At 36.7% G+C, this 144179-nt stretch overlaps 3 protein-coding genes and 3 long non-coding RNA genes across 7 annotated transcripts; 5 read left to right on the forward strand and 1 right to left on the reverse strand.

Annotated features, from left to right (window-relative positions):
- Nucleotides 1-4042: 4042 nt before the first annotated feature.
- Nucleotides 4043-5504, forward strand: LOC145029259 (uncharacterized). The gene is made up of 2 exons (XR_013676432.1): nt 4043-4786; nt 5210-5504. It is a non-coding gene; the product is annotated as an uncharacterized LOC145029259 (long non-coding RNA).
- A 2777-nt stretch (nt 5505-8281) lies between these two features.
- On the reverse strand, nt 8282-8787 carry LOC145029260 (uncharacterized). The gene is made up of 2 exons (XR_013676433.1): nt 8604-8787; nt 8282-8528 (listed from the first exon to the last, which is right to left on the reverse strand). It is a non-coding gene; the product is annotated as an uncharacterized LOC145029260 (long non-coding RNA).
- Nucleotides 8788-63548: 54761 nt separating this feature from the next.
- On the forward strand, nt 63549-64789 carry LOC145029261 (uncharacterized). The gene is made up of 2 exons (XR_013676434.1): nt 63549-64187; nt 64293-64789. It is a non-coding gene; the product is annotated as an uncharacterized LOC145029261 (long non-coding RNA).
- Nucleotides 64790-83938: 19149 nt separating this feature from the next.
- On the forward strand, nt 83939-86804 carry LOC145032348 (NAD(P)-linked oxidoreductase superfamily protein). Of its 2 annotated transcripts, none has more exons than XM_078981125.1 (9): nt 83939-84386; nt 85160-85244; nt 85352-85468; nt 85550-85614; nt 85707-85795; nt 85915-85994; nt 86084-86195; nt 86301-86420; nt 86519-86804. In XM_078981125.1, the coding sequence occupies exons 1-9, from the start codon at nt 84050-84052 to the stop codon at nt 86702-86704; spliced, it is 1191 nt and encodes a 396-aa protein (XP_078837251.1). In that variant the 5' UTR covers nt 83939-84049; the 3' UTR covers nt 86705-86804. The 2 variants fall into 2 exon arrangements, with proteins under 2 accessions (XP_078837251.1, XP_078837250.1); XM_078981124.1 differs by lacking the exon at nt 83939-84386 and adding an exon at nt 84448-85046.
- Nucleotides 86805-97704: 10900 nt separating this feature from the next.
- LOC145032349 (putative nucleolar protein 5-2) lies at nt 97705-100558 on the forward strand. Its single transcript, XM_078981126.1, has 9 exons — nt 97705-97836; nt 97975-98075; nt 98162-98203; nt 98377-98556; nt 98655-98819; nt 98924-99124; nt 99203-99700; nt 99769-99903; nt 99991-100558. Exons 2-9 carry the CDS (start codon nt 97998-98000, stop codon nt 100408-100410), a joined length of 1719 nt encoding a protein of 572 aa, XP_078837252.1. The 5' UTR covers nt 97705-97836; nt 97975-97997; the 3' UTR covers nt 100411-100558.
- Nucleotides 100559-102443: 1885 nt separating this feature from the next.
- On the forward strand, nt 102444-103725 carry LOC145029262 (large ribosomal subunit protein P2y-like). The gene is made up of 4 exons (XM_078977854.1): nt 102444-102582; nt 102882-102973; nt 103219-103451; nt 103556-103725. Exons 2-4 carry the CDS (start codon nt 102886-102888, stop codon nt 103580-103582), a joined length of 348 nt encoding a protein of 115 aa, XP_078833980.1. The 5' UTR covers nt 102444-102582; nt 102882-102885; the 3' UTR covers nt 103583-103725.
- The last annotated feature ends 40454 nt before the right edge of the window (nt 103726-144179 follow it).

A 144179-nucleotide genomic window follows, 5' to 3' on the forward strand; every position in this document is an offset into this window, starting at 1 on the left:
TAGTAACTTGATGTTATAAAACACATTATTGTGCATGATTTAATTGATAAACAGTAGATACATATGATTCGAAGTTAATATATTCCTTTTATTCTAGGAGAATAAAGGTGATATCTTGGCCACTTGATGATTTGGTTTGACTTATGTGTTGGGCCCGGTCAGAATGGAGTTGATGTGTTCAACTAAATTCCATGTCGAACAAATCGGAGATCGAGAAACAAGTGATGGACAATAAGTATTGTCAGCATGATATCTAGAACAGAGGATTATACGACCCCTTATCTGAAGGACGAGTTACTGATCAGAGTTGTTAACGATGTGTAAGAGCTACAATTGCTAATCGGATCCTGAAGTCGTATGTGAGATACAATTAGTAGACTTATCCAAGTAGGAGGATATTTAAGAAAGTGATAGGATATTATGGTTTATTAATATATTATAAGAATAATATATTAAAGGAGTAATCATATTTATTTAATTAGTATTAGTCATAAATTGATTAGGAATTAATTTGGTGACTAAAAAAGATTAATTAAATAAAGGGGCATAAACTGTTAAATGTATGATCGTTGAGTTTTGGGCTGGGAAACCTAATGGACTAAGGGGGGAACGAAATTATGATGGGGATCCATCATATTTTCGTCCAAAGGCCCTAATCTAGAAGGTTCTATGGGCTGCTTGGTGACTAAGCTTTCCATTAGGGCTTAGACTGAAACCCTAGCAGCCTACACTATAAATAGAGACCCTTGGATGCAATTTTCGGATGCTTGACTCCAAAAGAATCCTTAGGGTTGATTTTTAGTGTTCTTCCTCCTCTCTCTTAATAGCCTTCTTGCTTGTGGGGTTTGTGAACCATTAGAGGAGTTACAATTGTGACTTTAAGCTCAAGATCAAGAAGTTTCGAAGGATTCTGTAACGCTCATAGATCCGGGCAAGTCAATTTAGAGGCAATAAGGGTCGAAAACGACTTTTCGGCAAAAGATTATTTAGAATAAATAATTTTAACCAGGTTATAGTATATGTCACAAGGTTTCCGTACATATAAAGAACGCCAAAATCTGAGTTATAACGAAGAAGTTATGGCCCGTCGAAGTTTTACGGCAAAACCGGCACGGCACCGGGAAGCGTAAAAAGTGAATTTATGATAGAAGACTTTTTAGCCTTAGTTATCTAAACCAAAGTCGTAGAGTATGTTAAAATGAGAAAATCCATAAAAAGAACGACCAAATCTGACTTCGTATGAGGAAGTTAGGATTTTTCTAAGATTTAGCATAGCAGTGCACAGCCCGAAATCTGAATTTTAGATCGATCGATTTTTAGCCGACGGGATCTAAATAAATGTTGTAGTACTCGTAAATACCAACGCGTAGATATAAATAACGTCAATAATAGAACTCGTATGCGAAATTTATGGACGAAGCTTAGTCCCTACTTTTCGAGCGCGACGAATTCGATACAGTTTTGTAAATCCGAGATAGAATGAGAATTAGCCAACGAGGTCTAAATGAAAGTTAAAGATCTCATTAATAGGAACTCAACGGTAAAAAGACAGACAAAAACGGAGCTCGTATGCAAAAGTTACGGACGAAGCTTAGAGACTACTTTACTATAAAGCTCCTATAAATACAAGGGTGAACTCCTCATATTTTCTTCACACCATAAGCCTCTCTTTCTCTCTCTAACTTCTCTCTAGCCTCCCTAAACCCCTCCCAAGTCTACAGAACCTCCCTAGCATGAGAAGAAAGTCCCGGAGTGCCCGACGGCTCCGAGAAGAAAAGCTTTCGGCTTGGAAACGCTGCTCCAGCGAAGCCCGGTTTTTAATAAAAACTCGCTGTAAGTGAGCTACGCCTATACTATATTTAATATAGATTTTATTTAATTATAGTAACATTATTAGGACCTTAAAATAATTATTTGGGCTATTATTATGAGTTATATTGAGTGTTATTTAACGCTTATATAATAGTAATAATAGCTAGACTATTAATTAGTCGTGGTTAACGTTAAAAACTAAACCCTAGTGGTATTGATACTAGGTTTTGTCGAGGAAAATTGTTTTGAGATAACGAAGTGCTGTCTGAGTTCGGAATCACTACCTAATCAGGTGAGTGCATGGTCTCTTTCATCTTACACATAGATATGAAGTATTTATTATATATGATTTACGTGTTGTGAGTGCATAGTCCCTTTCATCTTACACATAGATATGAAGTATTTAATATAAACTACGTGCTATGTGTGCATATTATCTGAATACTTGCTGTCTATGTTGGATGAACGTTTTATACATGTTTTAAAGGATTTAAACTGTATACGTATTTTATATATACGAATATGTGGGGTATGATGATGGGTAGAAAGATGATGAGAGATAGAAGATGATGTGAGTATACATTGGCAGCTATAGACTTAGTGCCTATGGGACCAACACCGGTAGCTATGGACTTAGTACCTATTAGTTAGACGCTGGTAGCTATGGATTTAGTACCTGTAGGAATTGGTAGCTATGGACTTAGTACCTGTTGAACGCTGGTAGCTATGGATTTAGTACCCGATGAGTAGGATATAACAGCTATGGAATTAGTGCTTTACGAACTAACATCGGCAGCTATGGATTTAGTGTCAGTCCTATAACCCTGGAAGTAAGGGACTTCGGAATAAACAAATGCAGGATAGACGACTCTTAGGTTAAATCCTTAAGAGTAAAGAGGATAATGGGGATGGGTAATGGGGTTAATTGTTTGATGATTAAACATAACAATTATATTATTGTGGGTTGAAAACCCTATGTACTCACCAGGTTTCCCAACCTGACCCACTCAGTTTATGTATATCACAGGTGTTGATATGAAGTCACTTTACACTGAGAGATTTAAAGAGATGTAGATCACTAGTGTAAATAAATGTAAGTTCTGTTTATGCTTATGTTTCTGTATTAACGATGACATCCCAAACGTTTTAAGATGAATAAAAATACGTTTCTTCGAAAATGTTTTAATAACGTATTTATCGTGTTTTTCTGGGAACAAATTCCGCAAACTTTTTATAAAATGAAGTACTCTGATTTTTATAAAGCATAAACAAAATCGGTCTTTTCTGGCTGTGATTTTGGGGATGTCACAGATTCCAAGCAATTTGAAAGGTCTAAACACCTAGATCTGTTCTTATAATGAAAATTTTGAATTATACATGTTAGATCTAGGGTTGTAAGCCTTGGATCCATTGCATGTACAATAGAGAAATCTAGATCTAAGCATTAGGATTTGTATGAGCACATAGGATTGTTCTTATGCATAAAACCCATCAGTTTTGGGGTTGATATAAGATTTCTAAGGTACTAGATTCCTACAAAGAATCCTGATAACATCCTTCAATCTGTAAAACTTCAACCATTGTAGTGTGTCAAACTCCTTGCTCAAGGTTGGTTGTTCACTGGCCCGACCATAAATAACATAGACGTACGTTCCAGGTTTATTTATGGTATGACGTATGTACGGTACTAACCTTAATTGAGGCGTTTGACATAAAGGGTTAAGTTTGTACTTTTAGTTTGAGTCATGTTAGAATTTTATTAATTGTTCTCATTGTGGTTGAGAGTATATATCTCTTATATATTATGGTTGGTGCAGTATTATTAAGTTTCGTTTTGTACTCCAAGACTACCGAGTACAAACGAGGGCCCGACGGGAAATACCGGAGGGCAGGAATATTTTAGTAATTAAGTCATTCTGAAATCCAACAACCCAAGCGATATTTCAAACTAGATTCTTCGTACTGTAAGTAGCCAAGAAGTAATGTAATTAATATTAATAATACTTTTATTAGAAGCTAGTTTCTATAGTTGTATTCCTCTTTCGAGGATATGAGTTCACTATACCAATTTAGCTCTAATACCAATTTATCACACCCTCAGCCAAGGCGGCCAATTATACCAATTTCTATAGTTTTAGGACTTAATTTATTAGGTTTTTCTGGGAAGGGACCAATTATATTTAATTTTAATGAAAGTTTGGTTTTTTCTTTGACCTTTGACCAGGTCAAAATCAAAACCCATTTTTCTTAACGAAGCTGCATGACCAATCCAAGTGGGTCCATTTAAAAAAAAAGGATTAGGGCTTTTATCCCTTTTCTTGTTTTGATCGGGTGATATTAGAGGAACGGCGAATGTGCCAAAAGAAACACGAAGGCCAGTAGCATCGGTCCGACGATTGATGATCAGTTTTAGGAAAAGGGAGCGTCATCGGTGGTCGTTGATGCCGAAGAGGAAGGGGTCTCCGGCGTTTGACGAGGCCTAACGGGGGAAGCAGCGAAGCTGCTGTGGTCTTCGGTTTCTTTCCTGATCGAAGGGACGAAGATGTACGGAAGCAGATGACGAAGGAAAGCACTGAAGTTCGTCTATCGCCTCGCAAGTCGATATGGTCTTCGGGGGTTCAACGAGGCCAGAGAGGAAGGTGGTTGAAGCAACGAGGATGCGCCCTTCCGGCTGCTAGGTGCGAAGGAGGATCGACTGGTGACATCGTGGGTCGATGGGTCGTAGTGGCTGGCAAATCGCAAGAAGGGGTGAGGGGTTCGACGATAGCTAACCAAGCATGCCGCAATCGTTGGGAAAGATTCTTTGTGTTCATCTGATCGTGCTAAAAAGGAAGGAACACGAGGAAATAGAAAAATTGATGCAGGGGCTGGCAGATTTGTCGGGTAAAGAAGAGGAAAATGGAAGCATATGGGGCTCGGCTGTGGTGCTCGATCAGCAAGATGGAGACGGACTGCCTCCCTCAGGCGACTGCAGGTAACAGACGGGGCTGCTTCAGCAGTCCGGATTTCTTTCAAGGGCCGGTCCAAAACGTATCTGAGGTTCGGGCGAAAAGAAAAAAAAAAAAAAAAATCCACAAATAAAATAAAGATTAAAAAAAATATTATTTATTCTTCGGTGTAGACGTGTTTAGTTAGCAATAATAAACAAGCCAAATTGTTTATGTTCCGAGCTAATTTGAGTTTGAACCAACTTTACATCCTAAAAATCATTTAGGTAATAATTTTTTTTAATAATATACACTATATATTCTATACATTTTGGGCCCCTGGAGATGTGGGCCCTGGGCGGTCGCCCGGGTTCCCTACAGTCTGGACCGGCCCTGTTTCTTTCTATTCCCCTTTTGTTTTAATTTTTTGATAGAAATCATTGGGGTGTTTCGGTTGGGTCGTTTGACAGGTATGAACACGAAATCAAATGGGGGTCTTGGTGGTTGAAGGTAATTGGATGGGGGGTCTGCTCCGGCAGCCTCTGTTGCTCTTCTTCTTTCCCTTCTTTGGACTGTAAATGTTTAATCAATAGGTTTAGATGGGTTTTTGGTGATTGTTGGGTTTAATGTTCAACACGAGCTGAAAACGGTGATTGAACCCCTCACCCCTTATTTAGACTGTAAAGGTATAAGTTTTATTTTTAATATTTTATATAATGTATTTAATGTGCTTGTATTTGATTTAAATAAATATGTATTTGTGTATGAATTTACATTATGTATTTGTTGGTACAATTGATTTAATGAGTATGTGTTTGCTTTAAATTTGATATATATATATATATATATATATATATATATATATATATATATATATATATATATATATATATATATATATATATATATGGAAAAGTGAATATATCTAACAACCTTATATAAACTTAGGTATCCAACTCCATAATACTACATCAATTTGTATCATATTTACATTGTAATTGTCTAAGGTTCTTAAACTTCAACCCCATAACTTTATTACTTCAAAAATTTGTGGATTTTCACCATTATCTTTCTTTTACATCACGTCCTTTTACTGAATACCGTCTGATAGGTTTCATATCATACTGTTACAAATGAAATGATGTAGGAGAAATATAATGATGAATTTTCAAATTTTTTTGAAGTACATCAAGTTTAGGGATAAAGTTTAAGAATCTTACATGATTGCAATGAAAATTTAATGCAAAATGACTTAGTTTGATGAGGTTAGGTACCTAAACTTATATAAGGTTGTTAGGTATATTCACTTTACACACACACACACACACACACACACACACACACACATATATATATATATATATATATATATATATATATATATATATATATATATAGGGAAAAGATCAAATGAGAACACATAAAAGTTTGAGAACGCGAGAACAAGTATATTCATTTCTGATTCCATGTATTCATTTGTGGAGAAATGATAAATTTTTACGCATAATCAACATGAATATTATTTTCTCTTCAATTGAAATTAAATGCGTAAAAATTTACCATCTCTCCGCAAATGAATACATGGAATCGCAAATGAATATACTTTGTTCACGCGTTCTCAACCTTTTTTCTGTTCTCATTTGATCCTACTCCTATATATATATATATATATATATATATATATATATATATATATATATATATATATATATATATATATATATATATATATATATATATATATATATATCTTTACTATCTTATAAAACAAATCCCACTATTTCTAAAAATAGATTGAATAAAATAATATTATTTTTTTAAGACGTTCAAATCATGAAACTAATTGTACAACTAATCACTAATAAAATAATATTAAAATTTAAACAAATTCCTATAAATCTTCTCTTCCAAGGTTTTGACCAGATATTTTTTCATCAAAATAAATACTCAACACCCTATAATTTAGTAATTTCATGAATTTTCTTTATTTTTAATATGACATGCTTCCTAAAACAAACTAATGATTGAATTGAAAATAATCATTTTCCATGGAAAATAAATAAATTGTCGAAACAAACTATTTTGTCACCCGCCGCTTTGCGCGGGTAAACGGCTAGTATATATAAAAGTAAACCCCATTATCTAGAATTTTAGGTAAGTGACTTTGCTGGGAAGCTTACGAATTATCTTTGATTTTTTTTTGGAATTTTGAGGATTTTTCAACGAATTTTCTGATTTTACATTTTCCCACTCAACAAAAAGGCATTATGGATTCTTACTTTTTGGATCTAGACTCAATTGTTCCGGCGCTTCTTACGGTAGGAATCTTTTTTTTTTTTTTTTTTTTGGAATCCCCTTATCTCTATCCTCTCTTTTTTATGAAAAGCTCCTCCACAAGTAAACTGGGTCCTTTTTTTATATTTTTTATTTTATTTAATTTAAAGGTATGTTATGCCTCATTTAGACTCACTTGTTCCAACTTCCAAAGCTTCTTTATTGTTCCGAGGCTTCTTCCGAAATCCCTTTATCTTTATCCCCTCTTTTTGATGAAAAGCTCCTCCAGAAATAAACCAGGTCCTTTTTTTTTTTTTTTTTAATTTAAAGGTATGTTATCCCTCGATTAGACCCTCTTGTTCCAACTTCCAAAGCTTCTTCCCGAAGGAATTCCCCTCAAATAAAACCCATGCTTTAAAATTTAAACAAAACGAGGAAGGTGGATTAATGTGCCACCGTTTGAAAAATCGTCTATTCACCTACACGCTTCCATTCACCTCCAAGACGCTTCCCTACTTTCTCACTACACTACTACGTTCGTCACCTCTCTCAATCCAACAACCCAATATTGTTTGCACCCCACATTCTAATTTACGTTTCGATAACTGATAATCCATCTGCATCTATCATTGGATTAACAAGCAGTTTTAAAGGATATTATCTGATTCGCTTTTCATTCAACCATGTGACTTCATGGATATATCTTTATTTTAATGGTGGTTTATTTTCTGTTTGTGATTCTCAAGTCCTGAAGTCATAAGGGTTTTGAAATTTCAACTGGTGATTTCATTTATTCGCCCTAATAAACTATTCCGTCATTCCAAATTTTCGTTTTTAATGAGAAATCATCTGACTATAAGGGTTTCTAATGCTTTTTTTTTCAGGAAAGATATCTATAATCTGAAACCTCTCTCTTATAAGGACTCCCCCGTATATTCATCATCAACAAAGATCCTCTTTGTTTTCTGATATACTTTTTGTGTTTTCTGTCTCTAAAAAATATTGTTAATGGTTCCAAAAATTAGATTTTAATTTTATTGCATTTCATAAAAGGAAAACAGAAAAAAATATATATATATATATACTTGCTGTTTCAATTTTTGTGTTGCTGCATCTTCTTACCCTAAATAGCTCTTCAGTTTTAGATTTTTTCCAGCTTTTAAAATTAATATGGGGGATCGTTCTGTTATTTCGGGCAGAAAACGAGGCCCTTTAGGTTCAACCGATAGATATGGAGATAAAAGCATAAAGCCATAATTATGCTCAACTTTGTCAAAAATTAATCAAAGCAGATGTAAGTTGGATTATCATATGCCCTTTTTTCTATATAGAATCAGAAGTCCAACTTATGTAAGTACCTTTTCACCATAAATTCACATCATTCACAGGCAACATACTTACAAAATCACAAATATTTGGCCAGCTCCAGAGCCACAGTTCAAATTGATGATGCAACTGGATCACTCTCTGCAACAATATCAACACTAGACCTTGAAAAGTTCATTCCCTTTACACCTGAGGAATTAAAAGATGTAGAAGACAATGTAAGCTCAATTACCTTCACAATAATTCATTAAAAATTAAACTTACCAATTAAACTAAATACAAGAGAAAAGCGTTCACGATACGATAGCAGCATCAGTCGACTCGGTGTTACTTTTCGCATTTGTGTGCTCGCAAAAGACATGCCACCAGCAAGAACCAAGCACAACATACAACATTGTCAAAGCATACTACATTACACCAGCCAAGAAACCAAAATAGAATAGGGACGAAGGGCCCCTTTTAAAAACATTTTGCTTTTTGAAAACCATTTATAAAAATGGCCCACAATAGCCAATGAAGTAGCATTTCACAGATTAAAATCTAACAAACTTTACTTTTTGTATATTGCTTCAAATGCACAAATCTGTTAAGAACTACGTAACAAGAAGTTTTCAGTGCTTGTAGGAAGATAATTGCCATATGGCAATATTACTTTCTTCTGTCTCACATTTCTTTAAGTTTTTTATTATTTTATTTTTATTTATTATATGTATTATCTACGGTTTATCAGAAACCAATATTGGCAATGTACTTTAATTTTCAATATAAGACCATATTCATTTCATCTTCTTACGTAATATATGAGGACATTGGACGGTCCTTAGGATGGCCCTCTTTTATATATATATATATATATATATATATATATATATATATATATATATATATATATATATATATATATATATATATATAAACTGATACGTCAGGAAATGTATAATTTTTAATTTGTTAAACATTGGTTTCTTAAATTAAAATTGACTTATATCTAACCTATATTTATGAAAATTTAATCGATCACATATAATTGATTATATATATATATAATCAATTATATAAGGTTCATGTGAGACAGTCTAATTTTTTGAGACCGTAAGACGCAATCCTAATCATTCATTTAGAAGATAAAAAAAAACTTTTGAAAATGCAAAATAATTGAAAATTTTCGAAAAACAAATTTTCAATAATTATTTTCGGAATTTATATTTTCCAAAAAAATAAAATAATAATAATAATAAATACATTTTTTTACATATTCTACAAAAATATTAAAACATTCTATATATCATACAAATCTTGTAGAATATTTTAACATTCTAAAAATCACATTAGAATATTTATAGTGTAATATTCTATTATAATATTTCATTTATTTAAAAAAAATGGTAATTTTTTTATTTTTTATATTTTTTTAGGTAATTCAAGTTCCAAAAATAAAAATTTTAAAAAGAAATTTTGGACTTTTTCTTTTATTTTGCATTTTAAAATTATTTTTTAATTTTGTCTCACGGTCTCATAAAATTAGCATGATCTCAAATGAACCTGAACATATATATATATATATATATATATATATATATATATATATATATATATATATATAGTGTTGTTATATAATTTATTTATATAAATTGTGTTTACATGTTTGTCTCATATTGTTTATTTTATAAAAACTTTAGTAAATACGTTTTGCATTCGACCGTAAAACACATCTCATACCCGTATATACATACGTATATATAGTTGTTCCTGTTTTTTTTAGTGTTAGACTATTTCTAACGTTAAAATCAACATTGGTCGGATTTGGATTTATATATTATTCTGGAATATATAACTAATGGTAGAAATCATGTCGAAATCAATAATTTAACGTTTCGCAATTAATAAATATGAAAATGTCTGATTTTTCAACTTTTATAAATATTTTTACTAAACAATATTTCAAATATGAAAATAAATATTAGGTTATAAACTGAGTCCAAAAATGCTTTCGGAATTCCCGATAGAGGTGTGCAAGTCTCTCAAATGATAGAAACGGTTTTAGTGATTTTAAGAAATCAGTATTATACTAGTTTTGGAGTTTTAAAACTGTCATATTTTTTGCACACAAACTCCGTTTTGGACGTTCTTTATATTTTCGGAAATACGGAAGCATGTACTACGAGATTACAACATTTGTTTTTCTCACAATGACTTAATACGAAATTTCAGTTTTTTAGACGTATTCATATGATTTCAGTTTAAGCTTTTTGATTTGTTTACCAGCTTACATATTTGGAAGTAAGATATCATCTTGTATCTTATAATAGTTGAAATAAATCATTTATTTTAGAGATTTACTGTGAACTTGACCGCTCATCGTCCTTGACCTAATGTCACACCCCCAAACCGGAACGGCGGAAACGTTCGGGGGCGGATGACTTCATGTGGTAACGTAACAAATGAATACATAGTAAAGAAAGCAATACAACCATCATATATATAATTGAAAGTTTACATTGTTTAAAAGAGTACATGTTCAAAACCAATTACAATATGATGTCAAAATATGAATTCAAACTAGTGTTGCAGCGTTCCTTCTTCAAAAGCTGTTTAGTACCTGTAATTACTGAGTCCCTGGGACATACAAGTAGTTTAGAAAGAGTAGATCAGCATTTAAGCTGGTGAGTTTCATAAGCATTTAATGATAGTATTTGTATGAAAATGAAATGGTTTGTTTTTGTTCGTTAGTCTCTAGAAAATCCCATATTTCCTACTGGTATAAATGTAGCCTTAAATCAAGACCAATATATGTTAAAAAGTTGATGTTTTTCCATCTATGAGTAGTGGTTAGAAGTTCCAAACTTATATCACAATTGGGTTTTTCATGCATAAAATAAATGAACTTATGTATGTATAAAACCTCCATTATATCTGAAAACCCCCGTAAATCAATGTGTTTTTAATACTCTATGTGAGTTTTATAACATGCTATTGACAAGGAATGCCTATACACAACGTTCTTCAGGTGTTGGAATGTTTTGATGTTTGTCACCCCAAATGGTGTACTGTAGCTAACAGTCAGGGCGCGGGGTTGTCAAGCCCTTATAGATCTATACACAAACACCATGCTCCCCCTGCAAGGGATTCTGGTATATAATACAGGACTTGAAATGTGTACTCGTGCGTACGTGAAGTTTAATGTCTCACAAAACTAAGTATAAAACAGATTTACGTGTGAAAATGTTCGTTTGTTATTGTATATGAAAGTAGCTTCTTGAAATAGTATTTCCATGTATGTAAAAGTTCTTAGTATTCTCATAAAACTATACCTATTATAGTTTCCTAAAAGTGTGTTTTGCTTGTATAATAAACCCTTAGTGAAAATGCTCACTTGTTATGAAAAATATAGTTTTTGTAGTGCCAAAACCGACACACATAAATATAGTATAAGCAGAGTGTCTGATTTATATAAATACATAAATCATTTCTCATTTCAAAAGATAAAATATTGTCGTGGTATAATTTGCACATGAAAGTTTCCCTATAATAGTTATAAATCACATATGATTCCGTTGATAAAACGCGTATAGTGAAAGTCTATATAACACACAATAATAATCGAGTGTTTTACTTGTATCCCCCCCCCCCCTTAAAAGCATATAAAAGTACTCATAAAACATTTAAAAGTGTGAATTATAGGGGTATGAACTCACTTGAAAGATCGGAGGAGGCGGGATGAAAACCGGACAAAATTTCGACTCGAGAAAGCGGATTTTCTCGGGATTCTCGGGATTCTCAGGAATCTCGGGAGCACAAACCTTCGGGACTTGAGCAAAGTGATCGGGGCTTCGGGATAGCACGGGCACGGAAAACGAGGCAAGAATGCAAGAGAAATGAGAGAAATGGTGCCCTTTCTTCGGAACCCTCGCATCCCTTTTATAGGGGCTGGGAACCGCCTCGGTACGCTGGGCATACGCGTGTACGCTGGGTGTATGCGTGCGTCACGCATGACCGAATCCTCGACTGCCTCGGAGCTCGGATGGGACGGGGCATAGCCTCGCATAGGGCGCGACGTGGACGATCCGAGGCCAAGGCCTCGAGTACGCTGGGCGTACTCGCGTGACTCAACCTTCGGATAATACCGAAGATTTCAATAATATATATATATATATATATATATATATATATATATATATATATATATATATATATATATATATATATATATATATATATATATATATATATTTAATAAACTTCAAAAATTCATATCTTCTTCATACGAACTCCGTTTTCGACGTTCTTTATATCCACGCATAGGTGAGACCATACTCTACAACTTTCGTTTAGATCCCGTCGGCAAATTTTGAAATTATTTTTATTATTTATTTTTAAAAGGTCGTGGTAAGAAAATTTCTTTAGAAATTCATAACTTCTTTATCTGACGTCAGTTTTTTCCAGACTTTTTACCGCTGAAATACCATTGTCGAGACCTTCGTTTCTCATTTAGGTCATTCCGGCCAAAAGTCGCTCGATCTCCGATTCGAGTTTTTAGCCGTCTGTCGTTAAGCCGAACTTGAAAATTTTCTAACTTTCTTATACGAAGTCGGATTTGGGCGTTCTTTTTACGTACGATCACGGTTTAATGACATCTAACATAATAGGTAATTTAATTAGTGATTTTTCGATATTTTAATATTCGAAGTTAATTTTATTATAACGAACGTGGTTACAATACTTGACTTTTTAGGTCGTTTACATATAGTTGAAATATCGGGATGTCACACCTAAATTCCGGGATGTTACAAGTATGATTTAATTGATAACTGGTTGTCGTTTTTCTGCCTTCTCAAATTGGTTTTGGTATCACAAGCAAGAGTAGTTAATTAGATCATTTATTGTGTATGTAGTGTTATTTTGCTGGTTATTAGGAGGCTGCCATCTGCTCATCATGCTTTGGTTATTAAATGGTTATATCTCTCTTCTTTTGTCTAGATTAGTTCATTATGTTTGTTGGTAAATGAAAAGCAACACCATTTATGGGGTTTTCCTCAATTTTATCATATATGAGACCATATTAGATAACTTGTTTCTATAGGCTGCTACTATATACGGAAGAGATATGCATGTTCTCTTTGTTAATAGGTACTATAGAGATTCTGATTGTTGTTGATAAATTGATAGATTCCATTTTATGCATCTTTTAGGGTAGTTTTTATTAGCATTTTAAATCATTTTTTGTGCTTTTTAATGTGCATTAGATTAATTAATGTTCAGATAATGTATTTCGTAAGAATTACCGTACTGCCAATGTTTTAGTGTTTATTTTCAGGTAATTTGAATTGGTGCGGGAGTTTGAAAGTTTTTAGAGAACATTTGGAGCACAATTGGAGCTTATTTGGAGCCAAAAACGCTAAAAAAAAGACCGATACGAGCTATATCTCACCAAAAACGGGTCATTCTTCACTTACGAAAAATAACCGGAGTATTTCTTATTTTTCTAGAGCATTTTAAAATTCCGGCCCTAAAGCACGGGCCGTGCCTCCAAAGCATGGGTTGTGTCTACCTCCTGTTGTCTTTATTTGGGTATTTTAACCTACAAAGACCAAGCACGAGCCAGGCCACCCAAGCACAGGTCGTACTTCCCCAAATTTTGAGTTTTTCTGATTTATTTTGGATTATCAAGTTGCAATAAGCTGGCACGGGAGTTCCCACCCCCCCCCCCCCCCCAAGCACGAGTTGTGCTTACTGCCAGAACCCTTATTTGTTTCCTAGACTATTATATAAATACCAGATACCCTATAAGACGAAAGGAGAGATGGTTCCATACAACAAAAAAAACCCTTCTGAAGGCGATTTTCTGCAATTTTCATCACTTTTTGAAGATCTGAAGGTTGTACATCATCTCTCACGTTTAGTTTTGCAAGATTAACTAGTTTAATGTTTCTTTTTATTATTCCATATCAGATTGTATTCATGTATGGCTAAACTTTAGTTTTCAGTTCTACATAGACTAGTACTTTACATGTGATTAGTTTTTAAATCAGATTTTCGTTTTGTGTTTCTATTCAGATTTTTCAGTTTTGTTCTTAATGAATGTTTGATGTAAATTTTCGTTAGTCTGATCACCTAATTAAGGTTTTCTTATTCCATTTAATCAGTTAATAGAATCCGTAATTGTTTAATTAATTGGTAGTAAGTAACAAGTAATAAATTGGTTCTGTGTTTGGGATTTGACTTTATTATAAACTAAAAAATCGCATCTTTACGCTTCCAAGATTGTGTAACGCCCGCGTTTCCAGGCTAGGCATTATCATTGATGGAATAGTCTAGGTTAACCCTTGTAACTCTTTTTGGAGTATTAATGATGAAATATTTGAGTATTATGTGAATTATGTGTTTATTTCTTAATTATTATGATTTAATGAATTAAGAATAAAATAAGCGTCAAATTTAAAGAATGAGATAAGCCGGATATCTTTGCATAAAGATGTATTGGTCGAAACAAGGATTCCGAAGATATAAAGAATGCCGAAATCCGAGTTATAACGAAGAAGTTATGACCTGTCAAAGTTTCACGACAGAACCAACAACGTTGAATGACGTAAAAAGTAAAATTTACGTTAGAGCGATATTTAGCCTTAGTGATCTAAGAGAAAGTCGTAGAGTTCGTTTAAAACGAGAGCGTGCATAAAAAGAACGCCAAAATCTGACTTCGTATAAGGAAGTTATGATTTTTCTAAGTTTCGACTTAGCAGTATGCAGCCCGAATACTCGATTTGAGACCGAGCAGTTTTTAGCCGAAACAATCTAAACGAGAATCGAATATCTCGTTAATAGTAGTGAAACGATAAAAAGATAGGCGAAAACGGACGTCGGATGAAGAAGTTATGAATTTATAACGGAGTTTTCCTATCCCGTCCTACTAAAAACAAATAATAAAAAAATAAATTCAAAACTAGCCGACGGAGTCTAAACGAAAGTTGAAGAGCGTAGTCTCACCTACGTGGGGAAGTAAAGAACGTCTAAAACGGAGTTCGTATGAGGAAGATATGAATTTTTGAAGTTTACTAAATAAATTCGGTATTTAAATTAATTATAAAATACCGATATTATCCAAAGGAGGGGAGTCAATGAGCTTATCCAAGTTACGCCCAGCATAACCTTAATTACACCCAGCGTAATTCGGTGGTTCAGCCACTATAAAAGGGATGCGAAGGCAGCCGAGTTCTTTGCTCATTTCTTCCCCTTCTCTCGTGTTTTTACCTCGTTTTTCGTGCAAGAATTATCCTAAAGCCCCTAGTATCATTCCCGAGACCCGAAGCAAGTCCTGAAGCCTTGAAGATCCCGAGAATTGAGATTCCCGAGCTGAAGCTCTGCCTACGAGGAGCCCGGTTTTTGTGAAGATCTTCCAGATCTACCGAAGAATACTACTTCTACAAGCCGTAGTGCTGTCCGATCATCTTCTGATCAAGTGAGTGTGTGGTTACTTTCTTCTAACGCATAATTATGAAGTATTTTATACGAAATACATGTTATGTGTGTATTTTGTTGTTATACGTGTGAATGTATATTCACTTTCTCCTATCTCATAGATATGATTTATTCTCTATGAAATACGTGTTATGTGTATGTGTCTCATCTGTTGTTTGGAATATGTATTGAATGAGAATGCTATACATGTTTTAAACTATCTATAAAAATATATATTTTATGTACTAATATGTCGGGTAGAACATGGGTAGATAGTTGTTTTTGATTCAGTCATCTAGCGGAGTTTAGATGACGACCACAGACTTTTCTAGATAGTCTTGTGGGACGCTAGCAGGTTCGCCACCTGTAGGTGTTAATGAACTTGGGTGTTCATTCTTTGTACTCCATCCCCCTCATGATTGCCTTATTTGACATATATTTTTGGGAAACCCCCGAAGCATGTGTTGTTGCCCTGTGACATCCCCAAAATCACGGCCAGAAAAGACCGATTTCATTTATGCTTTTTTTTTTAAAAATAATTTCAGAATAAATCGTTTTGATTCGAAAGAGTTGTGAAATTTGTTCCCAAAAACAAAACATGATAAAACAATGTTTACCAAAGCATTTCATAAAAGAAATGTATTTTCATTATATAATCAAAACTCGGGGTGTCATGTTCCGATACAGACCATTAAGCATAAACAATAACATTACAAGTCATTCAACAAATATATACATATACAGACTTGTAAACAAAACAACTTGATGGTTCATCCATCTTACGCCCTTGCGCCACTTCCTGTAATACAAATAAAACTGAGTGGGTCAAGCTTGGGAGCCTGGTGAGCATATAGGTTTTCAACCCACAATAAATAAATTATATTTAATTTCACCAACCAATCACTATCCCGATTACCCATTCCCATTATCCTCACTTTACGTCCCTAAAACAACATCTATCTCAAGGGACCTAATCTAGGATTTTCATCGGGACGGACATTACTGCTAAGGGGTTTCCTCAACAATAAATATCCTATGGCAACCATGAGGGGGATAGAGTACACCGGTGAACACATCGTTCACAACACCTACAGGTTATGAACCTGCTAGCGTTCCACGAGACTGTCTAGAAGGAGTCTGTGGTCGTTATCCATACTCCGCTGAATAACTAGGTCAACGACAACAACAACATCGAGGCCTCTCATCTGTTTATTACACACCAACTATCTACCCATGTTCTACCCAACATGTTAGTAGACAAAAATATATATTTTTATACATAGTTTAAAACCTGTATAGCATTTTCATTCAATACATATTTCACATAACAGATGAGGCATACCCACATAACACGTATTTCATAGAAAACAAATCAGATCTATGAGATTAAAGAGAGTGAATATACATTCACGCACATAACAACAAAATTATACACATAACACGTATTTCGTATAAAATACTTTATAATTATGCGTTTAGAAGAAAGTAACTACACACTCACACATATAAACAACAATATAGTTAATACACTCAAACCACACTTGTATTATTATTGCGTTTATGAAAGGTAGTATACACTCACTTGATCAGAAGATGATCGGACAAGACTACGACTTGTAGAAGTAGTAATCCTCAGCAGATCTGGAAGATCTCTACAAAAATCGAACTTCTCGCGAGCAGAGCTTCGGCTCGGAAACCGCACTTCTCGGGATCTTCGAGATCTCGGAACTTGCTTCGGGACTCGGGAATATTACCGGGCCTTCGGGGTATTTCTGGCACGCAAATCGAGGCAAAACAGGAGAGAGAATGGAGAAAATAGCAAAGAAACTCGGCAGCCTCGCATCCTATTTATAGGAGGCTGGAACCTCCTCGTACGCGGGGCGTACTGCTCCGAAATCGTAAGCGCATGCGCAATCCGAAGTCCACGAGTGCGAATGTCGACATCTTCGCTGTACGCGGGGCGTACTCCGGATGAGTCCGGTGACTCGTCTTCGGATAAGGCCGGGGTTTAATAATTAAATTTAATTATTAATTATTTAATAAACTTCGAAAATTCATATCTCCTTCATACGAACTCTGTTTTCGACGTTCTTTATATCCACGCGAAGGTGAGACTATGCTCTACAACTTTCGTTTAGACTTCGTCGGCTAATTTTGACTTTATTTTTTATTATTTATTTATAATAGGCCGTGACAGAAAATTTCGTTATAAATTCATAACTTCTTCGTTTGACGTCCGTTCTCGCCTAACTTTTTATCGCTTTGATACTAACAACGAGATCTTCGATTCTCGTTTAGATCACTAAGGCTAAATATCACTCTAACGTAAATTTCACTTTTTACGTTAATCAGCGTTGCCGGTTCTGTCGCGAAACTTCGACAGGTCATAACTTCCTCGTTATAACTCGGATTTCGGCATTCTTTATATCTTCGGAAACCTTGTTTCAACTACTACAACATTATCTAAAGATATCAAGTTTATTTTACACTTAAATTTTGACACTTATTTTTATTCTTAATTAATCAAACCACATAATTAAGCAATTAAGCACAAAACACATAATACTCAAATAATACACTTCTATTATTTCAAAACGGGTTACAAAGGTTAACCTAGACTATCACATTGCTAAAAATGGCAAGCCCAGAAACACAGGCGTTATAGTTGCCCCGATGAAATATTCTTAGACTAGGTCCCTTGTGTTAGTTATTTTCGGGACGTAAAGTGAGAATAACGGGAATGGGTAATTGGGTTATTGTTGGTTGATGAAAATTAATTTAATCATTTATTGTGGGTTGAAAACCCTATATGCTCACCAGACTCCTAAGCCTGACCCACTCAGTTTATTTGTATTAAAGGAAGTGGCGCAATGGCATAAGATGGATGAATTATCAAGTTGTTTTGTTTACAAGTTTGTATATGTATATATTTTTTGAATGACTTGTAATGTTATCGTTTATGCTTTATGGTCTGTATCTGAACATGACATCCCGAGTTTTGATTATATAATGAAAATACATTTCTTTATGAAATGCTTTGGTAAATATTATTTTATCACGTTTTATTTTTGGGAACAAATTTCGCAACTGTTTTAATCAAAGGATTACTCTGAAATCATTTTAAAAGCATAAATTAAACCAGTCTTTTCTGGCCGTGATTTTGGGTATGTCACAGTTGGTATCAGAGCATTAGTTTAAGCGAACTAGGAATTTGTTGGATTTCTAGACTTAAACTTAAAATGCTAAGTGAAATTTTGAGATGTGTGTCTGTCACTAGTTTATTTTAGGAAAGTTGCCTAAAATGCTTTTATGTGCTAAATGTTATATGTTGTCATGTATGATATTATTTGTTCGGATCTATGGTCTGTTGCCGACCGGATTTGGAAACCTTAGGTGTGTAGGATTCTAAGCGTACATCTACGATATTAGAACTAGCATGTAAACGTTTCGGAGTGATAAGGACGATTTGAATATCTATCATGAATAAGGATCTAATTTCACCTTATTTGGTGTATAAATCAAAAATGGTGAAAACAAGAAGTGGAGTTGGAAATGCTGATGAAAACAAGAATCAACCACCAGAGATTGAGCAAATACCTGTCATAGCAGCAACACCTGAGCCGATAACAATGGCTGGTGTACAATTGATGATTCAGACGATGTTGGATTGTCAGATGGATGAAACGAGACGTCTACTTCAACAGAATCGTGAAGAACTATTAATTTAAGTGGAATAGTCCAAAGTGAATGATGGGCACTCTGAAGGTGGAAACTTTAGTGGGTCTGTTGGTCAAGCCAACCCACCGATTGTTAGGCAAAACAACCATGATGGAAGGAATGATGGAATGGGATGCAAGTACAAGGACTTTCTGACTTGAAAACCATCGACCTTCACTGGAAAGGAGGACCCGATCGGAGTGATGGATTGGATCTCCAAAATGGAGTTAGCCTTCATGACTTGTGGTTGCAAAAGCAAGTTACAGACTACCTTTGCAGTGCGTCAGTTCGGAGGTGGAGCCGTTCGTTGGTGGAACACTCTAGGGAAGACTTTAAGCCCTAATGAGCCACTGTAATTGTCATGGGCAGAGTTCTTGGTTCAGTTCAAGCGCAAGTTCTGCTCGGCTCAAAATTTGTTGGAATTGGAGAATAAGTTTCTGACATTGACGAAAGGCTGCATGTCAGTTGATGAATACACTAATAACTTTACAAACAAGATGGAGTTTGCTTTGTGCATCGTTCCAGATGAGCTGACAAAGGTTGACCAGTACGCAAAGGGACTCTCATGGGAGTACGCAGTGCCAGTTCGTCAGGCACCTACTCTAGAGGCAGCTATTTGGGATGCCAAGTCTGTTGATGACATGATCAAGGGAAGAACCGCCAAAAAGGTTGAAGTTGGCGAGAAGAGAAGATTTGAAGGAACTTCAGGTTCCAATAAGAAAAGCAAGTTTTCTAAGTCTGATTCGAAAAATTTTGGAGGAAAAGGAGGCGAAGCGAAATGGTGTGAGAAGTGCAAGAAAAAGCACTTTGGGTAATGTAGTGAGGATGTAACTTGATACAAGAATGGAAAATTTGGGAATTTTGCCAATGAGTGTCCGTCCAACAAAAGGATGTGTTTTGGCTGTAATGAAGAGGGGCACATTTTGAAAGACTATCCGAAAAAGAAGGAGGCAGCTAAGCCCAACATTCCACCAAAGCCAAATACGAGAGCCTTTCAGATGACACTTGAGGCTGCGAAGGATGAAGTTGATGTCGCTTCAAGTACCTTTCTCATAAACGAATTACCTACTCAATTTTTGTTTGATTCTGGAGCCAACTACTCCTTTATTTCACATGAGTTTGGTAGGAAACTAGCTCTGCCCATTGATAGACTAGATAATGCTTTATTAGTTGAAGTTGCTAGTGGAAAGTTTGTACCTGTTAGCTATCGTATGAAAACATATTAATCAACCTTAATGGGAATAAGTTTCACGAGGAATTATTGCCTATCGAACTTAATGGTTTCGACGTCGTTCTAGGAATGGATTGGCTTAGCGCCAATGACGCTGAGATATTGTGCGTAAAGAAGATAGTAAAAGTAAACCCGCTAGGGAAAGAGTCATTTATGGTGTACGGGGACAAACGCCGAGTAAATTCTGGACTCATTTCCCTAATGAAAGCCAGAAAGTGTTTGACCAAGGGAGGTACATCATATTTAGCATTCGTGATCGATGCTAAGAAGGAAAAGAAGGTGATGCAGAGTATTCCAGTGGTGTGTGATTATCCGGAAGTATTTCCCGAAGATCTTCCTGGCTTACCACCTGATAGATAAGTGGAGTTCAGAATAGACTTGTTACCAGGAACCACACCAATAGCAAAAGCACCTTATCGATTAGCACCGACGGATATGAAGGAGCTGATGATGCAACTTCAGGAGTTATTGGACATAGGTTTCATTAGACCTAGTTCCTGGGGATCTCCGGTGTTATTCGTGAAGAAAAAAGATGGAAGTATGAGAATGTGCATCAATTACAGAGAGCTGAACAAGGCAACAATAAAGAATAGATATCCGTTGCCGAGGATTGATGACCTGTTCGATCAACTACAAGGTTCAAGTTATTTTTCAAAGATCGACCTAAGGTCAGGATATCATCAGCTAAAAGTGAGAGAGCATGATATCGAGAAGACTGCATTCAGAACTAGATATGGACACTACGAGTTCTTGGTTATGTCGTTTGGACTAACTAATGCTCCGGCAACATTCATGGATTTAATGAATAGGGTTTGTAATCCGTTCCTTGATAAATTTGTGATAGTGTTCATAGATGGCATTCTGATTTACTCAAAAAGCCAAGAGGAGCATGGCAGACACTTGCGAGAAGTGTTAGAGGTCTTGAAGAAGGAGAAGTTGTATGCAAAGTTCTCCAAATGTGATTTTTTGATTCGTGAAGTCCAATTCTTGGGTCACGTGGTCAACCAGGAGGGGATAATGGTTGATCAATCAAAGATAGAAGCTGTAACAAAGTGGGAGCAACCGAAGTGTCTCACGGAGATCCGAACCTTTTTGGGATTAGCCGGATATTACCGAAGATTTATCCAAGGCTTTTCTTCGATCGCTAGTCAATTAACAGCTTTGACCCACAAAGGAGCTATTTATGCTTGGAGTGATAAGCATAAAGAAGCATTTGAGAAGCTAAAGAAGAAGCTATGCGAGGCACCGATACTTTCTCTACCCAATGGAGTTGAAGACTTCGCTATTTATAGCGATGCGTCTGGGGTTGGATTGGGTTGTGTTTTGACCCAAAGAGAAAAGGTGATAGCATATGCGTCCCGAAAGCTGAAGGAGCATGAAAAGAATTACCCGACTCATGATTTGGAGTTGGCGGTGGTAGTTTTCGCTCTGAAAATATGGAGGCAATACCTCTATGACACGAAGTGCAAACTTTTCACTGGTCATAAAAGTCTCGAATATCTCTTTAATCAGGAAGAGTTAAATATGAGGCAACGATGCTGGTTAGAATTACTCAAGGACTACGACTGTGTGATACTTTACCACCCCGGTAATGCTAATGTTGTCGCTGATGCTCTCAGTCGAAAAGTCAATATTGAAAGAAAGAGGCCAAGAGCGTAGAGAATTGAAGTTGTCTCGACAATTTTGGAAAGTATAAAGAAATCTCAATAGGAAGCTTCTGAGAAGAATGACCGAAAGGGAGAACGTTTGGGCAAAACGTTGGTGTTCAGTATAAATAGTCATGGACTGAAGGTGTTCCAAGATTGGATTTGGATACCTAAGACTGGCGGAGTTAGAGATCTTCTGATGGAAGAAGATCACAAGACCATGTACTCGATTCATCCTGGTAGCACTGAAATGTATAGGGACCTGAAACCCTATTACTGGTGGCCGACGATCAAGCTTGATGTTGCAAAGTATGTGGCCGAGTGTGTGACTTGTGCGAGAGTCAAGACACAACATCAGAAACCATACGAGAGTTTAGAACCTTTACATGTGCCTATGGGTAAATGGGAAGACATTGCTATGGATTTTGTCACTAAACTGCCCAGAATGAAAAGTGGTCACGACATGATTTGGGTGGTCGTTGATCGCTTCACTAAGAGTGCGCACTGTTGGAATAGTGTCTAAGGCTGCAACTATATTTGGTAAGTACTTGACCCGATTGAGCATGGTCCTTTTGGGTTGCCTTCACCATAGCAACTTAGTAGGATGATTTACAATGAGAGAAGAAATATTATAAGGAATAATAATATTGTTATTTGATTAATATAAGTCATAAATTAATTAGGAATTAATTTGGTGACTTAAAGAGATTAATTAAATAGAAGGGCATAAACTATCAAGTGTATGATAGTTGTACTTTGGGCTATAATCCCTTATGGATAAGGGGTGGATGGTTTTGGGGCTTAGGATAGACCTAGAATTCGTCCAAGGCTTATCATTAGGGTATTGGATTGCTTAGGGCCTAAGTTATCCAATTAGGGTTTAAGGGTGAAACCCTAGAAGTCTTACAAGTATAAATAGACCCAAGGGGTCAAGGAAATCGGCACTCTTGTCTCTAAAGGAACCCTGACCGATTTATTCCTCCCCTCTCCTCTCTCTATAATCATCCTCTTGCTAGTTGGTGTTTGTAAGCCATTAGAGGAGTGACAATTGTGACTCTAAGCTCCAAAGACAAGAAGATTAAAGCAAGCAACTTAAGGTAATCTTCTAGATCTGTTTTTCTTATGTTATTACCTAGATCTATTGTTCAAAAGTCTTGGTAATCTTCTACATTGGTTTCAATTGAATTGATGCATTGGTTGCTTGTTTGATGCTTGCAAAATTCGAATTTTATGATCCTGCCTGATGAACTCGGCGAGTTCTATAGTGGACTCGGCGAGTAGGCCTCAACTCGGCGAGTTCGAGCGTCAGAAATAGCTAATTTCGGGATTTCTTGTTGTTTATCCTTTGGATACTTACCTTAATCATGTTAGGTCAATATAAATCCGATTTTAAGATATACTTGAGTATATTATTGACCTAATTGAAGATATTTATCAATTAATTAAATATTAGTTTCGTTATGTGATAATTGATTAATTATTTTAATTAAATTGGTAAATTGTTTTGCAAGAAATAATTAAATAAATCAAATATGGATAATTATGTGATTAAATGTTAATTTAGATTATTTGTTATTTGATCCCCTATGTTTTGAAAAGTTTAAAACCTGCCCTCAAGTTTTGAAATTTATGTTTTGTGATTAAAAGTTTAATTTAAACAATTTAAATTTCAAACCCTAGAATTTTACAAGTTTAAAATTCAACCCTATACAAATATAATATTACAAGATTAATATGTATATATATGTATAATTAAAATGTTAGTCTTACCATTAGTAGGCCTCATTCACGAAGCCGGTCTATAAGGTGGGTATAAGGTTGCTGCCTATATAATGGCGCTTAATGGGTGTACACCCACACCCACCGCTTGCTTGATCGGTGGAGGGTCGTTAGCCGAACGGGTAGGATAGGGAAACCTCATCTCCTCATTAAAAGTATAATATGAAATACAAAGTAACTACATGTTTTTCAAAATTCCCAATCCTAGTTACTTTAGGAAAAGTGAATTGATGCAATCCCATGAAATTACACTTTGCATCCTTGCTAAGAAGTTAGTGGAGCGTGTGTGTTTTACCGGCACACTAATTGGTTCTAAGCAAAGGTTGCAAAGGGTGATTCATTGTTTATCATAGTTCGATGGAGTGTGTGTGGTTTACCGGCACATCAAATAGGTGATTGTTACAATGAAGGCACCATGTGAATTTGCATGGTAATTCACACCCACTTTGTGATCATCGGTATCCCAGTCACAAACGAGAGGGGAATATCGAGATTTAAACATGCCATTGAAAAGTTTCAATGAATCTCATCTAAACCTAGGAATTCTCAATACACTTAGAGTTAAATTTATGTTTTATGGTGGAGAATTGGTGAATCGTCACTCACTTACCTTCAAATTGTTTGCATGTTAGATTACGGCATCCCTTTTCTAATATGTAAATATTGTTGTTGGATCCTAGCCCTATTTTTTCTTGGGTAATAATTAGGGATTCAAATTCTAATCTATCTTTGTCCTTTCTATTTGTAGATGTCGAACGCGAACAACGCTGCTGCTAGTTCGTTCACATTGATGAGCCTTTGCCAAAAGGTGACTTTCGATGGGACGAACTTTAGCGAATGGATAAGATACATTTGCACAATTGCTCGCTACGAGGACAAGGAGTATGTCCTCGATGAGAAGCTCGTGAAGATCAATCCTGAAATTGCTACTCCGGCTAAAATCACCGCTTTTGAAACTCATGAGCATGATGCAACGAAGGTTCATTGCATCATGATAACCACTATGAACTCCGAATTCCAAAAGTCCTACGAAGACATGTATCCGTACGAAATGCACCAAGACTTGTTAGAGAGGTACCACCAAAACGTGAGGCAGGAACGTTACGAGATCTTCACTAACATGCTCCGCTAAAATGGGTCATGGAGAATCTCTAATCGTGCACCTGAAAAAGATGCAAAGGTATGTCGATCGTCTTCGCAAGTTGAATGTTGACTTTGGGGAAGACTTGGCGATCGACATGGTGCTTCACTCCTTACCTCCGTGTTACAACCAATTTAGGATGACCTACCACATGAACAAAGAAGATGTCACCCTAAGTAAGCTCCAAGGTCTCCTTAGGGTTGCTGAGAGCAACCTCAAGGACAAGTCTGTTGCATCCACTCCCAATCCACCCGCTGCTCCTGTTTTGGCCATTGGGCAAGGAAGAGGCAAGAAGAGGAAGGCTCCATCTAAGAGTCACCGCAAGGGAAAGTCCTGAGATGGTTCCTCCTATAGTGGGACCAAAGTTGATCCCGCTAAGCCTAACCCTAACCCAAAGGAGGTAGAGTGCCACCATTGCCACAAAATAGGGCATTGGAAGAGAAGCTGCCCAGAGTACCTGCAAGCTATCAAGGAAGGAAAGATCAAGCCGTCTTTCACAGGTATTTATACAATTAAATCTAATGATTCATCTCATGCTATTTCTTGGGTCCTCGATACCGGTTGTGGTTACCACATTTGTTCTGAATTGCAGGGACTAAGAAGAAATAGGGATCTTGAGCATGGAAGAATAAATCTAATCATGGAGAACAGAAGATCGTCGCCTGTGACCAAGATTGGAGTGTATTCTCTAGTGCTTAGGAATGGTTTATGTTTAGATTTGAACAATTGTTGCTATTCGCCAGAAATGGAAAGAAACATCATTTCATTTCATGGTTTGTGTAGACAAGGATTTAGATTTTCTTTTAATAATGAGAATGGTTCTATTTATGCTTATCTAAATGGTGTCTTATATTTTGAAGCAATACCATGTAATGGAATTTATGAAACTGTTATGATTATAGATAACCTAGGAAATGATGTTTTATGCATGGAGTCTTCCAATAGTATAGATAGGGCATCCTTGTGGCATTTTCGTCTTGGACATGTCAACAGGAAGCGCATAGCCCAACTCCAAAAGGATGGAGTGTTGGAGTCATTCGACCTTAGGGAAGATGACACGTTCAAATCTTATTTACTTGGAAAGATGACCAAGTCACCCTTCACTAGCACATGTGAAAGGGGTGAGGGTTTATTGGACCTAATACATACCGATGTAAGTGGACCCTTTAGATCCACCACAAAGGATGGGAACTGCTTCTATGTGACTTTTACCGATGACTATAGTAGATATAGGTATATCTACTTAATCAAGCAAAAGTCAGAAAGGTTTGAAAAGTTCAAAGAATTCAAGAATGAAGTGGAGAATCAATTGGGCAGGAAAATCAAGATGCTTCAATCCGATCGAAGAGGAGAGTACCTTAGTCTTGAATTCCATGACTATCTAAAAGAGTGTGGAATAGTTTCACAATTGACGCCACCTAGGATACGACAATTGAGTGGTGTGGCAGAAAGGCGTAATCGAACCTTGTTAGACATGGTCCGCTCTATGATGAGTCGTGCTTCGCTATCTATCTCATTCTGTGGGTATGCCTTAGAGACTGCTGCCCATGTTCTTAACCGAATACCTACTAAGAAGGTTTCCAAAACACCTCACGAGATGTGGACAGGGAAAGCTCCCTCATTAGCACATATCAAGGTTTGGGGTTGCGAGGATTTCGTAAGACAAGATACTCAGGATAAGCTCGGACCTCGTAGTGAGCGATGTATTTTCATCGGCTACCTGTAGAAATCCTTTAGATATCTCTTCAATAGACCGAAGGACAATGTTGTCTTTGTTGCGAGGAGAGGAGTTTTTCGAGAGTGAAAACTCATAAGCCAAGGAGACAGTGGGAGGCAAATTGAGCTTGAAGAGATTCAAGAGTCGATAGATGAAGGAACCTTTACCGCTGGCCCTCAACCTGAGGAGGAAACTCCGGTTGAACCGATTGACTAGTCTTTACCTCTTAGACGTTCCGAAAGAGTTAGAGTTCAACCCCAGTTTTATGGTTTTCATATTACTACCGAAGGGGACACGTATATTAGTGATGGTACACTAATAAATCTAGATGAACCTAATAGCTATAAGGAAGCCATGGCAGGCCTGGAGTCTGCGAAATGGAAAGAGGCAATGGACAGCGAGATCTAGTCCATGCATGACAACCAATTTTGGAGTTTGGTTTATTATGTGCCCGGACGTAAGACCGTTGGGTGCAAATGGATCTTCAAGAAGAAGACCGATGTGGATGGAAACGTACACACATATAAGGCGCGATTGGTTGCGAAGGGATTTACTCAAACTCCTGGAGTTGACTATGATGAGACCTTCTCACCAGTTGCGAAGATAAAATCTATTAGAGTGATGCTAGCGATTGCCGCATTTCATGATTATGAGATTTGGCAAATGGATGTTAAAACCGCTTTCCTTAATAGGAAGTTGGCTGAGGATGTTTACATGGCTCAGCCATAGGGTTTTGTTAATCCGAAGCATCCAAATAGAGTGTGTAAGCTTGAGAAGTCCATTTATGGACTTAAGCAAGCGTCTTGCAGATGGAATCTTTGATTCGATGAGAAAGTCAATGAGTTTGGATTTGTACGAAGTGAAGATGAATCATGTGTATATGTCAAAGCCAGTGGGAGTATAGTTAGCTTTCTCGTTTTGTATGTTGATGACATACTGCTCATAGGAAATGACATCCCGACACTGCAGGAGGTTAAGTCCTGGCTCGGGAAGTGCTTCGCTATGAAGGACCTCGGAGAGGCTTCCTATATTCTGGGAATAAGGATAGTGAGAGAACGAAGTAAGAGACTAATAGGACTTAGTCAGAACACTTACTTAGATAAAGTACTAAAACGTTTTAGTATGAAAAACTCGAAGAATGGAGAATTACCGATACTAAATAATGCCAAGTTGAGTAAGACTCAAAGTCCGAGTACCGAATCCGAAATAAAAGAAATGAGCCGAGTACCATACGCTTCCGTAGTTGGCTCAATCATGTATGCTATGACTTGTACTCGCCCTGATGTAGCCTTTGCTTTAAGCATGGTTAGTAGATATCAAGGGAACCCTGGCAGAGCCCATTGGATTGCGATGAAGAATATCCTTAAGTACCTTCGGAGGACCAAAGAATGATTTTTAGTCCTCGGAGGGAGTGATGACTTGAAGGTGCGAGGGTATAGTTACGCCAGTTTTCAGACCGACAGGGACACCTACCGTTCACAGTCGGGTTGGGTCTTTACCCTTAATGGAGGAGCAGTAACTTGGAAAAGTTCCAAGCAGGAAACCGTAGTTGATTCAACGTGCAAATCAGAGTACATTGCAGTGAGCGAAGCATCAAAAGAGGCAATATGGTTAAAGAACTTCATTGGTGATCTTGGAGTTGTGCCTACCATCAAATAGCCTATAGAGATTTTCTGTAATAATGAAGGAGCGGTTGCCTTGACCAAGGAACCGAGGGATCATGGTAGATCTCGACATATCGACAAAAAATATCACTTTATAAGACATTGTGTAGAAGAAGGACAACTCGTGTTGAAGAGGATATCATCATATGATAACCCAGCAGATCCGCTTACAAAGGGACTGAGCAGGGTTAAGCACTTGCAGCATGCTAGGAGTATTGGGCTGAAGGATGATATTAGTATAGATTAGATAGTAGTAGAAACGTATAATAGATAAATGTAATTAACATTTTATGATTAAATAAAAGAGTATTATTTATGAGTAATGTTACTGTCTTATGTTAATTATTTAACTATTGTTTCACTTTGCATGTTTTGACTTCCAGAATAATTGAGTTTATTAAGAATAATCGAATTATTCAAATTGTCCACAATCGTTCGTATGTTGGAAGTAGGCATGAATGAAGATTGTCATGAATTGGTGTGTAGATTGTCTAAATGGTATTAGACATAGCAAAAGTTTGTTGCAACGTTCATGAGTGCTTATGAACTAGTTTTGAGCATTGGAACAAACCCGCACTTGCTGGAATCACCTTATGGAATGTGATAAAAGGGTGATCGCAAGACGATAATATCATATGGTCTTAAAACATAGATATATGATTTGTTATTTGTTAATTGGTTGTACATTGATAATGCGAAACCGCATCAGTAACTTGATGTTATAAAACGCATTGTTGTGTACAGTTGATTAATGAATAAGTAAATGCATATAAGTCGAAGTTTATCTATTACTTTTATCCTAAGAGGGTAAACGCGATATCTCAGCCGCTCGATGATTTGATTTGACTTATGTGTCGGGCGCGGTCAGAACTGAATTGATGTGTTCGATCAAGTTCTATGTCAAATAAATCTGAGATCGAGAAAACAAATTGCAAGACAAAATTGGTTCCATAGAATTCTCAGCATGGTATCTAAACAGAGGACTGTACGATCCCTTATCTAAAGGACAAGATTAATGAGATCAGAGTTTGACAGCGTGTTTGAGAGCTACGATTTCTAATCGGTATATATAGTTACTAGACTTATCCAAGTGGGAGACTGTTGGAATAGTGTCTAAGGCTGCAACTATATTTGGTAAGTACTTGACCCGATTGAGCATGGTCCTTTTGGGTTGCCTTCACCATAGCAACTTGGCAGGATGATTTACAATGAGAGAAGAAATATTATAAGGAATAATAATATTGTTATTTGATTAATATAAGTCATAAATTAATTAGGAATTAATTTGGTGACTTAAAGAGATTAATTAAATAGAAGTGCATAAACTATCAAGTGTATGATAGTTGTACTTTGGGCTATAATCCCTTATGGATAAGGGGTGGACAGTTTTGGGGTTTAGGATAGACCTAGAATTCATCCAAGGCTTATCATTAGGGTATTGGATTGCTTAGGGCCTAAGTTATCCAATTAGGGTTTAAGGGTGAAACCCTAGGAGCCTTACAAGTATAAATAGACCCAAGGGGTCAAGGAAATTGGCACTCTTGTCTCTAAAGGAAACCTGGCCGATTTCTTCCTCCCCTCTCCTCTCTCTATAATCATCCTCTTGCTAGTTGGTGTTTGTAAGCCATTAGAGGAGTGACAATTGTGACTCTAAGCTCCAAGGACAAGAAGATTCAAGCAAGCAACTTAAGGTAATCTTCTAGATCTGTTTTTCTTATGTTATTACGTAGATCTATTGCTCAAAAGTCTTGGATTCAATGCATGTTCAATTAGAGAAACCTAGATCCAAGCATTAGGGTTTGTATGTGCACATAGGAATTTTCATATGGCTAAAACCCATCAGTGGTATCAGAGCCTACATTGGTTTCTATTGAATTGATGCATTGGTTGCTTGTTTGATGCTTGCAAAATTCGAATTTTGTGATCGTGCCTGATGAACTCGGCGAGTTCTATAGTGGACGCGGCGAGTAGGCCTCAACTCGGCGAGTCCATTGTGGTACTCGGCGAGTTCGAGCGTTAGAAAGAGCTAATTTCGGGATTTCGTGTTGTTTTTCCTTTGAATACTTACCTTAATCATGTTAGGTCAATATAAATCCGATTTTAAGATATATTTGAATATATTCTTGACCTAATTGAAGATATTTATCAATTAATTAAATACTAGTTTCCTTATGTGATAATTGATTAATTATTTTAATTAAATTGGTAAATTGTTTTGCAAGAAATAATTAAATAAATCAAATATGGATAATTATGTGATTAAATGTTAATTTAGATTATTTGTTATTTGATCCCCTATGTTTTGAAAAGTTTAAAACCTGCCCTCAAGTTTTGAAATTTATGTTTTGTGATTAAAAGTTTAATTTAGACAATTTAAATTTCAAACCCTAGAATTTTACAAGTTTAAAATTCAACCCTATACTAATATAATATTACAAGATTAATATGTATATATATGTGTATAATTAAAATGCTAGTCTTATCGTTAGTAGGGCTCATTCACGAAGCCGGTCTATAAGGTGGGTATAAGGTTGCTTACTATAAAATGACGCTTAATGGGTGTACACTCACACCCACCGCTTGCTTGATCGGTGGAGGGTCGTTAGCCGAACGGGTAGGATAGGGCAACCTCATCTCCTCATTAAAAGTATAATATGAAATACAAAGTAACTACATGTTTTTAAAAATTCCCAATCCTAGTTACTTTAGGAATTGAGAATTGATGAAAACAACAGGTTAATTGAAGAATTAGAGGCAATTGTTGACCAAAAGACTAAGAAGCTTCGACGCAAGATGGTCGAATTAGTGATTGTCCGTTGGAAACATTCGAATGATCCAAATCTCACTTGGGAAACGAAGAGTGACATGTTGAGTCGCTATCCACATTTGTTTACTGAGGTGTGATTTCGGGGACGGAATCATCCTAATTGGAGAGAATTGTAACGCCCGCGTTTCCAGGCTAGGCATTATCATTGACGTAATAGTCTAGGTTAACCCTTGTAACTCTTTTTGTAGTATTAATGATGAAATATTTGAGTATTATGTGAATTATGTTAATTATGTGTTTATTTCTTAATTATTATAATTTAATGAATTAAGAATAAAATATGCATCAAATTAAAGTATGAGATAAGCCCAATATCTTTGCATAAAGATGTAGTGGTAGAAACAAGGATTCCGAAGATATAAAGAATGCCGAAATCCGAGTTATAACGAAGAAGTTATGACCTGTCGAAGTTTCGCGACAGAACTGACAACGTTGAATGACGTAAAAAGTGAAATTTACGTTAGAGCGATATTTAGCCTTAGTGATCTAAACGAAAGTCGTAGAGTTCGTTTAAAACGAGAGCGTGCATAAAAAGAACGCCCGAATACTCGATTTGAGACCGAGCGGTTTTTAGACGAAACAATCTAAACGAGAATCGAATATCTCGTTAATAGTAGTAAAACGATAAAAAGATAGGCGAAAACGGACGTCGGATGAAGAAGTTATGAATTTATAACGGAGTTTTCCTGTCCCGGCCTACTAAAAACAAATAATAAAATAATAAATTCAAAACTAGCCAACGGAGTCTAAACGAAAGTTGAAGAGCGTAGTCTCACCTACGTGGGGATATAAAGAACGTCGAAAACGAAGTTCGTATGAGGAAGATATGAATTTTTGAAGTTTACTAAATAAATTCGGTATTTAAATTAATTATAAAATACCGATATTATCCAAAGGAGGGGAGTCAGCGAGCTTATCCAAGTTACGCCCAGCGTAATTCGGTGGTTCACCCCCTATAAAAGGGATGCGAAGGCAGCCAAGTTCTTTGCTCATTTCTTCCCTTTCTCTCGCGTTTTTACCTCGTTTTTCGTGCAAGAATTATCCCGAAACCCCAGTATCATTCCCGAGACCCGAAGCAAGTCCCGAAGCCTCGAAGATCCCGAGAAGTGAGATTCCCGAGCCGAAGCTCTGCCCGCGAGGAACCCGGTTTTTGTGAAGATCTTCCAGATCTACCGAAGAATACTACTTCTACAAGCCGTAGTGTTGTCCGATCATCTTCTGATCAAGTGAGTGCGTGGTTACTTTCTTCTAACGCATAATTATGAAGTATTTTATACGAAATACGTTTTATGTGTGTATTTTGTTGTTATATGTGTGAATGTATATTCAATTTCTCCTATCTCATAGATATGATTTATTCTCTATGAAATATGTGTTATGTGTATGTGTCTCATCTATTGTTTGGAATATGTATTGAATGAGAATGCTATACAGGTTTTAAACTATGTATAAAAAGATATATTTTTATCTACTAATATGTTGGATAGAACATTGGTAGATAGTTGTGTGATAAACAGATGAGAGGCCTCGATGTTGTTTTTGATTCAGTCATCTAACGGAGTTTAGATGACGACCACAGACTTTTCTAGACAGTCCTATGGAACGCTAGCAGGTTCGCCACCTGTAGGTGTTAATGAACTTGGGTGTTCATTCTTTGTACTCCATCCCCCCTCATGGTTGCCTTATTTGACATATATTGCTGGGAAACCCCCGAAGCATGTGTTGTCGCCCCGATGAAATATTCTTAGACTAGGTCCCTTGTGTTAGTTATTTTAGGGACGTAAAGTGAGAATAACGAGAATGGGTAATTGAGTTATTGGTGGTTGATGAAAATTAATTTAATCATTTATTGTGGGTTGAAAATCCTATATGCTCACCAGGCTCCTAAGCCTGACCCACACAGTTTATTTGTATTATAGGAATTGCCGCAAGGGCATAAGATGGATTAATCATCAAGTTGTTTTGTTTACAAGTTTGTATATGTATATAGTTGTTGAATGACTTGTAATGTTACATTTATGCTTTATGGTCTGTATCGGAACATGACATCCCGAGTTTTGATTATATAATGAAAATACATTTCTTTATGAAATTCTTTGGTAAATATTATTTTATCACGTTTTGTTTTTGGGAACAAATTCCGCAACTGTTTTAATCATAGGATTACTCTAAAATCATTTTAAAATCATAAATTAACCGGTCTTTTATGGCCGTGATGTTGGGGATGTCACAGCTTGCGAGAAGTATTGGCTATTATTGGGAATTTTACACAGAACTTAATGCAACTTTTCTGATTTTATTGTTTGATTAGACAGTAAAAAGTTAGGTTTAATTGAAGTGCTTGTTTTGATTAACTAATTTAGGTAAAAGAGAATTTACCAGAGCTTGTTCGTTTTTCTCAGTACCAACTTAGATAGAATGCATCTCAAATAATCAGATTTGGGTTAGTTGCATGATTAGGAAAGTCGCAACAGAACCAAAACTATTTTTATTATTGATTTTGGTTTAATTTAATATCACTGCATTTTTAGTTTTAAGTGTATAATTAAAATCCCCTTATTAATAATATATGTATTGACTAGATTGTGCCCGATGCAAAAAGACATTTACTTTTAGGTTGTGTCCCTGTGGATTTGACCCTGCTTCTATGTGCTATATTTTTAGTGCAACCAGCAATGACAAATTTATTTGTTTAAATCCGGTATAACACCCGGTTTAACATAGAGTCTAAGATGCCAAATAATAGGATTGTGCTTTGTCTATGTAGGATTGTTTGGTGCCAAATATCATGATCCAAGAATCTTGATCACTTTATTTCGTTGTGGTTTTTTTCTCATCTTATGATCATATTCTTGTTTACATTACTGGTATTTCGTAGTTCTGTCATGACGAGAGTCTTTTTTTTTCCTGATTTCTTGTTGACGGGTCTATCTATGCTTGTATGTGGATTGGAACAGATGATTGACACTTACAGTTGATTAGTGTTCTTTTTGTGACTTATAAGTGGCCTTGTGAGTCCTTGTTGCTGCATGTATTGGCATTATGAGCTATGTATGCCATGTATGAACGTAAAGCTTGCAGCTTTATGTGCTATTCGAGCCTTAGGATGATAGATCTGGAGCGTGGGGTTGTAGATATGCTTAGAATCGTCTGAATGAGGATTGATTGTGAATGGACTCGTCGAGTCAATGAGCCGACTCGACGATTCGGTGAGGGTTTGTCTCAATGAGCTTGATTATGCGATAACTCGGTGAGTTGGGGGGGCGACTCGACGAGTTAAGTTGGACCTTCACGAGACTTCTGAATAAACGAGGGGAATCGACGAGTCACATGGGTGCACTCGGCGATTCGGGTCAAACATGGACTGTTGACTCAAGTTTGGCTTCTATTGACTTTAGGGTTGGGTCAATCATGAGTAATGGAGACTGTGGAGGGGTAAAATGGTCTTTTATCCACTTTAAGAGTTAGAGAGAGAAAGAATAACATTCGGTTACTAGAGTCGTGAAAATAGTATTAATTAGAGATATTCATCATTTGTATTAGGCGGAGGCTAGATCGAGAATCGAGTACGAGGTGTAATTCCTTGCCTGTTTCAAGGTGAGTCTTCTCACTATACTTACCATGTGTGGTATCTTTGTGCGAACGAGATGTCTTATGTGCTTATATGTATATCATCATATTCTATATTATGTCTTTGTGATTTATGCTGAGTATTATTATTATGAGCTTCCTGAGTTAGGACCAGAGGGTCCACCCGAGTTGTGGGACCGGAGGGTCCCACTGAGACACATTGACCAGAGGGTTTTATTTGAGTATAGCCATGAGAGGCTACTGAGATGTGTGTGATATTTTGGGGAACTCACTAAGCTTCGTGCTTATCATGTTATGTGTTGTGTGTTTTAGGTTTTCTTCAGGATCGCGGGAAGGCATCGACTTTATTGTACACACCAACAAAAGAGTTATTTTTGAGGATCCTAGATTTTTAATCAAACAATTATGGAGTTGCGATTGTAAATTAAATAGATGAGATTTTGTGAAATGTGTACTGAGACAAATGTGGTTTTAAATGGAAGATTTTGGTTTGAAAATTTGTGGTGCTACAGAGCTGAGGGCTATGGGAGCATGCCGGACTCACACTGAGGGCTGATCAGTTATATTTCAGTTGTAGGACTGAAGGAGGCAAGCTAGTCATAAGTTGTGGGCTCAAAAGTAATAGCTTGAATCCTTGAAATACTACAGAGTTTAATAACGTGATAATTATAATTTGCAATGTCACATAAAAGTCATAGAATTTTGTAACATGTAGTATTTGTTATATGAACTTGTTATCTCACGATAAAATAACCATAATACATATAGAAAAGTTTGTACTAGTTTATTCGTAACAACATGGTAAATTGTTAAATAATAAAAATTTTATAAACTAAATTTATAAAAAGGAAATTGAATTTTATAAACAAAATATTTAGTCATATGTATTCCCCCCCCCCCCCCCCCCCCCTCCGTCCCGCAAAATAATTAAAATATTAAAAAGGGGTCGTAAGCACTCACTTTCGTAGCGTGAACGGGGCTTGCCGTGTGAAACTTATCGTGAAAGTTGTTACATGACGTTCCTTGCTCTAAAAGCGAACCACCAAGTATAATTGTATTTCCTAATAAACCAAATGGGTAGTTCTTGTATTAATTATTAAGTATATGGCGATCTTTCTTAAAATAAATAAACTCTACGGTTTGATTTCCGCCAAAATCATACTTAAGGGACTGATGTTGTGAATTATTCGCAAGATAGGGGATAATCATGTGCAATTGAAACATGTTTAGGGTTTTAGGACTTAATTTATTAGTTTTTTCTGGGGGAGGGACCAATTATGTTTAATTTTAATGAAAGTTTGATTTTTGCTTTGATCTTTGACCGGGTCAAAATCAATACCCATTTTCTTATCGAAGCTCCGTGAAAGATCCAGATAAGTGGATCCATTTAAAAAAAGGATTCGGGCTTTTAACCCGTTTCTTATTTTGATCGAGTGATATTAGAGGAACGAACGAATGCGCCAAAAGGAAACACGGAGGTCGTTGATGCCAAAGAAGAAGGAGTCTCCGATGTTTGACGAGGCCGAACGGGAGAAGCAGCGAAGCTGCTGTGGCCTTCGGTTTCTTACCTGTTCGCAGGGACGAAGATGGACGGAAGCAGATGACGAAGGAAGGCACTGAAGTTCGTCTATCAGCTCGCAAGCCAATATGGTCTTCGGGGGTTCAACGAGGTCAGAGGGGAAGGTGGTTGAAGCAACGAGGATGCGCTCTTCCGGCTGCTAGGTGTGAAGAAGGTGGATCGATTGGTGACATCCTGGGCCGATGGGTTGATGGTGGCTGGCAAACCGCGAGTAGGGATGAGGGCTCGATTATGGCTGACTAGGCAAGCCGCAATCGTTGGGAAAGATTCTCTGTCTTCTTCTGATCGGGCTAAAAGCGAAGGAACACAAGGCAGTAGAAAAATTGATGCAAGGGCTACCAGATTTATCGAGCAAAGAAGAGGAGAATAGAAGCAGATGAGGCTCGGCTGTGGTGCTCGATGAGCAAGACAGAGACAGACTGCCTCCCTCAGGTGACTACAGGTAACGGACGAGGCTCCCTCTGACCTCGTTGAACCCCCGAAGACCATATTGGCTTGCGAGCCGATAGATGAACTTCAATTCCTTCCTTCTTCATCTGCTTTCGTCCATCTTCGTCCCTGCGAACAGGTAAGAAACCGAAGGCCACAGCAGCTTCGCTGCTTCTCCCGTTCGGCCTCGTCAAACATCAGAGACTCCTTCTTCTTCGGCATCAACGACCTCCGTGTTTCCTTTTGGCGCTTTAGGAGTCCCGGGTTCTTTCTTTTGCTTTTTTTTATTGTTTGATGGAAATCATTGGGGTGTTTGGGTTGAGAGGGTATGAACAAGAAATCAAAGTGGGGTCTCGATGGTTGAAGGTAATTGGGGGAGGGGGAGGGGAGGGGGTCTGCTCTGACAGCCTCCATTGCACTTTTTTCCCTTCTTTTGATTATAAATGTTTACTAAATATTTTTAGATGGGTTTTTGGTGTGTGTTGGGTTTGATGTTCAACAGGAGGTGAAAACGGGGATTGAAAAAGAAAGGAAACAGGAAGAGTTCCGTAAATTTTCTTTGAATCTAATCAATTTTTATGTTCAAAAGTTTAATGGTTGTTTGATTGTTTGTGAACAAGTAGTTGATGAGTAGAAGTAATACCAGGCAGTGTTTTCCTCATAGCTGTGTGTGAGCTGTGTATGCAGGTGAAAAAAAAAACATAGGGATAAGTACAGTGAAGTGGAAGAATGTATTTCTTTGAGGGTTCATTTGTACAAAATATAACTTTAAAGTAACCATAAATGTTGTCATTTTAAAGGGTATAGGTTTTATTTTTAATGTTTTATATAATGTATTTAATATGTGTGTATTTGATTTAAATAAATATATATTTGTGTATGAAAATACAGAATGTATTTGCTGGTACAATCGATTCGATGGGTGTGTTTGGTTGAAATGGGCATGTATTGATTGATATATATATATATATATATATATATATATATATAGAGTCAAGATCAAATAAGAAGGAAAATTTAGGTAGCAAAGTAAGAAAAAAAATTTCTACATATTTCTTTAGTGAACATACAAAATTAATTATTAAATGATTCAAAGGTAAGATGATTCACAAGAAAAAATTCCTAAAAAATATCTTCATGATTCATTTTTAAGTATATTAAGAAAAAAATCAATTTTATGACAATTTTAGTGAATAACAACGAAATCATTGTATAAATGAATCATCGGTGTGTTTTTTTGAGATTTTTTTTGTGAATCATGTTATTTTTTATTCATCTAGTGATTCATTTCTTTTGTTCGTCAGAAAAATGTGTAGAAAAAAAACTTCTTACCTTCCTACCAAAAAAAAATTTCTTACCGGATCTATAACCTATATATATATATATATATATATATATATATATATATATATATATATATATATATATATATATATATATATATATATATATATATATATATATATATATATAGTTGTTCCCGATTATTTTGTTTAGTGTTAGGCTATTTGTATCATTAAAACCCACATTGACCGAATTTGGATTTATATATTATTCTGGAATATATAACCAATAATAGAATTCATGTCCAAATCAATAATTTAATGCTTCGCGATTAATAAATCTGAAAATATCTGATTTTTCTACTTTTATAAATAGTTTTACTAAAAAATATTTCAAATATGACACTAAATATTAGGTTACAGCCTAAGTCCAAAAATGTTTTCGGAATTCTCATTTGAGGTGTGCAAGTCCCTCAACGGATAGAAACGGTTTTAGTGATTTTTAGAAATCAGTATTATGTTGTTTTTTATTCTTAAAACGGTCGTATATTTTTTTCATACATACTCCTTTTTGAACGTTATTTATATTTTCGGAAATAGGGAAACACGTACTACGAGACTATATCATTTGTTTTTCTCACAACAGCTTAATAAAAATTTTCAGTTTTTCAGACGCATTCCTATGATTGCAGTTTGAGCTGTTTGATTTGTTTACCAACTTACATATTTGGAAGTAAGATACCATCTGATATCTTATAATAGTTGAAATAACTCATTTATTTTATATTAGATGCACTAAAACTCAATAAGTCAATTTACCAAGAGACTTGTTGTGAACTTGACCGTTCACCATCTTTGACCTAAATTCCAGGATATCACATTACCTTCCCGTTAAGGGAATTTTGTCCTTAATTTTCTTTCTAGAATATTTTGTTTCAGTATCATTTTGTTCTACTAGTATTTCATTCCAGTATTAAGGGAGCACCGCTAAAAAATTGCAGATACTTTTGTTTCATTTCATCCTCACTTTTCCAAGTAAACTTTGGCTCTCTACGAGAGTTCCATCAGGCATTTACTAAAGTTATTTGGCTTTGTTTGAGGCTTTTGATTTCTAGATCCATAATCTTCACCGGTTCCTATACAAAATGAAGTTTAGTATTGACCTGGATCTCAGCGAGGGAAAAGACAAGGTTCTCATTAGAGAGACACTTTTGAAATTATATGCGTGGGAGGTGTCGTGAACTTTGTTGAGTTCTTGAGGTAATTCGAGTTTGTAAGCCACCGAACCAACCATTTCTAGGATTTTAAAAGGTCCGATGTAACGGTGGTTTAATTTACCTCATTTTACTTATCTAATGACACCTATCTACACTGCGACTTTTAGTAGGACACGGTCTCTTACTTTGAATTCTAAGGGTTTGCGTCTTGTGTCAGCATAGCTTTTATGTTGACTATATGCGACATTTAATTGTTCCTTTATCTGGAAGATCTTCTCCGTTGTTTCCTGATTGCCCTCAGGGCAAGTGAGTATTGTATCTCCAGTGTGCCTTATAGCTAATGGAGTATCTCTAACTTTTGCACAACATATCGAAGAACGACATATGTATCCGTACATGGGCTTGAATGGAGAGGCCTTTATGCTAGTATGATAACAAATTTTATATGAAAATTCAACTAGTGGTGAGCGAGTATCCCCTAATTTACTGAAATCTATCACGCAAGCACAGGTCATGTCTTCCAAAATTTTATCTTTATTTTATCATGTTCATCCATGTATGGATGATATGCAGTACTCATGTCGGGTTTGGTTCCTAACAACCTTTTCAATGATTGCCAAAATATGGAAGTGAATCTGATATCTTGGTCTGAGATTATAGTTATTGGCACACAATGTAGTCTAACTATCTCCTTGAGATAGGTCCTGGTAAGTCTCTCCATCTTGTCAATTTATTTAATGGCTAGGAAATGGGCAGACTTGGTTAAACGGTCAACCACCACTCAAACGGTGTCATAATCGCTTAAAGTTCTTGGCAACTTCATTATGACGTCCATGGTCGTCTATTCCTATTTCTATTTCGGGGTTGATGGTTTTTGTAGTAGTCCTGATGGCTTCTGTTACTCTTCTTTGACTTTAAAGCAAGTCAAGCACTTACTATTATAGGTGGCAATCTTTACCTTCATTGTTGGGCCACCAATACAACTTTTTAAGATTAAGATACATCTTATCTGATCCAGGTTGTATTCAATATCTCGACTTATGAGCTTCATTTAAAACTAGACTCATGAATTCAGCAAACTTTAGGGTCCAATTTCGATTCATGAAATATAGTGTTCCGTCTTCCCTGAGTTCGAACTGTTTGTCCATGCCTCACAGGTTTTCCTCCATGATATTCTCGGGTTTGAGTAGTTCTAGTTGAACATTTCACAGTTGGGTGGTGAGATTGGAGTGGGTGGTTAGGTTTAGAGCTTTTACACGAAGTGACTTTGCTTGTTCTTTCCTAGTTAAAGCGTCTACTACGACATTTTCTTTACTAGGATGATAACAAATTTCACATTCGTAATCATCTAGCAATTTGATGCACATTCGTTATCTCATGTTGAGCTCGTTCTAGTTGAAGATGTGTTAGACGTTTTTGTGATCAGTGAACACGACACACTTTGTTCCGTAGAGCTAGTGTCTCCAAATCTTTAAGGAAAACACTATAGCTCCCAACTCTAAGACATGGGTAATGTAGTTGGTCTTGTTTGGATTAAGTTGTTTGGATACATGTGCAATACTTTTATTATTTTACTTCAGTACACATCCCAATCTTTGGTGTAAGGCATCGCACAATGCTACAAAGTCTTTTGTTCTCTCTAGAAGAGACAAAATTGGTTCAATGCACAACAATTGATTCAATCTTTAGAAGGTGGACTCTTGTCGTTTTCCCAAATTGAACTCTGAATTGATGATAGCCGAATCTTAGATCGATTTTTGAGTATTAACAGGATCCTTGTAGTTGGTCGAACAGGTCATCAATCATTGGGAGTGGATATCAGTTCTTAATGGAGTGTTTGTTTAACTCCTGATAGTCGATGCATATTCTAAATAATCCATCCTTCTATTTGAAAACAATATTGGAGCTCCTCATGGAGAGAAGGTTGGCCGGATAAAGCCTTTATTAAGAATCTTGGCCGGATAAAGCCTTTGTCAAAGATAAATCTATTGCACCATCCCCTGCTGTGGCTGCTCCCGTGTTAGAAATTTGTCAACGAAAGGGAAAGAAGAGGAAGGCTCCATGTAAGAGCCACCACAAGGGTAAGCCCTAAGATGGTTCCTCTTCTAGTGGAACCAAAGCTGGTTCGGTCAAACCCTCTTCCGAACCCAAAGAAGCAGAGTGCTATTACTGCCACCAAAAGGGCCATTGGAAATGAAGTTGCCCTAAGTATCTGCAAGACATAAAGGATAGGAAGATTAAGCCCACCTTCACAGGTATGTATTCTATTAAATCTAACAACTCATCATTTGCTACTTCATGGGTTCTTGATATAGGGTGTGGTTACCATATTTGTTCTGATTTGCAGGGACTAAGAAGAAGTAGGGAGATGGAACATGGGCATATAAACTTGATTATGGAAAACATAAGAACGTCGCCTGTGACCAAATTCGGAGTTTATTCTTTAGTGTTGAGTAATGGGTTAGGATTAGATTCGGATAATTGTTGTTATTCGCCAGATATGGAAAGAAACATTATTTCGTTTCATGGATTGTTTAGACAAGGTTTCAGATATTCTTTTGATAATAGTAATGGTTCTATTAATGTTTATTTGAATGGTGTCTTTTATTTAAATGCATTACCTTGTAATGGGATTTATGAATCCGTGATGGTTGTTGATAATTTAGGAAATGATGTATTGAATATTGATTTTTCTACTAGCCTAGACAAAGCATGCTTGTAGCATTGTTGCCTTGGCCATGTCAACAAGAAACGCATAGCCAAACTCCAAAAGGATGGAGTGTTGGAGTCATTCGACCTTAGGGACGATGACGTGTATGAATCTTGTTTACTTGGGAAGATGACCAAGTCACCCTTTATTGACACTTGTGAAAGGGGTGAGGGTCTATTGGATCTCATACATACCGATGTGTGTGGGCCCTTTAGATCCATCACAAGGGATGCTTTCCGCTTTTCTGTGACTTTTACAGATGATTATAGCAGATATGGATATATCTACTTAATCAAGCAAAAGTCAAAAACCTTTGAAAAATTCAAAGAGTTCAAGAATGAAGTGGAGAATCAGCTGGGTAGGAAAATCAAGATGCTTCGGTCAGACCGAGGAGGAGAGTACCTAAGTCTTGAGTGTCACAACTATCTAAAAGAATGCATAATTTTTTCGCAATTGACGCCTCCGAGAACACCATAATTGAATGGTGTGGCTGAGATACGTAATCGAACGTTGTTGGACATGGTTCATTCTATGATGAGTCGGGCTTCGTTACCAATAGCTTTCTGGGGGTATGCCTTAGAGACTGCCGCCCACATCCTTAACTTAGTTCCCACTAAGAAGATTACCAAGACTCCTCACGAGATGTGGATAGGGAAAGCTCCCTCGTTGGCACATATTAAGGTTTGGGGTTACGAGGCTTTCGTAAGACGAGAGACTCACGACAAGCTCGAACCTCGTAGTGAGAAGTGTTGTTTCATTGGTTATCCATAAAAGTCTTTTGGCTATCTCTTCTATAGACCGAGTGACAATGTTGTCTTCGTTGCTAGAAGAGGAGTTTTCCGAGAGAGGGAATTGATAAGTCAAGAAGACAGTGGGAGACAAATTGATCTTGAAGAGATTTAAGAGCAAAGCGATGAAGGAACCTCCAACATTTGGCATTCAACCCAAGGAGGAAACTCCGGTTGAACCCGTTGGCGAATCCTTACCTCTTAGACATTCTAGTAGGGTTAGTGTTTAACCCCAGTTATATGGTTTTCATATTACTGCTGAAGGGGATACATTTATTAGTGATGAAACACTAATAAATTTGGACGAGCCTAGCAGCTACAAAGAAGCCATGGCAGGCCCGGAGTATGCTAACTGGAAAGAGGCGATGGACAGCAAGATTCAGTCCAAGTACGACAACCAAGTTTGGAATTTGGTTGATAATGTATCGGGTCGTAAGATAGTCAGGTGCAAGTGGATCTTCAAGAAGAAGACGGACATAGATGGGAAAGTGCACACTTATAAAGCACAGTTGGTTGAGAAGGGCTTTACCCAAACTCCTAGAGTTGACTATGATGAGACCTTTTCACCGGTTGCGAAGATAAAGTTTAGTAGGTTCATGCTCGCAATAATTGTGTTTCATGATTATGAAATATGGTGGATGGACGTGAAAACCCCTTTCTCGAATGGAAAATTGGCTGAGGATGTTTACATGAATCAGCCAGAGGGTTTTGTCGATGCGAAGCATCCAAATAGAAGTGCAATCTTGAGAAATCCATTTATGGATTGAAACAAGCATCTCGCAAATGGAATCTTTGTTTTGACGAAAAATTTAAAGAGTTTGGCCTTCTGCGAAGTGAAGATGAATCTTGTGTATATGTCAAAGCCAGTGGGAGTATAGTGAGCTTCCTCGTATTGTATGTTGATGACATACTACTCATAGGAAACGATGTACCAACCTTGCAGGAGATCAAGTCCTTGCTTGGGAAATGTTTCGCTATGAAGGACCTCGAAGAGGCTGCTTATATTATGGGAATAAGGATAGTAAGAAACCGGGAAAAAAGACTGATAAGACTCAGTCAGGATACATACTTGGATAAGGTACTAAAGCGTTTTAGTATGGAAAATTCCAAGAAAGTGGAGTTGCCAATCCAAAGCAATACCAAGCTAAGTAAGACACAAAGCCCGAGTACAGAGGCAAAGATAGCTGATATGAGCCGAGTACCTTACACCTCCGCAGTAGGCTCTATCATGTACTCTATGACTTGTACTCTCCCTGATGTGGCCTTCGCTTTGAGCATGGTCAGCAGAAATCAAGGGAATCCTAGTAGAGCTCATTGGATTGTAGTTAAGAATATTCTTAAGTACCTATGAAGGACCAAGGAATGGTTTCTATTCCTTGGTGGGAGTGATGATTTAATGGTACGAGGGTACAGTGATGCTAGTTTTTAGACAGATCGGGATAGTTACCGATCGCAGTCGGGCTGGGTCTTTACCCTTAACGGAGGAGCAATAACTTGGAAAAGTTCCAAGAAGGAGACCGTGGCTGATTCAACGTGTGAATTAAAGTACATTGCAGCAAGTGAAGCATTAAAAGAGGATATATGGTTGAAGAACTTCATTGGAGACCTTGGAGTTGTGCCATCTATAAAGGAGCCGATGGAAATTTTCTGTGATAATGAAGGAGCAGTTACCTTAACCAAGGAACTGAGGGATCATGGAAGATCTCGACATATCGACAGAAAATACCATTTTATCTGACATCAGGTAAAAGAGGGACTCCTCGTTGTAAAGAGGGTATCGTCAAAAGACAATCCAGCAGATCCCCTTACGAAGGGACTGAGTAGGGTCAAGCACTTACAGCACGCTAGGAGCATTGGGCTGCAAGACGATATGAGTTTAGATTATATAGATATTAAACATGTAATAAATAATTTGTACTTGACATTTTATGAATAAATAAAGTTGTGTTATTTATGAGTAAAGCTACAATCTTGTGTTGGTTATTTATCTATTGTTTCAATTTTGCATGTTTTGACTTCCTGAATAATAAGATTATTCGAACAGTCCACATTCGTTCATATTTTGGAAGTAGATGTGAATGAAGACTGTTATCAATTGTTTGTAGATTGTCTAAAAGATTTTGGACATAGCAAAGGTATGCTGCAAAGTTCATGAGTGCTTATGAATATGGTTTGAGAATTGGAATAAACCCGTGTTTGTTGGTATCACTTCGTGGTGTTTTACCTAAAGTGATAGCAAAACGATAATATCATATAGTCTTAAAACTTAGAGATATGGTTATTGTTTAATGCTTGGTTATGCGTTGATGATGTGTAAACGCATTAGTAACTTGGTGTTATAAAACACATTGTTGTGCGTGATTTAATTGATAAACAATAGATGCATATGAGTTGAAGTTAATTTGTTCCTTTTATTCTATGAGAATAAAGGTGATATCGTGGCCTATTGATGATTTGGTTTGACTTATTTGATGGGCCCGGTCAGAATGGAGTTTATGTGTTAAAGTAAATTCAGTGTCGAACAAACTGGAGATCGAGAAACAAGTGTTGGACAATAAGTATTGTCAGCATGATATCTAGAACAGAGGATTATACGATCCTTTATTTGAAGGACGAGTTACTGATCAGAGTTGATAGCGACGTGTAAGAGCTACAATTGCTAATCGGATCCTGAAGTCATATGTGAGATACAGTTACTAGACTTATCCAAGTGGGAGACTGTTGGATTAGTGTCTAAGTCCGTAACTATATTTGGTATGTACTTGACCCGGTTATGCATGGTCCTTTTGGGTTGCCTTCACCAAAGCAACTTGACAAGGTTATTTAAGAAAGTGAAATGATATTATGGTTTATTAATATATTATAAGAATAATATATTAAAGGAGGAATCATATTTATTTAATTACTATTAGTCATAAATTGATTAGGAATTAATTTGGTGACTAAAAGAGATTAATTAAATAAATGGGCATAAACTGTCAAATGTATGATAGTTGAGTTTTGGGCTAGGAAACCTAATGGACTAAGGGGGGAATGAAATTATGATAGGGATCCATCATATTTTCGTCCAAAGGCCTTAATCTAGAAGGTTCTTGATGGGTTTTGGTCATATGAACATTCCTATGTGCGCATACAAACCCTAATGCTTGGATCTAGGTTTCTCTAATTAAACATGCATTGAATCCAAGACTTCTAATGGCTAATTAGCTATAAGAACAATACAAAACCAGAGTTAGAAGCTTACCTTGAAACACTTGTTTGATCTTCTTGTTCTTGGAGCTTTAGAGTCACAAATGTCACTCCTCTAATGGCTTACAAACACCAACTAGCAAAGAGAATGATTTGAGAGAGAGGAGAGAGGAGGAAATTGGCCAGGGTTTCCTTGCTTTTCAAGAGGTGTCGATTTCCCTACCCCAATGGGTCTATTTATACTTGTAAGGCTCCTAGGGTTTCACCCTTAAACCCTAATTGGATAACTTAAACTCTAAGCAATCCTAATCCTTACCTTAGATAGGCCTTGGACGAATTGAGGCTTATCCTAGCCCTAGAAATCGTCCAACCCTCATCCCTTAAGGATTTACAGCCTAAAGTGTAACTATCAAACAATTGACAGTTTATACCCTCTTATTTAATTAATCTCTTTAAGTCACCAAATTAATACTAATTAATTTATGACTTATATTAATGAAATAACAATATTATTATTCCTTATATTATTCTCATAATATATTAATAATATCTATTATCTCATAATAAATCACCATGCCAAGTTGCTATGGTGAAGGCAACCCAAAAGGATCATGCACAATCGGGTCAAATACTTGCCTAATATATTTGCAGCCTTAGACACTATTCCAACAGTCTCCCACTTGGATAAGTCTAGTAACTATATGCACAAGTACAATCCGATTCGCAATCGTAGCTCTCAAAGACGCTGTCAAACTCTGATCTAATCAATCTTGTCCTTTAGATAAGGGATCGTACAATCCTCTGTTAGATATCATGCTGACAATTCTACGGAATAATTAGTATAGCATTTGGTTTCTCGATCTCCGAAATATTTGACATAGAACTTAATCGAACACATCAATTCAGTTCTGACCGGGCCCGGCACATAAGTCAAATCAAATCAACGAGCGGCCGAGATATCGCTTTTTCCTTCTTAGGATAAAAGTTACAGATAAACTTCGACTTATATGCATTTACTTATTCATTATTCAACTATACACAACAATGCGTTTTATAACATCGAGTTACCAATGCGTTTTCGTATTATCAATGTACAATCAATTAACAAATAACAAACCATATATCTAGGTTTTAAGACTATATGATATTATCGTCTTGCGATCACCCTTTTTATCATATTCCATAAGGTGATTCAAGCAAGTGTAGGTTTGTTCCAATGCTCAAAACTAGTTCATAATTAAGCACTCATGAACGTTGCAGCAATCTTTTGCTATGTCTAAAACCATTTAGACAATCTACACTCCTATTCATGACAATCTTCATTCATATCTACTTCCGACATATGAACGATTGTGGACAATTTGAATAATTCGATTATTCTTAATAAACTCAATTATTCTGGAAGTCAAAACATGCAAAGTGAAACAATAGTTAAACAATCAACATAAGACAGTAACATTACTTATAAATAAAAACTCCTTTATTTAATCATCAAATGTTAATTACATTTATCTATTACACATTTCTAATACTATCTAATCTATGTTAATATCATCCTTCAGCCCAATACTCCTAGCATGCTGCAAGTGCTTAACCCTACTCAGTCCCTTCGTAAGCGGATCTGCTGGGTTATCTTCTGATGATATCCTCTTCACTATGAGTTGTCCTTCTTCTACATGATGTCTAATAAAGTGATATTTTTTGTCGATATGTCATGATCTACCATGATCTCTCGGTTCCTTGGTCAAGGAAACCGCTCCTTCATTATCACAGAAAATCTCTATGGGCTCCTTTATGGCAGGTACAACTCCAAGATCACCAATGAAGTTCTTCAACCATATTACCTCCTTCGACGCTTCGCTCGCCGCAATATACTCTGATTCGCACGTTGAATCGGCTACGGTTTCCTGCTTGGAACTTTTCCAAGTCACTGCTCCTCCATTTAGGGTAAAGACCCATCCCGACTGCGAACAGCAGTTATCCATGTCAGTCTGAAAACTGGCGTCACTATACCCTCGCACCTTCAAGTCATCACTCCCTCCGAGGACTAAAAACCATTCCTTCGTCCTCCGAAGGTACTTAAGGATATTCTTCACCGCAATCCAATGGGCTCTGCCAGGATTCCCTTGATATCTACTAACCATGTTCAAAGCAAAGGCTACATTAGGGCGAGTACAAGTCATGGCGTACATGATTGAGCCAACTACGGAAGCGTATGGAACTCGGCTCATTTAAGCTATCTCTGCTTCGGTACTCGGACTTTGAGTCTTACTCAACTTGGCATTACTTTGTATTGGTAATTCTCCCTTCCTCGAGTTTTCCATACTAAAATATTTTAGTACCTTCTCTAAGTAAGTGTTCTGACTAAGTCCTATTAGTCTCTTACTTCTTTCTCTTACTATCCTTATTCCCAAAATATAGGAAGCCTCTCCGAGGTCCTTCATAGCGAAGCACTTTCTGAGCCAGGACTTAACCTCCTGCAGAGTCGGGACGTCGTTTCCTATGAGTAATATGTCATCGACATATAGAACGAGGAAGCTTACTATACTCCCACTAGCTTTGACATATACACACGATTCATCTTCAATTCGTACAAATCCAAACTCTTTGACTTTCTCATCGAAGCAAAGATTCCATCTGTGAGACACTTGCTTAAGTCCATAAATGGACTTCTCAAGCTTACACACTCTATTCGGATGCTTCGGATCCACAAACCCCTCTGGCTGAGCCATGTAAACATCCTCAGCCAACTTCCCATTAATGCGGCAATAGCTAGCATCACTCTAATAGACTTTATCTTCGCAACTGGTGAGAAGGTCTCATCATAGTCAACTCCGGGAGTTTGAGTAAAGCCCTTCGCAACCAATCGTGCCTTATACGTGTGTACTTTTCCATCCACGTCGGTCTTCTTCTTGAAGATCCATTTGCACCCAACAGTCTTACGTCCGGGCACATTATCAACCAAATTCCAAACTTGGTTATCATACATGGATTGGATCTCGCTATCCGTTGCCTCTTTCCATTTTACAGACTTCGAGCCTGCCATGGCTTCCTTATAGCTATTAGGTTCATCAAGGTTTATTAGTGTACTATCACTAATATATGTATCCCCTTCGGTAGTAATATGAAAACCATATAACTGGGGTTGAACTCTAACTCTTTCGGAACGTCTAAGAGGTAATGATACGTCAATCGATTCAACCGGATTTTCCTCCTCAGGTTGAACACCAGCGGTAGAGGTTCCTTCATCTATCGACTCTTGAATCTCTTCAAGCTCGATTTTCCTCCCACTATCTCCTTAGCCTATGAGTTCTCGCTCTCGGAAAACTCCTCTCCTTGCAAAAAAGACAACATTGTCCTTCGGTCTATAGAAGAGATATCCAAAGGATTTCTGCAAGTAGCCGATGAAAATACATCGCTCACTACGAGGTTCGAGCTTGTCGTGAGTATCTCATCTTACGAAAGCCTCGCAACCCCAAACCTTGATATGTGCTAATGAAGGAGCTTTCCCCGTCCACATCTCGTGAGGTTTTTTGGCAACCTTCTTAGTAGGGACTCAGTTAAGGATATGGGCGGCAGTCTTTAAGGCATACCACCAAAAAGAGATAGATAGCGAAGCACGACTCATCATGGAGCGAACCATGTCCAACAAGGTTCAATTACGCCTTTCTGCCACACCATTCAACTACGGTGTCCTAGGTGGCGTCAATTGTGAAACTATTCCACACTCCTTGAGATAATCGTGGAATTCAAGACTTAGGTACTCTCCTCCTCGATCGGATCGAAGCATCTTGATTTTCCTTCCCAATTGATTCTCCACTTCATTCTTGAACTCTTTGAACTTTTCAAAAGTTTCTGACTTTTGCTTGATTAAGTAGATATACCCATATCTACTATAGTCATCGGTAAAAGTCACGTAGAATCGGTTTCCATCCTTCTTGGTAGATCTAAATGGTCCACACACATCGGTATGTATGAGGTCCAATAGACCCTCACCCCTTTCGCACGTACCAGCGAAAGGTGACTTAGTCATCTTTCCAAGTAAAAAAGACTCGCATGTGTCATCTTCCCTAAGGTCAAATGACTCCAACACTCCATCCTTTTGGAGTTGGGCTATGTGTTTCTTGTTGACATGTCCAAGACGACAATGCCACAAGGATGCCTTATCCATACTATTGGAAGAATCCATGCATAAAACATCATTTCCTAAGTTATCAACAATCATAACAGTTTCCTAAATTCCATTACATGGTATAGCTTCAAAATAAAATACGCCATTTAGATAAGCCAAAATAGAACCATTATCATTATTAAAAGAAAATCTAAAACCTTGTCTAAACAAACCATGAAATGAAATGATGTATCTAGCCATTTCTGGCGAACACCAACAATTGTTCAAATCTAAAGATAAACCATTCCTAAGCACTAAAGAATACACTCCAATCTTGGTCACAGGCGAGGATCTTCTGTTCCCCGTTATTAGATTTATTCTTCTGTAACAGCCCGGAATTTCAGGTATTTCTTTAAATTATTTTCGGGGCACATTTAAGGGGGGGACTCGGCGAGTTGGTGCATGACTCGCCGAGTAGGGCCATGGTCCTGGTCGCAGATACACGACTGGACTTGACGAGTCCAGATAGGGACTCGGCGAGTCGACGCTGATTCAGCTGAACCCTAGCAGTTTCAATTCTGAATCGTATATAATGATCTTATGGCCGTCATGTCACGTCTTTTGGCCGATTGAAGATACTTTGGGAGTTTGTGGGCATCTGGAGCAAGAGTGAGGGCTAGAGGAAGCTTGAAGAGATTGTTAGACAAGGAGGGGCAAGGTGGTGATCAAAGGAAGTCCAAGGAGTCGAGTACTGGAGGTTGGGGACACAGGGAACACGTTTCCAGGTAATCTTCGGATCATAATTTGTAACTTTTACGTTGTATGCGAATTTAGGGTTTAGGAAACCCATTTAAGGAATTGTTAGATTATAGTGTTGTTACAAGTGTTTAAAAACCCCTGTAATAGTATATGTGAAAGTCCAGGAAGCCCCATATCTATATACTTCGAAATCATGCGAAATACAGGAGGCAGCGGATTGACTGCATGGCTAGGACTCGCCGAGTTATTCTTCAGACTCGGCGAGTAGCTTGAAGATTCACTAGGACTCGCCGAGTTGTTCTTCAGACTCGGCGAGTAGCTTGAAGATCTACTAGAACTCGTCGAGTCGTTCTTTAGACTCGGCGAGTGGAGTCGGGGTGTCTATACTCGCCGAGTTGCCCTTTGCACTCGACGAGTCCGGTCAAGTTGAGCGTTGACCTGTGTGTAATTTGGTAGGGTCGGTTGTCTTGTTTGATAAGATCATTAATTAAGGTATGTGGTATTATAGGGAGCCTGCAGATTAGCGGATCGAGTGCGAGTAGCTCGAAGGGTTTATAGCCTGCACACTACGAGGTGAGTCTTCTCACTATACTTCACCCGGAAGGGTTTGACTGTGAGACCGGAAGGTCATACGTGTTATATTTATGCTATGTCTAGAGAGGTAGATGCTTTATATGTGATGTATGCTTATATGTGATGTATGCTTATACGGGCCGGAAGGCGAGACTTTATGTGATAGAAAGAACGGTATGATGTATGACTTATGTGCTATGTGCGTTATGTTACATGTGTTATGTTTTATTCTATTATGGGCCGGAAGGCAAAATACTATGGGCCGGAAGGCAATTTAATACGGGCCGGAAGGCGATATGTTATGGGCCGGAAGGCGATTATGTTACGGGCCGGAAGGCAATGTTATGTGGACCGAAAGGTCCGGGCCGGAAGGCGTATGTGGGTAAGTCGTATACTGGGGAACTCACTAAGCATTTATGCTTACTAGTTGTGTTTATGTTTTTCAGGTACTAGTGATGACCGTGGAAAGGCGCCGGCGTGACACGTATACACTGCCATTGTTGAAGATTTTGGAGATTTATTATTTATACTTTTGCGATAAACTTGTAATAAACTCTTTTGTCGAATAATGATGTTTTTTTTTAAATAAAAAAAAATTATTTGAAAATTTGAGCTGTTACATCTTCCATGCTCCACGTCTCTATTTCTTCTTAGTCCCTGCACATTTGAACAAATGTGGTAACCACAACCGGTATCAAGAACCCAAGAAATATCATGAGATGAATCGTTAGATTTAATTGTGTATATACCTGCGAAAGATGGCTTGATATTTCCTTCCTTGATGGCTTGCAGGTACTCTGGGCAACTTCTCTTCCAATGTCCTATCGTGTGGCAGTGGTGGCACTCTGCCTCCTTTGGGTTAGGGCAGGGCTTAGCGGGATCAACTTTGGTCCCACTAGAAGAGGCACCATCTCGGGATTTAACCTTGCGATAGTTCTTAGATGAAGCCTTACTCTTCTTTCCCTTTCCTTGTCCAATTGCCAAAATAGGAGCGGTGGGCGGATTGGGAGTTGGTGCAATAGACTTGTTCTTGAAGTTGCTCTCAGCGACCCTCAAGAGACCTTCGAGTTTGCTTAGGGTGACCTCTTCTTTGTTCATGTGATAGTCATCCTAAATTGATTATAACTTGGAGGCAATGAGTGAAGCACCATGTCGATCACGAAGTCTTCCCCAAAGTCAACATTCAACTTGCGAAGACGATCGACATACCTTTGCATCTTTTGCAGATGCACGGTAAGAGACTCTCCATGACCCATCTTAGCGGAAATCATGTTAGTGAAAATCTCATAACGCTCTTGTCTCACGTTTTGGTGGTATCTCTCCAACAAGTCTTGGTGCATCTCGTACGGGTACATGTCCTCATAGGACTTTTGGAATTCGGAGTTCATAGTGGCGATCATGATGCAATGCACCTTCGTTGCATCACGCTCGTGAGTTTCAAAAGCAGTTATTTCAGCCGGAGTAGCGATTTCAGGGTTGATTTTCTCGAGCTTCTCATCGAGGACATACTCCTTATCCTCATAGCGAGCAATCGTGTGAATGTATCTTATCCATTCGCTAAAGTTCGTTCCATCGAAGGTGACCTTTTGAAAAAGGCTCATCAAAGTGAATGAACTAGCAGCAGCGTTGTTAGCGTTCGACATCTACAAATAGAAAGGACAAAGATAGATTCGAATATGAATCCCTAATTATCACCCAATAAGAAAAGTTAGGGCTAGGATCAAACAACAATATTTACACATTAGAAAAGGGATGTCGTAATCTAATATGCAAACAATTTGAAGGTGAGTGAATGACGATTCAATAATTCTCCACCATGAAAAACATAACTTTAAGTCCTAAATGTATTGAGAATTCCTAGGTTTGGATGAGATTCATTGAAACTTTTCAATGGCATGTTTAAATCTCGATATGCCTCTTTTGGTTGTGACTGGGATATCGAGGATCACAAAGCGGGTGTGAATTACCATGCAAATTCACATGGTGCCTTCATTGTAACGATCACCTATTCCATGTGCCGGTAAACCACACACGCTCCATCGAACTATGATAAACAATGAATCACCCTTTGCCACCTTCGCTTAGAACCAATTAGTGTGCCGGTAAACTACACACGCTCCACTAACTTCTTAGCGAGGTGCAAAGTGTAATTTCATGGGATTGCATCAATTCACTTTTCCTAAAGTAACTAAGATTGGCAAATTTTAAGAAAACATATAGTTACTTTGTATTTCATATTATACTTTTAATGAGAGGAAGAGGTTGCCCTATCCTACCCGTTCGGCTAACGACCCTCCACCGATCAAGCAAGCGGTGGGTGTGAGTGTACACCCATTAAGCGTCATTTTATAGTAAGCAACCTTATACCCACCTTATAGACCGGCTTCGTGAATGAGGCCTACTAACGATAAGACTAGCATTTTAATTATACATATATATACATATTAATCTTGTAATATTATATTAGTATAGTGTTGAATTTTAAACTTGTAAAATTCTAGGGTTTGAAATTTAAATTGTCTAAATTAAACTTTTAATCACAAAACATAAATTTCAAAACTTGAGGGCAAGTTTTAAACATTTAAAACATAAAGGATCAAATAACAAATAATATTAAATTAACAATTAATCACATAATTATCAATATTTGATTTATTTATGATTTCTTGAAAAACAATTTACCAATTTAATCAAAATAATTAATAATTATCATATAAGGAAATGAAATATTTTATTAATTGATAAATATCTTCAATTAGATCAAATATATAGTCATATATATCATAAAATCAAATTTGGGTTGATCTAATATGATAAAGGTAAGTTTCCATAAGATAAATATGAAAAAATCCCGATTTTGGCTCTTCCTGACGCTCGGACTCGCCGAGTTAGGCCAACTCGCCGAGTCCACTATGGGACTCGCCGAGTCCATGACTCAGAAACACAAAATTCGAATTTTGCAGGTAAGATTCAAACAATCAAGCAACAATTTAATAGAAACCAATCTAGGCTCTGATACCACTGATAAGTTTTGGTCATATGAACATTCCTATGTGCACATACAAACCCTAATGCTTGGATCTAGGTTTCTCTAATTAAACATGCATTGAATCCAAGACTTCTAATGGCTAATTAGCTATAAGAACAATACAAAACCAGAGTTAGAAGCTTACCTTGAAACACTTGTTTGATCTTCTTGTTCTTGGAGCTTTAAAGTCACAAATGTCACTACTCTAATGGCTTACAAACACCAACTAGCCAAGAGAATGATTTGAGAGAGAGGAGAGAGGAGGAAATCGGCCAGGGTTTCCTTGCTTTTCAAGAGGTGTCGATTTCCCTACCCCAAGGGGTCTATTTATACTTGTAAGGCTCGTAGGGTTTCACCCTTAAACCCTAATTGGATAACTTAAACTCTAAGCAATCCTAATCCTTACCTTAGATAGGCCTTGGACGAATTGAGGCTTATCCTAGCCCTAGAAATCTTCCAACCCTCATCCCTTAAGGATTTACAGCCCAAAGTGTAACTATCAAACAATTGATAGTTTATACCCTCTTATTTAATTAATCTCTTTAAGTCACCAAATTAATGCTAATTAATTTATGACTTATATTAATCAAATAACAATATTATTATTCCTTATGTTATTCTCATAATATATTAATAATATCTATTTTCTCATAATAAATCACCCTGTTAAGTTGCTATGGTGAAGGCAACCCAAAAGGACCATGCACAATCGGGTCAAATACTTGCCTAATATAGTTGCAGACTTATACATTATTCCAACAGTTCTATGCGCTGCATGGTGACTAAGTTGTCCATTAGGGTTTAGAATGAAACCCTAGTAGCCTACACTATAAATAGAGACCCCTGGATGCAATTTTCGGATGCTTGACTCCAAAAGAATCCATAGGGCCGATTTTTAGTGTTGTTCCTCCTCTATCTTAATAGCCTTCTAGCTTGTAGGGTTTGTGAACCATTAGAGGAGTTACAATTGCGACTCTAAGCTCAAGATCAAGAAGATTCGAAGGATTCGAAGCAATTTGAAAGAGGTAAAACCTTAGATCTGTTCTTATAATGATAATTTCGAATTATACATGTTAGATCTAGGGTTGTAAGTCTTGGATCCATTGCATGTACAATAGAGAAACCTAGATCTAAGCATTAGGGTTTGTATGAGCACATAGGATTGTTCTTATGCATAAAACCCATCAATTTTGGGGTTGATATAAGGTTTCTAAGGTACTAGATTTCTACAATGAATCCTGAGAACATCCTTCAATCTCTAAAACTTCAACCATTGTAGTGTGTCAAACTCCTTGCTCGAGGCTGGTTGTTCACTGGCCCAACCATAAATAACATAGATGTACGTTCCAGGTTTATTTATGGTATGACGTCTGTACAGTACTAACCTTAATTGAGGCGTTTAACCTAGAGGGTTAAGTTCGTACTTTTAGTTTGAGGCATGTTAGAATTTTATTAACTGTTCTCATCATGGGTGAGAGTATATATCTCTTATATATTATGGTTGGTGCAATATTATTAAGTTTCGTTTTGTACTCCAAGACTACCGAGTACAAACGAGGGCCCGACGGGAAACACCGGAGAGCGGGAATATTATAGTAATTAAGCCATTCTGAAATCCAACAGCCCAAGCGACATTTCAAACTAGATTCTCCGTACTGTAAGTAGCCAAGAAGTAATGTAATTAATATTAATAATACTTTTATTAGAAGCTAGTTTTTATAGTTGTATTCCTCTTTCGAGGATACGAGTTCACTATACCAATTTAGCTATGATACCAATTTGTCACACCCTCGGCCAAGGTGGCGAAACATGTCGGGTTGTGTGACTAATTTCGTGGATCACAGGAAACTGAATATATAGCACAAGTACAACAATAAACAATATAACATTCATATTCCACCTTGATGTTTGAATACAAGTTTTTTTCAAATAATAATAATACATGAATTGCTTTAACAGATAGAAATATAATACACCCTCGGCCAAGGTGGCGAAACATGTCGGGTTGTGTGACTAATTTCGTGGATCACAGGAAACTGAATATATAGCACAAGTACAACAATAAACAATATAACATTCATATTCCACCTTGATGTTTGAATACAAGTTTTTTTCAAATAATAATAATACATGAATTGCTTTAACAGATAGAAATATAATACAACAACAAGTAAACTAGGTCATGTGTAATCCAATCCATCTTGAAAGTTTGTTTAGTGATTTTCTAAGAATACATGTAGTTTTGAGAGTCAACATGAAGTTGGTAAGTGTTACACATTTTCTGCTAATAGCAGTAATACTTTTCAAAAGTTTAAAAAAAAAATTATCTTTGTACGAATAACAATAGTTGAAACAGTGTTTGCAATGAGTCTTTAAAAGACCAAAATGTATTTCCGTATAAGTAAATCCATATTTTAAACTGTGTTGGTGATAAATCCTTGAAAGCAAAAATGTATCTTTTGTATAAGTAAATCCATACTCTAAATTATGTTGGTAATAAACCCTTGAAAGCGAAAATATATCTTTTGTATAAGTAAATCCATACTTTAAATTGTGTCCGTGATAAATCTTAGAATATCCTTGAAAACCAAACTATTATGTTACATAAGTAATTCCATACTTAAAAATAGTTTTGAACGCAACCAAACCCATGGTTGTAGTAAAAGTGTAATGTCTTTGTATAAAGTTTATAAAAGTCGAGTATGTTTGACATGTATCTAAAAGTGTAATGTCTTGCTTTATAAAGATGTATGTTTGAAAATAATGAACATATGTACATGTATAAACTTTATGCGTTTAAACATATAAATAAACATGCTTAGTAATATCTTGAATCCTTGAAATACTACAGAGTTTGATAACGTGCTAGTTATAATTTGCAATATCACATAAAAATCATATAATTTTGTAACATGTAGTATTTGTTGTGTGAACTCGCTATTTCATGATAATATAACCATAATACGTATATGAAATGTTTATACTAGCTTATTTGTAAGAGTATGCTAAATTGTTAAATAATAATATTTTTGTAAACTAGATTTATTATATTTTCGCATAAAAAGAAAATTGATTTGTATAAACAAAATATTTAGGCACATGTACTCCCCATCCTCTCTGAAATAAGTAAAATATTAAAAAGGGGCCGTAAGCACTCATTTTCATAGCATGAACAGGGCTCGTGGTGTGAAACATGTCGTGAAAGTTGTTATGTGACATTCCTTGCTCTTAAAGTGAACCACAAAGTATATTTATATTACCTAATAAACCAAATGGATAGTTTTGGAATCAATTATTAAGTATATGGTTGTCTTTCTTAAAATAAATAAAATTTAGGGTTTGATTTTGCAAAAATCATACTTCAGGAACTGATGTTGTGAATTATTCTCAAGACAGGGGTTAACCATGTGCATTTGAAACTATTTTAGAGTTTTAGGACTTAATTTATTAGGTTTTTCCGGGGAGTGGCCAATTATATCTTTACTATATTATTAAACATATTACCTCTTTCTTGAAAATTAAGAGGTATAATAGTTATTAGCTAATGTACAATAATCTTAAGCTTATATACCTAATGCACGGTATTACCTTTTGTGTTACCCTAATCTCCTCTACAAACAAATAACAGCTGCCGTCAAACCAAATCGCATCCTTGCCCTACGGAAGCTCCCTTCATACCAGAAACCGATTCTCCACCTCAAAGCGAAGCTGAAGATTAGGGTTTTTTCTCGCTAATTCGAAACTCTCTTACACTGATTTTTACCAAAGCTAGCATTACTCACTGCCACCACATGGCCACAATCTCGCCTCCATTTCTTCATAGGATGCTCCAGATTCGAATCGACGAGGGCTGTTGTTTCTCTGGGTTTAGAACTTCCAAGATTTCTGTACAATTTCCCTAAATTCTGTTAATCTCTCCTCCTATTGATCCCTAATGTATATAATATACACCGATTGAAAGTCGTCCATGGGGCCGGGTATGTTCGATTCAGGCCTTGTCCAGACGATTCTTTCGATAGATAGCCGATGACGTTCGAAGTCTGCAACCTACCAGCGTGCGACTGCTTTGCAAGGTAAACACTGGAGTCGCACTTTTCCGTATCTCAGTTCACCCGACATTCACCACTCATGATTCAAGAATAAATCTTTATGTTTCTCTGCTAAGCAATTTTTTTCACTTCTCTTTATATCGGACTGAATTTTTTCTCAAGTAATTCAGTAAATGCATATTTGTAACACCTATTTCTGTAATCATGTCACATATTTCTCAAAAATCAGCTTTTCTCACCTACACCATTTCATCGCCTTCATCTATACGTATTCTTCCGTTTTGACTTTTCCGTGTTTCAAAACCTGCTCCGCCTCTCGCATACTTACTCTTTCCCTAATCAAGGGAATGGGGTGATGGTAGGAGCTCTCATATCATCGACTAAATCCCAATCAATGATGAAGGGGGAACAATGACCAAGGTTATTTAAGGTTCAATACTCCAGTCTTCATTACTATCACTCCTTTTCTTTTTTGGTATGAAATCCATTCAACATAGGCAGGTAAGTATAAACGTATGGATGCCTGTTGTTACAGATCCATATGAGTTCAATCTTTCACAATTACGGTTTATCTCTGGTTCATTTAGCAAAGATCTGAACAGTAGAAGCCTGTTGGCAGGTAAACTTTTATTTTGCCGAATTACTTATATCAAACATTAAGTTGGTTTCATATATATATACTTGCTATGTTTAGGATTAGTTCAGACAAACAACAGGATCGCCATAGGTGCAACAATCTCACAAATAGGTATAATTTTTTTTCTTATTCTTTTTTTTTTGCTTCACGCCTGCAATGCAATCTCATCTTGTGTTGATTTAATATCAAAATCACAACATTTCATGAGGCTAATGAAATAGTTCATAAATATTGTTGCATTTTCCAAACCGTTAATTTCAGAGAGAAATGCCAAAAATACCCCTGTAGACTTAATTTTCTATAATAACTTCCTTGGGTTTCTTTTGTCTGGCCATTATGTGTATGTTATATAGCTTGGATATTACTATAAACTTTCCATTTGGATTCATGACATGATTTCGTTTTTGCATACTTGATTATAGTTATAAGTTACTGATCAGGCATGATTTCGGATGGGTGTAGGTACAATCAATTCGGATCCAAGTAAGAGTGTCAGAATATGGTTGGACTACTCAGAAGATCTTTCATTTCCTCAATTTCTTGGTTAATGGGGGTCTGTATATTTTTGTTATCTTTTCAAAAATGTATTTAGAAACTCTGGCATGTGTTGATTCTATTAGTTTTAGAGTATTCATGTTTTACAGGACATCATGTTTCAGTCTTGAATAATATCAGACTGCCAAATTAGCCTTTGATGTTGGCTCTACATTTGCCCCAGAAGATACAAGATTCACCGATTGGATTACATCTTAACTTATTAAGCTTTAAGTGTACTGTACATCTCCATGCTATTGACTTTCTGATTTTTTTACTTTTTTGATATATGATATTCACTCTTAATGTTTTCTTAGAGTGTGTTGGTGAAGATATAGAAGATTTGGAACATACACCAAAAGCTGAATTTGAAGGTTACTTTAAAGTGACAAATGTGATACATCGTGGTTCCCACCATCTTCTCCTGAAGGCCTTGAAGAGTATTTCCTTTTTTGGATCACATATATTTTTTTATCTTAATATAAATCTTGATAACTTATGGAAACATCCATCAGATGTCTTGTTCTAATTCTCTCAATCTTTTTATCATTTTAAAATCTACATCTAACAATGTTGCAGGTAAGACAAGATTGAGAGGTGAAAAAAGGGGCTATTTGCTACAAGATCACCACAACGTCCATTCCCAAATTGGTCATATAGTCACAAAAGTAAGTTAAATCATGTAGTTTGTCTTTAATAATCATTACAAGATACTAAATGCAATGATTTTGGTTCATAAGATTTTTTTTTCTTTAATTTTATATTTTTGATGTAAAATATCACCACATTGTGTGAATTTCATTATGCATATACAGCAAACCCTAAATAAACTAGGAATAAAACCTCTTTTAACAGTTTTTATTAAGGGGCTACTTAGATTTATGACAATTCCTTTTTTTTTTTTTGAGGTGACACAATTTTGATGGCATAATTGGGTTGAGGCTCAAGTTGAAAGAACCGGTGATTTCTTGTTGCTGATTGTTTTTTAATAATCATTTGATGTTTAATGCATTTTTTCAAAATTGCTATGATTTTTATTCTGATTTTTGTATATGCTATTTATTATGATATTTTTTATAATCATTTGATGTTTAATGCATGGCTACCAATATATAGATGCATCAACTTTTATGTATCATGTTCTAAATGAAAAAAGTTGTATGATTGACGATTGTTGTAACTTTTGTATCGTAAAATCAAATATTAACTTTCAAATATATATTAAACTTCTAATACAATTGTATATCCATAGATAAGAGATGAATTTACTTATCAATAACAATATACATATTCTCCATTTGGTCTAATGCACCGGTTTCAATTTTGGTTTTTAAGGACGATTTGTGTCCCACTACATTGCATGTGATTTCAATCACCCTAGGAAAACTTGTCTTAGGAAACTTGAATGGAAGTGGCATGGAGAGACATAAACAGCAAAGAGAAGGTACCTTACTTACGAATTTACCCCTCTATTGTAACTTAATTTACTAACAGTTATTTATTGATTTTAAATTTGAGTATTAGTGATTACTATCATTTGAAGAGGCAAATTCAATCCAAAGTTGTTGTTGATGGATTCAAATCAAAGTCTTTCCTTGAGCTGTCTAAAGTGGATCAACAACTGAAGCTGAAAGAACGTTTAAAGAAATACTGCCAAAAGCTTTATAATTTTTTATGTTATAAACTTTAAATTTTATGTGACATGACATGTTAGCATTATTTACATAGCATTTTGTGATGCGTGTTACAGGCGTATAACAGAGTGCTTGAGAAGCCAACTCCTGAAACTAGAGAAGCAGGAGTTACAAGTAACATGCACTTTTTTGATTCAGATGGCATGAACAAGAAGTATGACACCCCTGAACAAAGTAAGAATATCACAAAATACAATAAAAATTGATGTTTATTTGGTTTATTGACTATTTTACCCCCTGTTAAGGCTCATGGTTAAGTAAATATACAAGAAATGATTGTTTCACTTTTTGGTAAATTTGAGCATTTTTTTTTCATTTAGATGAGTTAAAAATGAACAAAAGGACTTTATAACGATATGAAAGTCTTATAACATAATATATAATTATTTTATAATTTTCTACCCGTAACAAATTATGCGTTCAATATCTATCTCTAAGAACTCATACAATAACACTCATGAGTTCATAACAAAATAGGTTTTTTTTACTATTATTTTCCACAATTATTATTTATGGGCTTATATTTTATTATTTATGGTGCAGAGCATTATATCATGCATATGAAGAGGTGAAAAAAAGAATTCTTTTTTTTTTCCTGTAACCGTTATAGCCCAAAAAACCGAAATATGTGTTTTCTATACCCGTTTTTTAAACTGTTCCAGTTAAATCCTAACTAGCGGTTTAATATAGGTTTTTCAAAAAATTGAAACTTTTTTTTTCCAGTTTTTCTAAAAAACCCGATTCCTTTAACCAAGAAAAACATATTTTTTGACCTAATTTCACTTCTTAACAAACCGAACTGATTATAACCGAATCCGATTTTAGTATAACATGCTTTTTTTTTTAAAAAAAAAATTGGTTTTCAGAATAACCAAACATGTGTAAACCGTTATTTATGTAGGTATTGGAGGGGCTTTTGAAAGAAGGATTGTTTGAATAACAATGCACTTACTTACTACCAACACTACTGTGATTTTGGTCCATGTTTAAAGTGCAATGCCCTGATTGGCTAAATGTAAGAAGTAGCAATTTACATACATTTTTTGTGTAATATAACATCATATTTTAATTACTTGACTTTAAACTTTTTTAAATATGTTTTCGTTTTTTTTTTTTTAATTGAACTTTAATTTCAATTTTAGTCATGCAGTATAATCATAATTAAGATGCTATAAAAAAAAGCATATAAACTTCGTTGCCATTTCTTGCATTTTTTCCACACTTTTAGAACCTAAAGTGTCCACCCCTAAAACAAGACAATCGCGAAAAAAAACAATTTCCCGAAACGATACTATCAACGCCACTGTATTCGCCATCCGACTCCGTCTCACATTAAATATATTTTCTACCAAACTAAAAGATACATTTCCATCATCAAATTTCAGATTTCAAATAAACATTGCTGATAAAAAAAACTAATTCACGAAACAAAGTATTCATCACCCGTTGCTTAGCACGATTAATAACGACGGTGAATTCTATATATCAAATGTGGCGTATAAATAAGTGTTGGACAATTAATAATGCACAATCAATCATATGTTCATGTACATTTGTACATAATCCCAACTTTTTATTTTTCATTCTTATTGATTTTGAGTTTGCTAACATTACTTTTATTGATAATTGTTTAAATGTAGGAACCTATTTGCGCAAGAATAGTAATCGCCTCTAAGAACTAATTTCTGAAAGAATTTATTCGCACCCGTCGCTTAGCGCGGGTAAACGGCTAGTTTAATTTTAATGAAAGTTTGGTTTTTTCTTTAACCTTTGACCGGGTCAAAATCAAAACCCATTTTCTTAACGAAGCTCCATGACCAATCCAGACAAGTGGATCCATTTATAAAAAAAGTATTAGGGCTTTTATCCCTTTTCTTGTTTTGATCGGGTGATATTAGAGGAACGGCGAATGTGCCAAAAGAAACACGAAGGCCAGTAGCATCGGTCCGACGATTGATGATCAGTTTTAGGAAAAGGGAGCGTCATCGGTGGTCGTTGATGCCGAAGAGGAAGGGGTCTCCGGCGTTTGACGAGGCCGAACGGGGGAAGCAGCGAAGCTGCTGTGGTCTTCGGTTTCTTTCCTGATCCAAGGAAGGCACTGAAGTTCGTCTATCGCCTCGCAAGTCGATATGGTCTTCGGGGGTTCAACGAGGCCAGAGAGGAAGGTGGTTGAAGCAACGAGGATGCGCCCATCCGGCTGCTAGGTGCGAAGGAGGATCGACTGGTGACATTGTGGGTCGATGGGTCGTAGTGGCTGGCAAATCGCAAGAAGGGGTGAGGGGTTCGACGATATCTAACCAAGCATGCCGCAATTGTTGGGAAAGATTCTTTGTGTTCATCTGATCGAGCTAAAGAGGAAGGAACACGAGGAAATAGAAAAATTGATGCAGGGGCTGGCAGATTTGTCGAGTAAAGAAGAGGAAAATGGAAGCATATGAGGCTCGGCTGTGGTGCTCGATGAGCAAGATGGAGACGGACTGCCTCCCTCAGGCGACTGCAGGTAACAAACGGGGCTGCTTCAGCAGTCCCGATTTCTTTCTATTCCCCTTTTGTTTTAATTTTTTGATAGAAATCATTGGGGTGTTTCGGGTGGGTCGTTTGACAGGTATGAACACGAAATCAAATGGGGTCTTGGTGGTTGAAGGTAATTGGATGGGGGGTCTGCTCTGGCAGCCTCTGTTGCTCTTCTTCTTTTCCTTCTTTAGACTGTAAATGTTTAATCAATAATAGGTTTAGATGGGTTTTTGGTGTTTGTTGGGTTTAAGATTCAACACGAGGTGAAAACGGTGATTGACAAAAAAAAAAAAAAAAAAAGGAAACAGGAAGACTTCCATAATTTTTCTTTGAATCTGACCAATTTTTATGCTCAAAAGTTTAATGGTTGTTTGATTGTTTGTGAATCAGTAGTTGATGAGTAGAAGTAATCTTTCCTCATACCTGTGTGTGAGCTGTGTATGCAGGTCAAAAAAAACGTGGGGAGAAAGTATAGTGAAGTGCAAGAATGTATTTCCTCTTTGAGTGTTCATTTGTACAAAATATAATTTAGAATTAACCACAAATGTGCTTTCATTTTAAGTGTAAAGGTATAAGTTTTATTTTTAATATTTTATATAATGTATTTAATGTGCTTGTATTTGATTTAAATAAATATGTATTTGTGTATGAATTTACTATGTGTTTGTTGGTACAATTGACTCAATGAGTATGTGTTTGGTTTAAATTTGATATATATATATATATATATATATATATATATATATATATATATATATATATATATATATATATATATTTTGTAGGAAGGTAAGAAGTTTTTTTTCTACATATTTTTTTGACGAACAAAATAAATGAATCACTAGATGATTCATTTATAAGATGATTCACAATAAAAAATTCCCAAAAAAACATCTTTATGATTCATTTTTAAGTAAATTAAGAAAAAATTCATTTTTATGATAATTTTAATGAATAACAACAAAATTATTGTATAAATGAATCGTCAAGATGTTTTTTTGAGAATTTTTTCTTGTGAATCATCTTACAAATGAATCATCTAATGATTCATTTTGTTTGTTCGCGAAAAAAATATGTAGAAAAAAAACTTCTTACCTTCCTACCAAAAATTTCCTTCTTATTTGATCTTGACTCTATATATATATATATATGGGAATAGTGAATATACATTACAGCACCACCTAAACTTAGGTACTAAACCTCTAAAATATGTCGTTTTAACATGCTAAATATACCCGGTTTGGTTTCACCATGTAAATATATCATTCTCCATAACATTTCTTTCTTTCGTTATCGTTTTATCATCTCCGTTTTCGTTCCTCAATTATCGTTTATTACTTCATCCAAGTGAACATTACTAAACCCTAAACCTAAACCTAAACCTTAAATTTAAACCCTAAACACTAAAGATAAACCCTAAACGCTAAATCTAAACCCTAAACCCTAACTGTAGCACCTGGTTGCTGGTACGTGGGTTTTGCCTTAGAAATTGTGTTTTTTGGCCGTGGACTCGGCGAGTTGGAGGCCCGAGTCGCCGAGTAGAGACGAGACTTTGGGGCGCGGATAAGATGGCGACTCGACGAGTCCATATTAGGGACTCGGCGAGTCTGCGATGTTTGATGAAACCCTAATTTCCAAGGGTTTGCACCCTATTTAAACACCCATTTGCGCCCCAACTCCGCCCCATTCACCCCGAGAAGCTCTCCATACGTTCTAGCTCTTGTTCTTGTGAGTTTGAGGCATTTTAGTGTGTGTTCTTGAAGATTTTGAGAAGGAAGTGTAGTAGATCAAGAGGAAGGGAAGGAAGTCAAGCATCTTAGTGTCCTCTCAGTGATTTCCTTGAGGTAAAACTCGTTTTGCCCCCTGTCTATATGCTTATAACTCCATTAAAGTCTTCCTTGAGCCCTTCCCCAAGCTTGTATGTGCATCATATTTCGTAATAAGTTGATTGGCCTCTAGATCTAGGCTTGGTTGAGCTCCAGGAGCTCAGATCTACTACCTTTATTGACCCATGTTGCATGAAGACCTTAGATCTACTCTTTTAGTGCATTTTGAACCCTAAAAACCTCATGGATAAATATCTACACGTAAAGTTGGAAACTTTACGTGTTATTCATGCCCTAGGAACCCAGATCTATGAATGACATGGACTAGATTCGAGCAAAATCGCGTATATGGCTCTTGCATGAAGCAGACTCGGTGAGTCTAGTCGCGAGTCTCCGAGATTGTCCCCTTTTAGCTGTGTCAAGTTGTGTAGTGAGTCCAGGGTGGACTCGGTGAGTTGGAAGCCAAAACTCACCCATAATGTAACTCGGCGAGTCGATGCCCAGACTCGGCGAGTTCAAGGCAATCTCCTTAGATCAAGATCAGACTCGGCGAGTTGTTCATACAACTCGGTGAGTCGCAGCATAAGTGTTCATCGGATGAAGATGAACTCGCCGAGTTGTTCATACAACTCGGCGAGTAGGATGAAGGACTTGAACATCAGTTTGGATGGAGAACTCGTCGAGTCAATGCCTAACTCGACGAGTAGAAATAGAATCCAGGTCAGTCGTTTGGACATGGACTCGATGAGTTGGCGAGCCAACTCGGCGAGTCGGGTCAACTTGAAGTTGACTCTGACTTTGACTTAGGGCATGATCAGGGGTAAAATGGTCATTTTACCAAAAGGACAGTTAGCGGATTTTGACTAAGTGTTTGGTGGGAATTACAGCCGGAGTATTTCCGGAGCAGCAACAGCAGCAGACAGACTATTCCCACACAGATCAGCAACTACTCTGAGGTGAGTTTTCCTTCCAGTAGGAACGGGTCTACGGCACCAAGGCCGACCCGTGTAGACGAGATGTTAGCACTAGAGTGTGGGTCGAGCCCGTATCTCTTGGGTTAGTTGATTATGATATATGTGTCAGTATGATAGAGTTGTCTATACTTGTTGTCTGTGTGATATCTGTATGTTATGGGTTTAGCAGTTGAGTGTGGGCAAGGCCCGTATCTCTCCGAGAGTGGAGTGTGGGCTAGGCCCGTATCTCCCAGGTATTAGTATGTGGGCGAGGCCCGTATCTTCCGGCTAGCGAAGTGTAGGCAGGGTCCGTATCTTCATGAGTGTGGGTGAGGCCCGTAACTCCTAGTTGAATGTTGTATGTTATATGCTTGCATGGTATGAGGTATTATGGGGGAGCTCGCTAAGTTTCGTGCTTACGGTTTTCAGTTTTGGTTTCATACACCTCTTCAGCTAAGGGAAAAGAGCCGGCGCGGTAGCAGCATATCACACATACGCTTTTGTTTTTCCGCACTATGGATTTTCTGGGATGTACTCTGAATTCTTATTATGATGTCACCGGTTTTCAGACATGGGTTATTATCATGAATGTTTTGTAATGATGTTTTACGTTTTAACCTAAATTAAAAATGAAATTTTTAACCGGTAATTTTGGGGTGTTACAAGTTGGTATCAGAGCGTTGGTTTGACGGATTCGGACACACCTTCGGGGGTGTCTGAACTCAAATCGAGGGATTAAAAGATTTTCTAAAAGAAAATGTTTTATAGAAATTAAGAAAAGAGTTTGAGAAAGAACAAAGTGTGTGATGTGCGCGACCGGCCGAGCTCAAGTAAGTATTCCCCAAAATACCCATACAAGTTTATGTTATGTTTATCAGCTTTTGTAGAACAACATTCTAGAATAGGACTAAGGATCTAGGAGTGATACCTTATGTGCCTGTTTTATGTGTCTCAGCTGTATGAGAATTGCATGCTAGTATTGAGTAGACAGCAAGTAGGATAGCCTGATTAGGTTATGTCTGATGGTATGAGCTTAGCATTGTATGCTAGTACAGTTCCTGTAAGCAGATAGAGTTGATTGAGATTGTTACCCTTGTCTGAATGCTGCTTGCTTCGTGCTATGTGGGACTCTGAATAATGGGAGTTAACCATTAGACGAATACGTCACATCACATGTGATCAGGGTTGAATAATCTTAGAGTGCCGGATTTGATCCTACTGCATAGCTCTTGTTTGAGTCCAACCGTTGTAGGGACAAATCGGGTACTCGAAGGATTATCTGAGCCTCATCACAGGTGATGGTATTCGGGTAGTGGCTAATTGACATTACAAGGAGGCCTGCAGCAGCTGAGGACTGGATAGGGAAGAATTAGAGATTTCCCTAGGGCAAGCCTAGGATGAGTATAACAGTGCTCAGTGGTAGTGAAAGGGACTTGGTGGAGTCGAGGCAGTCCTTGAAAAAGGTACGGATAGATGTGGAAGGTAGTATGGGCCCGTACTACTGAAAGCAGAGGATCCGTACCCGAACCAAGGAAGGCCAAGATAAGACCAGGGAACTTTTGGTAGTTGTGATCCCTCAAGAAGTCTCAGTATCACTAACGATTGTTACTTATGTATTGCAGAATGGTGGTACTACGATCGAGGCCGATACATGGCGGTTCAGGAGAGGGGTCAGGTTCAGGATTAGATTCCGAGCCAGTGGATGAGGGACTACGCGAGTTCATCGCGTCAGAGATCACCAGGGGTATCCTTGAGTCAACCCCCATTATCTTCGGGTCGATCAAGGAAGGGATAATTGAGTTGATGGAAGATCGCCTTCGGGCATTCAGGAGTGATATGGCATCTAGCCAATCAGGATCTCGCACACTGTCCTTCAAGGACTTCAGGGGCAGTGGTGCGTCGGATTTTCACGGGGCGAAAGACCCCATAGTTGCTAGACGATGGATTGCCGACGTTGAGTCTGCACAGATGATTAGCTTCTGCCCTGAAGGGTCAAAGGTGAGGTTCGCAGCGGGGTGTTTACGAGATCGAGCTAGGGATTGGTGGGAGTCCGTGGGGGACTCATTGGGAGCCTCGGCTGTCGAGGCTATGACCTGGTCGGACTTTGCGACCAGGTTCAAGGCGGAGTTCGTGCCAGCCGTCGAGCTTCAGCAGCTGGACAGGGAGTTCTTGGATATGAACTATGGTAGATACTCTCTGAGTCTACAGTATGACTGGTCCGCCCGCATCGGGCCTTCAGTCGGCATGGTCCACTCTCCGAGCCTCAGCACGTCTGGTCCGCCCTCATGGGGCCTACAGCCTATCCGGACCGCTCGTTGGGCCTTCGAAATAACCGGTCCGCCCTGGGTATGTTGGCCTACAACACAAAGCAAGTCCCGCCTTAACCCAACCCCAGTCAAATAACCATGTGCAGATAAACATACAATCATATAACAATTCACATTCAATCAAACCGATCTAGCAGATCACGTATCATAACATACTCTAAACAGGATACCGACCTAACAGGTCACTAGCATATACCATCCTAATACCCGGATGCAAACATAGCAAGGCAACAACATAACAATGATACCCGGATTAAAATCCGATAAAGGGCCGGCCTTGGTGCCTTAGACCCTGTTGATATAGTGAGGATAACTCACCTCGCGATTGCCGAAACTCTGAACTGAAGAAGCAGATTCCCGAAACACCGACTCACCGAAAATTCCGAACTAGCCATCATAATAAAATAATCATTAGGCCAAACATACATCCACTTATTGGGCCAAGGCCAAAGTCCAAATCTCCTACAAAGCCCAATATTGGCCCAATTTACTAAATTGGGCCCTCCTCACCAAATGGGCCTAAATCCAAGGTCCAATCTTATCAGCCCGATGACAGCCCAAACCAACAAGGCCCAAACTTAAAATGCCACAGAGGGGGGTACGCTAGGTGTACATCAATGCTCGCAAAATGGGATCGGGGCACTGGCCCGCTACGCTGGGTGTACTCCCATGTTACGCGGGGCGTAACCTCGTGGTTCAACAAATCCATGCAACTGCTTAATGGCTTAAGCTATTAAGCCCAAACTTCAGATCCTTAGGCCAAATATGACCAGGATTCATAAAGTCTCAAACTTTATCACCTGGGACGTCCATAAAGCTCTTAATCCAAAGTCGTAATCCATTAAGACCTACTTATCTCACACATGGAACAACCACAGCCCTTGGGACCTCATTTTTCTCACTCAAGACCTCTCCTAAGGTCTGAAAGGACAGATAATCTTGACCAACTCGAAACATGCAACAAGATGAGGAGTTTTGGGACAAGAATGGTGTCAAAGCTTCACAACACATAGATCTACACAATATGAATGTCAAGCAAGAAGCTTTATACCTCAAATAGGCTCCAAAGGATGATGTCTTTCCAGATCTATAAGCTCTAGTCGTTCCTCTCCTTATTTGACAACTTCTCCTTTCTTCCTTTATGCTTTCCTTTGCTAATCCAAGCTTTCCAAGACCAAACACACCCAACCAAGGAGGTAATACGGATATCTAGGGTTTCTGGGGGTAAGAGTGTGCTTATGGAGGCTAAGGAGGAAGCCTTTATGTTCTTTATATAGTGGTTGTCTCAAAATTAGGGTTTTGGGGATTTTGAGAGTACGCTGGGCATACCTCTAGTACGCTGGGCGTACTCAACCATGCACCTGCGTTTCTTTCCCCCACTACGTTGGGCGTACGTCCATCTTACGCTGGGCGTACCCAGCATGATCCCTTTTTCATGCATGGTCTTCCCTTTTCCATTTTTCCCATTAAGCTATAATCGATATTATCTTCGAAATGCCGTAACTCCTCTACTCTAAACCCGCTCCCGATAAACTTTACATTCACACGAGGGTGGCGAGAAGCCCTATGCTTCTATCAACACACACACCAGTCCAAACCTTCTCGGATAAAACGCATTTCCCGAAAAAGGACCAAAATTACCCTTCCTCTTAAATCTCAGGGACTCATAATTAAATACTTTAAGAACGAGGCATTACACGTGGTTTTTATGGATTTAAACCTAATTTAATAACAAATATATGCAAAAACAAACCATAAATAGCTAAAAATCCTCCTTAATAAATGAAAATAAATTTGTCACTTGTCATCTGTAATGACCCGTTCCCGGTATGTTGATTTATTGGTAATTATAGTGAGTTTTTCAAGAGGGACTCGGCGAGTTCTAGCCTGACTCGCCGAGTAGGGTCGCGCCTGAGGGCACGCGGGAGCCGGGGACTCGGCGAGTCCATATCCCTGACTCGGCGAGTCCATCTGTCTGGGTGAAACCCTAAATTCCCCGGGTTGCCCACTATTTATACCACCTTATAGCCCCCATTCTCGCCTCCCTCACCCTGAGAACGCAGTGATAGAGCCTTAAACCTCCCTTGAAGAGCTTATATGTGTTTTGGTGCCATTTTGTGAAGGTGTGAAGAAGGAGAAGAAGGAAGAAGCAAGGAGAAGTGTTGTAGTGCAAAGATCCAAGGCCAAATCAGAGTTAATTGAGGTATTTTCGGAGTTCCATCTTGTTATATGCTTTAAACTTCCATTAGAGCTCTCCTAAGAGCTAGTTGATGCTTGTTCCAAGCCTTACACTTGCATGAACGTCTTATTAAGTCGAAATAGCTATGGATCTGAATGTTGGGGTGTTGTAGAGCCCAGATCTACTGTCTTTTTGGAGTTATATTGCATGATAACCATAGATCTACCCATTTTGTGCATCTTTTAGCCTTATTTCCCTTATTCATGAGGTTGTGCACGTAAAGTTGGAAACTTTACGTGGTAAATCAGCTTATTGGACTCAGATCTATCAATTGTATGCATTGGATTCAAACAAAATCGAGTAAAAATCAGTTGCATGGCGGCAACTCGGCGAGTCGGAAGAACGACTCGACGAGTTGGGTCGCGAGTCCCGAGTTCTTCAGTTTTATCAGTGTCGAGTGGACGAGGTGAGTTAGAGAGTGGACTCAGCGAGTTGAGGGTGAACTCAGTGATGGAGGGACTCGGCGAGTTGTTCATCAACTCGGCGAGTCCAAGGCAATCTTCTTGGGATCAAGAACAACTCGTCGAGTCTGTTCATACGACTCGGCGAGTCGGATGAAGATTGTCTGAGTTCTTGGATCAAGAGGGTACTCGTCGAGTCGATGCCAGACTCGATGAGTAGCAGTGAGTAAAAGTGAAAAGTGAGAGTAGGACTCGGCGAGTTGGGTGGCCCAACTCGGCGAGTCAGCCCAAAGGAAAGTTGACCTTGACCAAGGGTAAAAGAGTCATTTTACCCCAAGCGCAGTGTTTAGTATTTGATTGAGTGTGTTTATGGACTTGTAGCCGAGGAGATTCAGGAGCAGCCGCCGTTAGCTTCCCGAGCCACACACTCAGCAGCCAGCTTACGAGGTGAGTCTCCTTCCAGTAGGAACGGGTCTAAGGCCACAATGCCGGCCCGTTCAGTTAGCAGTAGTTTCCGGATTTAGGTCCGATGCAGTAGTTAGTATGTTCGATGCCTTCGTGGTTCGAACAGGATTTGTGTGCTATGTTTTATGTGTTAAGTATTATGTGTTCCGGGCCACGGCTCGATGTAGCATGTCGTATATGTGTTACGCTAGTTGATGTGTTATGCTATGCCATGTTCAGATAGTCAGTTCCGGACTTCGGTCCGATGCAGTTAGTTCCGGACTTCGGTCCGATGCAGGGGACAAGGTCCCAGTCAGTTCCGGACTCCGGTCCGATGCAGTTAGTTCCGGACTTCGGTCCGATGCAGGGGACAAGGTCCCAGTCAGTTCCGGACTTCGGTCCGATGCAGTTAGTTCCGGACTTCGGTCCGATGCAGGGGACAAGGTCCCAGACAGTTCCGGACTTCGGTCCGATGCAGTTCCGGGCTTCGGCCCGATGCAGTGGGCAAGGCCCAATATGTGTTTATGTGTTATTGTATGGTATGTGGTATTTTGGGGGAACTCACTAAGCTTCGTGCTTACAGTTTTAGTTTTGGTTTCAGGTACTTCCGCAAGCAAAGGGAAGAGCTCGGGGTGACAGCATCGCACACACCACAGCATAGCTTTTATCCTGGGGATGTCTTTTGATGTTTTGGATTGATGTTGTATGATACAGTTTTCCGCACAATATTTTATTATGTTTTGGGGACACATCGCGTATGTTTTATGCTATGATACTTATATTACGGTTTAGATTATATTGAAAAACGAAAATTTTTAGGTCGTGTTTTTGGGTCGTTTCAAGTTGGTATCAGAGCCCTGGTTTGAGGGATTCGGATACACTTCCGGGTGTATCTGAACTCAAACTAAGGGAAATAAAAGATTTTAGTAAAATAAAAATGTTTTACAAAAGAATTTTGAAAGCACTTGGAAAGAAAGAATTGTTTTTAACAAGATAGAGGTGTGTGCATGCGGTCAGCCGAGCTCAAGTAAGTACTCCCAAATTACCCATACAAGTTATTTGTTCAATTTCAGTTTCAGTAGAACAGCATGCTAGTATAGGGCTAAGGATCTAGGAGAATGCCTTATGTGCCTACTTATGTGTTACAGCTTTATGAGTATTGCATGCTAGAATTGAGTAGACAGCAGTAGGATAGCCTGTTTAGGTTATGCATAATAGTATGAGCTTAGCATCCTATGCTAGTGCAGTTTCTTGTTATAAGAATAGTTTTGCCTGAGTCTATTTCCCGTGTCCGAATGTTGCCATCTTCGTGCTTAGTGGGGTTCTGAGTAGCGGGAGTTAGCCATTAGGTGAACACGTCACACCACATGTGATCAGGTATGAATAATCCCAGAGTGCTGGAACTGGCCCTACTGTGCAGCTCTTGTTTGAGTCCAACCGTTGTAGGGACGGATCTTTTACTTGAAGGATTATCTGATCCTCATCACATGTGATGGTGTTTAGGTGGTGGCTAACTGGCATTATGAGGAGACCTACAGCAGCTGAGGACCAGTCGCGTTGAGCTTGAAGTTTCCCTAGGGCAAGCCTAGGATGAGGGTAGCAGAGAATAGCAGCGGTAGAAGTGACTTGGTGGAGTCAAGGCAGTTCTTGAGGAAAGTACGGATAGATGTGGACGGTAGTAGGGGCCCATACTACTGAAAGCAGAGGATCCGTACTCGAATCAAGGAAGGCCAAGACAAGACCAGGAAGCTAGTAGTAGTATCATGATCCCTTGAGATATTTCAGTGTTCTGATGTGGTTATGATATGTTTCAGAATGGTAGTTTTGCGTTCGAGGCCAGCAGCCGGCAGTTCAGATGCCGGAGGGGGATCAGGATCGGGATCAGGCCCGGAGGCTGGGCAGATGGATGAGCAGACTAGGGAGTTCCTTTATTCTGAGGTTACCCGCATCATACTAGAGCAGACTCCTGTGATCTTCGGTTCGATCAAGGAGGGTATTTTAGAGCTGATGGATGAGAGATTGAGTACTTTCCGTGCCAAGATGGCGGTCGTGATGGGGTCGCGCACACTTACGTTCAGGGAGTTCAGGGCATGCGGGGCTCCAGACTATCATGGGGCGCGGGACCCCATAGCGAGTACCAGATGGTTGGCGGATGTGGCCAACGCTTTCCGCACTAGCAGGTGTCCCGAGGGGGACAAGGTCAGATTGGCGTCCTGTCTTCTGAAGGACAGGGCACGGGATTGGTGGGAGGAGGTCGGACATGCCATCGGGGATGATGCGGCATTGGATGCCATGACCTGGGCTGATTTCTCTACCAGGTTCAGGGCGGAGTTTGCACCAGTCATTGAGGTGCAGCAGTTAGCTAGGGAGTTTCAGGACCTTACCCAGACTACAGAGACAGTGGCGGAGATCACCGCCAAGTTCAGGGAGAGGGCCCTTCTTGTTCCTCAGTATGCAGCCGATGAGGAGATGAAGAAGGCCCGTTATCATGAGATGTTGCGGAGTGACATCCGCATGTTTGTGAGCCGGTCCAGTTGTAAAACGCTGGACGACATGATTGTCAAAGCTAGAGAGAGGGAGATTGATCTCGAGATGGAGAAGAAGAGGAAACCGGAGGCAGTTTCGGGTTCAGGCAGTGTGGGCAAAAAGCCCAAGGTTTCAGATCACAGGTCTAGGAGTCAGCAGAGCCACGGTCGGTGTGGCAAGTGTGGGAGATTGCACGAGGGGGCGTGCAAGGCAGGGAGTTCCGGCTGCTACAAGTGCGGTCGGACTGGGCATTTGAGTAGGGATTGTACGGCCCCTGCTACTACGGTCACAACATCAGATCTGATTTGCTTTCAGTGCAATCAGAGGGGACATAAAAGGTCCCAGTGTCCTAGTTTAGCTGCAGCAGGGAAGGTGGTTGCACCTGCCCCTGCCACCCTGAGGATTACGGATGGCCGGCAGGGCCGATCTGATGCGCCAATGGCGAAGAGCAGGGCATTTCAGATGACAGCAGAGGAGGCGCGAGCGACTCCTGATGTGGTGACGGGTATGTATCTTTCCTCCATCTCTTAATTGTTATAATATCGTTTGAATATTACTTGATGATATGTTTTATTTAGGGTCGTTCTCGGTGAACGGCATCCCTACTTTGGTATTGTTCGATTCGGGGGCTACCCGATCATTTGTATCGCTTGCGCTTAGCAAGAGATTTAGCAGAGCTCCAGGGGAGCTGGATTATCCATTAGAGGTTGAGATAGCAGATGATAGGACCGTGAGGGTCGGCAGAGTACATAGAGGGTGTTCCCTTCAGATATTTGATGAGCAGTTTTCAGTGGACCTGGTTCCTATTCCCCTGCGTGGGAATAAAGTTATTGTGGGCATGGATTGGCTGAGCCCCAATGGGGCGGTGATTGATTGTGAGCTTCAGCTAGTGAGGGTTCGCACTCCCAGTGGGGGAGAGATAGTGATTCAGGGCGAGAGGCCCCAGCGAGGACCAACCTTTTGTTCCGCCGCAAGGGCGAGGCGCTATGTTCAGCAAGGTTGCGCCGGTTTTGTAGCTTATGTCTTGGATGCCCGGGAGAAGGGCAAGACGACGATTGATGATGTTCCTATTGTTCGTGACTACCCGGATGTGTTTCCCGAGGATTTTCCGGGGATACCTCCAGAGAGGCAGGTTGAGTTCAGGATCGACCTAGTTCCTGGTGCGGCTCCGATAGCCAAAGCACCGTATCGACTTGCTCCCCCTGAGATGCAGGAGTTGTCTACACAGCTTCAGGAGCTGTTAGACAAGGGTTTCATTCGGCCGAGCAGTTCGCCTTGGGGAGCGCCGATCTTATTTGTGAGGAAGAAGGATGGGTCGCATCGTATGTGCATTGATTATCGGGAGTTGAACAAAGTAACGGTGAAGAACCGTTACCCACTTCCGAGGATAGATGACTTGTTTGATCAGCTTCAGGGAGCGTCTTGGTTCTCCAAGATCGATCTACGCTCCGGTTATCATCAGATGAGGGTTAGAGATGAGGATGTACAGAAGACTGCTTTCAGGACCCGGTATGGTCATTATGAGTTCGTGGTGATGCCATTTGGGCTCACCAATGCCCCAGCCGCGTTCATGGATCTCATGAACCGCGTGTGCAGACCGATGCTGGATCGGTCGGTGATAGTGTTTATAGATGACATCTTGGTGTATTCCAAGACACAGGGGCAGCACGAGGAGCACCTGCGGGAGGTGTTGGAGACTTTGAGGAGGGAGAGACTTTTCGCAAAGTTCTCCAAGTGTGAGTTCTGGTTGCGCGAGGTGCAGTTTCTTGGTCATCTCGTCAACCAGAAGGGTATTTTGGTAGATCCGGCCAAGATTGAGGCCGTGATGTAGTGGGAGGTCCCGAGGTCTCTATCTGAGATTCGGAGCTTTCTGGGGTTGGCAGGGTATTATCGGAGATTTATTCAGGACTTCTCCAAAATAGCAGTGCCGCTCACCCGGCTAACCAAGAAGTCGGTGGTTTTTCGTTGGGGGCCTGAGCAACAGGTGGCGTTCGAGACTCTCAGGCAGAGATTGTGCGAGGCTCCGATCCTTACCTTGCCAGAAGGAGTAGAGGATTTCGTAGTCTATTGTGATGCATCGATCACAGGTATGGGAGCAGTATTGATGCAGCGAGGCCATGTGGTAGCTTATGCCCCGAGACAGTTGAAGCCTCACGAGGCTAATTATCCTACCCACGATTTGGAGCTGGGGGCAGTTGTGTTTGCCCTCAAGATTTGGAGACATTACCTTTATGGGGTCCGCTGTACTATATACACGGATCACAAGAGTTTGCGATATCTTATGGATCAGCCGAGTTTGAACATGAGACAGAGGAGATGGTTAGACGTGCTGAAGGACTATGACTGTGAGATCCTTTATCATCCAGGGAAGGCCAATGTGGTGGCCGACGCCCTGAGCCGCAAGGTGTCGACGGCCCCTATCAGAGATCTGTGTATGAGGATGACGGTGATCACTCCGTTGTTGGAGCGGATCAAGGAGGCTCAGATGGAGGGCCTCAAGGAGGAGAGGCAGAAGTGCGAGAGGATAGTGGGCCGAGTAGCTTCGTTTGATTACGACAGTCAGGGTTTGTTGACACTTCATGGTAGGATATGGGTACCGTACTGGGGTGGGGTACGACAAGTATTGATGGACGAGGCTCATAAGTCTCGATTTTCTATCCACCCAGGAGCGACGAAGATGTATCAAGATCTTCGACCTGATTATTGGTGGCCCTGCATGAAGCGAGATGTCGCTTGGTATGTGGAGAGATGTTTGACCTGCCGGAAGGTCAAGGCGGAGCACCAGAGACCTCACGGCAAGATGCAGCCGTTAGACATTCCCGTGTGGAAATGGGAGGATATCACCATGGATTTTGTCACCAAACTCCCCAGGACCGCACGCGGGGTGGACTCGATATGGGTAGTAGTGGATCGGTTGACGAAGAGTGCCCATTTTATTTTGATTCAGGAGAGTATATCGGCGGAAAAGTTAGCCGATATCTATGTGCGAGAGATTGTGGCACGTCATGGAGTGCCGGTATCGGTGGTGTCGGACCGAGATGTTCGTTTCACGTCCAGATTCTGGAAGTGATTCCACGAAGAGATGGGTACTCGTCTCCATTTCAGCACCGCTTTTCATCCTCAGACTGACGGGCAGAGCGAGAGGACGATTCAGACTCTCGAGGACATGCTTAGGGCATGTGTTTTAGATTTTGGGGGCAGTTGGGATACGTATCTTCCGTTAGCGGAATTCTCGTATAACAACAGTTATCATGCGAGTATTGATCGACCTCCTTTTGAGATGTTATATGGTAGGAAGTGCAGGACCCCGATTTGTTGGGGCGAGGTCAGTCAGCGAGTTATAGGGAGCACCGAAGTGGTGCTCAAGACGACGGAATTGATCCAGCAGGTCCGTAGTAGGCTGCAGACTGCGCAGAGTCGGCAGAAGAGCTACGCCGACAGGAGGCGTTCGGACTTGGAGTTCCAGGTGGGAGATATGGTTCTTCTGAAAGTCTCACCTTGGAAAGGTGTCATCAGGTTCCGGAAGAGGGGCAAGTTGGGCCCCAGATTTATTGGTCCTTTCAGGGTTTTGGCCCGGGTGGGTCGGGTTGCTTATCGGTTAGATCTCCCTGAGGAGCTTAGTCAGATACACAACACCTTCCACGTGTCGCAGTTAAGGAAGTGTTTGGTGGATGAGACGGCAGTCGTTCCCTTAGAGGATATCCAGGTTGATAGCAGCCTGAATTATATCGAGAGACCGGTCGCGATTCTGGAACGGAAGACCAAGACCTTGAGGAACAAGGTAATTCAGCTAGTAAAGGTGCAGCGGCAGCACCGGAAGGGGTCTGAGTGGACGTGGGAGGCTGAAGAGGAAATGAGAGCGCACTACCCGGAGTTATTTGCAGATCCAGCCGTAGCAGACTTCGAGGGCGAAGTCTGAGACAAGTGGGGGAGAATTGTAATGACCCGTTCCCGGTATGTTGATTTATTGGTAATTATAGTGAGTTTTTCAAGAGGGACTCGGCGAGTTCTAGCCTGACTCGCCGAGTAGGGTCGCGTCTGAGGGCACGCGGGAGCCGGGGACTCGGCGAGTCCATATCCCTGACTCGGCGAGTCCATCTGTCTGGGTGAAACCCTAAATTCCCCGGGTTGCCCACTATTTATACCACCTTATAGCCCCCATTCTCGCCTCCCTCACCCTGAGAACGCAGTGATAGAGCCTTAAACCTCCCTTGAAGAGCTTATCTGTGTTTTGGTGCCATTTTGTGAAGGTGTGAAGAAGGAGAAGAAGGAAGAAGCAAGGAGAAGTGTTGTAGTGCAAAGATCCAAGGCCAAATCAGAGTTAATTGAGGTATTTTCGGAGTTCCATCTTGTTATATGCTTTAAACTTCCATTAGAGCTCTCCTAAGAGCTAGTTGATGCTTGTTCCAAGCCTTACACTTGCATGAACGTCTTATTAAGTCGAAATAGCTATGGATCTGAATGTTGGGGTGTTGTAGAGCCCAGATCTACTGTCTTTTTGGAGTTATATTGCATGATAACCATAGATCTACCCATTTTGTGCATCTTTTAGCCTTATTTCCCTTATTCATGAGGTTGTGCACGTAAAGTTGGAAACTTTACGTGGTAAATCAGCTTATTGGACTCAGATCTATCAATTGTATGCATTGGATTCAAACAAAATCGAGTAAAAATCAGTTGCATGGCGGCAACTCGGCGAGTCGGAAGAACGACTCGACGAGTTGGGTCGCGAGTCCCGAGTTCTTCAGTTTTATCAGTGTCGAGTGGACGAGGTGAGTTAGAGAGTGGACTCAGCGAGTTGAGGGTGAACTCAGTGATGGAGGGACTCGGCGAGTTGTTCATCAACTCGGCGAGTCCAAGGCAATCTTCTTGGGATCAAGAACAACTCGTCGAGTCTGTTCATACGACTCGGCGAGTCGGATGAAGATTGTCTGAGTTCTTGGATCAAGAGGGTACTCGTCGAGTCGATGCCAGACTCGATGAGTAGCAGTGAGTAAAAGTGAAAAGTGAGAGTAGGACTCGGCGAGTTGGGTGGCCCAACTCGGCGAGTCAGCCCAAAGGAAAGTTGACCTTGACCAAGGGTAAAAGAGTCATTTTACCCTAAGCGCAGTGTTTAGTATTTGATTGAGTGTGTTTATGGACTTGTAGCCGAGGAGATTCAGGAGCAGCCGCCGTTAGCTTCCCGAGCCACACACTCAGCAGCCAGCTTACGAGGTGAGTCTCCTTCCAGTAGGAACGGGTCTAAGGCCACAATGCCGGCCCGTTCAGTTAGCAGTAGTTTCCGGATTTAGGTCCGATGCAGTAGTTAGTATGTTCGATGCCTTCGTGGTTCGAACAGGATTTGTGTGCTATGTTTTATGTGTTAAGTATTATGTGTTCCGGGCCACGGCTCGATGTAGCATGTCGTATATGTGTTACGCTAGTTGATGTGTTATGCTATGCCATGTTCAGATAGTCAGTTCCGGACTTCGGTCCGATGCAGTTAGTTCCGGACTTCGGTCCGATGCAGGGGACAAGGTCCCAGTCAGTTCCGGACTCCGGTCCGATGCAGTTAGTTCCGGACTTCGGTCCGATGCAGGGGACAAGGTCCCAGTCAGTTCCAGACTTCGGTCCGATGCAGTTAGTTCCGGACTTCGGTCCGATGCAGGGGACAAGGTCCCAGACAGTTCCGGACTTCGGTCCGATGCAGTTCCGGACTTCGGTCCGATGCAGTTCCAGGCTTCGGCCCGATGCAGTGGGCAAGGCCCAATATGTGTTTATGTGTTATTGTATGGTATGTGGTATTTTGGGGGAACTCACTAAGCTTCGTGCTTACAGTTTTAGTTTTGGTTTCAGGTACTTCCGCAAGCAAAGGGAAGAGCTCGGGGTGACAGCATCGCACACACCACAACATAGCTTTTATCCTGGGGATGTCTTTTGATGTTTTGGATTGATGTTGTATGATACAGTTTTCCGCACAATATTTTATTATGTTTTGGGGACACATCGCGTATGTTTTATGCTATGATACTTATATTACGGTTTAGATTATATTGAAAAACGAAAATTTTTGGGTCGTGTTTTTGGGTCGTTTCATCATCCTCTTATACAATATGTTATATGTTATTTTGTGATAAATTTATATTTAGATTAAAATATATTCATGTGTCATTTTGTGTTTTTTTTTATTAAATTTCATATAATACTTAAATGTAATAAATGTAATAATTTATATCATACTGTATTATAAAGGAAACATTTTTTCTTTCACCACATTCATTTGAAACTCCCATGCATATTTCTTTCCACCACATTTATTTGAAACTCCCATGTCTTTTCAATTTATTTCTAATAATGATTATAAGTTGGTTAATAAAATTAAATAAATATCAAACCTAAAGTGTAATCATATATAAACTAAATTTCAATATTAAAAGATTATTTTTACTTCTACTTATAACGTTATGTTTTTTTTTAACTTTTTACATCTTATACTTAATTTATTAGTTTTAATATAGTGTTGAATGTAAACAATTATCATTTTAAAGTTATAACTTTTAAACAATTTGTATAAAATATTTAAATTATAAACTTAAATATAACATTATAGGACCAGCTTAAATATAAATTTATATTAACATAAACAACTCAAATAATATTTTGTAATAGTTAAAAGTGATAAATTGTAGTGTCTTTCTAATAATGATTATAATTTGGTTAATAAGGTTAAATAAATATCAAACTTAAAGTGATAAATTGTAATGTGCTTCTAATAATATTTTGTAAATAGCTAAAAGTGATAAATTGTAGTGTCTTTTTAATAATGATTATAATTTGGTTAATAAGGTTAAATAAATATCAAACCTAAAGTGTAATCATAAATAAACTAAATTTCAATATTAAAATAATATCTTTACTAATAATTATAAAGTTATGTCTTTAACTTTTAATATATTATACTTAATTTATAAGATTTAATATGTTGTTGTATGTAAACCATTATCAATTTAAAGCTAAATGCAAAAGCTAAATTATATTATTAATTTAACTAATATATTTTCTAAATATATTTGTATAATTGTTAAAAGTTTTCAAATAAGTAGCTTAAAATAACTTACAATAACAATAGTTAAAACTAACTCTATGTAAATTATTATATTGTTACCTTTAAAATAAAAAAACATTGTCTGATGTTTTAAATAATTATAATGATAGAAATTAAAACGTTAAGAAAATAAAATTTAAAAAATTAATTAACAATAACAAAAACTATAAATAACATTATTATATTTATTTTTATTCATGAGTAACTCGCAGGTGGAAGAAATTCAAAATGGTTGAGATTATACAGTTATAATATATATATATATATATATATATATATATATATATATATATATATTATAATTTAATTCAAAATAATCAATATATCATATCAATTTAATATACGAATTATTATATCAAATTTAACAACAACGTTATTGTTATATTTAAAAAAAAAGCATATATTAGTAAAGATTTTAAGTATATAGGTGTTTCTACGCAACGCGTTATAAAGCTAGTATTTTTCCTTTCACCACATTCATTTGAAACTCCCATGCATTTTTCCTTTCACCACTTTCATTTGAAACTACCATGACTTTTCAATTTCTTCTTAATAATGATTATAAGTTGGTTAATAAGATTGAAGAAATATCAAACATAAAGTGTAATCATATACAAACTAAATTTCAACATTAAAAGAATATATTTACTTCTATTTATAAAGTTATGTTTTATTAACTTTTAACATGTTATACTTGATTTATTAGTTTTAATATATTGTTGGGTGTAAACCATTATCATTTTAAAGCTACAACTTTTGAATAACTTGCATAAAATACTTAAATTGTAAATTTAAGTATAACATTACATGATCAACTTAAATATAAATTTTAGTTTAACTTAAATAAACCAAATAATATTTTATAAATAGTTAAAAATGATAAATTGTAGTGTATTTCTAATAATGATTATAAGTTTGTTAATAATGTTAAATAAATATCAAACAAAAAGTGTAATCATAAATAAACTAAATTTCAATATTAAAATAACATATTTACTTCTACTTATAAAGTTATGTCTTTAATTTTTAACAGATTATACTTAATTTATTAGATTAAGTTGTTGTATGTAAACCATTATCAATTTAAAGCTACAATTTTTGAACAGTTTGAACAAAATACTTAAATTTTTAATTTAAATATAACATTTCAGTGTCAACTTAAATATAAATTTAAGCTCCACTTAAAAAAACCCAATGAATATTTTTTGAATAGTTAAAAGTGATAAATTATAGTGTTAAATGCAAAAACTGAATTATAAACTCAAATTAACTAAAATATTTCTTAAATATATTTGTATAATCGTTAAAAGTTTTCAAATAAGTAGCTTAAAATAACTTATAATAATAATAGTTAAATATAACTCTATATAAATGATTATATTATTACCTTTAAAATCAAAAAACAATGTTTGATGTTTTAAATAATTATAATGATAGAAATTAAAATGTTTTAACAAATAAATTTGAAAAAATAAATTAACAATAACAATAACTATAAATAACATTAAACCATATATTATATTTAATTTTATTCATGAGTAACTCGCGGGTAAAAATCATTCAAACGGTTGAAATTATACAGTTATAATAGATGTATATATATTATCATATAATTCAAAATAATCAATATAATATATATATATATATATATATATATATATATATATATATATATATATATATATATATATATATATCAAATTCATTAATACAACTTTCCTATAGTTTTTAAATTTTTAAATTGAATCAAGTTATTTTAATTTTTTATTTATTTAAATTATTAGCTTAAATTTAAAAGATAAATAAAAACTTTAATTTTAATAATTAAATATTTTTTTCCTTATACATGGATCACACAGCTGAATACAAGATAAAAACTGGTTATCTATCCTTTTATAAGATTTTTTTTTTTTTTTTTTACTAAATACTGGACCTCGCAAAGTCAAGAAACTCAATTTTTTGGTGGCATCGGGCGCCAAATTAACGTTATCTTCTCCCCCTGTGTTCTGCTTGACTGCATCCATCCAAATTCTTTGCCCAACAGAGAAATGGCCTCAGCCACTTTAACGCGTACGTTCTACAATCTCAGCAGTCTAGGCTCCTCCAAACCTCACGTTCAGAGAAGTCTGGACTCTCGCCGTACCGTCGGAACTGGAGGAAGGAAGAGTGAAGTCCGGTGTGAGGCGGTTGGAGTCGCAGCCGGAAATCGGAAGCCGCTGGTGACCACCGTTAAGAACGGGAATGATTCGCTGGAGATATGCAGAGTACTTAACGGAATGTGGCAAACAAGTGGCGGTTGGGGCAGAATCGACCGTGATGGTGCCGTTGACGCTATGCTCAAGTACGCCGATGCTGGTCTGTCCACCTTCGACATGGCTGATCACTGTAAAATCCATGAATTCCATCTCACTTTACATTGAAACCCTAGTTTTTATTACCTTGTATACGATGAATCTAATTGCGATTTAGTTTCATTACCACATTGATTTCTACAACGGAATTGAATTTCTAATCTGTTCGAGTGAAATTTCTCCTCCTCTCGGTGTCCAAAAAGTTTGATTTACTGTACTTTCCCTAACGAAAGAGCAGATAGGCGAGTGTTTTGAAAGTAGCCACGTGGCACCATCTCGATCAACAATTCTCATCCCCAAGATTTATCTTTTTGTTACAATTTATCCCAACTTCTTTCTCACATCGCACATACCAGTTGTTATTATTTTTCCTGCTACCTCTTTCCATTCTTCGAAATGACAGAGCTGTTAAACCACTCGTTTACTCACTTCACCTTGAATTCAATCAAACCAAAGTTCAATAGAGGATTTGAAACTCGAAAATCAATCTCAAGAACAGTCCATTGTGTGTTAACAGAAGATAAAAAAGTATCTGTGGTTAAGAATGGGAAAGATTCTTTAGAAATTTGCCGTGTAGTTAATGGAATGTGGCAAACTAGTGGTGGATGGGGCAAAATTGACAGGGACAATGCCATTGATGCCATGCTCAAGTATGCTGATGCTGGCTTTTCCACCTTTGATATGGCTGATATATGTAACAATTTATTGTTCATTATAATCTCGTTATGCTCTATTTTTGCCTACTTCTTTCTATTAGTTTTGCATAACTATAATTTTCTGGATTACAACTATCTTTTTATATGGCAGATGGGCCTGCAGAAGATCTTTATGGCATATTCATTAATCGTGTTCGCAGAGAACGCCCACCTGAGTTTTTAGAAAATGTCAAAGGGTTTGTTAATTGTTATCCACTTATACTTGCTTACTATTGTTGGACACATGGTGTTTAATGACTTGATCCTTCCTTAATGATCTTACATTCCCTACACTGATATGCAGTTTAACCAAGTGGGTCCCACCCCCAGTTAAAATGACAAGCAGTTATGTCCGGAAAAACATTGATATTTCCCGCAAAAGAATGGATGTTGCCTCCTTGGACATGCTTCAGTTTCATTGGTATCTATTCCATCCTCTCTTGATTCTTTCAAATTCATTAAAAATGTGTTCTTGATTTAAAATATGAAACGTGTGTACCAGGTGGGATTACTCTAATAATGGCTATCTTGATGCCCTTAAACACCTTACAGATTTGAAAGATGAAGGTTTGGCTTGTGACTTGTTCATTATTAATTGTCTTATTCGTTTGATTAAGCTCTTGATACAAGACTGGATAACTTCATCTTCTGGTTTACAGGTAAGATCAAGACTGTAGCTTTGACTAACTTTGATACAGAGAGGTTACAAATTATTCTGGAAAACGGGATTCCAATTGTTAGCAATCAGGTAATATAATTTGAATATATGTATTCAAGTACACCTTTTTTTTTTTTTTTTTTTTTTTTAATTCCATCATATATTTACTACTAATTAGTATTATTATGTGTATTTGTTACTATTATCAGGTTCAACATTCACTTGTGGACATGCGACCTCAACAAAAAATGGCAGAACTCTGCCAGCTCACCGGAGTAAAACTTATAACGTCTCTCTCTCTCTCTCTCTCTCTCTCTCTCTCTCTCACACACACACACACACAATGGTGTATAGACTAATGATGTGTTTGTGTTGCAGATATGGAACAGTGATGGGAGGATTATTATCTGAGAAGTTTCTAGATACCAATTTGTCAATTCCATTTGCTGGACCTCCACTCAACACTCCTTCTCTTCAAAAATACAAAAGGGTATGTTACAAATATAAACACCAAATTATATATATAAAAAAAAAGGATAATCTTTTTTTTTTAATGGCTAATGGTGTTTCAACTTTCAATACAATATAATACCAGATGGTTGATGCATGGGGTGGATGGAGTCTGTTTCAAGCTCTGCTCAAGACACTAAATCAAGTGGCATTGAAACATGGAGTCACAATTCCAACTGTTGCTGTGAAGTTTGTATTAGATCAGGTAAACTTACTTTTCTTTTCTTTATTTAATTAATTTCATCAGATAAAGATATTGCTTTTATTTTTTTATTGGTTTATTTCATGGGATTACATTTACAGCCGAGTGTAGCGGGGTCAATGGTTGGTGTTAGGCTTGGGTTATCTGAACATATTAAGGACTGTAGTGCTGTGTTTTCACTTAAACTTGATGAAGAAGATGTCAGCAGCATTAGGGAAGTGATAAGCAAGGGAAAAGATTTAATGAGAGTGATTGGTGACTGTGGAGATGAATATAGACGTGCATAAATGAAGCACAAGGAACATATAGTATTTGTTGTATTATGCAAATGAATAATTATAGACACACGGAGATAAGAAATTTGTTTTTGGAGAAGTTTCTTTTCAAGCTATGTTTTAGTATGGACTGTGGAAAATTCTAACTTTGTGATTACAATTTACGATGCCTCAATTTTATATACAATGTCTATTGCTACTGCCCAAAGTTGCCCAAAGTTCATGGCCCGATCCAAGGTGGCTAAGCCCACACATCACTTGAGAGTCATATAGAGTCTAGACATGTCTTTGGTTTCCTAATATATTCTAGAATGTGTCCCTTGATATATTGTCTATTCATAGGCTATCCCTCTTCATTTTTACTCACTTGGCCCGTTTGAGATCTATAACTATGGTATTACATTTTTAAGTGTTACAATTGCTTTCTTGTATATTTAACCTCAAGTATGCCACCATAGTGTTGCACACTTACACCAGATGGTCAAGTATCGCACAAATTAGAAATTTAGCCTCGTGAGTAATGGTGTATCCTAGTTCAGACTTTAAACGTTTGGAGGAAGGTTTGCACGATGGAAGAAGGTGGAATTGTCACCAAGGTAACAATGGGGAAGTATGTGAATCCCCTTAAAGAACCATTCATAAATCTAAAAGTGATTTGAGACATTTTTGGAATCATCTAACAAATGTACATATGGACGAGGAGGAAACTATCAAATTGATTACATAAGAGAATGTCATGGTTTCCATGACAACTGAGTCAATGATTGATGACCTTTGTAATTAATTTGAGAATAGGATAAAGACTATGTCTAAAGAGCTTGATGGCTTACAAAGTAAGTTCATGAACGCTTTGGTAGTAAAAATGGTACTTGAGCTTGATGAATTGTCAGATCATGACTCTATTCTCTATTTTATGAGCAGACTTTAGGATTCAACACAAGTTGAGCTCGACCTATGCAACACAATGTTCCCTTGATGCAATTGTTGCATCAGAGTCCCTTGTTAGCCACTGGTCAAAGTTGAAGGGTTATATCCAAGAAATATAATAGGGAAAAATGAAGTTCATAAAGATGGGGATCATCAATAATAAAACAAAGTCATCAATATTGTTCTTCAATAGCGAAAAGGAACATGCAACACTTGCAAGTTCTTTTTTTTTTTTTTTGGGTTGAAGGGTTGGTTAATGGTTGAAAGTTAGTATTTCCAAGTTAATAGAATTCCAATACATAGATTAGAATCTGAGACCTCCAACCTAAGAAACAAAATGAACAAGTCCATGACCAACATTTGTTAGTTTTGACACAAATCTAGTGTAGGAATGGTGATTTTTGCTCCAAACACTTATGTTTTGTAGCTATGGTGCTTGACTTTATTTTTTATGTATATAAACTTTAGTGTAAAAATTATAATGTCAATGTTAATGTTAGCATCAATAACATAACCATTTTAAGAAATAACACATAAACAAATACAATTTTGAGTACCATCCTTATAAAAGATGTTTATATGATAATATTATCATATGTTTATATAATGATAATATTTAAGATAAACTTATTAATTTAGTTTGAAATTATTATTTAATTGATAACAAAAACATCTAACCAAACATAAAATTATTATGGTTTGAAAAATCCTTTTGATTCATAAGCACATAATGTATATTTGATTATATTTTATAAATAAATTCATTTTATAGTGAATTTTTGAATCATGAAAATACATATAAACGAACTTTCTACATTACGTAGTTTTACTGGATTTATGATTTTGAGATTTAATAAAAAAGTTATTCAATAAACACTTACTTTTTTTGGATACCAACTTATGGGATTATTGAAAAATGAAATTATTGAACAATAAAATATTTGGATAACGTTTATTTGTTTATTTTATTTACTAACAAAATATAATTATTGACAAATAAAGAAATGATTTTATTAAAATGTCTACATTCCACATCGATGGTGAGAGTAAACAAAATGATCCCTTATTTACAACTAGAAAAAGTTATGAAATGTTTCCTATTTTAACCCAGAATAAAATATTATTTATCTATGCAACATGTATGACAAAACAAAAAAAATAAATAAAGGTTACCTTGAAAAATTAGGATATATACAATTGCAGCGGCCGAAAATGGGCCCAAATCACAACCCTAGTGATAGAAATCTCCGCTAGGAGGTATAAAATCATAGGCGTGGCTAATCACTTGCAATTTAGTGATTATTTTTGAAAAACACTAATTTTTTGCTATTTTATAAAATTTGATGTAAAATTTAAGCTAAATTTATAAATTTCTCATTTTTTATTATTAACATTATAAATACTAATATGTATTGTCGGTCATGTGTCTATAAGTTGCTTGTTTGTTTACTTTCAGACCGAAAAGACTAAAATCATATCATATCACATTTCTCTCTCTCTCTCTCTCTCTCTCTCTCTCCCTTTACCACTCTCTCTCCCCTTACCAGTTATGCATATCTTGTTGGGTTATGAGCATTCTAACACTCCTAAGTGTACATGCAACCTTAAATACCTTGGATCTATGTTTTCTCTATTATACATGCAAATATGAATATCCAAGGTATTATCCTAAACTAGCATACAAAACTATCAATATAACAAGATAGAATACATACCTCTTTGATGGTGCTTGTCTTCATGAAGCTTGAGTGCCTAGTGCCCCAAGTGTGACACCTCAAATGGTTCACAATCATCAAAACACTTAGAATAACTTAGAGAGAATTCTACACTTCATGAAATCGGCTAGCCCTCTCTAGAAATAATAATAGTCTCTCTAGTGGCCGATTTTCCTCAAGAATAAGATGCTTATATAGTTATACAATTAGGGTAAACCCTAATTGTCATGACTTTCCATTTCCTTGGATCCATGGGTTCAAATACACCATGGAGCATCCATGGAGCATCATATGGGTTTTGGCCCAACTAGATAATCCATGGAGCATTAGCCCACTATACAAGTATGGATGATTTACACAATCAACCCATATATTTAATTAGTCTTCTTTTGATCACTCAATTAATGCTAGATTAATTCTTGATCAATACTAATTAAATAATCTCATTATTCTTATTATTAATATACTAGAACTTATAATATATTAATAACCATAAGTGTTTTATTTCTCTCATTTAGTCTATCCAAGTGCATGATGGTATGCAACCCAAATGGACCATGCCGGGTCGGGTCAAGTCTTACCAATTATAGTTATGGACTTAGACATTAATCCAACAGTCTCCCACTTAGATAAGTCTAAAAATATTATTGCGTACGACTTCAGGAACCAACTAGCAATCGTAGCTCTCAAAAGCTTCTGTCGAACTCTGACCTTGTAGATGAACTCTGACCTTTGTTAATGACTTGTCCATTAGATAAGGGATCATATATTCCTCCATTATAGATATCATATGGACTGAGACATGGATTATAATCATTCTCTCTGTCCATTTGTTGTTTCCCGATTTCCGATTTATGACGACTGACTAATTGAACAAATCAAATCAGTCTTGGCCCGGCCGAGCACTTCCATTTGTCATCATCAAATCATCGAGGGGCCCATAGATATCGCTTTTATCCCGAAGGTAAAAGGAATGGATAAACTTCGACTCATATGGCTTGTTCTACTACTTGTTGAATCATACACAAAGGCACGTTTTATAGCACCGAGTTACCAAATGCGGTTTCGTGCAATCAATGTACTACCAACTCATAGTAACAACTCATATCTCTAGGTTTGAAGAATATAAGATATTATCGTCTCATGATCACTCGTGATAAAATCCATGAAGTGATTCCAATGAGCGCAGGTTGAATCCAATACTCAGAACTTATGAGCACTCATGAGTGTTGTAGCCATTTGTCCAACACCTTAGACCTCTACAAGCCAACCCATGACAGTCTTAATTCATATCTACTTCCAACATATGACCGACTGTGGATGGTTTGAATAACTTAGTCATTCCGGAAGAATAACCTAGTTTATTCGGGAAGTCAAAACATGCAAAGTGCAACACAATAATAATTGAATCCAATATGGTCTCAGAACTTATGAATATAAATAAAACACCTTTTATTTATCACCATATGATTACACATTATTCATTGTATACAGTTTCAGCTATCAACTTTATTCTTGAATTTAAAACAATAGTTGTCCCATGCTCCAAGCATGTACACTATGTTTTTCTAAACACTAGTCATGCCATACACCAAGTATGCATACTATGTTTGTCTATGATCTTTACTTTGTGAACTAGATCAATTGAGCATAACTTCAATGATTCTCTTTTCACACTCCCAAATCCTTACTGCAAATGCAAGAATTCCAAATTCATGCCATTTACTGAAATCTGTTAGATTCTAAACTTATATGCATTGATCCTCTTGTAATGATTATGCACAAAGTCATAAGGACTTGACAACAACCATTATAGACCATTCCAAAGGAGATCAACTCCTTAGAAACATCCTTCTTGCATTAAGTTTCCTTAATCTTACACAGATTGAAATTTCTGACTTTGAAACATTTCCAGATTCATTTTGACTATCACTTCTGAATAAGAGTTGCCTCCTTACAGATTATGTCAATATGTTCCTTCCAGAATTATCACTATACTTCCAACTGTCCTTGAGCAACCAATCTTTGGTAAACCTTAGATTGTCCTCGACAATTGTTTAATCCTTTTAGTCATATCCAGTTCTAAACCTTTTCCCTTCTTAATGCCCCAGGCATTTGGAAACTTTTAGAACGGATAACTATAGCACATGTAATCGATCCTATATCCGAAGCATATGGGACACGATTCATGATGTCTCACATAAAGACTAAACCAGTCTTTTGCTATAACATTTCCATTTCTATTTGCCAAGTTCTCATAATTCAGATTATGAAAAGGGATGCCGTAATCATAATCGAATTTTAGAACGCAAATAATGGACCCATATACAGAATTTCCTTATGTTGAGCCATTCGAACATGAAATTCATATATATTTCCTTGACTAAATGATTAAAACCTCACGATCTAAGCTTAAAGATTTGAGATGAAGTATAATTTCCTCTCCCTTAATTATAGCAAAACAACTCTTTCCCAGTTGAAACTTTTGTTTTCTATAATTAACATTGCTAGCTTGCAATACTTATCATAATTATCATGCTCCCACTAACATGATGATTATTAGCATAACACTTATGCTCCCACTAGCTTTGACGTGTACTCAGAAATCAGCTGACTTTCTTACCAAAGTTCAGATTTCTAATACTGGATTGTTTTGATAGAACTTTATCAAAATCATACACCTTCCCTTAGATAGCACACTTGTGTGTCTAAACAATTATGAAGAGGGATGCCGTAATCATAATGGTTAGACCTTTTTGCCACTTCTCACAAGTCCAGGTTAGTGTGCCGGTAAACCACACATGCTCCACTAACGACTTTGAGAATGCAAATATCACAATTGCTATCTAACTAAAATCTACTTAGTGAAAGTGTTTCCTCACCATCATTTTCATGAATTGGAGAGAAACCTTATGACACTTAGATTTAATGGTGTATGTGTTCTTATCCATGTGAATTGTCAAAACCATAGTCACAAGACAAAGATAATGACAAATCCAAAACCATATGGATTGAACTCAATCTTAATTTCTTGCCACCTGGCAGCTCAAGGGCCTGTCATTGCTTCCAAGTTGTTGTGCAACCAATTGAGAACTCTAAGAACTCATATGCAAAGCCAACTTTGATTGGAATGGGCACAGAATATGTCAACACGATAGGCTATAAACCTTAAGTCGTGTGCTAGTGAAGAACTCAGGTTTTATTCTTGATTAGTTCTTGAGACTTTCAAGACCTTTAAGACTCCCACTGTCCTCTTGACATATAAGACTCTCTTGTCAAATATTCAAGGGATAGTGTGGATTCTAACCATGACAAACACTTCACATAGTTGGCCTAAGTTGGTCTTTGTTTTATCCAAAACATCACAACTTATCAACTTCAAATGAAGAAGAGTAGGACACTTTTACTCTTACATTTGACACGTGTTTTAAACCTTCTTAAAGACATGTCACTCATATTACAATCTTGGAGTATGACTCTAAGACTTGTATTGGAACGAAGTATGACTCATCTTCTTGATTTAACCATTTCAACAATTTCAAGATCCCTTCTTCTTAGTCATAAGAATGCACTAAGACTTCCTTAGAGAACTAATTTTGATATGGTTTCTTAATCATTAAGATGATCACAAAACTGATACTAAAGTACTCTCCCATCTTTTCAGATTTGAGGAACTTTTATCCTTCTGCCTAATTTGATTCTTCTTATTCGCTCTGCCATGCATTGGAACCTTTTTCCAATGTCTCAGAGTTACACTTACGCTTGTAAGTATAATCATATTTACTAAGCTTTAGTAAACTATGACGAATAGCCTTATATCTTTTGTGGTGGACTTAATCAGTGCACATGACTATGTACTCGATCCCTTAGTCCATTACTTGACTCACACATCCATGTGAACAAGTAATTAGTCTTAATTTTTCCAATACTTGAAAGTTCTCATTCATCATGCTATACAACTTGCATGATTCCAAGTTTCGGTCCAATTGAGACTTGGTGATGAGAATCTTTCCTTATTTGGTAAATTTAGACATTAGCACAAATGAAGGAATCAATTTCATATTTCCACTCTTGCTATTAATGGAATCATATAAGCAACAATTTTTTTTTCCTCAAATGCCATTGTAAGGATATTTTAAAATAAATAAAATCAAAATTTTCTTTTATTTTAAAACTATGCGGAAAAACTTATCCTTACAATCCATATGAAAACTTGTTGTTATCTATTCCTTAGCAATATCTCATAACTCCTAAGAAGTAGCTCAAGAATCCGATTTTCAAACTACGCGATAGAAATCCATCTATGCGATCATATTCAGCATATTCTTTCTTTAAGTTCCTTTACTTTTCTTTGATTCTTAAAACATTACCATGTGACCCAGTCACATCATGTATCAGGAATCTCAGAATAGAAACGTAACAGAGTTAGATTAGTGGACTTTACCTGAAGTAGAGTCAATCTTATTGACTTTAACATCCTTAGGTAAATTTGGCAGCTTCGCAACTAATGACCCTTACTTTGGCAATATAAACATATGGACCCTTTGATAATGGTACACAGGACTATTACAGACTTAGCCTTTTTCTCTTTACCATTTGGTCAACCTAGTTGACTATGGTCAATCCCTTTCCTTGGGAAGAGAATGTTTTTTCTGTATTTCCAGTGTCACCATTGTCAATGTCCATAAAGTTTCAGGAAGTTGATCTTAGCAAATAGATAAGATCATTAAGGGTCTTGTCATAGTCTGTTTCATAGGTGTTCCAAAAGAACTCACTATGTGACTTAGAAAGTGATTGAACCACCAACTTTCTCAAGACTTTGACACCCAACTCTCCCGGCTTGTCAATATGTGACTACATCTCCAAGATGTGATCACACCAAGACCTTTACTTGCCAATAGGGCTCGAGTGACTTTAAACTTTTAAAGAACTTGTGGGGTAGGGAGAATAATTGGAGGAGGTGACAGAAGTATGATTTCCATTGGAACATCATCTTCATTTAGGAAAGCTAGTTTCAAGAGATTTGAGAAGATCATAAATGTCTAAACCAGACATGTTTTGGGAGATATTCAAGATAGTTGATCTTAAAGTCCTTAATATGACACCCAATATGAAATATTAAGGCTAGGACCCAACAAACTATTTTATAACTTAGAAGAGGTATGTCGTAATCCAAGCTATAAAACAATTTGAAGGTAGGTGAATGACGATTCACCAATTTCCACCAAGATAAACGAAATGTATTATTAGGTTTTAATTGGTTTTGAAACTCCTAGATCTTTTGAGATTCATTGAACTGTTCAATGGCATGTTTCAATCTCGAGTGTGCCCTTCAGCTTTTGTGACTGGGATGCCGAGGATCACAAAACAAGGTGTGAAGTAACCATGCAAATTACTTGGTACCCTTAATAAATTACCCCTCAATCGATGTGCCGGTTAACCACACACGCTCCATCGATACTATGATAAATATTAAGTCACCCTTTACCTACCTTGTTAAGTCTAAGTTAGTGTGTCGGTTAACCACACACGCTCCACTAACGACTTAGACAAAGTGTAAAGTGTAATCTCATGGATTAGCACCTTATTCACATTTTCCTAAGTAACTAAGATTGGGAATTATTAAGAGTTTAGTTACTTAGTATTTATCATTAATACTTTTAATGAAGGGAGAATTATAGTCCTGTCAAACCCGTTCGGCTAACGACCCTCCACCAGTAAAGCAAGCGGTGGGTGAGAGTGGACACCCATTAAGTTGCCATTTTATAGGCAACAACCTTATACCCACCTTATAGACCGGCTTCGTAAATGAGGCGTACTAGCGGTAAGACCGACTTTACTCTTATACACACACACTCATATATATATATATATATATATATATATATATATATATATATATATATATATTATTATTATTAACTTATAATATTATAAAGTATAAGGGTTGAATTTTAACTTTTAAAATTCTAAGGGCTAACTTGGAATTAAAGTATTCATAAGTGAAAACTTTACAAATTCCAAAACTTGAGGGCAAGTTTTGAAACTATTCAAAACTAATTAATTCCATAACTTATGTGTTTAAAGTAGTTTTAATCCAAAAACTCTTCAAGTTCCATAACTTATGGAAGACTTTAAACTAATAAAAGAATTAACTTTTCTTTATTTTTATAACTTATGAAATTAATTAAGGTTACATTTTTTTTATTTTTTTTATTTATTTAATGAAGAGACTCTTGGTCCTCCATAACTTGAGGACAAATTATGGAGTCATAACTCCAATTAATTAGAACTAGACTCTTCATTTTTTGTAACCTTTGCCAATTTTATGAGTTTTATGAGTCTTTAATGTGACTCTTCATGTAACTTGAGGACAAGTTACACAAACACATTTTATACTCAACTCTTAGATTAAAATGGATTGAAAACAACTATTTCAATTAACTTTTCTATTAATCTAAGCAACTCATAAGAACAAGATAATTCAAATCAAACTTTTTCATGTAATTAGTCTTTAAACTAATACAAAACATGAATCTATTGACAATTATCTTTGAAAATGGATTAGCATGAACATTACCACATTAAAAAAAAAACAAGTTTATAAGTTCAAAAACAACTTAGGGTAATGTTCCTAGTCCATTTCTAGCCAAAAACCTCGAAAATATGCTGTATGGGGTCCAACTCGTCGAGTGCATGAACATAACTCGGCGAGTTGGATGCATTTTGCCTTGGACTCGTCGAGTCCCTTCATGGACTCGGCGAGTCTGCTGGGTAGACAGCAACAAAACTCGATTTTTCAGCTTCTATTGCAAGTATAACAAGAAAACAAGCATAGGCTCTGATACCACTGTTGGGTTATGAGCATTCTAACACTCCTAAGTGTACATGCAACCCTAAATACCTTGGATCTATGTTTTCTCTATTATACATGCAAATATGAATATCCAAGGTATTATCCTAAACTAGCATACAAAACTATCAATATAACAAGATAGAATACATACCTCTTTGATGGTGCTTGTCTTCATGAAGCTTGAGTGCCTAGTGCCCCAAGTGTGACACCTCAAATGGTTCACAATCATCAAAACACTTAGAATAACTTAGAGAGAATTCTACACTTCATGAAATCGGCTAGCCCTCTCTAGAAATAATACTAGTCTCTCTAGTGACCGATTTTCCTCAAGAATAAGATGCTTATATAGTTATACAATTAGGGTAAACCCTAATTGTCATGACTTTCCATTTCCTTGGATCCATGGGTTCAAATACACCATGGAGCATCCATGGAGCATCATATGGGTTTTGGCCCAACTAGATAATCCATGGAGCATTAGCCCACTATACAAGTATGGATGATTTACACAATCAACCCATATATTTAATTAGTCTTCTTTTGATCACTCAATTAATGCTAGATTAATTCTTGATCAATATTAATTAAATAATCTCATTATTCTTATTATTAATATACTAGAACTTATAATATATTAATAACCATAAGTGTTTTATTTCTCTCATTTAGTCTATCCAAGTGCATGATGGTATGCAACCCAAATGGACCATGCCGGGTCGGGTCAAGTCTTACCAATTATAGTTATGGACTTAGACATTAATCCATTTTCTTCAGGTGTGCATCTGATGTCATATTCCAATTTCATAATAATCGTTGAGCACCATTGATGACACATCAACAACTTTAGATCCAAGCTTTGACGATTCCGGTGGTGGAGGATGATTCATCGCTAATCAAGCTATCTTCAAAGTAAGTGAAGGGTGAAGAAGAAGAAGATGGGAGAGAGAGTGAAAGAGAAAGGAAATGGTCGGGTGGAGTGAAAGAGTGAGGGGAGGGTCGAATAGAGTGATAGGGTGGGATATGTTATTTTTTTTAATTAAAAAAGGTATTAAATAAATATATAAAATACAAAAAAGAAAATAAAGGAGCATAATCGTCTTTTCAAGTTTTTTGGACTAAAATTGTAGAAATGTTTTGATTTTGGACATGCAATTTAAAAACATTTTTAAATTTGTAGTTTTGTCTAAATTATATCTTATAAATTACGATTTTAGTCCCTTATTAGATTTTAAGGTTATCTTTTTGTATTTTGTATAGTTTTTTTTTTTTTTTTTTTTTAGCTTTCAGTTTTGTTAATTTCTTTAAGATGAATTTTCGAAATTTATTTTCGTCTGTTTCCACCATAAATAATTGTTTAGACCAAAACTTGATATTTTTATGAAGCACTTATAAAATATAGTCGACATGATACTATATATAAACGGTTGATATTTGTAAATCATTGCTATTATCCTTAATTTGTTATTTTCTTAAAATCATGGACTATTAATGGAAATTTGTCTACAAAATAAAATAAAATAAAATAAGAATGAGGGCCATATTTATACCTTACTCTGATGTACCCTGTCTCCTCTTCTTTAAACCCTAGACCCTAATTCTCTGCCTCTTTCACCACCTCCTCCATAAGCGGCTGCAACTCGTTGGAGGTAAAGCGGTTTCTAGGGTTCGTTAATATCCCGTAGCAGCCTCCGTCTGCAGGCTTTGTAGCTACTTGAAGATTAAACCTTCTGTTTGAAGGAAAAAAAATAGAAGAAGAAATAATTGATTTATGTTTTGTTTTTCAGGATAATCTGAAAGAATCAAGAGAATGTTAGTGCTTTTTGAAACCCCCGCGGGTTTTGCCCTTTTTAAAGTATTGGATGAAGGAAAGCTCTCAAAAGTTGATGTGAGTACATACACATGGTGCAAGTGTAGATATAGCTGTATGTGTGTGTTTATATGTTTCTGATCGTTTTCATTGTATGTTTATAGGATCTGTGGAAGGACTTCTCATCTGCGGATGCAGCCAGACAGGTCGATTTCTAACATTGTTATTATTCGTTCTGTTTTTTTTTTTTTTTTTTCAATGCAATCGAAGTTTTTGTATAGAATCGAACAGGATCTGTGTTTTGCTTTTATTAATTGGTCATACGAATCTCTACCATAAATATCAGAAAACATATACTTACGAGCTCATTCATCGACAGGTGGTAAAGCTAAAAGCCTTTTCCAAGTTTGAAAACACATCAGAAGCACTCTCAGCAGCTACCCTGTTAATCGACAGCAAGCCCAGCAAAGGTCTGCGCAAGTTCTTGCGTTCTCATTGTGATGGCGAGACATTGGCTGTTGCAGACTCCAAACTTGGAAACGCCATCAAGGAAAAACTAGTAAGTTGTATTTTCCCTTCAAAAAAAATGTAATCATCATGTTTCTCGTCTTCATTTCTGAATATTTGAATTTGATCTCAAACAATCCACTTTTATAGCAAATCGAATGTGTTCACAACCACACTGTCATGGAACTTATGAGAGGAGTCAGAAGTCAATTGACAGAACTCATAACCGGTTTAGGCGCACAAGATTTAGCCCCAATGAGCTTGGGTTTATCTCACAGTTTGTCTAGATACAAACTTAAGTTCAGCCCAGATAAAGTAAGCTTCTTCTTCTTCTTCATAACTTCATAGTATGATTCTATCTTCATGCATGAACCATGAACATGTTTCTGAACATCTTGTTTTTCTAAAAAATGATCAAGGTGGACACCATGATCATTCAAGCTATTGGCTTGTTAGATGATCTTGATAAAGAGCTCAACACTTATGCAATGAGGGTGCGTGAATGGTATGGATGGCATTTTCCAGAACTTGCTAAAATCGTACAAGACAATATCTTATATGCAAAGGCAGTCAAACTCATGGGTTATCGCACAAATGCTGCAAAACTTGATTTCTCTGAGGTAAATTACATTTATACCCTTTTTGTTCCTTCTTGTTCCCATACTTATAAACTTACTTATAACACCATTTTTATACAGATACTACAAGAAGAGGTGGAGACAGAACTAAAAGAGGCAGCTGTAGTTTCCATGGGAACTGAAGTGAGTGACCTTGACTTGGTCAACATCAAGGACTTATGTGACCAAGTGTTGTCTCTTTCAGAATACAGAGCTCAACTTTATGATTATTTGAAAAGCAGGATGAATACAATTGCCCCTAATTTAACTGCCATTGTTGGAGAGCTTGTTGGAGCTCGATTGATTGCTCATGGTGGTAGTTTGTTGAATCTTGCAAAACAGCCTGGAAGTACAGTTCAGATTCTTGGAGCTGAAAAGGCTCTTTTTAGGGCTTTGAAGACAAAACATGCAACACCTAAATATGGTCTTATTTATCATGCAAGTTTAATAGGTCAAGCTGCACCAAAACATAAGGGAAAGATTTCACGTTCTCTTGCTGCTAAAACAGCTTTAGCAATTCGATATGATGCTCTTGGAGATAGTCAAGATAATTCTATGGGAATGGAGAATCGTCTCAAGGTATTGCTATGTGATGTTTGACTTTTTTGTTGAATGTTTGTTGACTTTTTTTTTTTAATTGGTTTTAGCTTGAAGCAAGATTGAGGAGTCTTGAAGGGCGAGAACTTGGGAAGTCTGCTGGATCAACGAAAGGGAAGCCTAAGATTGAGGTTTATAATAAGGATCTCAAGAAAGGAGATGGAGCTATGATCACTCCTGCAAAGGTGTGCTCTTTTGGTTTGATTATATTTTTGTTACTCTGTTTTGTTATATTTTAAAATGTTAATGTTATGTTATGTTATGTATTGCAGACTTATAATGTGGCAGCAGATTCTGTTCTTGGGAGGATGGAAGCAGAGGCTGAGGAAGATGAAGAGATGGTGGCAGCCATTGATGAGGGAAAGAAAGATAAAAAGAAGAAGAAAAAGAAGGAGGGTGTTGAAGATGAGGTGGAGGGGAGTGATGGAAAGAAAGAGAAAAAGAAGAAGAAAAAGAAGGGTGGTGAAGATGAGGAAGTGGTGGTGGTGGTGAATGAGGAAGATGGTGATAAAAAGAAAGATAAAAAGAAAAAGAAAAAGAAAGATGGTGATGATGAAGTGGAGAAGGAAGAGGAGGAGAATGTTGAGGTTGAAGGGAAGAAGAAAAAGAAGAGAAAACATGGTGAAACTGAAGGTGAAAATGAGAAGGGAAGTAAGAAGAAAGATAAGAAAAAGAAGAAGGTAGAAGCGTAGTAGTAAGAGTCTTATGGTTTAAATAGAAGAGTTTGGAAAATTTTGAGAAAAAAACAAAACAGGTTTAATGTGGATGTGGATGTTTATGTTTGTAGAACGTTGTTATTTGCCCTTATTGTGGTAATGTTGGTTTTGCCTTTCTTGCAAAGTGGCAGCAGATGGATGGATTTTTAACATGTGTTATAGTCTTTGTAGGAAATGTTTTTGTCTCTTTATTTATCATCATCTACTAGTCAAGATTCACTTGGTTTTATATGTTACTTGGTAGGAGGGTTTGATATATAAAATTAGGGCAATGAGATACTAATGTTCTTGGATTCTTATATTATCCTTTCGTGGTTTTAGCTCCAATTTTCTTAGTTGTCTTTCATTAATACCTATGATTTATTAACATCATCGTTGATGATATTGCTCTAGACAAACATGATACATGCTTTATTTATTTTGTTCTATTGGAGAATTATGTTGTAAAACTTAGCCTCATGATGATTAATCATCGTTGATGGCCTAAACACACATGATAAATGCTTTATTTGTTTTGTTTTATTGGAAGTTTTTTTTTTTTAACATATTGATAAGGATATATATACTAAAGTTTCAAAATTTTTATCTATTTGATAAAAAAGTTTTAAATATTATTTTTTTTGTTAGTAAAGTCCTAACTACCACTACTAGTATTTTTTGACATGTTTATAATTTTTTTTTCGGTTAACCGATAATTAGGATTTTATTGTTAATAAATAAAGTTTATGATTTTTTTTTATCAAATTGTGAATTAGAACTTTACTGTTAAAAAATAAAATTTATAATTTTTTTATCAAATCGTTAAAAATATTGAGATTTTAGTGTATATATCCATTTTTGGTTAGAAATTTAATGTTATCATGGTCTTTAAACATAAAAGTTATTGAAACTTTTTTTGATCAGCTAGATTCTATTGAAATACTTAACGTTTGCTTCTTGTTAAATAGTTTTTTTTTTAATCTCAACAAACCGATATTAAAAAAAATATAGATAATCAAGAAAGAAATAAAGAACCAAGGTTGTGTTCACTTTTGCAATCCTAGAAATGGAGAACTAAGAAATTGAAAAAACGAAACTGTCATTCTTATTCATTCTCCACATTCACACCCTTTTGACTTAGACATTTGCTGTTTGTATTTATACAATATGTCCCCACTTATCGGTTCAAGATTTGACGACGAACCAAAAACAAAGTTTTACAAGTCTTCTCACTCTCTCTCGCTCTTTCTTTTGCATCTGTTTCCCCTGATCATGATTGCATCAGAGTAAAAATGATGATGGTAAGAAAAACAGTGGTGCCGCAATAAAAATCACAATTAAAAGTTCTTGGACTATAGAAATACACTAAAGTCCCAATATGTTCAACGATTTGATACGAAAGTCCTAAACTTTATTTTTTTGATAGTAAAGTCTTAATTCACGATTTGATAAGAAAACCCTAGATTTTATTTTTTTGACAATAAAGTTCTAATTACCGGCTAACCGGAAAAAATAGATAAACATGTCAAAAACTGTCAATAGTTAGGACTTTATTATCAAAAAACATAAAGTTTAATAAAAATATTGGAACTGCATAAATATCTCTCGGAAATCTAACAGTTAAAAGTGAAATATAAAATCAAGATCTCCCGTTCAAAAACGCACACTTTCTTAACCATTTGTGTTCTGAGATTTACTTCTTACAAGATTATCTTATGATGCGTGCAATGTGATACCTTAGATACGATTTGCTTTGTTTATTTATTTGTAGGCTCGAGCAGTTTTTAGAAAATCACTAGAGTTCCAAGAATCTTAAAAGAAAAATATAATTAAATACTTAAATATTTATAACAAATTTTTATTTATTTGACATTATTTATCATGAAGTTAAAACGAAGCAAAAAGGTCTTGAAGTCATGTTCTATACTTCCAACATTTATTATTATTTTTTAGAATTTTTTTAGAGACACAAACTATGTCACAGTGAAGGCCCACACAAGATGACATGGACTGGAACTTTTGGACGAAGCCCACGAATGAATGCACAGATTACAGAAGACGATTCTTCTGAACTGTTATAAATACGCTTAGGGTTTTACGCCGGCCACTGTACCCTAACGCAAGAGCCATCGAAACGTAACAGAGCTCCGGCTGTCGCACACCTCACTGGTACCTTCTTCTTTCCTATCTGCATATCAGAATCATGTAATTGATTGATTTCGAGGAAAACGTGTCAATGTCGTAACAAATGAGAAAACCAATTTTAGCGATCCAACCATTTTTTTTCTGTCCTTTATCAATCCCTTCCCGAAATCCTATGATTTGCTATTTATTGAGATTCTAAGCTGTTTTTTCTGAATTGAAATTGCGTTTGTGTAGGCGTTTAAGATGAGCTGTTAGACGTCGTAAATGATTTTAGTAGGAATTTGCAATTTTTATTTTTAACTCTTTTTACGGTGTATTTTCAGCAATATGAAGGTTATCGCCGCATATTTGTTGGCCTTGTTGGGAGGTAACACATCTCCATCCGCTGAAGATTTGAAGAAAATCCTCGGTTCAGGTATATCTTTTTTCTTCCTAATTTACTTTCATGATTACGCATATTGATTGTATTCGATAACTGAATTAAACTTTTTAATAATCAATGAGATACTTCTGATTCAAGTTGCTTGTTCTGATGCTCCTTGCAATATGAATTATGAGATTTCTAATTAAGGTGCCATGTTGCATCCATGTAAACCCTGAACTTCATAAGCTGTAAGATTAGCTTAATGGCAATTATAATGATCATATTCACTAATGCAGTTGGAGCTGATGCTGATGAAGATAGAATTGAATTACTCTTGTCGGAGGTTAAGGGTAAAGATATCACCGAATTGATTGCATCTGGAAGGGAGAAGTTGGCTTCAGTTCCTTCAGGTGGTGGTGGTGGTGTTGCAGTTGCCGCCACAGGTGGTGGTGGTGCTGCACCCGCCGCAGCTGCTGCAGCTGAGCCAAAGAAAGAGGAGAAAGTTGTAGAGAAAGAAGAGTCCGATGATGTAAGCTCTTTTATACCCATTGATATTCATTGTTTGTTTTTTTAACTGTTTTTGATGGTTGCCTGTTGTTGACTATCTTTTTTTTTTCTTCATATTTTTTGCAGGATATGGGATTCAGTTTGTTTGACTGAGGATGGTATGAAGCATGTTCTTTTGTGGTTTTTGGATATGATTTTTTTGGTAGTGTTTTGTTAGTGTCATCTTCAAATGAAGAATTTTGTAAGACCTTGCAAAAGTTTCTTTTTAGTTTTTATACATCAAATGTTTTTTAAAATAGTTTTATATGATCTTTACTTTTGTTAATTTGGATGATAATGTTTAATTAAGTCTACAAACATTTATGTAAGAAAGAACACATTGTATAAAATAAGGAGACTTTAGTCTATATCCTTATAAACTTTTGTAATTATGTTTATATCCTTGTAAAATTTGAAATTGCATTTTTATCCTTATAACACCTATAAACTCACATGAGGATAATCCTTAATTAAGTCTACAAACATTTATGTAAGTAGTAAAAGGATAAACCTTTTTTACACCATATTGTATAAAAAGAGGAAAATTTAGTCTATATCCTTGTAAACATTTGTGATTATGTTTATAACCTTATAAAACTTCAAAATACATGTTTATTCTTATAACACCTATAAAGTTACATATATACCTAAATATTTAATTTAATCGTATTTAATATATTTAAAAATTAATAGCAATATCTTTAAATGAGAATTTACTTTATATACTTATAAACTTCCACTGATTGGTTAGCGGATGGGGTTCCAAAGGGCAACCCTCGAAACCTAAATGGATTTCCATAACAAGTTAAGCTCCAACCATTCATTTCCCACCAATTATAAAGTAGTGACATCGCTCTCATGTCAGAATTGGCTATGTCTTATAACCATAATGCATGTAACTACCACAAACTACTTTTCCCTCTTGTATAAGAACTCTTCTCTCGTCTCAGAAAAGGGGTTGGAACATTCATAGACTTGATATTGCATTATAATTACTCTATCTCTAAAGCACACAAAAAAGCAAGGTATATATTTTGTGTTTTGAATTTGGAAGTAACTTGATTTCCAAATTGCATCTCTTGGATTATCCTAAATCAGATTTCGTGATACTCCAAGCATAAGGGTCGAAATCACAGGTTTTGGAAAGTGATTGCAATCACGATCTTAGAAATTATCCAAATTAATTGATATTCTAATACCTCAAAATTCTAACATCTTCCACAATCAATTTAGGAGACATGCGATTATTCTTTTCTAAACAATTTTGTTCATTTATTTGGTTTTTTCGTTACAAGTAATGGAAAAATTAATTTCAATGTAAGTGTTAATATTTTATATAGATTCATGAAATAAAATGTGTCGAGAATAACAATATGGGAGAAGGGTAATATTGTAATGTTACAAGTTAATTATTTTCTTAATAACAAAAAAATCAGTGTAAAGATGGTGTTTTATTTGCGAGAAGTCGTAGACTTCTAATCCTCTCATCATTTGTTAAAACAAAAACCACCACTGGATTTCTGGATAGAGCACAGATTTCTCTTAGATGCAACTCTAGGAGTCTCTGGTCTTTGTTTTGGAAAATGATAAACATATTAGAAGTTCTTTAGTTCTTGTAAATCTTTATGTTCTTGGAGTAACTTAACTACATTATTTTTTAATTATAAACTTTTTATCATTATTATTATTAACCGAAGTTGTTTAGTCAAATTTTTTATTATAACTTTTTGTACACAAATGTATTGTGATTGTCTAATTTTTATCTGTATACTTCATTGGGATCGTTTAATTTTTATTTATATAATATTAAAAATTTGTTTAAATCCAAAATATTTAAAGTCCTTTTTACTTGAATGTGTAAATAAACTACCAATGTTTTTTTTTTTTTTTTTTTTTTTTTTTTTTTTTTGTACTTAAGTTTAATATTACGGTAAATTATTTTTTGTCCGAAAAACTTACCGCAGAAACGCACGGGGTCATCCCTTAGTTGCAAAACGTTTATGATAGATCAAAATAATCTGTCTTCAAAAAATGTTAACTTATACAAAAAGTTTGTTGATGATAAATTTTTTTTGAATAAAAACTAGTAAAAATAAAACATAATTATAGTTTAATGAGGGTCAACATTAGACATTAAGGCCATAGAAAAACAAGGTCAACCGTTTTACATGTCCCCACATCCAACAAAGAGGCCACAACGTGGCGACCCGCTGTGACCTTGACTGTTGACTTTGATCATAGTTGACACGTCGTCAATTTTGGGGTTTTATGGTATAGGCTGATAAGGTACTTCTTTATTGATATTAGGTGTCTCTTTGTACCCGTCTACCCGATGTGTAAGCTGTTGTGTGCAAGTTACTATTCGCAAGGTGAGTCTTTTCACAATACTTGTTTGTATGGTAGTATATGTATTTCGACCAACTGTGTCTTATTTGTTGATTTCTAAAATGAGTAACTGATAACTCATGCACTGTTGTAAGTCCATGGGATTGTTGGTACTACCTAGGGTTGCTGATAACCCGTGAGGTGTGCTGTAACTCCACCGGGCATACTGTTAGCCCATTGGGACTGCTGATAGTCCTCAAAGTCTGTTGATAACCTTTAGCTGATTATTATGTTGTGTTGTATGTGGTATTTGGGGGAACTCACTAAGCTTTGTGCTTACAGTTGTGGATTAAATATTTTGCAGGTACTTATCGGATTACGATGGCAGGATTGTACACTCACATCAACAAATTTATGATTTGAGATTTTGCATTATCTTCCTATTAACTCCGATTTCGAAAAAATTGTTTATAAACAAATATTTGTAACTTTTCTAAAAATGGATGTTATATTATGTTAAGAATGAAAAATTTAGCCCTGGTTTTTAGGATGTTACATGTATGATTACATGTTTTGCTAGTCATTATTTGTTATTTTATTATGTATATATGTCAACATATTATGATGGGTTGGGTTGAGGCAGTCTTGCTTTGTGCTGAAGGCCAAGATACATGGGGCAGTCCGGATAGATTGTAGGCCTCGTGAGGTGGCCCAGTCAAGCCATAGGCCCGTAGAACGGTCTAGATACATTGTAGGCCCCGTGAGGTGGTCCCGTCAGGCTGAAGGCTTGTATATACATGATGTTATATATTTGCAGGTAAACCATTTACAAGAAAGGTACCTGAAGCGACGTCTGCTGCCTCCTTTGCAGCCTCGAGCGTCATCTGGAAGGCTCTCGCCTTCGGCTTTGGTGGTATGTTGGGTCTTCCTGCCTCCTTCTTCTTCGGGCAGTCCTTCAAAATGTGCCCTTCTTCATTACACCCATAACAGGCCTTCTGGTTAAGAGTGCATTCGTTGGCATAGTGCCCAGGCTTTCCGCATTTGTAACAAGTGACCCCTCCATCACACTTCCCAGAGTGCTTCTTCTTGCACTTGTCACACCACTTTGCTTCTGATCCTCCTCCTCTCGAACTAGACTTCGAGAATCTACCTTTCTTACCGGACCTCGAGGATCCGTCAAATTTCCGTTTCTCTCCCACTTCCGCTCTCTCCAGACCCTTTTCTCGTATCTGGGTCTCCACATTCTTAGCAGCCCAGATGGCAGCTTTCAGAGTGCTAGTTTGCTTGACCATTGGACCGAAGTCCGCTGGTAATCCGAGGGCAAATTTGTTAACCTTGGAGAGTTCAGTTGGGACGAGGTGAGGAACAAGCTTCATTTTCTCAGTAAAGCTTGCAGCGTATTCAGTAACGCTCATTCTTCCCTTCTTCAGATTCTGGAATTCGTTGCTGATCTCCAGAAGATCCTGCTCAGAGCAGTATTGCATCTTCAACTGTACCAGAAAATCCTCCCACGACATTTTGCTTGCTTCACCTTTGGGCATTGAATCAGCTAATAGCTTCCACCAGCTTAGTACTCCAGATTTCAATAGAGGAACTGCAAGAGCAGTCTTCTGCCTATTGCTACACTCGCAACTCTCAAACATTGTCTCCATCTCAGAGATCCAGTTCATGACTTCCACCGGCGTCGGGCTTCCGGATAGACTCGGTGGCTTGGATGCCATGAAATCCTTGTATTTGCATCCACGTCCATCATTTCCTCCATCCTGGTGGTTTTGCCTAACTATCGGTGGGTTGGCTTGACCAATAGTCCCACTGTAGTTTCCTTCTTCAGTCTGCCCTTCGTTCAACTCGGGCTGTTCGAGCTGAATAGTCGCTTCCTCTCGATTTTGCTGGAGCAAACGCCTGGTTTCCTCCATTTGACGATCCAACATTGCCTGGATCATCGCTTGCACTCCGGCCATCGTTATTGGTTCGGCGGCGGCTTCCACAACTGGTATTTGCTCGATCACGGGGGGTTGGTGTCCGTTCCCATTTGCGTTTACGTTTCCGCTACGGGTCCTTACCATCTTGATCTATATACCGAATAAGGTGGATTTAGATCTTTATTTAGGAGAGACGTTTTAAATCATCCTTATCACTCCGAAACGTTTACATGCTAGTTCTAATATCGTAGTCGTACGTTTAGAATCCTAAACACATAAGGTTCCAGATCCGGTCGGCAACAGACCATAGATCCCGAACAAAATAACAGCATATCATGCATAAAACATTTAGCACATAAAAGCATTTTAGGCACAATTCCTAAAATAAGCTAGTGCTCACACCTCACAATCATCGCTTAGCATTCTAAGTTTAAGTCTAGAAATCCTACAAATTCCTAGTTCGCTTAAACTAATGCTCTGATACCAACTGTGACATCCCCAAAATCACGGCCAGAAAAGACCGGTTTTGTTTATACTTTATTTCAAAATCAGAGTTATCTTTTAATAAATGGTTTGCGGAATTTGTCCCAAAACAATAATATGATAAAGATTTATCAAAAGCATTTCCATAGAAATGTATTCATTAAAAGACTCGGGATGTCATGTTCGTACAGATCAAAAGTATAAACAGTACAATATAAGCCTTACTACATTATTTCATATCTACAGGCCTATATCCGTAATCCCTCGTCCAAAACATCACACCTATGCTCATGCGCCACTACCTGTAATACATAAAACTGAGTGGGTCAGGCTTGGGAGCCTGGTGAGCACATAGGGTTTTCAACCCACAATAAATAAGTTTATTAATTTCATCAATCAACAATAACCCGATTACCCGTTCCCGTTATCCTTACTTTACGTCCCTAAACACCTATCATAAGGGACCTAGCCTAAGGATTATCATCGGGACGGACACTACTGCTAAGGGGATTCCTCAGCAATAAATGTCCTAATAGGCAACCATGTGGGGGATGGAGTACACCGGTGAACACATCGTTCACAACACCTACAGATTGCGAACCTGCTAGTGTTCCACTGGACTGTCTTAAAGAGTCCGTGGTCGTCATCTATACTCCGCTAGATGACTGGATCAACAACAACAACATCGAGGCCTCTCATCATTTTATCACACATCACCTATTACATCTACCCATGTTTTACCCCAACATTTTCGTAGATATAAAATACATATACAGTTTAAATCATTGAAAACATGTATAACAACGTTCATCTAGCATAGATAGCAAGTATTCAGATAATATGCACACATAGCACGTAATTTATATAAAATACTTCATATCTATGTGTAAGTTGAAGGTAACTATGCACTCACCGGAAAAGGTGGTGATTCCGAACTCAGACAGCGCTTCGCTTCTTAAAAAGAATTTTTTTCTTCGACGAAACCTAGTATTATTACCACTAGAGTTTAGTTTATTATTCGTCGAGACTAATTAATAGTCTAGCTATTATTATTATTATTATATAAGCGTCAAAAAAATACTTATATAACCCATAATAATAGCTCAAGTATTTATTATAAGTTCCTAATAACGTTACTATAATTAAATAAAAGTTATATTAAAAATAGCGTAGGCGTAGCTCACTTACAGCGGGTTTTATAGAAACCGGGCTTTGCTTGGAGCAGCGTTCCCGAGCCGAAAAGCTATTCTTCTCGGAGCCTTCAAGCACTCCGGGGCTTCCGCCTCGTGCTAGGGAGGTTCCCTAGGCTTTTCGGGGGATTTCGGGGCTAGAGAGAGGTTCTAGAGAGAGAGAGAGAGAGTAAAGAGAAGAAAGAATGGGAAAGGTGTGAAGAAAATGAGGGTGGGAGAGGTGGTATTTATAGGGTGAAATGTGGCTGAACTTGGTGCCACATGTCACCATCTGGTGGCAAGCCTTGGGGAGAAAGCAATGGCCAAGATTGTGCCACATCACCCATTTTCGCACAGCACACTTCCGACTTCTAAAATCCGTAACTTTCACATACGACCTCCGTTTTTGACGTTCTTTATATCCACGCGTAGGTAATAATAAGATCTACAACTTTCATTTTGACACCGTCAGCTAATTCTCGACCGATCTTAAATTTAACAGTACAAGGAGATTATACTGTTAAACGTCTGCGTAAAATTAATAACTTCTGCATACGGACTCTGTTTTTGTCTGTCTTTTTACCGTTGATTTCCTATTAATGAGATCTTCAACTCTCATTTACGTTGCGTAAGCCAAAAACCGCTCGAACTAAAATTCGAGTTTCAGGTCGTGCACTGCTAAGCCGAATCTTAGAAAAATCATAACTTCTTCATACGAAGTCAGATTTGGGCGTTCTTTTTATCGATGTTCTTAGTTTAACATATTCTACGACTTTTGTTTAGATTGCTAAGGCTAAAAAGTCTTCTATCGTAAATTCACTATTTACGTCTCCCGGTATCGTGCCGGTTTTGTCGTAAAACTTCGGCGGGCCATAACTTCTTCGTTATAGCTCGGATTTCGGCATTCTTTATATGCACGGAAACCTTGAGACATATTCTACAACTTTATGTAGAGATATCGGGATTATCTCACACTTTAATTTTGACGCTCATTTTTATTCTTTATTAATTATACATTTATAATTAAATAATAAACACATAAACACACATAATTCACATAATACTCAAATATTTCATATTTATTACTTCAAAAAGAGTTACAATAGTTGACCTAGACTATTACATTGACAAAAATGCTTAGCCCTGAAAACCCGGGCGTTACAATTCTCACCCCCTTAGGATGATTCCGTCCCGGAATCATGCATCAGCAAACAGATGTGGATAGCGACTCATCATGTCATCCTCTGTTTCCCAAGTGAGATTCGGCCCATTCGAATGTTTCCATCGGACTAGCACCAAGTCGACCATCTTGCGTCGTAACTTCTTAGTCTTACGGTCAATAATTGCCTCAGGCTCTTCGATCAGCCTTTTATTCTCATCCATCCTTAATTCCGAGATTGGAATTATGTCGGGAACATCTCCCATGAATTTCCTCAAATAACACACATGGAAGGTGTTATGAATACCATTGAGTTCTTCGGGCAATTCCAGCTTGTAAGCTTGGTTCCCAATCCTCTGAAGAACTTTGAATGGTCCAATAAACCTTGGACTCAACTTTCCTCGTTTCCCAAATCGTATAAGTCCCTTCCACGGTGAGACTTTAAGTAAAACGGAATCCCCAACTTCGAAGGTTATCGGTCGTCTTTTCTTGTCGGCATAGCTCTTCTGACGATCCTGAGCTGCTAACATTCTTTCCCTAATCACCTTCAATTTCTCAGCAGTCTCATGGACTATCTCGGGGCCCATAAACTGCTTCTCTCCGGCTTCAAGCCAACAAGACGGCGTACGACACTTCTGCCCATACAAGGCTTGATAAGGAGCCATCTTGATGCTCGAGTGAAAACTATTGTTGTAGGAAAATTCTACCAGAGGTAAGTGCTCGTCCCAATTCCCTTGGAATTCGAGGGTACATGCTCTCAGCATATCTTCCAACGTCTGAATCGTTCTTTCACTCTGACCATCAGTTTGCGGATGGTAAGCAGTACTCAAACACAACTTTGTACCCAACTCCTCTTGTAGACTCCTCCAAAACCTCGATGTGAAACGACTATCACGATCTGACACAATAGTAAGAGGGACACCGTGAAGTCTTACAATTTCCTTCACGTAAGCATTTGCGAGCTTATCCATAGACCACTTCTCGTTGGCTGCTATGAAGTGTGCACTCTTGGTGAAACGATCCACGACTACCCAAATCATGTCGTGACCATTCTTCGTTCTGGGCAGTTTAGTCACAAAATCCATGGTGATGTCTTCCCATTTACCCATGGGTACAGATAAGGGTTCTAAACTCCCATACGGTTTTTGATGTTGTGCCTTAACCCTCGCACATGTTACGCACTCAGCCACATACTTCGCAACATCGAGCTTCATCGTCAGCCACCAGTAGTAGGGTTTTAGGTCCCTATACATTTTAGTGCTACCGGGATGAATCGAGTACATGGTCTTGTGTGCTTCTTCCATTAGAAGATCTCTTATTCCTCCCGTCTTAGGTACCCAAATTCGATCTTGGAATACCTTCAGTCCTCGACTGTTCGTACCGAACACTAACGTTTTTCCCAAACGTTCTTCCTTTCGGTCATTCTTTTCTAAGGCTTCTTCTTGAGCTTTCCTGATACTTTCCACAATCGTCGAGACGACTTCAATTCTTAACGCTCTCGGCCTTCTTCTTTCAAGATTGACTTTCCGACTGAGAGCATCAGCAACAATATTTGCTTTACCTGGGTGGTAAAGTATCTCACAGTCATAGTCCTTGAGAAGTTCTAGCCAGCGTCGTTGCCTCATGTTCAACTCCTTCTGATTAAAGAGATACTGGAGACTCTTATGATCAGTGAAGAGCTTGCACTTCGTGCCGTAGAGGTAATGCCTCCATATCTTTAAGGCGAATACTACCGCTGCCAACTCCAGATCATGAGTGGGGTAGTTCTTTTCGTGCTCTTTCAATTGTCGAGATGCGTATGCTATCACCTTTTCTCTTTGGGTCAGAACACAACCTAACCCGACTCCAGATGCATCACTATAAACTGCGAAATCTTCGACTCCATCGGGTAGAGAAAGTATCGGCGCTTCACATAACTTCTTCTTTAGCTTCTCGAACGCCTCATCGTGTTTCTCACTCCATGTATACGTAGCTCCTTTATGGGTCAAAGCTGTTAATGGAGCAGCTATCGAAGAAAAGCCTTGGATAAATCGTCGGTAATATCCGGCTAATCCTAGAAAGCTTCGAATCTCCGTGGGATTCTTCGGACGTTCCCACTTCATTACAGCCTCGATCTTGGCGGGATCAACCATTATTCCCTCTTGGTTAACAACATGACCCAAGAATTGGACTTCCCGTATCCAAAAGTCGCATTTGGAGAACTTTGCAAAAAGCTTCTCCTTCTTTAACACCTCCAACACTTCTCGTAGATGCTTGTCGTGCTCCTCCTGGCTTTTCGAGTATATGAGAATGTCGTCGATGAACACTATCACGGATTTATCGAGGAATGGTTTACAAACCCTGTTCATCAAATCCATGAATGCTGCGGGAGCATTGGTTAGTCCGAATGACATAACCAAGAACTCGTAGTGTCCATATCTTGTTCTGAATGCAGTCTTCTCAATATCCTGCTCTCTCACTTTCAGCTGATGATATCCTGACCTAAGATCGATCTTTGAGAAGTAGCTTGAACCTTGCAGCTGATCGAATAGGTCATCAATCCTCGGCAATGGATACTTGTTCTTCACCGTTGCCTTATTTAGCTCTCGGTAGTCTATGCACATCCTCATGCTTCCGTCCTTCTTCTTCACGGATAACACCGGAGCTCCCCAGGGTGATGAACTAGGTCGAATGAAACCGCTGTCCAACAGCTCCTGAAGTTTCGTCATGAGCTCCTTCATCTCCGTCGGTGCTAATCGGTAAGGTGCCTTTGCTATCGGTGTTGTTCCTGGTAATAAGTCTATACGAAATTCTACTTGCCTATCAGGTGGTAATCCGGGAAGATCTTCGGGAAAGACTTCCGGATAATCGCACACAACCGGTATATTCTGCACCTCTTTCTTTTCCTTCTTAGCATCGATTACGAATGCCAAGTATGATGCACATCCTTTGGACAAACATTTTCTGGCTTTCATCAAGGAGATGATTCCAGAATTCACTCTGCGTTTGTCCCCGTACACCATAAATGATTCCTTTCCGGGTGGGTTTATCCTAACTATCTTCTTTCGGCATAATATCTCGGCATCGTTGGCGCTAAGCCAATCCATACCCAAAACGATGTCGAAACCGTTTAACTCTATGGGTAATAGTTCCTCATGGAATTCGTTTCCGTTTAGGTTAATGACGATGTTCCTAATACGATTACTAACAGGTACGAATTTGCCACTGGCAACTTCTACAATCAGGGCATTATCTAGTTTTTCTACAGGCAATGCTAATCTTCCACCAAATTTATGCGATACAAAGGAGTAATTGGCTCCGGAATCAAATAGTATATTTGCAGGTAAACCATTTACAAGAAAGGTACCTGAAGCGATGTCTGCTGCCTCCTTTGCAGCCTCGAGCGTCATCTGGAAGGCTCTCGCCTTCGGCTTTGGTGGTATGTTGGGTCTTCCTGCCTCCTTCTTCTTCGGGCAGTCCTTCAAAATGTGCCCTTCTTCATTACACCCATAACAGGCCTTCTGGTTAAGAGTGCATTCGTTGGCATAGTGCCCAGGCTTTCCGCATTTGTAACAAGTGACCCCTCCATCACACTTCCCAGAGTGCTTCTTCTTGCACTTGTCACACCACTTTGCTTCTGATCCTCCTCCTCTCGAACTAGACTTCGAGAATCTACCTTTCTTACCGGACCTCGAGGATCCGTCAAATTTCCGTTTCTCTCCCACTTCCGCTCTCTCCAGACCCTTTTCTCGTATCTGGGTCTCCACATTCTTAGCAGCCCAGATGGCAGCTTTCAGAGTGCTAGTTTGCTTGACCATTGGACCGAAGTCCGCTGGTAATCCGAGGGCAAATTTGTTAACCTTGGAGAGTTCAGTTGGGACGAGGTGAGGAACAAGCTTCATTTTCTCAGTAAAGCTTGCAGCGTATTCAGTAACGCTCATTCTTCCCTTCTTCAGATTCTGGAATTCGTTGCTGATCTCCAGAAGATCCTGCTCAGAGCAGTATTGCATCTTCAACTGTACCAGAAAATCCTCCCACGACATTTTGCTTGCTTCACCTTTGGGCATTGAATCAGCTAATAGCTTCCACCAGCTTAGTACTCCAGATTTCAATAGAGGAACTGCAAGAGCAGTCTTCTGCCTATTGCTACACTCGCAACTCTCAAACATTGTCTCCATCTCAGAGATCCAGTTCATGACTTCCACCGGCGTCGGGCTTCCGGATAGACTCGGTGGCTTGGATGCCATGAAATCCTTGTATTTGCATCCACGTCCATCATTTCCTCCATCCTGGTGGTTTTGCCTAACTATCGGTGGGTTGGCTTGACCAATAGTCCCACTGTAGTTTCCTTCTTCAGTCTGCCCTTCGTTCAACTCGGGCTGTTCGAGCTGAATAGTCGCTTCCTCTCGATTTTGCTGGAGCAAACGCCTGGTTTCCTCCATTTGACGATCCAACATTGCCTGGATCATCGCTTGCACTCCGGCCATCGTTATTGGTTCGGCGGCGGCTTCCACAACTGGTATTTGCTCGATCACGGGGGGTTGGTGTCCGTTCCCATTTGCGTTTACGTTTCCGCTACGGGTCCTTACCATCTTGATCTATATACCGAATAAGGTGGATTTAGATCTTTATTTAGGAGAGACGTTTTAAATCATCCTTATCACTCCGAAACGTTTACATGCTAGTTCTAATATCGTAGTCGTACGTTTAGAATCCTAAACACATAAGGTTCCAGATCCGGTCGGCAACAGACCATAGATCCCGAACAAAATAACAGCATATCATGCATAAAACATTTAGCACATAAAAGCATTTTAGGCACAATTCCTAAAATAAGCTAGTGCTCACACCTCACAATCATCGCTTAGCATTCTAAGTTTAAGTCTAGAAATCCTACAAATTCCTAGTTCGCTTAAACTAATGCTCTGATACCAACTGTGACATCCCCAAAATCACGGCCAGAAAAGACCGGTTTTGTTTATACTTTATTTCAAAATCAGAGTTATCTTTTAATAAATGGTTTGCGGAATTTGTCCCAAAACAATAATATGATAAAGATTTATCAAAAGCATTTCCATAGAAATGTATTCATTAAAAGACTCGGGATGTCATGTTCGTACAGATCAAAAGTATAAACAGTACAATATAAGCCTTACTACATTATTTCATATCTACAGGCCTATATCCGTAATCCCTCGTCCAAAACATCACACCTATGCTCATGCGCCACTACCTGTAATACATAAAACTGAGTGGGTCAGGCTTGGGAGCCTGGTGAGCACATAGGGTTTTCAACCCACAATAAATAAGTTTATTAATTTCATCAATCAACAATAACCCGATTACCCGTTCCCGTTATCCTTACTTTACGTCCCTAAACACCTATCATAAGGGACCTAGCCTAAGGATTATCATCGGGACGGACACTACTGCTAAGGGGATTCCTCAGCAATAAATGTCCTAATAGGCAACCATGTGGGGGATGGAGTACACCGGTGAACACATCGTTCACAACACCTACAGATTGCGAACCTGCTAGTGTTCCACTGGACTGTCTTAAAGAGTCCGTGGTCGTCATCTATACTCCGCTAGATGACTGGATCAACAACAACAACATCGAGGCCTCTCATCATTTTATCACACATCACCTATTACATCTACCCATGTTTTACCCCAACATTTTCGTAGATATAAAATACATATACAGTTTAAATCATTGAAAACATGTATAACAACGTTCATCTAGCATAGATAGCAAGTATTCAGATAATATGCACACATAGCACGTAATTTATATAAAATACTTCATATCTATGTGTAAGTTGAAGGTAACTATGCACTCACCGGAAAAGGTGGTGATTCCGAACTCAGACAGCGCTTCGCTTCTTAAAAAGAATTTTTTTCTTCGACGAAACCTAGTATTATTACCACTAGAGTTTAGTTTATTATTCGTCGAGACTAATTAATAGTCTAGCTATTATTATTATTATTATATAAGCGTCAAAAAAATACTTATATAACCCATAATAATAGCTCAAGTATTTATTATAAGTTCCTAATAACGTTACTATAATTAAATAAAAGTTATATTAAAAATAGCGTAGGCGTAGCTCACTTACAGCGGGTTTTATAGAAAACCGGGCTTTGCTTGGAGCAGCGTTCCCGAGCCGAAAAGCTATTCTTCTCGGAGCCTTCAAGCACTCCGGGGCTTCCGCCTCGTGCTAGGGAGGTTCCCTAGGCTTTTCGGGGGATTTCGGGGCTAGAGAGAGGTTCTAGAGAGAGAGAGAGAGAGTAAAGAGAAGAAAGAATGGGAAAGGTGTGAAGAAAATGAGGGTGGGAGAGGTGGTATTTATAGGGTGAAATGTGGCTGAACTTGGTGCCACATGTCACCATCTGGTGGCAAGCCTTGGGGAGAAAGCAATGGCCAAGATTGTGCCACATCACCCATTTTCGCACAGCACACTTCCGACTTCTAAAATCCGTAACTTTCACATACGACCTCCGTTTTTGACGTTCTTTATATCCACGCGTAGGTAATAATAAGATCTACAACTTTCATTTTGACACCGTCAGCTAATTCTCGACCGATCTTAAATTTAACAGTACAAGGAGATTATACTGTTAAACGTCTGCGTAAAATTAATAACTTCTGCATACGGACTCTGTTTTTGTCTGTCTTTTTACCGTTGATTTCCTATTAATGAGATCTTCAACTCTCATTTACGTTGCGTAAGCCAAAAACCGCTCGAACTAAAATTCGAGTTTCAGGTCGTGCACTGCTAAGCCGAATCTTAGAAAAATCATAACTTCTTCATACGAAGTCAGATTTGGGCGTTCTTTTTATCGATGTTCTTAGTTTAACATATTCTACGACTTTTGTTTAGATTGCTAAGGATAAAAAGTCTTCTATCGTAAATTCACTATTTACGTCTCCCGGTATCGTGCCGGTTTTGTCGTAAAACTTCGGCGGGCCATAACTTCTTCGTTATAGCTCGGATTTCGGCATTCTTTATATGCACGGAAACCTTGAGACATATTCTACAACTTTATGTAGAGATATCGGGATTATCTCACACTTTAATTTTGACGCTCATTTTTATTCTTTATTAATTATACATTTATAATTAAATAATAAACACATAAACACACATAATTCACATAATACTCAAATATTTCATATTTATTACTTCAAAAAGAGTTACAATAGTTGACCTAGACTATTACATTGACAAAAATGCTTAGCCCTGAAAACCCGGGCGTTACAGCGAGAGGGATGATTAGCAAACTCCCAAATACCTTACCAGTATGACAAAAATCTTGTTGGTAATATTGATGAAGTTGTTAACATTTATAAACAAATTGAAACTGAACAAAATTTTCCTTCCTTTCATGATCTCAAGGAAGGTTATAATTCCAGGTTTGTTAGTTACTCATCCATAAATCAATCTCTTATTGATAAACACTCCACAACTAGCCCTGATAGTGTCACTGTTTGCACTACTCATCTAACTACGCTGGATCCTATCATTATAAATTCTACCTTTGACATTCCTACCCTAACCATTGAGATGTATCTCAGGTTTCCCATTTCTAAGGGCGAATTTCACTCAACAAGTGAGATACTTAGTGAGTTCCCAAAATGTACAGCTGACTGTCATGACACTGATAATTCTCAGTCCTCTAACACTGATGGATCATTTGTGTACATCAGCATCTTAGGACCGCTCCATAACCTGTCACTCAGAAAAATCCTATGTTTCCAGGACTTGTGTAAAAATTCATGAAAAAAGTTACAACTCTTTGGAAACCTAAATTTTTGAAAAGTGTCAAAAAAAAAACATGGAGTAAGGGTATGTTATCATTGTGGAGATCCTTCTCATAAGATCAATGAGTGTAGATTTGGTGAGAAAACTAAGAGATTTGACAAACTTCGTTAATAAATGAGAAATGGATCAAAAAGGATAACTCTCTAAACTGTCTTCCCATCGCTTGTTATGATGTTTTTCTTTAATGAAAAGACCCATTGAAAAATGGGAGTGTGTCCTAATTTTTTTCTTAGCATTGCTAGGTAAGGAGCATTTTTGGTATCTTGACAATGGATTCTCCAGGCATATGACAGGTTGTAAGTCTCTCTTGAGTGACTATGTTAAAAAAGATGGCCCTGTAGTGACGTTTGGAGATAACAAACAAGGAATACATAAGGGGTTTGGATCAATTGAGTACATGAATGTGGAATTAAATGATGTTTCTTATGTCAAAGGTCGGAGACATTACCTCCTCTCTATCAGTCAACTTTGTGATGTTGGCTACAAAGTGAGCTTCAGCAAGAAGGAGGGAAACATCACTAACTCAAAGAATTCAATCTTGTTTTTGATATTCGTAAAAATGACATTTATGAGTTTGATTTTTGTTGTTGATTATTAGACATTTATTGCTTTGCGTTTTCAATACTTTATTATGTTGCTTTCAAAACTACAAAAAAATATGTCATTTTCTTTAAATAAATAAAAACTAAAATTCAAGATTTCATTTTATTTTACCAAAGGAGTATACATTGATTCTATATTTCTATTATTAATCACTAGTATTTTTCTTTTCTCTCAATCCTTGAATCTCAAGATCATCCATCTTCAGAATTTGATGTTAACCTACATCTTTCCTCCTTAAAGAAAAGTCCATCTCGCCTAACCCTGCACACCATTTGTTGTAGGATCTTATCATCAAGATTGGTCTCCTTGATCATTCTTAGTCGCTCTGCATCTTTTCTTTAGTGGTTAGATCCTTCAATATGAAGCTGATGGTTAAGGGATAGGCACTCAGCCTCTTATTGTCAATACAAGATAAGAAAGAACTGTTTCTTGACAGAATGTTCTGAATTCTATTATTGGCCTCTCTTTGATCCTTAACTTGTTGAGACATGTTCAGGTGAAGATAATGAGCATGGCACATCTAATTTCCATACACGCTCTTAATGCTACACCAATATCCATCTGATATCCAAAGAATTCATTGCCAAAACAATGATTATATTCTCTCATTATGAAAGCTCATAATGATTTGTTCCTTTAAGTCTTCTCCTGCTAACTTTCATAAATCGAAGGTTACATATATTAGAACCTTTTAAATCGTTGGTTACAAAGACTGTGCTACTTCATATCTTTTCTCCCTATGATTAATATGGAGCGTGGAATCCATCAAAATAATCTCATCTTCGAAGGATAAGAACATATCTCTCTCCCCCTTAGTGTTTAAAATATGTGTATTCTAATATATTTTGAATGTGAAATGAGTGCTAATCTGTCTCTTTTTTATATACTGGAGTTGGTGTGGTAGGTTTCTTGAAAAGGGAAGTACTTTATGATCATTTAACTTAAAATATACACCATATCGGATCATTATGATTTTTCTGAAAAAAGCTACCCATTTTCCATTTGACTTTCTTATTTTGACTATTTCTATTTATTTTTATTCTTAATTTTGTATTGTACCATATCAAAAGGAGTTGATGGTGAATCGTTGACTCTAGACTGAAACTTTAAACATAACTCTATGATACTAGTTGTTGATGCACACCCTGATTATGAGTTATTGTCAATGATTCACACTAATTACACCTTAGTGTGACCAAAACATCCTGTTCTCTCACAACACGTCTTCTAGCATAAAATTTGATGATTCACTGTACGATACCTTAAAATGCTAAAACTTTGAAATTTTATGCCAATGGTTAATCTATATACCGTAGTTTATCACACACACCAACCAATTCTTGCCCTGATTTTCTTCTTTAAAGTCTTATGATTCAGCGTATGATACCAGACACTGATGAGGACTTGAAAAATATAAGCCGATGGGTATAGCATGTACCATGCTATGGTACATGCAACTACCCATTATTTCCTTACAAAGCTTCTGATAAAATTTTTTATGATACAATGTAAAAGCCATACACTGATAAAAATTTGACATTTTGTGCCGATGGGTGCATTTTGTACTAGAATGTATTACACGCATCATACCATTCTCTTCCAAATTATTCTTCTAATAAAAGTGGTAAATGATTCAGTATATAGAACCATATATTGATGAGACCTAGCAATATTGTGTAAATGGTCATCTATTGCTATAACACAATAGTATAATACACCATAATCCCTCATATTCTTCCGCTGCATATTTCATACACTGATGTTGTGTCTATTTTTTTTGTCGCTGATGATTGTTTCTCACCAAATGCTTATCTTGGGTCAATTTACCATCTTCGTAGAAGCTTGTTCTAAACAACAACTTTTTAAATATGGGGATATGCGTCATTCCTAGACAACTACAAGATTTAGGGCGAATTCTCCTCTCTCTTATGATTACTTCTCAACGGTACTATCTAAGATATATAAAGGGACTTATATCATCATCATCATCACATTACACTTCCATTGTGACCAAAGCGCTCGCATATCTTCAATCGTAAGAACCCTAAATGGCTCCTCCACCTATTCTCTACACGTATGCTCCCACACAAAATCTCATCAAAGCTGCTGGAACACATGAAACTTTTATCATCATCATGTCCAAAAATGTCGTATTTTCTCCTAAAATTCCTAAAAATTATGAAAACAAGGGATTTGAAGATTTTGTGTCCTATCTTTCAGCATGTCCACTTCGCTATGCTCTTGTCGATGTTACCGATCCCATTGTTCCACAACATGTATGTGAGTTCTACTATACTTCTATTGGTGATGATGTTGGAGTAATTGTTGGCACAATTGATAATGGAAATTATACGATTTCATTAACTGTATCAGATATTCAAAGAGATTTACAACTTCCAATTCATGATGAATATTTTCCTCTTCCTATTATGGATAAATTTCATGTTGCTCTAGTAAATTTGGGCTATGGCTTTAAAAAACAAAAGAACTGTAATGTTCTTCAACAACATCTTCCTACTACTTAGAAATTTCTCACCGGTGTTCTTGGAAAATGTCTCACTCACAAAATTATGAGCCTTGATCTAATGAATTCCTTGGAACAATGCATTCTTTTCTCCATAATCAAGAATAAATAACTTGAATTTGATTAGCTGATTTTTGATAGATATTATCAGAGGTAGTAAAAGGTCCACTCGTGTCCTATATCTGATATGGTTTGCACTTAATCTCAAATATATTGGTATTGGTTATGGTGATGATCAAGTTGCAGATTGGATTCATTCCTTCACCTTATCTAAGTTGTTCAATCAAGACTCTGATGATGTGTGGAGCATTACAATGGGTATACATAAGTGGATTAACACTCCATATGAGTGTGAGAAAATGCCATATGTTGCACATAATGTCCTTTAAGAAGATAAAATAATGGTGGATGAGACTCACTCAGTGTTAAACCAACACACATAAGAAGATTCACAATCAGACACTAAGAGTCTCTCTTAGTCTGATGAAGAAGTTGACTCTGCCAATAAGAACTTAGATGCTGGTAGTAATTGCGAATACAATAGTCAAGATATGAAAATGCTTCATGTTTATCAAGTTCAAGTTAATCAAGCAATCTTACATGATTCCAATGAAGATGAATCAAGTCGAGCAAACAAACACATTCGGTTTGAATATTTTCCATCAGTTGAAGAAGAAGAAGCAATTGTTCCTAAAACTCCTCTAGCTCAGCAAGACAATAGCCGTGACAGTGATTATATATCCGAGACTCCTCCACATGATCAAGGTAATGCTTATCTTTCTCATACACCCTCTCCTAATCGTGTTCAAACTCCTTTATTTCATACCTCTGAAACTCCACAAGTCCAACATGCTCTTACATCTCTTGTTCAACCTAAACAACGTACTATCATTTAATAAATTCTTCCCACACAAGAACCTATTCAGGGGGAGAAATCACTATCACGCCATTTTCTTGTTGAATTCAATGATTTTTAGGTGAAAACTCTTTCTACCTTGGAGTATCTTGTTCAATTGACCTCTAACATGAATCAACATCTTGTTACAATCAAGACTGATGTCACTACAATGTAGCGTATAATTTCAAGCATTTCCAATAAATCTAAAGATGGGTATCATTCTTCTCCAGGGGATGAACAACAACCACCACCTAGTTCTAAGGGAGCTCCTCCATTGAGTGGACCCTCTACCTTTATGTTTCTTCCTCCATCACCACTACCATCATGTCCTTCACCGTCTACTCTTCCTCCTCCTAAAGGTCCTCTTCCAGCTCTTCATAATCAAATTCTATCACTTGCCATTATCCCCTCACCTCAAACTGATGATGCTAAAAAGGGGGAAAATCTAGATAAGGAATTTACCATTAGCACTCCTTCCAATGATGTTGAAACTAAGGAAAATATTAGGGACATTCATGATACTCCTGATCAAATAAATGTTGATGATGAAGTTTATTATATTGACTTGTCTTTTATCAGTGTGTATCTTCTTCAGACAATACACCCTAACACTGATACAATTAAGGCTAACATTGAGGGGGAGCATCAGGTTCCTCAAAGGGAACCAAGTGTCATTGAATCCGATGAAGATGGTGCTCCACTAAGAAAGAAAAGAAAGGTATCAACTTCCCCTGATGGTGGTCCTTTCAAGAAGAAATGTAAAGTGTGTACAATTTTTGAGATGGCAATTCTCTGGGGTGTTTCTATTGAAGAGGCTATTGAGTTTTCTATGGAATATAACATTCAATCTACTAATCAAATGTATAATAGACGAGATTCTAAGATGATTCGAAAGGTGGTTACTGGCTTTGGCAATTGCTAGACTTGAAAAAAGCATGTTTGGAGATGTACTGATAGGAGGAAGTGATCCTGATTTAGCTATAAAATTAAGATTTTCCAAGACTAAACTAAAATAATGCTTTCAGTGTATATCACAAAGTATGGTGAAAAAGGTAAAGCTGTTGGCTAAGATACAGTAAATGGATGCAACTTCTTTAGTTGATTAGTAAGCAAAAGGGAAAATATAATGAGGAACTAAGGATTATTCTGGAGAGACTCATCACAAGGTTAAGGATCTTGACTTAGTGCCTAAGAAATTAGATAAACCTTCCTCATTGTTAGCATATGCTTTAGTGTCTTAGAAGAAAACTTTCAAAGGAGTCAGATTTCTACTTCCTTATGGCACCAATGTTATTGAAAACTCTTTGTCAGTGGGTGGTGATCCAGTTCAACACATGTTCATTATTCAACTAGAGCATGGAATATTTTACATGGATGAATCTAAGCATATGTGCTTGCAGCGTTCAATGATCTTGTCAAGGCACCCACTGAGCGCTTTGTTCATCTCAGAATTGCATGTTTTGTCGTCGCAAAACTTTCTCAAAATTATCATTTCTTAATCTTGATGGAATTGAATAATAGAAAGGTTGATCTTGGTATCTCGAACTATTTTTGGGCCAAGACAGAAGCTGAAGAAGATGTTGAAGAGTTCTACCGTTATTTTGAAAAAAAAAATAATTTGGATTTTGACTTTTGACATCTTCAGATTGGGGGAGATTGTAAGGTCTAGCCTTAGAATTTGATGATGGAAAACAGTCATGTTAACTTAATCAACACCAACGTCTCAAAGAAATAACATGAAGTTATGATGTGTCAGTGTGATATATATATATATATATATATATATATATATATATATATATATATATATATATATATATATATATATATATATAATCTCTTGTAACTATAGTATATACGTTGTTAGTTAGTTAGTGATATCGGATATACTCTATTATTATAGTATATTAGGTTATATCATTGGTTTGTAGGGATTCACTTTGTATTTACTTTTATTTATATATTAAGGTTCTAATCATTGGTTTATTATCGAATCCTAGAGCTTTTTGTTTGTTCTCTTGGTGAAAACATATTCTTAATGAATACCTTTGTGATAACTCTTATGTGTTCTTTGTTTACTGTTAACTGATACCGATCAAGAAACCTACATATTTGCATTAGATATGGTGTGTTTGATGTATTCAAGTCTAGATCTAGAGTTTGTGGTTCATTTTACGATGACCACATTGTGGTTCTACCACCACATTATATCTGCTCCACCAAACCCTCCTCTTCTGATCGACTATACAAGATCTACAATATCGAACGAGCAGATATATCTACAATTTTCACCACCACTAGTGTTCAGATATGTGAGCTCCAGTCTAGATATATGTTTTTTTCCACCACCGACGTCCAAATCTACAAACTCTGATCCAAATCCATGTTTTTTTGACACCATCATAGTTTATATTTGCAAGATTTGGTCCATATCTACGTTTTTTTTGCCACCACCGACCTCTAGATATGCAAGTTATATAGACCACCGATTTTGACCGCTACTCTACCGACGCCAGATCTAGACCTAAGCTGACCGACCACCATCGAACCACCACAATCGAACACTACCAGATATGATCTCCAAAAATTAAACAACTCCGCCTTTCGTTTCCAGTTGCTTGTTGAAAGTTTCATGATTCTAATGAGTTTCCTTGGCGCTTCTTGTTAATATCTGGTTAAATCTGAGTGATAGGAGTGGGTTTTCCTTTCTCTGATGGTGTTCCTAGTCCAAATTTGTCCAGATATGGTTTCATATAAGCGAATCCAAGTTTTTTACAACTATCATCTTGTCTCCGTTGTTAGTTTTGTTGTTTCGATTCGTCATTGGTGTTTCCTTGCAATATCTGCAAGCTTCATAAATTTTTTGTTACAAATCTAGTGGATATCACATCTATACTCATTTTATTACTTATGCTTGCATGCTTTTTTGTATTAAAATATCGATTTTTTTGGTAAAAATATGAATGATTTGTATATTAAACTTTTATTTTTGCGTTTTAAACTATGATTTGACTATACTAAGTTGTGAATTTTATGTTTAAACTTTGAATTGACTACATCAAGTTGTGAGTTATGTGTATTAAACTGTGAAATTATTATGTTAAGCTGTGAATTTTTTGTATTAAACTGTGAATTGAGTGTATTAAGAGTTTTAATTTGATAATATGGCTGTAAATGCATACTTTTTGTGCATGAAACTGTAATTTTATTGTATTAAGTTGTGATTTTCATGTATCAAACGATGATTTTTGTCTTTTAAACTGTGAATTAATTGCATCAAGTTGTTAATATTTTATTTAAACTTTGAATTGACTATATTATGCTGTGATTTTTGTGTTTTAAATTATGAATGGACTACCTTAAGCTGTAAATTTTCTGTTTAAATTGTGAAGTGACTATATGAAGCTGTAAATTTTGTGTGTTAAACTATGAAATGGTTGTATTAAGCTGTGAATTGACTGATATTAAGTTGAGATTTTTATAATTTTTTTGTTTGCTTCTAAAACTAGATTATGACCCGCGTTAAACGCGGGAAACACATAAATAAAATGCAAATTTATATAGATATTACAAAATAATTTTCAAAAAATTAGGGTTATTGGTATTATTGAAATGTGTAAAAATTACACTAAAATAGGTAAATATATATAGCGTTGAAGGACCTTTTTATAGACAACATTTTTTGTTTTATTAGTTTAATGACCTTGTTTGTCACATATAAGTATCTTCAAACATTTTTTACTTGTGACACGGAAAACAACTATATATAGCCAACCATGCGTGAAAATGGGTCTACACAAGTATAACCCAACATTTAACAATGTACTTTCAAAATACATTGATATTTTATGGCTATATTGCGAAATATAACTGTTTATTTCAAAAAATAGCAACTTATTTATGTTCCTTCAAAATGAACCACATAAACCCCCCACAATATTAAATATAAAGAAACTATAACCAATAAATCTGCAACGAAGCTAATCATCTCCCTCCACTTCATCTCTAATATCAGATCTTTTTTTCCTTGATCTTTTTTTTCCTTAATCTGAGTTATTGTCACTATCATCAACAATGTTAAGATTCATTGATGGCTTCTTTTTTATTTTAGGGATAATATGACAGAAATCATTTATCAGGTCCATCATGTATGTTTATATCTTCGTTTTTTTTTGTTGATTTTGATATGCCTTCTTCGGTTTACCACCATCTTTTTTTTTCAGGCTCCTTTTTTTATGAAATAACATTTTTTTTGTGAAAATTCTTCCTACGGTTTTGAGTATGTGCAGGTATGTTGATTTTTTTTTGAAGTAAAGAAAGTAGGGTTTTTGTTCGATGTTGGTTCCTAGGTTTGGTTCTTATTTTTTGTGATTTCTCGTAATCCATTGCGTTTTATTTTCCATCTTTATCTACAATCGTTATGTATAGAACACTTTATCCATATAGTCATTCACTACAGAGTTTAATGAAGGAAAAAAGAAACACCCCTTTAGTTTTATTTACTTTGCATATTATCAAGCCTCCATACAAAGTTTACAACATAATGAAAAAAACAAAAAACCCTTATGAGGTAAATGCTAATTACGATTCTACCCCTTTTCCTCTTGTAACAATTATCTCACTTCAAAACATCTATTTTTGTGTTTCAGCATATTATTGATAGCATGAAAGATCCAAGCATTGTTGCATTTTGGTTAATCACAATGCCTCAAATTATGGGAGGATTTAAATATGGTGATGAGGTCAAACATAAAATATGGTGGTAATACAAGGTTCGTCTATTTCTTATTTGTTTATTTACTTATTTTTTAATTCAATTTTATTACGAAATTAAATAGCTTCTTTTATTGATATTAGTGTTTCTTATTTAGAAAAATATGCGATTTGATCAACTTCGTGATGCTATAGCGATGAGAAAACTTGGATGAGCAGGAAGTGAGATAAATTTATAATTTATTAACTTCAATGAAAAATTAATTAATTACAATTTTGTTATTAAATTTGAAATACAACAGGGATTATATCAATGGATCCTGAACGTGCAATAAATGATCCGGTGGTAGTAAAGAACATTCCTTACTATAAAGCAAAGAACAAATTAAGGGCAAAAGTGATGAAGCTCAATCTACCACCATGACCTCAAAACGGGGGGGGGGGGGGGGATCAGTATAAACAAAAGTTTTTTCATTTATTTTTAGTGATTTACATATTTGGTCCCTATGTTTAGTTGATTTTTTTGGTTTTGGTCCTTAAAAGAATCAGGTTGTAGTTTTTGGATCTTGTTTCACTGTTTCATAAAACTTTTATGATTGCCTAAGTTAACAGCCTAACTATTAGTTTTTTTAAATCACCATTTTGCCTTTGAACCAAAACTAAAAAACATATAGCATAACAACAAAATTTATATTTTTCTTCTTTTTTTTTTTTTTTTTTTTTTTTTTTTTTTTTTTTTTTTTTTTAAGTTTAGAGTAGATTACATTTTTGGTCCTTGAGTATACCTGATTTTTTCAGAAGGTTCTGAGGGGTGTTTTTGGTATTTCAGGGTCAAATGCTGACTCTAGTTGAGTGCACACTTCTATTATACCGTGCATTCGTACCTACCCATGTCTGGTACCGGTTCTTTTTGAAAAAAGAATACGGGAGCCTATTTTCATCTTTCACTACATGCTTATATTTAACTTTAAAGCTCACATCAATTGTTGAGAAGGTATATTTCTTATTCTTATTCTGTTACTACTGGAGACATAAAAAAACTTTCTAATGAGGGCGTTCATGTCTTTTGTACAACTCGTCTGTAATATTATGTCATGTCATATCTTATCTTGTCTATTGATTTTTTACAAAGGTATACAGACACATGTAACATCATAATTTCATTATATATAACATCCAATTTTAACATTGAGTTTACTATTTTTGAAAATAGGATCATAGTTAGCGATTAAAAATATGGAACCAAGAACCGAACACAACATCAATTTTTTTTTTTTCAAAAACAACATTATACATCCAAAATATAAGTATTCAACAAAGAACCATACGAATGAGTAAAAACATATAATTTCGAAAACAATATCAAACTTACAGATTAAAATGATTTAAGGAAGAAATACATACATTTATTCGACTAATCAGACTGATGGGAAGGTTGAAGTTTTTTTGCATTTGTTTTCTACGTGAGAATTATGACATAATGTTTCTGTAAATCGATTCTTAAAAATGTTTGAAATATATATACAAGTCAACATGATGAAAATTAGCAGGTAATCAATTGAAATCTCATTTAAACTTAAAATACAAGATATCATGCTTGAAAGTGTATTGGTTCATAAAAATATTCGAAACTTTTGAAATTTGAAATTAATAGTTTCCGAGATTTCAACATATAATGTATTTGGAAAACAATTTTGAATGGAAATAGAGCATAAATTTAAGGTTTACATTAAAAAGGAATCAATTTTGTAGTTGTAAGTTTGGAAAGAATTCAAGTATCATTTTCATTCAATTCCTACATTTAATTTCCTAATATAATGGATTGACTTCTTGTTTGATCAAGGTGACGTAAGCAAATTGATCTAAGGGTGTAAAACCTATAAAGAAAACACAATCAATGGTCCAGATTGTTTTAGATGATGTCATAAGGTTTCTCTTTTAATAATATTTAGAGATTTGTTTTCTATGTGAGAATTATGACATAATGTTTGTGTAAATCGATTGTTAAAAAGGTTTGAAATATATATAAAAGTCAACATGATGAAAATTAGCAGGTAATCAATTGAAATCTCATTTAAACTTAAAATATAAGATATCATGCTTGAAAGTGTAGTGGTTCATAAAAATATCAAAAACTTTTGAAATTTGAAATTAATAGTTTCCGAGATTTGAACATACAATATAATTTGGAAATCAATTTTGAATGAAAATAGAGCCTAAATTTAAGGTTTACATTAATAAGGAACTAATTTTGTAGTTGTAAGTTTGGAAAGAAATCAAGTATAATTTTCATTCAATTCCTACATTTAATTTCCTAATATAACGAGTTGACTTCTTGTTTGATCAAGGTGACGTAAGCAATTGATCTAAGGGTGTAAAACCTATAAAGAAAACACAATCAACGGTCCATATTGTTTTAGATGATGTCATAAGGTTTCTCTTTTAATAATATTTAGAGATATAAGATGAAAGAATCATTATACACATATATGATTTTATATAATTTTGAAAAATATGTAAAATTTAAATTGTGAGTATTTATGTAAATAAACTTTGAAAAAAACATTATCCTATAGATATGACGTATGAATGTAAGTTTTAAGTTAAAAATATGGTTGTGACTGTATAATTTTTGTGAATTAGACTATGAATTTATGATATTAAGTTGTTAATTTTATGTATTAAAATGTGAATTGACTGTATTAAGCTGTAAATAATTAATGAAATTATGTTAAAATATGAAAGATTTTTGTATTAATTTCTTATGAAAATATTTATTTTTTGTGTTGTATAAATATGTCAGAATGCATTAGTTTTATAATTATTTTGCATTAAACTATGAATCGACTAATTAATTAGTTTATTAAGTTGTGAATTTAGTATTTAAGAGGTCAATAAATGATATATATATATATATATATATATATATATATATATATATATATATATATATATATATATATATATATATGATTTTGAAGGAATGATGGTTGCGATAGTGACATATATTGTTGGTGGTGGCAAGTGGTAGTAGTTGGTGGTAGAGTTCGGGTTTGACTTATTTGAATATGTGAATTAATGTATAATGAATGGTATTATGTTGTGATTTTTATGTATTAAACTAAACATAGACTGTATTAAATTGTATATTTTATATAGTTTTTGTGTTAAAATATGAATGAATGTATGCATGAAAATATTAAACGGTGTATTAGTGAATTAAAATGACTATTAAGCTGTGAATATGGTATTTTAAATTGTGAATAAATTTGTACACGATAAATTTTTTTAATAAGTCTAAAATTTAGAAAAAAAAAAGAGAAAATTGATTTTTTCAAGGTATAAAATCTATTTTTTTATTAAAATTTCGTATATTTGGCTGCAAAAATAAAACAATATGTATTAAAAATTATTAAAACGTAAATGAGAACTACAATGTTTGTTCTATTAAGCTGTGAATACGACCAGAAAATGCCATTGAATTTGGTGTTAGTCTAGCGGTGGTCCGACGTCTATCCAACAAGTAGGAGGAAATGAAAAAGTTTGTTTAATCTAATATTAATGTTTTTTTTGTCCAAACTCTTATTAATGAAAACATTTTAAAAAAATTATTCTTAACGTTTTTGACATTTTTTAGTGTCAGAATTCATGAACAATCTGAGTGGATAATTAACAATAATAAAATAAAATAAAAACTTACAGTGTCAGAATTCGTGAACAATCTGAGTGGAGAATTAACAACATCTCTGAATTTCTCTTCATAATTTAGTATATGAGACTATGAGTCAAGAACACTAACATGCAAATAGGTTTTTTTTATAAAAACTTTCATAATTAGCTCTAAACCCAATAACATTTGTTTCCATAAGCAATACAATATCCTTGTATATATTTATTTAAATGTTATTTAAAAGAAAAAATTATAATTATAAAAATAAAAAATTATATTAAAAAAAGTTACCCTGGATTTCCTTGAAGACTGAAAAGCCATTCACAAACAACATTTTCTACTTGTGTCAAACTAGGTTTAAAATCAATCAACCTTTCCTTAAATGGCGACTTATAAACATAAGAAAACTTCATTTGTCTCTTTCCTTTGACATCCACTACTGAGGTTGCTTCTTCATTTATATCATTATGTTTGCCAGAAACAAGTTTTGATGGTCCTTCTAATGTACCCAAAGGAGGTGCAAAAGAAATTGGACTAGCATCAATAACATCAACATTTGGAATAACACACTCTGGACCAACACTTGGGTTTCCCAAAATAACTCTATCCTTAATATTTTTCTTTGTCATCCGTTCAAAAGAAATTTGACTCTGAGATGACTTCTTGGAACCTTCAGAATCTTGACTAAATCCAAGACTAAAACTTAGAACACGATCATTTTTCAATGATCGAGTCTCATTTGAATCCTTGTTTTTATTTGAACAATCTTCAACATTTTCTACCCAATAAAATTATAAAAATCATATATGAATAAACAATAATTATAAACACAATTATATATGAATAGACAATAATTATAAACAAATTACCTCCATCTTTATTTTTATTTGAACAATCTTCAACATCTTCACCTTCTCCGTCCTTCTTTGCTACAATAATTTTATCAACAGTACGATCCGAAATTACTTTATTCTTATGATCATCCTCACCCAAATTTACAGTCCCTAAATTATTAAAACCATAAATGAATCATCTATATAACATATTTATATATATTTTATGTATTAAAAATACATAAATAAATACTTACCATCATCAATACCAGTCAAATTCAATTTTCACATCATCTTCAACTAGTTTATGATTTAAACAACCATCAGTACCTATAAAATTCAAATATAAGAAATTAAAATCATATATGATTAAACTATATATAATAATAAAATATTCCTACATTGATCCAAAGTTTTAAGAAAACTTTCAACAACTGGATCGCAAATAAATTGACTAAAAGATACACCTTCCTGGCTATCAATTAGACCCACACTCTTAGTAACATTTTCGACAACAAAATTTAAATTCATGTCTTCCTCTTTATTACACCCACTTCCACTTCCTTGTTCATCATCTTCATCATAATCACCTTTACCTTCAACGTGATTTTTACCAATATTACCCTCATGTGGACCACTTCTTCCCCCTGACCACCAGAACATTTCCCTTGATCATAATCTTAAACATTTTCATCATCATTAAGAAAATCATTCCCATAATCTTCATCATTAACTTGAACAAAACCAGGTGTTAATATCGGTTCTTTATATTTTTGTGAAACATAACGGAAATCAAAACTTTTTGTGCTTAAATCTTTAACAGGAAATAATAATTTCCAATTTTTCAAAATTTGACTTTGAGGAAACTTCAACACTCCCTCATCTATCTTTACAACAAGATCCCTTTTCAAATCCTCCATCTTTTGATACATATATGAAATTTTACTTTCATACACCTACATAAGAAAAAAGATACTTACAACTAAAATACTTAAACATAAAAGTCATAAATGAATAAACTAATTAAATCATAAATGAATAAAACTATAGAATTACCTCCACATCACTAATTTTATTAACATCAAAATCTTCTTCATCCTCATCACATAAATCCTCTTCATCATCAGAATCAACCTCATCACCACCAGATTCCTCCTCATTATACTCAGATTCTTGAAATTCTTCTTCAACATATGCTTCATTAGCATGTCCACATCCAAATCCTCCACTCTCTTGTAAAATATCCTCAAGAAACCTTATCTTCTCTGACGTCAAATAAAAAATAGTTGGACGTTTACGTGTGACTTGCAAATGATCAAAATTGAAAGTATCCACATACAACAACTACAAAAAACATATATAACATCATATATGATTTTGATGTGTAATATATAATTAAACAAAAACTATACTACATAATCATATATGATTATATGTAATAAAATCATATATGATTTATTATAAAAACAAACATATTTTCACACCAATCAATGCTACTTAAATCAGTATCTCTTCTGATTAAATACAATGGATCCAGATTACATTTACCCATGCTTGTAGACTCACAGAAAATATTAATATAAAGAACCAAAAAATTGATTCTGAAGTTGTCATCCGCAACACTAGTTTGAACAAGTTCATTCTTTAGCTGTTTCAATCTCAATTTATCAATATTTTCATACTGTTTCTTCCACTCAAACATATAACTCTCTTCATTATTCTCCGAAATGTAATCCATGTTTGAAAGTAACGAGCCACCAGATGGTAATCGTAACATCTCTTGAACAAACTTACTATCAACACTAACTTCACAATTATCAAACTCCACCTTCAAAGATTCAAAATTAAAATGATCAAGAACATAATAAACAATCTTCAACGGTACGTCAATCATCTCCATCCCTAACAAACTCCCAAATCCCATAGCCCTAACACAATCCTTATGTTCTCTACTTAAACCTTGAATAACACCCAACAATGACCCGGGTGAACATTTATTCTTCAATGAAGGAAATTCTTTTATAACAACAGCTTTTTTTTTTTAATCTTTCTTCAAAACTTTAGTTTCTCTCTTTGGTTTCTTTGAAGATCCAGGATGACTTTGAAAATCTGAACCATCTTCATCAGATAGTTCACGTTTCTTACTTACAGTTTTGACCTTAATCCTCAGCTTCACTTTTGGTAGTTCAATAACTGTTTTTTTTGGATGTCTTTGAACGCGTCTGCGACGCCTCATTCGCGTTCTCTCTTTTGGAAGATGACCGTGTCTTCCTTGAGCTATCTACATTCCCTTTTTAACTACAATTTTCATTACAAACATAGTGTTAGTAAAAAATAAAACATACATTTATCATTACTATTCACTAATGATTATAAATAGACGTATAAAATCATTTATGATCAGAACAACAAATAAAAATACAAACTAAATTTTATATACAATCCACTTAAAAGAACCACAAAATCAATTATGATTACAAAAATAACTTTATATTCATGTTTGATACATAAAAATACATTTATCATTACTAGTTACCAATGATTATAAACAAATGTATTAAATCATCTATGATTAGAAGTAAAAATAAACATATAACTAAATGTTATGCTCTATACACTGAAAAAAATAAAAAAAATCAATTATGATTACAACAAATAACTTCAAACATTAAGTTATATGTGATGGGTTTTAGCCATAAGAACTTTCCTATGTGCGCATGCAAAACCCTAATGCTTGGATCTAGGCTTTCTAATTAAACATGCTTTGAATCCAAGACTTCTAACGGCTAATTAGGTTAAATAACAACATTGAAACAGATCTAGAATCATACGTTTGAGTTCCTTGTTGATCTTGTTGTCTTGGAGCTTCTAGAGTCACAAATGTCACTCCTCTAATGGCTTACAAACACCAATAGCAAGCAAGATGATTTAGGAGAGAGGAGAGGGGAGGAATTCGGCCAGAGTATCTCTACTTTAGATGGTGTATCGAATTCCCTCACCCCTAGGGTCTATTTATACTTGTAGACTCCTTAAGGGTTACAACCTAAACCCTAATTGGATAATCTTCTCTTAAGGCTATCCAAATCCATTCCATAGATAAGCCTTTGGACGATTTTAGCTATCCTATATCTCATAGAATTCGTCCAAAGCATATCCCAATGGATTTATAGTCTAAAGTTTAACTATCAAACAATTGACAGTTTATACCCCTTTATTTAATTAATCTCTTTAAGTCACCAAATTAATTCCAATTAATCTATGACTTATATTAATCAAATAACCATATATTATTCCTTATAATATTTACTCTCTCTTAACAAATCATCCATCAAGTTGCTATGGTGAAGGCAACCCAAAAGAACCATGCACAACCGGATCAAATACTTGCCTAATATAGTTGCAGCCTTAGACACTATTCCAACAGTCTCCCACTTGGATAAGTCTAGTAACTATACAAGTACAATTCGGTTTGCAATCGTAGCTCTCAAAGACGCTGTCAACTCTGATCTAATCAATCTTGTCCTTTAGATAAGGGATCTTACAGTCCTCTGTTAGATATCATGCTGACAATCCTATGGAATGGTTAGTCAAGCATTTGATTTCTCGATCTCCGATTTATTTGACATAGAACTTAATCAAACACATCAATTCAGTTCTGACCGGGCCCGGCACATAAGTCAAATCAAATCATCGAGTGGCCAAGATATCTCTTCTACCCTCTTAGGATAAAATTTACAGATAAACTTCGACTCATATGCATTTACTTATTCATTAACCAACTATACACAACAATGCGTTTTATAACACCGAATTACTGATGCGTTTTCGCATTATCAATGTACAATCAATTAACAAATAATAAACCATATATCTAGGTTTTAAGACTATATGATATTATCGTCTTGCGATCACCTTTTATATTATATTCCATAAGGTGATTCTAGCAAGCGCGGGTTTATTCCAATGCTCAAAACCAGTTCATAAGCACTCATGAACGTTGCAGCAACCCTTGCTATGTCTAACACCATTTAGACATTCTACACACCAATTCATGACAATCTTCATTCATATCTACTCCCAACATATGAACGATTGTGGACCATTTGAATAATTCGATTATTCCTAATAAACTCAATTATTCTGGAAGTCAAAACATGCAAAGTGAAACAATAGTTAAACAATTAACATGTGATAGTAACTTTACTCATAAATAAAACTCCTTTATTTAATCATCAAATGTTAATTACATTTATCTATTATACGTTTCTAACACTATCTAATCTATACTAATATCATCCTTCAGCCCAATACTCCTAGCATGCTGCAAGTGCTTAACCCTACTCAGTCCCTTCGTAAGCGGATCTGCTGGGTTATCTTCTGATGATATCCTCTTCACTACGAGTTGTCCTTCTTCTACACGATGTCTAATGAAGTGATATTTTCTGTCGATATGTTGAGATCTACCATGATCCCTCGGTTCCTTGGTCAAGGCAACCGCACCTTCGTTATCACAGAAAATCTCCATGGGCTCCTTTATGGCCGACACAACTCCAAGATCACCAATAAAGTTCTTTAGCCATATTGCCTCGTTCGACGCTTCGCTCGCTGCGATGTACTCTGATTCGCACGTTGAATCAGCTACGGTTTCCTGCTTGTAACTTTTCCATGTCACTGCTCCTCCATTTAGGGTAAAGACCCAGCCCGACTGCGAACGATAGTTGTCCCTGTCGGTCTGAAAGCTGGCGTCACTATACCCTCGCACCTTCAAGTCATCACTCCCTCCAAGGACTAGGAACCATTCTTTCGTCCTCCGAAGGTACTTAAGGATGTTCTTCACCGCAATCCAATGTGCTTTGCCAGGGTTCCCTTGATATCTGCTAACCATGCTCAAAGCGAAGGCTACATCAGGGCGAGTACAAGTCATAGCGTACATGATTGAGCCAACTGTGGAAGCGTATGGTACTCGGCTCATTTCTGCTATCTCAGCTTCGGTACTCGGACTTTGAGTCTTACTCAACTTGGCATTTCCTTGTATCGCTAGTTCTCCCTTCTTTGAGTTTTCCATACTAAAACGTTTTAGTACCTTCTCTAAGTAAGTATTCTGACTAAGTCCAATTAGTCTCTTACTTCTTTCTCTTACTATCCTTATTCCCAAAATGTAAGAAGCCTCTCCGAGGTCCTTCATAGCGAAGCACTTCCCGAGCCAGGACTTGACCTCCTGCAGAGTTGGGATGTCGTTCCCTATGAGTAATATGTCATCGACATATAGAACGAGAAAGCTTACTATACTCCCACTGGCTTTGACATATACACAAGATTCGTCTTCGCTTCGTACAAATCCAAACTCTTTGACTTTCTCATCGAAGCAAAGATTCCATCTACGAGACGCTTGCTTAAGTCCATAAATGGACTTCTCAAACTTACACACTCTATTCGGATGCTTCGGATCCACAAACCCCTCTGGCTGAGCCATGTAAACATCCTCAGCCAACTTTCCGTTAAGGAAAGCGGTCTTGACATCCATTTGCCAAATCTCATAATCATGAAATGCGGCAATTGCTAGCATCACTCTAATAGATTTAATCTTCGCAACTGGTGAGAAGGTCTCATCATAGTCAACTCCGAGAGTTTGAGTAAAGCCCTTCGCGACCAATCACACCTTATATGTGTGTACGTTCCCATCCACGTCGGTCTTCTTTTTGAAGATCCATTTGCACCCAACGGTCTTACGTTCGGGCACATAATCAACCAAATTCCAAACTTGGTTATCGTACATGGATTGGATCTCGCTATCCATTGCCTCTTTCCATTTTGCAGACTCCGGGCCTGCCATGGCTTCCTTATAGCTATTAGGTTCATCAAGATTTACTAGTGTACCATCACTAATATACGTGTCCCCTTCGGTAGTAATATGAAAACCATAAAACTGGGGTTGAACTCTAAATCTATCGGAACGTCTAAGAGGTAAGGATTCGTCAATCGGTTCGACCGGAGTTTCCTCCTCGGGTTGAACGCCAGCGGTAGAGGTTCCTTCATCTATCGATTCTTGAATCTCTTCAAGTTCGATTTGCCTCCCACTGTCTCCTTGGCTTATGAGTTCTCGCTCTCGGAAAACTCCTCTCCTCGCAACAAAGATAACATTATCTTTCGGTCTATAGAAGAGATATCCAAAGGAAGTTTGCGGGTAGCCGATGAAAATACATCGCTCACTTCGAGGTTCAAGCTTGTCGTGAGTATCTCGTCTTACGAAAGCCTCGCAACCCCAAACCTTGATATGTGCCAACGAGGGAGCTTTCCCTGTCCACATCTCGTGAGGTGTTTTGGCAACCTTCTTAGTAGGGACTCGGTTAAGGATATGGGCGGCAGTCTCTAAGGCATACCCCCAAAAGAAGATAGGTAGTGAAGCACGACTCATCATAGAGCGAACCATATCCAATAAGGTTCGATTACGCCTTTCTGCCACACCATTCAACTGCGGTGTCTTAGGAGGCGTCAATTGCGAAACTATTCCACACTCCTTGAGATAATCGTGGAATTCAAGACTTAGGTACTCTCCTCCTCGATCGGATCGAAGCATCTTGATTTTCCTGCCCAATTGATTCTCCACTTCATTCTTGAACTCTTTGAACTTTTCAAAGGTGTCTGACTTTTGCTTGATTAAGTAGATATACCCATATCTACTATAGTCATCGGTAAAAGTCACATAGAAGCGGTTCCCATACTTCGTGGTTGATCTAAAGGGTCCACATACATCGGTATGTATTAGGTCCAATAGCCCCTCACCCCTTTCACAAGTACTCGTGAAGGGTGACTTAGTCATCTTTCCAAGTAAACAAGACTCGCATGTGTCATCTTCCCTAAGGTCGAATGACTCCAACACTCCATCCTTTTGGAGTTGGGCTATGCGTTTCTTGTTGACATGTCCAAGACGGCAATGCCACAAGGATGATTTATCCATACTAGTGGAAGAATCAATATTCAAAACATCATTTCCTAAGTTATCAACAATCATAACAGTTTCATATATTCCATTACATGGTATAGCTTCAAAGTAAAAGACACCATTTAGATAAACCAAAATAAAACCATTCTCATTATTAAAAGAAAATCTAAATCCTTGTCTATATAAACCATGAAATGAAATGATGTTTCTAGCCATTTCTGGCGAATAGCAACAATTGTTCAAATCTAAAACCAAACTATTCCTAAGCACTAAAGAATACACTCCAATCTTGGTCACAGGCGACGATCTTCTGTTCCCCATGATTAGATTGATCCTTCCTTGCTCTACATCCCTACTTCTTCTTAGTCCCTGCACATTAGAACAAATGTGATAACCACAACCGGTATCAAGAACCCAAGAAATAGCATGATTAGAATCGTTAGATTTGATTGTGTATATACCTGCGAAAGATGGCTTGATCTTTCCTTCTTTGATTGGTTGCAGGTAATCCGGGCAGCTTCTTTTCCAATGTCCTATCTTGTGGCAGTGGTGGCACTCTGCCTCCTTTGGGTTGGAGCAGGGCTTAGCGGGATCAACTTTGGTCCCACTAGAAGAGGCACCAACTCGGGCTTTCACCTTGCGATAGTTATTCGATGAAGCTTTCCTCTTCTTTCCCTTCCCTTGACCAATAGCCAAGACAGGAGCAGCGAACGGATTGGGAGTAGGTGCAACGGACTTGTCCTTGAAGTTGCTCTCAGCGACCCTCAAGAGACCTTGGAGTTTGCTTAGGGTGACCTCTTCTTTGTTCATGTGGTAGGTCATCCTAAATTGGTTGTACATCGGAGGCAAAGAGTGAAGCACCATATCGATCGCCAAGTCTTCACCGAAGTCAACATTTAACTTGCGAAGGCGGTCGACATACCTTTGCATCTTTTGCAGGTGCACGGTAAGAGATTCTCCATGACCCATCTTAGCGGAGATCATGTTAGTGAAAATCTCATAACGCTCTTGTCTCGCGTTTTGGTGGTATCTCTCCAACAAGTCTTGATGCATCTCGTATGGATACATGTCCTCGTAGGACTTTTGGAATTCGGAGTTCATGGTGGCGATCTTGATGCAATGTACCTTCGTTGCATCTCGCTCATGATTTTCAAAGGCGGTGATTTCTTCGGGAGTAGCAACTTCGGGGTTGATTTTCTTGAGCTTCTCATCGAGGACATACTCTTTATCCTCATAGCGAGCAATGGTGCGAATGTATCTTATCCATTCGCTAAAGTTCGTTCCATCGAAGGTGACCTTTTGGCAAAGGCTCATCAACGTGAAAGAACTAGCATCAGCGTTGTTTGCGTTCGACATCTTCAATTAGAAAAAGGACAAAGATAGATTAGAATAAGAATCCCTAATTATCACCCAATAAGAAAAATTAGGGCTAGGATCCAACAATAACATTTACATACTAGAAAAGGGATGCCGTAATCTAACATGCAAATAAATTGAAGGTAAGTGAATGACGATTCACTAATTCTCCATCACAAAACTTAAACTATTAGTCCTAAGTATTTTTGAGAATTCCTAGGTTCGGATGAGATTCATTGAACTATTCAATGGCATGTTTAAATCTTGATATGCCCCTCTCGTTTGTGACTGGGATGCCGAGGATCACAAAGCGGGTGTGAATTACCATGCAAATTCACATGGTGCCTTCATTGTAACGATCACCTATACGATGTGCCGGTAAACCACACATGCTCCATCGAACTATGATAAACAATGAATCACCCTTTGCCACCTTCGCTTAGAACCAATTAGTGTGCTGGTAAACCACACACGCTCCACTAACTTCTTAGCAAGGTGCAAAGTGTAATTTCATGGGATTGCATCAATTCACTTTTCCTAAAGTAACTAAGATTGGGAAATTTTTAAAACGTGTAGTTACTTTGTATTTCTTATTATACTTTTAATGGAAAGATGAGGTTGCCCTATCCTACCCGTTCGGCTAACGACCCTCCACCAATCAAGCAAGCGGTGGGTGTGGGTGTACACCCATTAAGCGCCATTTTATAGGCCGCAACCTTATACCCACCTTATAGATCGGTTTCGTGAATGAGGCCTACTAACGGTAAGACTAGCATTTAGTTATACATATATATATTATTCTAGTAATATCATATTAGTATAGGGTTGTATTTTAAAACCTTTTAAAATCTAGGGTTTGAAATTTAAGTTGTCTAAATTAAAACTTTTAATCACAAATATAAATTTCAAAACTTTAGGGTAGGTTTTAAACATTTAAAACATGAAGGATCAAATAACAAATAATTCAAATTAACAATTAATATCCTAATTATCTTTATTTGATTTATCCATGATTTCTTTTAAGATAATTATCAACATAATTAATCATTTATCACATAAGGAAATTAAATATTTTATTAGATGATAAATATCTTTAATTAGATCAAGATAATAGTCATATATATCAAAAAATCGAATTAGGGTTGATCTAATATGATTAAGGTAAGTTTCCATAAGATAAACATGAAAAAATCCCGGTTTTGCCTAATCCAGACGCTCGGACTCGCCGAGTACAGGCCTACTCGCCGAGTCCACTTTGGAACTCGCCGAGTACATGACTCATAAACCCAAAATCGAATTTTGCAGGTTTGTTTCAGTTAATCAAGCAACAATTTAAAGAAAACCAAGCTAGGCTCTGATACCACTGATGGGTTTTAGCCATAAGAACTTTCCTATGTGCGCATGCAAAACTCTAATGCTTGGATCTAGGCTTTCTAATTAAACATGCTTTGAATCCAAGACTTCTAATGGCTAATTAGGTTAAATAACAACATTGAAACAGATCTAGAATCATACCTTTTAGTTCCTTGTTGATCTTGTTGTCTTGGAGCTTCTAGAGTCACAAATGTCACTCCTCTAATGGCTTACAAACACCAATAGCAAGCAAGATGATTTAGGAGAGAGGAGAGGGGAGGAATTCGGCCAGAGTATCTCTACTTTAGATGGTGTATCGAATTCCCTCACCCCTAGGGTCTATTTATACTTGTAGACTCCTTAAGGGTTACAACCTAAACCCTAATTGGATAATCTTCTCTTAAGGCTATCCAAATCCATTCCATAGATAAGCCTTTGGATGATTTTAGCTATCCTATATCTCATAGAATTCGTCCAAAGCATATCCCAATGGATTTATAGTCTAAAGTTTAACTATCAAACAATTGACAGTTTATACCCCTTTATTTAATTAATCTCTTTAAGTCACCAAATTAATTCCAATTAATCTATGACTTATATTAATCAAATAACCATATATTATTCCTTATAATATTTACTCTCTCTTAACAAATCATCCATCAAGTTGCTATGGTGAAGGCAACCCAAAAGGACCATGCACAACCGGATCAAATACTTGCCTAATATAGTTGCAGCCTTAGACACTATTCCAACAATATGTTTATTTACACTTCTAATCATAGATGATTTTTTTTGAACTGTACCTTCGAAAATAACAACACTTCTACCGTATTCGATATTTTTTTGATTTTTGAATTTTTTTCAAACATAGTTTCTTTTGAAATCCTTATCTGTGAAAATATAAACAAAAACTTACATCAAAAACCACTACAAACAAACATAATAAAAAACATATCAACTCTAAACGAGATAACCATCAAAATCAAGTTAAAATGATGAAAAACCTACTTAATAAAAAAAACACCATTATCAACATAAAACGACAGTTAACTAATTAATAAAAACATGCATTATCAATAAAATGAAAAAATAACTCGCATTCTAACCTTTCGTTTCGATTAAGGAAGATGTAACTTCGTTTATATTTTCTCCTGAAGACATTTATTGATTTCTCAATAACAGGTAAGAAACGAAAACTAGAGCAAAATGAGATAAAGAAAGAAAAAGAGGGTTTCTTGAGAGTTCGAATTGAGACTTCGATCGAGAAAGAAAAGAAAACAATAGGCGGTTACAGTATCGTAGCCTGCAAAATTCATATCAATATTTATAAAATTCAAACAATAGCCCCACAATCGTAAATTAACGGCGTTAGTTTAATAAGTTACAAACATAATTACAAATATGTCACCGCATAGCTTCAGAAATAAACATAAACAAATCAAACGGTTATACACATATCTCACAATCTCTAATTTTTTTTTATTCTCAAGGGAACACACACACACATATATATATATATATATATATATATATATATATATATATATATATATATATATATATATATATATATATATATATATATATATATATATATATATATAAAAGACAGAAATGACATTTTTGGTTTTTTGAATATGAGGAAAATTTACAAATTATCCAAACCCCACCATTGCACCGCCGCGGTAAACATGATCACATGGTGGGGACTGTGGTGCTGAACCACCACACGGTAGCCACCTCCGTCACTAGGTGTATGTACGTTTCAACCACAAAACCACCTCTCTTTGGTGCCTTGGCCCCACTCTCGTTGACATATACTTTTTGCGTTTGAACAAACAAATATAAAGAAAGATACATAAAACTACAAATACCCAATTAAATGATTCTCAATATTCAATTTTCCAATAAAATGATCGACCCTACTTGTTATTACATATGAGGACATGCTTTTGATGGTTGTAGTCAAAGCTGTAAATTAGTTGTTATTATAATTTTTTGTCCTAGTCATCTTATTTTTTTTAACCTTTTTCTTTTTGCTAAGAATAAATAAAAAATATTCAACATAGTTTTTATATAAATTAAAAACAAATATATATTATTTTTAGTATATTAAAACCCATATATTGTTCTAAAAATATAATTTAAGAATTTCCAAGCTCCGAGAATTCAACCTATTTTATTTTGGTTTACGGGTCGGTGAAAAAATAAACAGAACTAAAGCATGGGATGTGCTTTCAAAAAAGTTTAGAAGAAAACTTTCCAATTGGAAAATGAAAATGTTATCTATTGGGGGGGGGGGGGGGGGGGGGGGGGGATCTCACTCTAGCAAGGCCGGCTTTACCATATAAAAAATTAAGCAAGTGCTTAGGGCCCCTAGTTGTAAAGGACCCCGGTGTTTAAAATCGGTGGTAGTTACGCACCTCTTATGCACAATCAACAAGAGCAACAATACGCACGCTTGAAGCCGCAATCAACAAGAGCAACCGATGACGGTTCAATTTCCACAAAATGCTGCCTTTATTCTAGTGTTCTTCACTTCTTCGTCCTTCAATCCCTTCTCGATTCTTCCTTCTTCATTCTTGCATTCTCGATTTCGATTGTTTGATTCGATCAATGCCTCAGTGGTAGACTAAATACTGAAACGCAACCAGCGCCCAACAACCTTCTGTTGTTCTACCTTTTAGCCCTTCTCTAATTCTCGTTTTTGATCATCATCACCATCTCTATTAGTATTGCTCAAGTCTTCGGAATTTTAGGTTTATTTTTATAAAATAATTATTATTCTGATTGTAGATTCTACTTTTTTGAATGTCATTGTTATAGGACGACCGTCAACCACACACTCATTCTCTTCTGTCAATTTAGTAGTTGGTATTTTCATCCTTCTCATAGAGGATTTAAGGTACCTCACTAGTTGTGCACTTGTCCTGAGTTCACCAATAACCCTTACAA

Source organism: Lactuca saligna, chromosome 2, assembly GCF_052625555.1.
Source record: "Lactuca saligna cultivar CGN05327 chromosome 2, ASM5262555v1, whole genome shotgun sequence".
Taxonomy (NCBI): domain Eukaryota; kingdom Viridiplantae; phylum Streptophyta; class Magnoliopsida; order Asterales; family Asteraceae; genus Lactuca; species Lactuca saligna.

Bases quoted from the DNA above. Each gene is read 5' to 3' on its own strand.
- LOC145032349 (XM_078981126.1), top strand. From the start codon at position 97,998: ATGTTAGTGCTTTTTGAAACCCCCGCGGGTTTTGCCCTTTTTAAAGTA. The intron at 98,076-98,161 runs GTGAGTACATAC...GTATGTTTATAG, and splicing joins GAAAGCTCTCAAAAGTTGAT to GATCTGTGGAAGGACTTCTC. The intron at 99,701-99,768 runs GTATTGCTATGT...AATTGGTTTTAG, and splicing joins GAATGGAGAATCGTCTCAAG to CTTGAAGCAAGATTGAGGAG.
- LOC145032348 (XM_078981125.1), top strand. From the start codon at position 84,050: ATGGCCTCAGCCACTTTAACGCGTACGTTCTACAATCTCAGCAGTCTA. The intron at 84,387-85,159 runs GTAAAATCCATG...TTTATATGGCAG, and splicing joins CTTCGACATGGCTGATCACT to ATGGGCCTGCAGAAGATCTT. The intron at 85,615-85,706 runs GTTTGGCTTGTG...TCTGGTTTACAG, and splicing joins TACAGATTTGAAAGATGAAG to GTAAGATCAAGACTGTAGCT.
- LOC145029262 (XM_078977854.1), top strand. From the start codon at position 102,886: ATGAAGGTTATCGCCGCATATTTGTTGGCCTTGTTGGGAGGTAACACA. The intron at 102,974-103,218 runs GTATATCTTTTT...TCACTAATGCAG, and splicing joins GAAGAAAATCCTCGGTTCAG to TTGGAGCTGATGCTGATGAA. The intron at 103,452-103,555 runs GTAAGCTCTTTT...TATTTTTTGCAG, and splicing joins AGAAAGAAGAGTCCGATGAT to GATATGGGATTCAGTTTGTT.